General features: G+C 40.8%; 1 protein-coding gene and 1 long non-coding RNA gene across 2 annotated transcripts; one reads left to right on the forward strand and one right to left on the reverse strand.

Annotated features, from left to right (window-relative positions):
• Positions 1 to 17,368: 17,368 nt before the first annotated feature.
• On the reverse strand, positions 17,369 to 97,069 carry LOC137160611 (uncharacterized). The gene is made up of 3 exons (XR_010921943.1): positions 96,936 to 97,069; positions 37,446 to 37,514; positions 17,369 to 17,638 (listed from the first exon to the last, which is right to left on the reverse strand). It is a non-coding gene; the product is annotated as an uncharacterized lncRNA (long non-coding RNA).
• LOC137160609 (sulfotransferase 6B1-like) lies at positions 92,143 to 102,655 on the forward strand. The gene is made up of 6 exons (XM_067559235.1): positions 92,143 to 92,384; positions 93,227 to 93,411; positions 95,716 to 95,842; positions 99,290 to 99,384; positions 100,750 to 100,936; positions 102,311 to 102,655. The coding sequence occupies exons 1-6, from the start codon at positions 92,240 to 92,242 to the stop codon at positions 102,427 to 102,429; spliced, it is 858 nt and encodes a 285-aa protein (XP_067415336.1). The 5' UTR covers positions 92,143 to 92,239; the 3' UTR covers positions 102,430 to 102,655.
• Positions 102,656 to 118,020: the final 15,365 nt, after the last annotated feature.

Raw genomic sequence — 118,020 nt, forward strand, 5'->3', positions numbered from 1 at the left:
TGCAGACAAAGCTCCCACGATTGAGACTCTTTTTAGTTAAACCTGCTAACCAGCAACATGGCAAGTCTAATCAAAATGGCAGTGGTAAACTGTTCTGGCTGTGGGAGCAGTATCAATGTTAGAACTCATAGGAATTTTGGATGTATAGCAGGGCTCGGCAAACCCCAGGTGCCAGGTCGCCATGGTGCCTAGAAATTTAAATCTGGTGCCTAGTTTTTTTCTGGGGGGAGTGGCCGCCATGCTCCAGCCAGGGCACCTTGCCACTGGGCCCACACTGTGAGAGAGGGGTGGGGGAAGGGGCAGGGCTGGTAGGGGAGAGCGGCTGCTGTGCTCTGGCCAGGGCCCTCCGCTGCTGGGTCCACATTGACTGGCTCCTTAATTTTTGGGCTGGCTCCTACCTCCAAAGCAAATTTGTCGAGCCCTGGTGTCTAGGAATTGTGTGTATACTGGTAACAAGTTCCATAGATTAATCATGTACTGTGTAGAAATATTCCCTTTAAGCAAGTTTGTATTTTCGGCCTTTCAATTTTACTGAATATCCCCTTGAGACCAGGATGTATTTCGGGACATGTAATTCTTTGCCATAGTCAGTCACTTATTCAAATACCATGGTTGAATTTCTTTTTTTTTTTTTTTTTTAAAGAGGCGAATCACTTTCAGACATCAGATGAGAATCCCCTCCATTCCTTTGTACAATGTTCCCAATAACCAATGTGCGTTACAGAAATTATCAGCTGCCTCTGAGGCATCCAGTATTGGCCTCTGATGGAGGTAGGATACTGGGCTTGGTGTACCAATGGTCTGGTCCAGTAAGGCAAATCTTATGATTACAGAGTGATTGTTGAAACACTAAATATAGAAGACATGTTACCTGCACCACTGGAGTCGATAGGAATTTTTGCCATTGACTTCAATAGGCTCAGAATCTGGCTCTAAGATATCTGCTTTGCCATAGAAAATGTGGCAGAAAAAAGTACATTCTTGGAACCTATCTTATAGTATGTCTGATAATCGCCTCTACCCCTCCCCCTCCTTTACTTAAAAAAGAAATCTATGCTAATCTATAGTAATGGGACAGAGAGCCTGTCAACAATTTTGAATGTTTGAACTTTCAACAAATGCTACTGAAACGTTTCATCAAAAAGGGTTGTGGTTTCCCAAGCAGCTTAGAGAACGGTTGTAATTTTTCCAAAAGACAAAATTTTTATGAGAAATCATTCAGGAAAAAAAGAGGTACTTGAATTTCAGAAAGTACTGAGCAGCCATTCTGGAAATCAGGCCATTTTAAGGGGGTCTCATGTTCGGAACCCAAACATTTTACCTCCCCTAGCAGTAGGCCCTGTTGAAAACTTAGGCACTACACTCAAGTTGTTGTAAATAGCCAAACACTCACTAGACTATTTAGCTGTTATTTGGTATCTGAATCCTTGTCTCAAAATGTTTACAACATTTCACAGGGGAATACAAATAGTTTGCAATTCTAAACTCTCAGAAACTCTTATATTAGTTACTTTAACTCTATGCAAGGGCAATTTTAGATTATTAAAAGAATTACTCTAATTCTTGTCTGATCTTTTAAAATAACATTCTTACCCTTCCAATACAGAAGAACATATCAGCTTTCTAAACTGATGGTTTAGCTCTGGATTAAAGACTTCTGGGAATTTGTTTAAGTTCATTCTACAACTACTACATAAATCAACATGAACAGTGAAAAACATCAGCAAAGATTTTTTTAACCAATTTGTAACCACTGATATTGATTGATAATTCTGAATAACATAATTAGTAATTTCAGAAAGCTCTTGGTAGGACATTAAGAGATTGAATAATAGGCCTGATTCTCTGCTCTGTTACACCAATTTTATGCCAGTGTAACACTGACTTCATTGGCATCACACTGGCATTAACATAAGGAGAAGCTGAAAATTGTCTAAAATTAGTTATCCCACATTTTGATGCCCCACGATGCATCCTCATTTTAGTTTGATATTTTGTGGTTCACTGTTATGCACATACTGCTCCTGTCAACATTTGTTTTGCTATTTTCTTTTTTGCTTCAGGCTTGGTTTATTTATTTTTTAAATGTGAATTTATTTCTTATGAAACATGTCAGAATATCAGCCCTGGAGTTCTGGTCCTCTATCCAAGGGGCAGATGGAACACAGGCAGCAGTTGCATAAACTTCATACTTCTTTGCCATGGGCCTGTCTTGGCAGGACTATCTGAGGCTGGGAGTATTGCTCAATCTCATGGCCATTCAATCCTTGACCTCCCTCCTGACACTACAAATTAGTAACACTAGTGGTGTGCGGCTTTTGAGGTGCCCATCTGCTGGGAAGAGCATTCAGCAGCACCAGCTTATTTCACATATTAGTAGGTCTCCAGAGAAGCCTTAGATAGGATTATTTTAGGGTTACTACCAACTTCGCTCCTGATTGTGCAATCCAATCTGCATGAGTAAACTCATATGCCTGTGTGGAGCCCCTAGGAAGTCAATGGTCTCTGTATGGACACCAAGGTGCACTGACACGGATCAGACTGCAGAAGCAGAGACTTGGTCTGGATTGAGACTTGCAAACAAGAAATGATAGATCATGTGTTTCATTACAAACTCTCTGACTCAAGCAGTCTCCCTCCACTGACTTTTCAGTTACATGTCATGTATAGTCTGCTGCTTCTTATGTATTTCTGTTACTACACCCATTCAATTACACTGTATTATTGCTGTTTTGCACTCCATTCTTTTAATTTTATCCGTATCTATTTTGCTATCTCTTGTTTTCACAGGAATATTTGATGCTGTTCAATAGGAGTACCCTGTTTTGTTTTATTTTATAGTCCTATTGATTTATCTTTTTTTCTTACATCTTACTCATTCTGATCTATAGAAAGTCTGTTATATTGTTCCCTACAGTTACTTGAAGCTTTCATGATTGCTCAGCTGCAGATAGTACCAGAATACAACTTTACCATCTCCCAGTGGCTAAATTAGCTAACATATCAAAGTAGTGTTTTGTTGCTCCTTCCAACCCCAAAAAAGTTTAGTATGTACAAAGCCAGTAGTAAGCAGTCAGACCTCAATTATCCAAACCTTCATTTTTCTGCCCAAAACCTCAGTCATCTGACAAACAAAGCCATGTTCCCTAATGTGCATCAAATTCCCTTGATTATCCAAATTTGTTTGGACAATTAATGTAATATCCCAAGTTGGTTTGCTTAATTGAAGCTTGTAGATATAAGATAACTGGGCAACCAGGAGCACTGTACCTTCCATTTACCGACTTCCAGTAATATCACACCATAGACTTTCATATATTATAAGGCAGTAGGGACACTGTGATCACCTAGTCTGACCTCCTGCATAACACAGGCCGTAGAACTTTCCTGAAATAATTCTATCTTGAACTAGAGCATATTTGTTAGAAAAACACCTAATCTTGATTTAAAAATTTCCAGTGATGAAGAATCTACCACAACACTTACAAGTTGTTCCAGTGGTTAATTACCCTCACTGTTAACAAGTTGCAACTTATTTCCACTCAATGTCTCTAACTTCAATTTTCAGCCGTCAGACTTGTTACACCTCTGCCTGCTAGATTGAAGAGCCTGTTATCAAATTTCTGTTCCCCATGTAGGTTCTTATAGTTTGTGATCAAATCACCCTTAACCTTCCCCTTGATCAACTAAATAGACTCATCTATAAGGCATGTTTTCCAATCCTTTAATCATTCTCATGGCTCTTCTCTGAACCCTCTCCAACTGATCAACATTCTTCCTGATTAGTGGACACCAGAACTGGACACATTACCCCAGCAGTAGTTACACCTTGCCAAATACAGATATAATATAACCTTCCTACTACTCCGGATTCCCATTTTTACATCCAATGATTGCATTAGCTCTTTAGTCACATATTCAGCTTATTGCCCACCATGACTTCCAAATCTTTTTCAGAATTCACTGCTTCCCAGGATAGCGTCCATCATCCTGCAAGTATGGCTTTCATTCTTTGTCCCCACATGTATGACTTTACATATAGCTGTATTGAAATGCATATTGTTTGATTGCACCTCTCTTGCCAACTAACCCAGCCTGCTCTGCATCAGTGACCTTGTTCTCTCCTGCAATCTTTGTCTCATTAGCAACCTTTATCAGTAATGATTTTATGTTTTCTTCAAGATTTTGACAGACATTTTCTTCTATCCATTGTTCCATCTCCACTTTTAAAGTGTCTAAAATCTTTGGTTTTTCAAAGGAATTTTATCTTTTAATCATTAAAAGCTCTTGTGCAGAGTTCCTTCTCTTCCCTTTTGGGGCTGCCATAATATCTGGCTTTTTCAGTTTTTATTTGATTTATTTTATTATGGTTTTTAAACATCATGTAAACTTTAACAGCTTGTCATCATCCTGAGCACTTCAGCAAAGTCATTATGTAAATATCACTATAAAATAGGGGAAAGCTTACCAATAAAAAAAAGTAAAGGTTTTCTTGTCACATTTAAACAAAGTGATTGTATAAGCATGCATAGTTTTAGTCAAAGTGTGCAGATAACTGTTTATCTAACTAATTCAATTGTCTCTATGTCAGGGCTTTAGCAAATGGTTCTGATTAACCCATCACCTTCTTGCATCAGTGTCTGATCCCATATAAAATGTAGCGTATCTGATGCAAGTACTTAAGTGTGCAAAATTAAATACAGAGCTGGTCAAAAACAGGGAAACACTTTCATGAAATTTTTCACAAACTTTTCTTTTTTTAAATTTGTCCAAAAGTTTCACCAAAAAATTGTCAACTTTTGAAAAATTACAACTTTAATTTCTACTTGCAATTCACTTTCCCACAGCTTTACTGTTCCCAAAAAGCATGAGCACAATGGAAGCCAATTCTTTTTAATGTCAAAAAATAATTTCAAAATTTTAATTATGGAAAATGTTTCCATATAATTGAACCAGCACTGCTTAACTGCACGACTTCAGCCTTGCATTATGCTAGTGTTCTGCATTTAATGTCTTCTAGATCAGCTACAACTCTGATTACATTTTCATCTGTTATTCCCCTTTTGTCATTCCCCCATTGCTACTTTTGATATTGCACATTCTGATAAGCTGTCCATTTAATTAATAAAGGCCAACCAATCAAATAGTGAAAAGTCAACGTTCCATTGTGAACCACCCTAATATTCTTCTGTACTTGGCAGATGACAGCGGGCTTTATGATCCTTATGACAAAGATTAACGTGAGGAGGAAATAGGACATTTTATCTGTTCTTTGTGACAATGATTCTAACTGAAGTGGGTAATATTCTGAAGTGAAACTGTTCTCATTAGTCAGAAAAGTATAATCTTTTTGTGGGCATCTAGTTCTGGTGCATCAACCTTTCACTAATTTACATGTCAGAAGAAAATATATGATATAAGATTGAAGAACAATTGAGTGGTTGAGTCACATGGTTGAAAGAGTTGGAAATTTCATTTTAAATAAAGCTTGAGAGATTTAGCACGTTTCCAGCCAATTGAGCAAACTGATTATCCTCTTTTCTTAGCCCAGGACACAGTCTCTGATCAGTTTATCTTCATTAACAAGATTGCACAAGTGCATGAAAAAAATAACTATTAAAGATTTCATATTAAAGCCTCCAGGAATCTGTTAACCAGAGGGATATTACAGCTGAGACCCAGACCTTTTCCTCTTCAAACAAACATCTGGTACACAGCAGATGAACAGGCTTTTGAAGGATGAGAGTTTACATGTACAACAAATCAACAGGAAATGAGCAGGTCAAGACAGACCAAACTGGAACCATAAATCCAAAACCTTTAACAAGAGAAGTTCAGATCTGATTCACCAGCTATGAATCCATCACTGCAGGATCAGAAAAGGCCAGTTTTCCAGTTCTGGTTTGGATACCGTAATTCTCATGAGAGTTTGACCCAAGAATACCACAGCCCTTCTTTTCTTGCCAAAGAATCTGAATCCAAAACTATAGCCCTGTATGGACATGCCCCTGGAACTGGGGAGTAGCATCTGGGTCTGGCTCCCTCTCTGGGTCCTCCTCAGATGGGGACCACCCCTCCCGGCTACCTCTCACCGGGAGCCGTCTAAGGCCAGGCCCTCAGGCAGGGCGGGCACAGCAAGCAAGCCGCTCTCGGGAACGGCACGGCGGGGAAGGGTTGCTCACAGAGGATAGGGAAGGGGGGAGGGGGACGCAGGCCCGCCCGTCTCCACTGCATCCCAGCCCAGGGCCCTGGTAGTGGCAATGGCGTTTGCCACGGGGTTGGCGGGGCTCCGGCCGCAACATGCTGCCCGGGTTGCCCCTGACTCAGCCGCTAACGTGCGGCTATCCCTGGGCTTCTTCCTCCCCGAAACCCCCGGTACCTGCCTCCTCTGGGTCGCTGAGGTGTGGTAGACCTGCTAGGCCCTCCTCGTCCACAGGCGGCAGCTCGGGCAGCTCCATGGGCTCATCTTCAGAGGGTAGTTCTTCCAGGTCCTGTGGTCCCCAGGCCTCGGGCAGGGCCAGTAGGTTCTCAGGCTCAGTATTGCTCCAGCAGATCCACCTCCGGCTCCCAGGCCCCAGGTGTCTCCAGGGGGTTCTCTTCAGGCTCATAGGCAGCAGGGCACCCTGATGGGCCTTCTTCCGGATCCCAGGCCGTGGGGGCCTCTGGTGGGCCCTCCTCCAACTCCCAGGCTGTAGGATACCTGGGGGAGGCCTCTGTCAATCCCCAGGCTGGGTTTAAGGCCAGTCACTCCCTCTCAGCACAGCTCCGCGGCCCAGCCTTAGTTAGGAGCTTAGGAAGAGACACATCCTTCCCCTTCAGCCATCTCTCTCCAACTGAGCTCACCGGCCTGGCTCTTAAAGGCCTAGCTCCGCCCCCCCTATTTCCGGTCAGGTGGGGCCACTGGGGCCTTTAAAGGCCTAGACCCGCCCTCTTGCTTCCGGTCAGGGTTCCCCCTGGGGCAGGCCTCTGTCAGCCAGGGTGGGTCTGGCTCCCTCTCTGGGTCCTCCTCAGAGGGGGACTACCCCTCCCGGCTACACCCTGACTTAGCCTCAAACCAGAATCCAAACCTTAGGCTAAACCTAGTCATGATCCTAACACTGCATAGTTGGCCCATTTCTATTAATAGCAGTTCTATTATGCCTAAAAAACTAAGGGGTTATAAATGTACTGTCATCCTCCATACGAAAAAAGGACTACTCAATAGAAAAGTATTACTAGATTATTTTAGAGATGTGCTTTATCGACAGGCTTAATGTGGGGTTCCCACGATGGACCAGTTGTACTGGTTTTGTAAATATTTTGTTGCCACCAATACCACCACCACCACTTCTCTACTTTTTTTTCTAGTTATCGAAAGTAGATTGTATGCATCTTGTTAGTATTCCAATGGAGCGAATCATCCTGACATGTTTATTTCCCGCCCCCCCAAAAAGGTCACATTCTCTGTCACTTGGCATTATTTCTAGTTCACCTTGTCTATTTTCCCCACTCCTTGCGACAATTAGAGCATAGTAGTGCTCCTCTTTTTATTCATATTAATCAACAGATGTTGCAAAACCCATTTTCTGTCACCAGCTTGGAAGTGCTTAAAGTGGAAATATAGGAAAGTGTCAGGGGATGTGTTGGGTTTTTTGTTTTTTTCTGGTAAGAAAAACCTCTCCTGCTATTCCTTCCTTTCTGTATCTAGTTTAAAGCCTAACAAGCCTTGTTAGTAGAACAACAACATGGAATCACTGTCTGAGTTTGGCAAGTGTCATATTGTGGTATAACAAGAATGCCTAGAAGTCTCTGCCTCTAGATCGAATTCTATGGTGGTAGATGCTGTACCCATGCATAGTAAGGAGAGTCCCTGCCCAAGAGGCCACATTCTAAATAGACAAGAGAGGCAAAGAACAGGAAGGGAAACAGAGAGGAGGATTGATTTACTTAAGAATACACAGCAGGTTGGTGGCAGAGCCAAGTCCATGGCTCTAGTCACTAGACCACACTGCCCTCAATCAGCTTGTCCCTGAAAGAGTGTGATAGTTACTTGGTGATGAGACAGTGGTGGATACATCATCCTCTTGATCATCATTGATGATCACCGCTCCTCTGTATAAAACAGCTTCTTCCAGAATGGAAGCGGTGCCCTGACTCCTTTCAATGGCAAAACAGGGGTTCTATAGTGACAGAAATTGAACTGGAGGGAGAGTGGGAAGAACAAGGGGCGGAAGACATGTCAAGCTTGCTTTCAAACAGCCTAGATTTAAAAGATCTATTGTAGATGTAAACAGCTTCAGCTATAGGCCTGTTTCAGTGACAGTAAAACCTCAGTTGAATACGACTTTAAAAATATACACCACAAATGAATCATGTCCCCCAAATGATATTAAATTACATAACGCTGTTCTAGTGAAAGGAATGCTTTGTAATAATATTAAATTATTTAGCTTTAACCAAGCAAGTCCTTTTTCCATTAAAAAATATTCTCTTTCCCTGTGCTTTCTTCTTCTCAACTTTCCAGCCTTTGGCTACTATTCCTTGGTCCCGGCTCCTGAAGACTAGCTTTTACTCCACTTGCTTTGCATGTTGCTACTCTCGTTGTGATTGGCAGGGATGCGCACACAGTAAGTGAACTATAAGCTGGCTGCTAGAAGTTGGAACTGTAAAAGGCAGCTGTAATAGGAGCTCTGGAGGGCAGGACTAGGATGGTGATTGCCAAATATTCACAAATACAGGATCAACATTTTTCCTTAAAAATCACAGTGATTTCACAATGTTTTCAGCCCATCTTGTAAAAATCTCCAGAAAAGACAAATTTAACTAATGGGTGGGGCTTAAGTAGTTGTAGCTGTGCAGTTGTTTAGTATCTTTTTAGTCTGTAACAAAGTAATCCATTTTCATGACACAGCCTAATGAAGGTGAGCTAGATAGGAGCGCCAGGTGAGAAATTCAGAGAGACAAATCATCCTGGATGTATTAATGAGGCTGTAAAGGACCTTGACGTATGATAAAGCAGGCTGTTCTGAGAATAAGCTAGATCTTGCCAACTGCTTTACCTGCAAAGTGTTTTAGTTTAATACAGTATAGAAAGAACAGATAATATATGGAGAAACAGGCTCAACAGGGTAAGTAAAGTAATACTCTACAGTGTAAATTAAGGCTGCCTCTAAAAGTGCTGTCAATGAATCAAGTTGATAACAATAGTATGAATAATCTATATAGATGTAGAATTGCTGTGGTGTCTTGTGTTTGTCCACACGTTGGTTGAGTAAATGCTGGTTTGGATGTGGGTGATGGTTATGATCTCGTTCACTTTTTCATGGCTGGCAGCAGAAGCTGCAGGCTGAAGGGTTTCAAAGGTATAAAGCAAGACTGGGTTTTACCCTACATTTTTGGGTAGGCATTTGAAGGAACACAAAGTAGAAAAAATTCAGAAATCTACTTTTTCTGTGACTGAAACTTTCCCTCCTCCAGGTTCCCACCAATATGATTTAATTATCAAGAATTTTCTACCTGAAGAGGAAGAGTTTCCCTTATGCAAGAAGTCTATAGAATGTAATAGGGTTCTACAGAAATGAATCTGAAAGCCTAAAGAATTAAAGAGGAGAGGAACCATGATATAGGTTCTTTTGCACCATTTTGTAGAATCCTCTAGCAGGAATAAAATCTTCTATTATAATTTATAAGATGAGTTAAATACAAAATCCTGTAGAAAAGAAATCAGGTTTTAATATGTTATATAGGACTTTTCCATAGAGGTGTGAGGTATAAAGTATGTCCTCTTTGTTAATAAACAGGAAATACTTATTGTTGTGTACTGAAAGACATTTCAAATTCAGGTAAACGCTATGGTGGTATGAATCTATGGGTTTGGGGTTTTTTTAAATGTATTTAAAAGAGTGTAAGTTTACCTGCAGACGTGGTGCAAATTTATTCTTGCCAAAGTGGTTTTCAGTGTGGCAATATCTAGGCATACCAGTCCTAAATTATCATCATCTCTAAGAGATGTATGTTTATTTTAGACTTAAATAGCTTCATGGTTAGTGATTTCACAGCCTCCATTAGCAGCTTGTTCGAATGGTTATAAAGTTTTTACTTATGCTTAACCTAAATTTTTGCTGCTGCAACTGAAACTCATTATTTTTGATCTATCATCATTGCTAATGAGAAAAACTGATCCAGGTCCTCTTTAAAGCATCTTTTTATGCATTAGTAAAATGCTAATCTCTCTCTTCAGTCTTTCTTCTGCCAACTGAAAATACTCAGTCCTTTCTCTCAAAGGACCTATGTTCAGTGCGTTTTTTCATATTTGTTACTATCCCCTGAGGTGTCTCTAATTTGTCTCTTTTAAAGTGAAGTGCTCAGAACTGATTGCAATAGTCTGGTGGCAAACCAATCAGTACTGAGGAGAGCAACTAATTACCTTGCTTGTATTATATGCATACTCCTATTAATACAACACAAATAGCATTTGTCGTCTTTTGTGACAATGTCACAATATTCACTTATTCAGTTAAACATCCACTATGATCCATAGATGCTTTTCATCTTCTAATCCAAATCATAACACAATTCAATATTTAATATCTGACTATTATTGACCATGGGTAATAAATACTAAAATGACTTACTGTTCTCACATCTTTGAATCCGACAATAAAATTTAGCCCAGAATTTGTAAACATAGGTACATAAATTTACATTTAGGCACTAGTAAGAGTAGCCTGAGCTTAAGAACAGCTGGATACAGGGAGTGAGAGTCTTGTCCGTGGCCCAGCCCCTGTGTGCTGGACAAAGGAGCTGCTGCAGCATAAAGGGGATCTAAAAATCCTGGATCTGGCTGGTGGAGAATTTTCCCAGGTGCAAGAACTAAGGAAGATAGGAATAGGCTGTTTTCAGAGGACCACCCCTGCCCCCTGCAAGTCTCAGCACAGAGAGCATGTCAGGAAGAGGACAGGGGCAGGAGGGATGTGCTGGGACAGGGCTACAGCTTATAATGATCATTGCAATCACCCATAGACAGGTAGGGATGGGATGGCAGAATTTTGGCAGTTCCTGTGGGCTGTCTAAGTTACATTGGGGTCTCTTCTGGACCTTTAGCGCATCCCAGAATTGTGAGGGCATAAAGGTGGCCTATGGTCATCTTAGTTCCTCCTCTGCCTGGGTTGTGATTCTGTGCTCTGTTTCTGAAAGAACATGACCTCTACAGGACCATATGTTGGGCCAGAGCCTCAGCCTCGCTCTGTTATCTTCAATGGAACCCTAATGACTTACACACATTGTACCAAAACCTTAGTTTGTTGTCTGTGTGCGTGCATGCACACACTGGTTATACATGGTTTCCTAACTCTGCTTTTACCCCCACCTTTTCTAATACAACCAATCTAATATAATTCTGTGTCTCCCTGTCAGAATGACTTCTTTCCTACTTGGTAGGATACAAAGCAACATTATGCGGAACTGCTAACCATTTTTGCTGTGCCATTTTTTTATTAATAATCTGGCATTGCACTGGACTCCCAACCTATTTTCTCCCCACGCTTATTTACAATATAAAGGCTTTGCTTTTTGGAGCAGCACAATATGCAAATATATATTAGCAATGCAATTAGCACAGCATCATTACCATAAAAATCTGCTAGTTATTTAGTTTCCATTCATGGTAATAACTGGCTCTTCTCTAATGAGTTTAAAGAAATGTACATTAAGGAAAGAAGTGTTGTCTTATTGGTAGAGTAAGGAACCAGGAGGTAGAAAGCTTTCTGAATTCTTTTCCTGGTAAGGCCAGGGTATCACTGGGTGACTTTAGGCAAGTGATTATTTGTGCCTTAATCTCTAAAATACGTTCCTCACAGTGGGGCTATGATCTTTAGGAGGAAATATTTCAAAAAGGCACAAAGTGCAGCTGGGCACAAACTGAAAGATAATGGGTGCTGGTACCTAACTCATATTTGTGCTTTTGAAAATCTCTCCTTTAATTAGCTGTAAAATGCTTTAGAATCCTAGAATGACAATGCCATAGAAATCCAAAATGCCGTTGTTTAAGGGTACACCTCAACGTTACAAACTCCAATTTTGTCAAACACTGAGGTGGCCTAATGGCTAGCACGCTGGACCAGGATTCAGGTGACCTGTGTTCTATTCCTGGATTTGCCACTGGACTGCTCAGTGATCTTGTAAGTCATGTTTCCTCCCTGTGCCTCAGTTTCCCTATCTGTGAAATGCACTAGTGATACTGACCTTCTTTGCAAAGCACCTTGAGGTTTACTGATAGTAAGAGCTATGTGTTAGAATTGGTTTTCCCCAGAACAATAGCATGCAAGATGTAACTGTACTTTCCAATCATTTTGATGAACCCTGATTTTACTAAAGATTTGCACATCCATTAAGACATTTCTAATAATCAGGGTTTCCATCTATTATTAACTTTGGCACTAGCTAAACAAAACTAGAAATGTTGATTAAGTATTCCGGCTTTAATAAAAATCCACTCTTTAGTTCTGCAACTGAGCCAATATAGTCCTCTTGGAAAATGGCACTATAGGAAACAAAGCTGTGTCTCAATGCTGTCTACAAAGCTATAGCTTTAGAAAAGCAAGAACTTCATGAAGTCCACATGGTCTTCAAAGGTTTCTCCAGTCACCCTTGCACTGTGCCCTGTTTCTTGCACTTGTTCTGTTCTCCTGGAGACCAATCTCTGTTAGATAACTGCTGTGCATTAAGGGACTGATCCGAAGTTCACTGAAGTCAAGCTTTCATTATACTGTTGGAAGTCAAATAATAAAGGCCTTTATGGATCAAAACCAACTGTGACACTCTGTACCCCATGTCCACCCTTATAGTGCAATTTGTGCATCATTCATGTTCACTCTTGTAGCGTAACTGTGTATTGTTTAATGGAAAGTATGAAATGTAAGGTGCTTTTGGAATTCTCCTGACATATTGACCATTATTGTTATGGTAGCATGTTTCCTGCAATGTCATGCATATGAACAGCTATGAAACTCTGCTGTGTCATACCCCAAATGTGTGTCTAACATGGCTTTAATAGATGCAGACAAACACAAAGCTGGGGTTCTATGCCCCGCAGAGGCATGCATACAGGAACAATGGACTGGTCTAAACACTTTTGAGCACTTTGGTTCAGGTGGAAGAAATCATGCCCATTGCCGGACATGGCCAGTCACCTGATCCCAAGGGGTCGAGGAAACTTGTTAAAAGAAAGAGGCATCTTTGTCTCAGGGCTCTCCCCTGGAATCGATCTTCTAAGCAACATCAAGGGCTGGCAACTACCCACGGGATCAGAGGCCTGGTGGCTAGAGGCATTGCAGCCAGCTGTGGGTAAGCTAACATCACAGACTGAAAAGCTACTGAAATATTAATCTTCGTTTAGGATGCAAGTTACCTTTTAGCTGATTGTGACCAACTTATTGATGCATTATTAATCTCTTGATTTATATTGATCTGATTTATATTCACTTAAAATCTTGCTGTAGTCAATAAACTTTTGTTTTAGCTAAAACAGTGCATGTGGACTGAGTGTGTGAAGACTTCGCTTGGCGTGACAGAACTGGTGCATATCAATTTCTTTGATAAATTGACAGATGTAAATGAGCTTGCAGGGTACAGCACTGAACCATGCAGAACAGCAGTTCTCAGGGTTGCATCTGGGGCTGGGGATGTTTGGTGGGAGTCTATCCCATGAGCAGCTGGCCAGAAGCACTCCCTCACTGGGTCAGGGACTGATTACTTGCAGGAGGCTGGGCATGGGCAGACTCGGGAGTGGGTGGTTCACACAGCAAAGCGGAGTGAGTCAGGGCCCAGGAGTGAGGAATTGGGGTGGCACAGCTACACATAGTCCAGATTGCAGGGAGGAGAACGTCACACCAACACCTGGAATTGTACCCAAAAAGCACATTGGAAGCCACCATGATATACTTTCAATTTTGAATGGATGACAGATTAGACAAAACATACCCTAAAAATCACCGGATAAGTGATATTTATTTAGGTGCTCACTGTTTTCTCCTGCACCTAATGCTAAGGCATATTCTTGGGTGATATTGGAAGAGAAGGAGATCGAGAGACAAGATAGGTGAGGGCCAACCTCTGTTGGTGACGAAGACAAGCTTTTGAGCTTCACAGAGCTCTTTGTCAGGACTGGAGAAAAGTAACCAGTGTGTCCCAATTAAGTACAAAGTGGGACTGTGTCTTTGAGTCATTTACAATGCAAGTTTTCTCATCAGCAGTCCCTGTCTCTGCCCAACACTCTGCTCAAGACGGTCATGGAGACTGTGCAGTGATGTTCTCTTAGCAGCTGCCTATGGAGCAGGCTTAGAAGTGATTTTTCAGATGCTTAGAACTATTTCTACATTCTCCCCCATCCCTAGACCAAACAACAGCATTGGCCTTCAAGCACAGCTACACCCATGTCATATTTCAGCCATTTTTGCTGCACCTATATCTAGAAAGCATGGTTAAATTAGTTTTTTTCTTGCAAACAGAAAAATGTGGCCTATTTTCCCCCCCTCTTCCATTATGCAAGAGCAGCTGAAAGGATTAGGAACCTGTGGAAACAGAGACAGCCTTTTTGCTCTGTGTTTGTACAGCACCTAACACAATGGGGGTCCCGGTCCATGACTGGGCCTCTTAAGCACTACCACAATATTAATAATTAATGCATACTAATTTGCAACCTTTATGGTGATGAGTATCTCTATCATTAACTGTAATAAGCTAGACACAACACATGGCGGGGAGAAGCAGGAAAAGTCTGCCCAGGGCATTAAGTGTAAGTGTGAACTGAATGTGTTTCTCCTTAAGGATATTTTTTCTTTGTGACAATGCTGCTTCAAGATTTTTAATTTCTTGCTGGGCTAATTTCCAAGTATTCAGTTGTGGCCTTGCACAGGTAGAGCTCACTAATGCAAAATTAGTGTTGGGCCACAGTCCAGCTCCTAGTGCATAGGTGCCAATCTCAGAAAAACAAAAGACACCTCCATAATTGGCACCACTACAGGAGTCGCAGTAGAGAAGCCAGAGTGTGGCTAGCCCTGGAGTCTCCTCTTGTCCCACCAAGAGCTGGTTCACCAGGTTAGGTTTGAGATACATCAGCAAGGGAAACGGACACGAAACTTGATATGAATTAATTAATTTTTTTTTTTATACACCGTTCTTACTAATAGATTTTTATAAGTGCTGCAGGAACAGGGTTTAAGTCATATTTTTCCTGCAATGGGTTTAGGTGAAAGATATGAAAGAATGGGTATTTGTCCAAAGACTGGAGAGGAAACTGAACTCAAAATCCTAGATCTGAACACCCCCTGGACTTTGGGGGATAGGATTGAAATCTAGAGCTCAGATCCATCTCTACTATTAGAAAGTTATGCACTTGTGTTTTCTGGCCAGGATTGAAACTACGAATATGAAATACCTCAATAAAAATGGTACAGGGTTCTCACGCTATTGGAAAAGAACTTGCTGGAAATCTCACAAGGAAATCTAACTTCCTGACAATTTCCTGTCCAGTTTTATTGAAATTTTTAAAAAATGAAATAAAACCTTGTGCCATCAAGATATAACCCACATTTCTGATTCAGCGCTACCAGCAATATTTACAGTAAATTCTACATTGCCGTTCCATCCAACAACCATTACTTTCTGAAGTCAATGCAAGTAGCAGGACAAAAAGAAGAAAAGTTAACTGGATGCTTGATTATAGTGTAGATGGGGAGGACAAGTTAAAAAGGGGCCAGAAAGAACAGTCACACAAGTGCCTGTTTCTGTGACAATACTAAGTAAGAATCGGATCCTGGTTCCACTGAAGTTAGTGGAAAAACTCCCATTGATTTATATGAGAATAGGATTATGTGACAAGGTGTTGGGAGCCATCAGACTGATTCAGCCCCCTGCCACTGGTGTCCTAATTAGAGGGAATGGGAAGAGGCTGAGTAAACCCTGCACAGGATGGGTTAATGAGGAGCAGCTGTGGGGCTGGTTAGCCCAGGCACTATAAAGGCTCCTAGGAAGGACATGTGGGGCAGGGGGGTGGAGGCAAACAGCCAGCAAAGGTGGCGGGGGCGGGTGAGCTTCCCTTGACTGGAGCAGTGAGGCCGAATTGTCTATTAATAGATGGTGGTGGGATACAAGTTGTAAATAAAGAGCACCACTGGGAGAACGAAGCTGATGTCTGGGTGTGGTTTGTGAGCGCAGAGGACCTAATCAGCAGGGGGGCCTGCGTGATCCTGCTACAGAGTGGGTTTTACTTAACTGGCTTTTTCTGGGAAGCTTTACTAAAAAGCATTTCCGATGTGTCTGGAAATTATTTTTCTATTTCCCAAGAGTAGAGGTTCTTCACAGAAGCCAGCAATAGACACAGCAGTTTGCATTCAAATGCTGTGCTAAGAGATTCTAGCAAAGTAGCACCCACAAAAAGAGTCTGACCCAAGCCCCTTGAAGTCAATGAGAGTCTTTTTTCATAGACTTCAGTGGGTCTTGTCTAAAGCAAAAAGTCTTATCTGGCTCTTACGTAGGTCAGCAGTTTGGGAAGGACCCATCGCTATTGGTCTCAGAGAACTCACATAGAATAAGAATGCTTTGCTATCATTTATACAGTATCGTCATCAAGTAAGAGAATATCATCTTAATCTCTTTCATATTTTGAGGCAGGAAAGATAACCAAGCTGTGCACAAAAGGAAAGTCATCCAGTGTTTAGAACCCGTCACCACTACATTTGGAAAAATACTTTAGAAACTGGGGAAATGTGCTAAGTATCTAGAGAGCTTCCTAGCTCCCATGCACGTTCAGAGGGCATGTTTATTATCAAAAACTACAATAATACTTTATCATAAGCAACTGCTATATTTTTCTTCATACTTGAAAGTATTCAAACAGGCTGATGTCTGGAAATTGGAGAACATTATCTAGGATTGAGGACACCCAATGATGGAAATGAATTTTAAATCCAGAATTAATCAAATATTTGGAAAGTACTTAACTAGTTAGTCGTAACTGTGGGAAGTACATTCAACATGGAACAAGTATTCTGAAGTCTTTCCAGCATTAATACTGTGTGACTAGACCATGCCTTTCTGTGATAAGGAAAAAAAATATTGGGAGCTCACTTATATCTGGAAAAATTCTAAGCCAGATCCTCATCTAGTGTAAATGAATGTTGCTCCATTGCCTTCAGGGGAGCTAAACTGATTTATACCAGCTGAGGATCTGGCCTTCTGAGTTTAAACTTGCAGAGGAAATGTGCAATGAAGGGGTGTCAGCGAGGTTTGCAACATTCAAATTATGTATGTTAACTTGACAGTGATAGCTGAACTTGCAGACCATTAGGAACAGTCTAAATTTGTGTAACAGTAAGCATAACTTTCCAGTTGGATTCCATTAAATTTAAACACATATTCAGCACTGCCCCCCATGTATTTTAATAAGTCGGATTGCTGCATTTTTATTTATTTATACATATTTTTTGCCGTCTTCAAAATAGATGACTCTTCCTGTTCAGATTTTTTGCTGCATGTCAGTTTCTGCTGATGCTCTAACTTAGTCTAGCTGTCAGCTAAGTATCTGTTGTACCAATAAAGCATTTCAGGAAAGCACAGGTCCTCTGGTCCCAGAAGACTTCATGTTTCTAAATCTTGAGGACTAAAGGGAAAGAAAAGATAGCTATAGAACGGCAGGAATAATCTGATAAAACAGATGTGAAAACATCATTATCTGTGTCTCAGTGTGGTGATATTACTTGAAATAAATTAACTTCTTATAAATATGTGTTATCACTCAGATACATGGGTTATTAGAGCTGTCTGAAAGGTTTGTAGCCAGCTCTGAATCCCCTGGAATTGGACCCATGCCTAAGGTTTACTATGTTTGGGATCCTGGGTAGGGATATTCAGACAGCAGGGGAACAGTGAATATCTTTCTTCTCACCAGCTGCCCTCTTTCCTTTCTCAACAAACACTGCCTCTGTCAAGCTGCTTCTTGCTCTTAGCCCCAATGAGGGTCACAATCTAGCCCCAAGTATGACGCTGTTAACAGAAATTGTCTAATCACATAGAAGACACACAACAGTTGAAACTTTTACCTCAATCCTTGTGATTGCTGAATTGTGTTAGAACACCCTCTGCCAGTGTGTTTTTGGGTCTATTTTTGACATTTTAAATTGTTCCCATTGGACCACTGACCAGTACTAGTATGACAGCTACATCTTGTTTTAGCAACATATGATAGTTTTTGGTGAGTGTAAATACGGTTTCCAGATTTGCTGTACAAGATGCATCCTCTTGAAGTGCGGGGGTGGGGTTGGTTTGGGTTTTTTTGGGGGGGGGGGGGGATTACTGAAGGATTGTGTTTCTAAAATACTCAGCATCTAGTTTAATGCTTTTTGTACTAGAGTGTTCTTCTCTTACCATGCTATCAAAATGACTGCATAAAGTCTATATTAAAATCATACTAACAGAAAAGCTATCCTCACTCCTAGTAATTGTACAATATTTACAATTCTTACCTGTAGTTTCCATCTCTCTAATTAAAAAGAGCAAAGCCATTTTAATGAAGGTTCCAGTTCTCATTTGGTTTAACAGTTTGGCATAGCATGGATCACTGAACTGACACATTTTGGGTGAGCTTTTTATATGTTAAAAAAAAGTTGCCTATGGTCTACATTTCTAGTGCTACCTATTGATTTTTGCTAACTGTAGATGTGAGCAGTTTAAACAGAAGTTTTTCCATTCACAGGGGTTTACTGCAGTGTGGCATCAAGCAGGAGAATTGGTTTGTGGATGAATAACGTACTTTCTGATGCTTGCAGCTGAAGGTGTATAAATGCAAACATGAGGTTTGACACCAAGCTCATCTCATCTGCCATTAAAAAACTTTCATTGCTATCATTTACCCACGCACAGCAAATAGAGTATTGTACACATCTCCCAAACTGAACTCACATGGAACAAAAAGTCTGGATGCTGGATATGCAGAATTAGAATGTCAATTTCCTTATCATTTTGTTCTTCACTGCCTCTGGAAAGAAATCTCAAACTACAAGCTTTCTCACTGAGTACAAATCCATGCTGTCCCCTGTTGGGGCTTTGCTGCTGGGAGTTGTATGTTATACTGATTATACATTTGTTCCATGAGACCAACCAATTTTTGAAAAATTATTTTGTCTGAGGTACTGTTGCATCCTCTAAGATCAGCAAGTAGTGCTCTGTCTTTATAGTAATCGATAGGTTTGTGTAGCTAATGCAAATCCTCATCAACCCCATAGATATTTTTCCATACTTGCCAAATTACTTGCTTTGATTGATACTCCCTTTACATGTACGAAACATCTATTAGCCACAACATGGTGTGTGTGTGTGTGTGCGCCCGCGCGTGCCTATACACACACACATGCATACCAAGTACCAGTATTGGTAAATAATGCACTTCAGCCCTGAATACCAATATTAAATCAGTTTTGGGTACCTTTCCACACCGAGGCCCTGATCCTGCAGTGAGTTCTGCATGGATGGACCCCTGAGCCTACACCGTGTACTGCAGAATGTCGGTAATACGCGGCATGCATATAGGGGTCCACCCTTTCAGAGCTCATTTAATCTAATCATAGGTTGGAATGAATCGATGGCCTATGTTAGAAGTTTCTCATATCTGACTTGCAATTCTATTACTGAACCACATGGGGGGAGGGGTACTTGTTTTGATTTTCTTATAACAATATCCACAGACAGTAGTCTGTGAAGACCAATGTGTGTTGTATTTATTTATCCATACAGTATGGTAGTAAGACAAAGAACATTGTTCTCATAGGCTAACATTTTCAAAGCTGGATGTTTAAAAGTCAGGCTTTTAAATCTACATTGAGGCATTATTAGAAGCCGCAAGTCCTCAGCACTTCTGAAAAAGATCAGACTAATTCTACTACAGTACCTAAATATGTTTTCATAAAGGACCCCCCGTTTCTACCATTTGCTTGTAGTTGATGAGCACAATTTTTCTAACTTGCACTTCATAAAACAAAAAACCAAACACCCCTCTCTCCCCCACAACAATAACAATAATCAAAACTCTCTTTGTGGTGGCCATAAGGGAGATGTCTGGCTACTTGGCCTGTCTGTTTGCTGCCTTGTCATCCAATCTCCTTTGATGAATTTTGAGTTTGGGTTTTTGTCATACAAAGGGAGTCTTCCCCTCTCCAACCAGTATCAGCTGAGCCTAGTTTCAGGTAGAGAGCACATGGTGCTCTGCCCAATCTAGAACACCTCTATGGCTGCATTTGGCTTCTAATTGATCAGTGAGTAGAGTCAATCATTCCTCTCTCTGTGCCTATTGCTTATCTTTGATTCTAACGTCTGATATAGGATTGACTCCATGTGACTGGCTGGTTCTTGTCTTCATTTGGATCACAAAACGCAGCCCTGGGAAAGTTAGCAAATTGTCTGCATGAAGCACAATGCAGCATAGGTGGTTCACTCAGTGAGATGGGACCAACTGATTCCCTGAATACACAAACTGGGGTGAGGGGGGAAAACACTCCCCACACTACCCTGAATATCCTCTTCATTCATCTTGTGAGGATTTGGTTGTGGACAAAGACGTTGGGTTCCCCTTCTTTGTGAAGCTGCATTGGAAAGCCTTGAGGAACTTGGTTCCCTCAACCTGCTGCTGTGGTTGGCCTTGCAGTGGGAAGTTGTATGTTAGTATGGTTGGAAACCAGGCGTTGAGGCATTGGGACACTGTCTACAGCTCTGTGAACTCTTTTGCCCAGATGGCAAGCAGTTGTCGGACACTGGAGTGCATGCTTTGAGCCAGGACTTTGTCACCTGGATTGAGACCTAGTTGTTTTTGGAAATGCCAACTACGCTTTAAAGGAGCAGCATATGTGGGAGTAGCTCTTGGCAACAGGAGTACTAGGCCACCCTTTTTGATGGGTTAGATATTGGTTTGGTGGTTGGTTTGCCCAAAAGCATAGAGGCTGGGTGGATTTAGGGAAGCCCCCACTTAGCCTGAGAATGAGGCCCGATCTACACTGCTGCACTGGGTTGACGTAAAATATACGGTAGTTACATAACGTAACTAGCTTATCCCATGTCAATGTACTTACGTCTATGCAGCATGGTGTCTTCACGATGCTATGTCAATAGGAAAGCGTCTCCCGTCAATGCTACCTTCCGCATTTTGGAAGATGGACTAATTCGGTTGACAGGAGAGCGCTTTCCCATCGACTGAGTGGATGAACACCGACCCACTCAGTCAATGCCACTGCGTCAATCCCTGCTGCCGCAGCAGTGTAGACATGCCCTTGGACAACAACACACCTTTTTCAGGAAAATGGGTTGATTTGGTGAGCAAGTTGGCTGCCCTACCAGACCACGGATGGGCAATAGGCTGTTCTTGGTTGCAGGCCATGATAGGCCTTGGAATAATGCAGACTCTGATAGGATCGTAATTTTAAGACGCTCTAAAGCCATGGGACTGGTGTGCTTGACATTTGAGCAACACAAAGGAAGAAAGCAAGCAAGTGACAGAGGGAGCATTGATGGTCTTTTCCCTGTTCATTTGTCCCAGGACAGATTGCTCTGAGAAATTATCCTCTTGTAGAATTAATAAAGTTATAGTCACTTGGCTAAAAATTCCTGACATCTATCAGTTGCCATTGGCCCCCGGCCGTTTTCAAAACAGGACTTTGTGCTACAAGTGTTTCCATCTACTCTCCCACAACACACATCACAGTAACCACTGTTATTTAATGTTTGCAATTACACTGTTTTCTGTGGCTGCCTGGCTGTGCAATTTATTTTTAAAATATTCTGAATTTGAGAAAATACTTAACAAAGGAGTGATTAGAAAACAATCAATTGCTGAATTCCTATTTTATGTCTAAATTGCAGATAATCTTTTTTGTTTAGGGAATGAATTGTTGTAGATAATGGCAAGTAATCTTCTGTAACATGCCCCTTTGCATGATTATCTGCAATGCTTTACTGCCTGTATCCAATATTTTTTCTTCTACATCCTTTGCTCTGACTTTCCTTTTCCTATGTCTGATTCCCCTTATTGGACCCACTTTGTGTTGATTTTCCTTTTTAACTATTCTGATTTGATTTTTTTTAAAGCTCTGCCTAAGCATAAATGTATTCCATTTCCTTCTGTGTTCTCTCCTGTCTTGTTTCTAAGGTGCTGCCCACTGCTTTTCTTGCTCTTATTCTTGTCTTCTAACTTTCCCCGCCCCCCTTTTTAGCTATGGCATTAACTACTTTTGTGGCATTTTCTGGAGGAGTCAAGAACATTGTTAATGTTTGTCTGAATGCAATTATAAGTTTAGCATTAATTAATTATACTCCTTTCTTCATATTGACTAACTTATTCACACATCTGGTCTTTTCTCTGCCCAACCACAACCTTAACTGGTTTCTGGTGATTTTCTTTCCCTGCCCCTTGAGATTGTGCTTGATAATTTCTCAAGAAAGGACTTTACTAAACGTTTACTTTCCATGCAAGGATGACTTGCTCACCGGAAAGATTCTTGGGCCTGTTATTTCTACTAATATTTATTGTCTTTAGGTAATAGTGAGATTTAGGGGCTTTTGAAAATGTAGCCATTCCTCAATCTTTCAAGTCCTGGCTAGCCTATCCAGGAATATTAATTTTGAAGCAATTGTTGGAATTGACAAAATTGAAAACAAGATTATTGCCATTACACAAGGTGCTACACCATCGTGTCTTTGAAAATAATATAACTTTTTTCCCCCTCTACTCCCACTACATTTTACTGAACTCTTCATTTACCAGCATAGCTATATTAGATTTGTAATATAAAATAAATATATACAGAGCTTTGATTGTTTACCCAATTTCCTGTGTTATGAAAGTATAATCCTTTAGAAACTCATTTTCTGAGTTCATGTGGATGAAAATCTACCATGTGACTCTACTGTCTTCCTAACCCAATCTTCAACTCCATCCAAACTTTATGGCCAGTATTCCATAAAACAAATTAGTCACTTTGTTAGCATCGTAAAAATTGCTAGCACTTATAAAGATAAGAGACCATTTAGCACAATTGCTAAATAGAGATCCCAAGAGTTGAACAGAAAGGAAGTTGTGGCAGATCAGTCTTGAACTACAATAACAGAAACACAGGGAGACTTTCAAGACACCTGTGTCTGAAATATAACCCTGGTCAATATCCATTGATATGGGGCATTGGATCAGATCTTGTATCTGATTCACTCCATTGTTTCAGTTCCTCCTTTTAATTCACCATTAAAACTGACTGGGATTGGGGAAAAGTACGCTTCTGAAAGTGTTGATATCACTTGAATATCTAAAATCTCATTTTAGGCCAATGGCCAAATTTACTTTGTTAGAGGGAAATTTGACCCAATGATCAACTCCCCATCCCCAATTTGCAGTTAGTCTTCAGCACCTTCATTATCAAGCAACCTGGGAGAGGGAGAAAATCTTCAGAAACAAGTTAAGGCTGGAATTGGGGTTTCCTTTTAAAATGGGACAGGGCTGAACTAATCAAACCTCAGAGAAATCCACACAAAGCAGTTCACTCTTGCAGCTCCTTGTGCTACACATTTAAACTAGTGTGAATAATAAATGGAAAAAAGTGTCATGCATAGCTCAAGTGAATACAAACAAGGGCTTGAAAACAGATGGCATTAGTTAAATGGAATTAAGTTGCACTATTCTCATAATGCGTGGTTGGGACTGGCAGATTTTTCTATGAAGCTAAACTCATGGAGCCATTTATTATAATATTATAGGAGTGTTTTGAATGCCTAATTCACTGTCATTTATTTAAAAACTCTTATGGGGCCTGACCCAAAATTCAATGAAGTCACTGCAAAGAGTCCTATTAACTTCCCTGGACCTTGGCTAAGGTTTTTATTGAGTGGGATTGGTCTAGACTATTTCATAAACCTCAAATCTTCTGTTATAGTATACAGTGTATATATTGCTGTTTAACGTCCTCTCGTTTTGTGTGGCTCATTCTGTATTTGTTCTTATCCTCTCCTATCTCTGGGAAAAATTTGTTATATGCAGTAATATAAATGTAATAAAATGTAATAAATACAAAACCCAAGAGGAAGCATTGATGGCCTTTTCCCTGTTCACTAGTCCCAGGACAGGTTGCTCTGAGAAATTATCCTCTTGTGGAATTTATAAAGTTGTAGTCACTTGGCTAAAAATTCCTGATGTCTGTCAATTGTCATTGGCCCCTGCCATTTTCAAAACAGGACTTTGTGCTATAAGTGTTTCCATCTACTCTCCCACAACACACATCACAGTAACCGCTGTTATTTCATGTTTTCAATTACACTGTTTTCTGTGGCTGGCTGCCTGTGCAATTTATTAGTAAGATATCCTTAATTTGCAAATAGTCTGAGGTTTAATACAGAGGAGTCCCAACAGTATATAGTGCAAAACATTTAAAGAGATCCTATGGCAGCACAAATCACAGCAGAAGTGACAGTTCTGTTCAGATGCAAAGGAAAGCTTTTATATTGATGGTTTTCTGAAGCTTCAGGTGTCATAACACTGCTACCCCAAAGTTACTACACTGAAGTAAACTCTAGGCCTGTCTGACGGATGCAGTGCATGCTTCAGGCAGGCTGTTAGCATTCTTTAATAAAATGTTATCCAGATATGTTTTATGCCATCACATATTTGATGGTTCATGTTTCATGTTCCTAGTTTGAAATGGTTAGCTGGAATGCCTTCCCGAAAAAGTCAGCAAAGCAAGCAGCAGCAGCAGCAATTATCAGCTACTTATCTCAAGTGCCTATACACAAATGCAAGAAGCCTGGGAAACAAGCAGGAGGAACTGGAAGTCCTGGCACAGTCAAGAAACTATGACATGATTGGAATAACTGAGACTTGGTGGAGTAACTCTCACAACTGGAGCACTGTCATGGATGGGTATAAACTGTTCAGGAAGGACAGGCAGGGGCGAAAGGGTGGAGTAGTTGCACTGTATGTAAGAGAGCGCTATGATTGCTCTGAGCTCCAGTATGAAACTGGAAATAAGCCAGTTGAGTGTCTCTGGGTTAAGCTTAGAAGCAAGAACAATAAGGGTGATGTCATGGTGGATGTCTGTTACAGACCACCAGAACAGGAGGACGAGGTAGATGAGGCTTTCTTCAGTCAACTAGGGAAAGTTTCCAGTTCACAGGACCTGATTCTCATGGGGGACTTCAAATCACCCTGACATCTGCTGGAAGAGCAATACAGCAGAGCACAAACAATCCAGGAAGTTTTTGGATAGTGTTGCAGACAATTTCCTGCTGCAAGTGCTGGAGCAACCAACTAGGGGCCGTGCTTCTCTTGACCTGCTGCTCACAAACAGGGAAGATTTGGTAGGGGAAGTAGAAGTGGGTGGCAACCTAGGCAGCAGTGACCATGAGATGGTCGAATTCAGGATCCTGACAAAAGGAAGAAAGGAGAATAGCAGGATATGGATCATGGACTTCAGAAAAGCAGACTTTGACTCCCCCAGGGAGCTGATGGGCAGGATCCCCAGGGAGGCTAATATGAGGGGGAAAGGAATCCAAGAGAGCTGGCTGTATTTTAAAGAAACCTTACTGAGGGCACAGGAACAAACCATCCCGATGTGCAGAAAGAATAGCAAATATGGTAGGCATCTAGCTTGGCTTAACAAAGAAGTCTTTGGTGAACTTAAACACAAAAAAGAAGCTTACAAGAAGTGGAAGCTTGTTCAGATGACTAGGGAGGAGTATAAAAATGCTGCTCGAACATGCAGGAATGAAATCAGGAAGGCCAAAGCACAACTGGAGTTGCAGCTAGCAAGGGACGTGAAGGGGAACAAGAAGGGTTTCTACAGGTATGTTACCAACAAGAGGAAGATTAGGGAAAGTGTGGTCCCCTCACAGAATGGGGGAGGCAACCTAGTGACAGAGGACGTGGAGAAAGCTGAGGTACTCAATGCCTTTTTTGGCTCTGTCTTCATAGACAAGGTCAGCTCCCAGACTACTGCAGTGGGCGGCACAGAATGGGAAGGAGGTGAACATCCCGCAGTGCTGAAGGAACAGGTCCAAGACTATTTAGAAAGATTGGACATACACAAGTCCAGATGCAATGCACCCAAGGGTGCTGAGGGAGTTGGCTGATATGATTTCAGAACCATTGGCTATTATCTTTGAAAGCTCGTGGCAATTGGGGGAGGTCCCTGATGACTGGAAAAAAGCAAATATAGTGCCCATCTTCAAAAAAGACGGGAAAGAGGATCCAGGGAACTACAAACCGGTCAGCCTCACCTCAATCCCTGGAAAAATCATGGAGCAGTCCTCAAGGAATCCATTGTAAGGCACTTGGAAGAGAGGAAGGTGATCAGGAACAGTCAACATGGATTCACCAAGGGAAAGTCATGCCCGACCAACCGGATTGCTTTCTATGAAGAGATGACTGTGGATGTGGGGAAAGCGGTGGACGTGATATACCTTGACTTTAGCAAAGCTTTTGATACGGTCTCTCACAGTATTCTTATCAGCAAGTTAAAGAAATATGGGTTGCATGAATGGACTATAAAATTGATAGGGAACTGGCTAGAGCATAGGGCTCAATGAGTAGTGATCAATGGCTCCATGTCTAGCTGGCAGCCGGTCACAAGCAGCGTGCCCCAGGGGTCGGTGCTGGGGCCGGTTTTGTTCAACATCTTCATTAATGATCTAGAGGATGGGGTAGATTGCACCCTCAGCAAGTTTGCAGATGACACTAAGCTAGGGGGAGTGGTAGATACCCTGGAAGGTAGGGATAGGATACAGAAGGACCTAAACAAACTGGAGGATTGGGCCAAAAGAACTCTGATGAGGTTCAACAAGGACAAGTGGAGAGTCCTGCACTTTGGACGGAAGAATCCCATACACAGCTACAGACTGGGGACCAACGAGCTAGGCAGCAGTTCTACAGAAAAGGACCTGGGGGTTACAGTGGATAAGAAGCTGGATATGAGTCAGCAGTGTGCCCTGGTTGCCAAGAAGACTAATAGCATATTGGGCTGCATTAGTAGGAGCATTGCCAGCAGATCGAGGGAAGTGATTATTCCCCTTTATTTGGCATTGATGAGGCCGTATTTGGAGTATTGTGTCCAGTTTTGGGTTCCCCACTACAAAAAGGATGTGGAGAAGTTGGAGAGAGTCCAGCGGAGGGCAACAAAAATGATTAGGGGGCTGGAGCACAAGACTTATGAGGAGAAGCTGAGGGAACTAGGCTTGTTTAGCTTGCAGAAGAGAAGAATGAGGGGGGATTTGATAGCAGCCTTTAACTACCTGAAAGGGGGTTCCAGGGAGGATGGAGCTAGGCTGTTCTCAGTGGTGGCAGATGACAGAACAAGGAGCAACGGTCTCAAATTGCAGTGGGGGAGGTCTAGGTTGGATATTAGGAAAAAGTTTTTCACTAGGAGGGTGGTGAAGCACTGGAATGGGTTACCTAGGGAGGTGGTGGAATCTCCATCTTTAGAGGTTTTTAAGCTGACGCTTGACAAAACCCTCGCTGGGATTATTTAGCTGAGGTTAGTCCTGCTCTGAGAAAGGGGATGGACTAGATGACCTCCTGAGGTCCCTTCCAGCTCTATGATTCTAATAAGCCATCTTTAACATGTTTTGTCTCAGACTTATTACAATTAGGTATTATTATCCCTTTATTATCCCTGCTTATCATTTGGTTCTGTATAATCAATAATGCACCATGGACTCCAAATGAATCTGCAGCGCAACCAGTCAAATAAGAGATGACATTGAACATGGGTAAGTATCATTTTTAAGTCCTTTCTTGAAATGTATTGTATGCGACGCTCCAGCTTTACTTTTTAAAACAACATAGCTAGATGGCCTCTACAGGCTAGAGGCCATTAAAGGTTCTATCAGCTCTTTCTCCCTGAATGCATCAAGAACTGTTTTTCTGCCCTTCATTCTAGCACAGGTAAAGAGCCTGCTCCAGTTACTCTGACAGCATGTCTCTTTTTAGTTAGAGAATCTGAGCCATCTGCAATAACTCTGCCATTAGAGGTGCCAGACCTTTAAGACTGGAGGATGAAAATCTCATCCTCCACTCCACCCCTAGCCTCTCCCCTCTCCTCCATGTAGCTGTTCTCATTTGAGACTGTGGGACTGAAAGAAGTCCCTCCCGCTGGGTTTCAGGTCCACGACTCAGATCCAAGCTCAGATCTGTTCTGCAAGACAAATCTCTTAATCTATCATGCAAACTTACTAGACAGTCAAATAGCTATCTGCTCTGGAGAAATGTCTAGGTCTCCAGAGTCCTGGGGAATGTAAAAGGAGAGCCAAATAGTGAGGAGTTTATGGGATGAGTACTTCTCTCCTGCCTATCACAGGTAATTGTTGTTTTAATTTCCCTTGCTCTCCATAGTAGAGTAGATGCAGCCATAGAAGGCCAAATCCTGCCCTCCCTCCAGCACCTGCAAGTAAACTCCCATTTACATCAGCTTGAGCCAGACACATAGTGAGATCAGAAGTTGGCCCTTCATCTCTATTTTATTCCTAAGAGTGTACATACATTTAGCAGCTTGTTGTACAAATGACTGTGCATTTCCTAGTCAGTGTAACATAGCAGAGAGGACACTAAACTTGTGTTTTTAAATGTACTCATGGAAAAGGAGGAGGAATTATTTTTTGCTAGTGCTGTTGATTAAAATTCTGAAGTCTGCTACAAAAGGCAGGTGTGTTTACATTACTTCTAGGGCTTGGTCTTTTATGCCATCACTTTCTTTCTCCTATTTTCCTCTCAGCTATTCACCTTTCCAAGCAGTAATGAGAAAATATCCAGTGGCTTTGTGTCAAATATTTATTTAACTGTGCCCGTGCAAGAGGAACTAGTGCTAGGAATAGAATTGCACCTCCATTAACACCTCTGCTAGTCAGACCTGGTTATTCACTCCTCCCAGTACAAAGAAAAAATACCGCTGGGTACTTTGTCTTAGCAAGGCCTTTTTCCTCTCATGTGAGACACAGCTGGCTATGGTCCACAGAATTCTGACATGAAAGTAAATGCAGGCATTGTGGATATCCAAAATACTTTCCCAGAAGCATTATGGCCTTAGCTGTGATACCAACGTGCCAAGTCTAGGGTAGTTCTTTTGCAAACAGGGCTCCCTCAACTCAATGTCAGAATAGAAGTGAAGGGAAAGGTGGCTTTACACTACTACTGGGCTTCCTCTATTTTGGGTTTGGCTGGGGACAAGGTCAGTCTCCAGAACAAGCAAAATAGTTTCAACGCTGTCTATCTTGGACCCAGGGGCCATTCCAGCAGCTGGGAAAAGATAAAGTCAAGCATTGCCTTTTTTTACTCCACTCACTCCTTCTATACTGGAAGCTACAAGGAGAGGTACAGTGCCCTAACATCAGATCTTTGCTATTCAGGGATTCACAGGATGGGAAAGGGAGAATTCTCCTGTAGCCACATGTGACAATTGTATGGCCCCTTTGCATCAACATAGCAAGGATAGGTTAGTAGATCTACTTCATAAATGAGCTTGTGGCACACAAAGGTTAATTGATTTGGCCAAGATCACACAGAGAGTCAAGATCACACAGAGAGTCAATGGGGATAGAATCCAGGTTACCTGACTTTCAAATAGTCCTAATTACGTAGATACATTTAGCAGCTTTTTGTACATATGATCGAAGATAAAGCTTCTCTGCATTTTTAAGGGTTTATATTTCCTAGTTCTGATTCCTTGGCAGATTGCTACAACACAAAACCGTTCCTGGCATCTCTTTCATTTCTCTAAGGGGTGTACAGATTTTTCCTACCTTGAGTTTTAATAGAAACTTTTTTGTCATCTCTGGTCATTTGAGGAATGATCTTTTTGGCCTGTCATCTTTTGGATTTTGGAGCAGAAAGCATCTGTTCCAAGCACAATTGTATGACCACTGGGGGTTTATAGCTCTTCATCTGAGTTTGTGCTGTGTGTGTGTCCCTTGTCACAACTGGTTTATGGAAACTAATTATATACTTGGAAGGAGACGGTCTAAATTTTGCACATTTCACACTTTCATGCTAGGAGATAAGTTTACCAAAGCATCTGTGGCAGCATGGTTTATTGTTCGCTTATCTGTTCTCTAGTGACCCACATTAAGTTGTGGTTTAGTGCCCCAAGCATCAGTAGTGTAGGTGAGGTTGTTTATTCCACTGATCTAGAGATTAGGGTTTTTGAGAATTTAGATTTGATGTTATACCTAGCTACGCCTTGAATTTTTAATCTCCTAATGCTTTGGTTTGGAGAGTGTGTGCTGCTTTGGTTGAGATTCAGATGACTGATGATGGGGATGGGGGGTTGTATGTTGACTGAAGAGGAGGAATTGTCCTCTTACCTCTACAGCCGATATTAGTGGAGCTACTGTACACAGTGGTTTGTAGAATTGTTATTGGAGGGTTTCTATTTAGGTTTTGTTGTAGTCTGTTAAACTTGCCACTAAAATTGGGCTCTAGACTTCACTCCCATTGCTGAATGGGTTGAATTAGACTGTTGACGAGAGTGTAGTGCTAGCTTTGTTGATTTGTTTTTATCTAGTCGGGTGTTTATGGTGTAAAGGCCTGCAGTGCTGCATTGTTTTGTTTTTTGTAATCATTTTACAGCTAGTTTCAAACCTCCTGATGCATTTATTGTGAAGCCCAGGCATGTTTTATTTAGGTGTGTTATGTTTATGCCTCTGTACTAAGAGAAATAACTCTTTGTATACACCACCTGCTTCTGTGAAATTTACTGGCACTAGAACTGCACAAAAGTAGATGGCTACAGTTCCCAGGAGTGAGTGTGTGTGTGTATATGTATCTATATAATTTTATTTCAACATTCAAGAGTTTCCAACCTTCAGCCAAGCATTTCTTGTTGAATTTTCTCTTGGAACAAAGCTGGCAAGTGGAAAAACGCTGACGGTATAAAGGGCTAATTAACAAATGAATGTAGGTTCCTAAATCCCCAAATCAAGCCCCATGGGGATTCACTACCAAACCTCCTACACTCACTTGGCACCTAAACTTTTCCATAGGAATTCCCTAGACACCTCTGTTACTAACTCTGTGCATACGCTCTGCAAACTCACTCTAGGTATCTGCATGCCTAAGCCCCAGGGAAGACTGTTTTCTACATAACCCACCTGCAGGACCCAATCCAGTAAGTGGGCTCAGAGCTCACACAAAATGGCTTAGGGGAAATAGGGGCAGGGGGAAGGGAGGAAGAAGGAGAACTCTCTTCTAACTTTTAGGTCCCCAGTTAAGGTATATAGCTGGTATGTGGGAGACCACTGATTCAAGTTTCTTCCCCTCTCCCCCAAACCTATGGAGGAAAACATGGATCTACCACTGCTCAGGTGAGAGCCTTAGGATGTGGGATAGTCTGATGCAGGACTCCCTCAAGAAAGCATTTTGGGATCCACAGAGGTTTTTATTGTTTAAATATGATTTCGCTGTAATGCTTTTTCCTTGAGAATAAATGTACTTGCTCAGAAGGAGCTCTGTGGTAGCTTTTAACTATAGGCAACACTCTGGTCATAGCTCTCTCAGTGAAAGCAAAGTGCAGGTGTTGGTTTTTTAGAGTGTCTGGCTTACTTAGGATATCACAGTGTAAGGGAGGGAGCGGTGCAGCCTTATAATCCCCAGTCCGGAGAGAATGAAACATAGGTCTCTCCCTAAGAAAGGTAATGACTAGGAGCCAGAAGCTTAAAGTGGAGGCCCTTGGTGTACCATAAAGGAGGAATAAAGATGCAGTTCCCTTAGAACTATGAAAATCATCAAGGTTAGTATGTGTCAGCCTTAAGGAATAGATCCTTCTGCTGCGCCTGAAATTCAACCTAAACCTAACTGAGGTTCTCTTGGAAGGTTCAGGAGCCACAATAAATCTTAGAGAATGTGACCCTTTACAGAGGGTCTTGAATTGGATCCCTGCATACAACTCACTCCTGGACTTTGTGTGTGGGCATGAGGGAGAGATGTCCCACATCCAGGCCCAGACATTGTGATCAGGACTCCTCCACAACGGGCCAAACCAGAACTCACTTATATACATCTGAGCATTGAGAAGTGGATGAAATAAAAATGAGCCTGAACCTTTATTTAAAATTGAAAGCCACAGCTCTTGAGATTCTACAAACTTTTTGATTCATTTTTATATTTTCTCATTTGAGGCTATTTTATGCATTTTGTGATTTTTTGGCCAGCACTGGATATGCAAATGAAAGTTCACAGTATTGCTGATCTGGCTGGAAGTTGAACTACAGTACTATTTAAAAAAAAAAAAAAAAAAATCTCACCAGAGGTTCTTCAGTCTGAGTTCTGAACCAAAGAAGGTCAGATAAGAGTTTACTTGGATAAAACTTACTTGCACTTATGTGGTTTAACCCTCAACTATCATTAATAAATAGCCCCTTTTTCCTAAAACAAAAATTCACCATGGCATTTAGTCAAATTCCATAGCTGTATCAAAATGATGGACCATGACAGTTTGTACTCTTATACTCCATCAGATAAATATATGCTTATGAAATGCTTAAATGCACATTTACAAAAACCTAGCTATGGCAGAACACAATAGACTGAAGCAACTCTGAAGGAGCTATTACAATCTATTGTCAACTCTCATATGCTTCAGAAACATACTGCACATTTATTTTGAACCACGCCTCTCAAATAAGCACATTCACAGACAGTAAAGGACAATAAAAAGCAACACTGAATGGGAAAGAATCTCAAGTGCTAAAATGTTGACCTTTACTTGCTTGTAGAGACATACAAAGCTCTCATTCTACAACTCAAAGACATACCGGGTTTAGGGCTTCACTACAAAACTTAACCCAGATTAGCTGAAAGTTTAAGTGTACAACCATTTTTAATGGGCTGAATTCCAGTTTTGACCAAATCTGGAGTGAATTATGGCTTCATTCTGAAGCCCACAATTTTCCATGTCTGAACATGAAATCAGATGTAATTAGATGGTTCTGGAGTTTTACTTTGAGGTTATGTCTACATGTAAACCTGAAACTCAGGCATGTATGTTACTACAAACTCCATTTTGGTTTGACAGTAAGACTGTGCTGTGCCGACACTTTTGCCTTTTACCTTCCATCTTGTGCTAAAGCCTCCAGGAAGGTGTCAGGAGAAATTTACTCTTGGGGGAATTCTGCACCACTGTGCAATGCAGAATTTGCACAGAATTAATGTTCTGCATAGAATTGGTGCTGCAGAGTTGCACTAGGGCAGAGAGGCAGGAGGGCTGCAGTTCCCAGGTTTGCTGGCCCAGCTCAGTCACATATGCAGCTGGGCCCCTTGGCAGCTGCCGGAGCCTATGAGCTGCACCCCTCAGGAAGGGGCAGGCGCAACAGTTGGGAGCTGCAGGGAGTGGCTGCTGCTTTCAGTGAGGGGAGACTGAGGGTAAGAGGTGTGTGTGTGACTCAAGATGTTCCAGGGGTGGCTAAACCTTTAAATTGTGCCCCCTTACTATCAGCAGGTACCGGTCGTCTCTGCCCGGCAGGACAATAACGAAGCTGCACAGAGCGGAGCCTGCCTCTGGGCTCTGGTGGGGAAGGGCATGAAGGCATCTGGGACAGGGGGTACCCTGCGACTGGGCTGTGGGGGAAGGGGTGCGGGTTGGAGGGCCCCTACACAGCCCCCCTCCAAATAACCCATCCAGCTCCCCTCCCCTTGGCAGTGTCTTTTATTTGCAAACTAGAAATATGTTAACCCTTCCAGGGGCCAGGCAAAAAACAAACAACAAAAACCCAAGAATTGACGAAAAGATGGGTGGAGCAGAGTTTTCCTCCCAAGACGTGCCCAGCTGGCACCTGTGACACAATCAGACTGAGGCACTCGACAAAAGCATAACAGAGAAACCAGAACTGGGTTGTCGTAGGGGTTTCTTTACCTCTATACTCCTGGCGTCATCTTTTTTGTTGTCTGTAGTGTTACAGACATACTTGCTGATTGGTAATTTATTTCAAAATACCCTAAGTAATTGAAACGAGTGTGATTATATTGCGTTATTCTTAAAAACAAAATGCGCAGAATTTTAAGATACGGTGCACAGTATTTTTAATTTTTTGGTGCAGAATTCCCCCCCCCCAGGAGTAGAACTTCTTGCACCTAGGAGGAGGCTAACAATACAGAACAATGATCAAAGGCTGTTAAGCTGGAGGGTCTCCCCTTCAAATGCAAGTACCTTACGACAAAGAGCTAGCTGCTGCTGCTGAACCAGTTCAGCTAGGTGAGCTTGTAACCACCCCAGAAACATGAAGACATGGAGGAAAATCATCTGTTAGGGGAGACTGGAATCATAACAGAGGCTCTCTCCCCAGTCATTTTAGAGAGAGCAGGACCAGAAGCAGACTGGCTGAGACAGAATCCTGGATTCCCTGAAAAGACGCTAACCAAATCCACAAGGGCATTTGGCATGGTGAGGAAACTGAGGCAGGCAGTTATGTGCAAGCTTTGTTGTTTTTCCATAGATCTGTGTATCATTTGTGCTGTCTAAGGATATGTCTACACTTGGCACTGGGGGTATAATCTCCAGCTCACAGAGACACACTCGCACTAGCTGTCATCGACTTAGCATGCTAAAAAATACATGGTAGCCATGGCAACACAAAGAGCAGGAAGGGCTAGCCTCCCCAGGTACACGCCCATCAGAGATGATAGGCATATCTGGATACGCTGGGTTTCATTGAGCTCTCTACCTTCTTGCCCTAGAGCAGCATTTGCCCCAGGTTTTATTTTCAATTGCCTGTTCTCTTTAGTGTCTTGCCTTTCATGTAACCTACATGCTTTAGGTAACTGACTTTTATTTAAAAAAAAAAAAACCCAACAAGAGTTCTGTGGCACCTTAAATACTAACAAATTTATTTGGGCATAAGCTTTCGTGGGCAGAAATACACTTCGTCAGATGCAAACGCAAGACATTTATAAGTTTTTTACACTATTTTCCATGGGTGGGGAGTTGATACCACTAGGTTTGGTATACACATTAATGACAATGTAGTTACAATGCGTAGGAGAAAATGTCATAGTAGTTACAGCGCTCAGCACACATAGTGACCACACAATTCTCTTGAAGAATACACTCATCATTTGTCTTATGATCACACATAAGAACCCCAACAGGGCCCTTTTGTGCTAGGTGCTGTACACACATTTAACAAAAAAGAGTCTCTGGCCTAGAGAATTTGAAGTTTAAGCATTCGACAGGATAGAACAGGCAGATGAGTCAGATGGTTGGGGAAATGAGGTAACAATAAGACTAAGAGCATTTAACCACAAATAAAAATGCCAGCTTTCCACTTGCTTATTCAGCTACTCAAAAACTTCATCACACTGGCACCCCATGCTTGCTTTAATCAGATCAGCTGAAGTCAGTGGTATTACTTGTGTGAGTAAGAAATTAAATATCTGAAGCCTGGTCCAATAAGACCATGCTAAAACTTCCATGGATTTTAGTGGAAGCAGAATCAGGTCCTTAATTTTCCACCTTTCTGTAAGCCTCTGTTTCTGTTTACATACCTTGATTTGTTTACTTATAGAGTTTACATTTAATACAGGTACTTGATCAAATTTGTTACAAGAGTCTATATTGTGCTATCAGTTAAGAAAACAATCTGTTCTTTGAGTAGTGGAGAATCGGAGCCTAAATAATTTTACTCTTAACCCCCCTTTCCAAGTTAATTACGTAAATATATTAAGCAGCATTAGCCCAAGTGTGTTTTCTCAGGCAACCCCTTATTAACCTTTTTCCACACTGACAATTTATCCCTACCCTTTGTTTTCTCTCTCTCTCAACCAGTTTTGAATCCATTACAATAATTTACCCTTCACCCTGTGACTTTGTAGTTTAACTGACTGTCACAGAATCTTTGAGTCAATATAATTATTATATCTACTGGTCCTCCTATATAGTACTACTTTGTTCATTCCCTCAAAGAATTCAGATTGACTGTGGGAGATGCAGCTTTCCATGCATGGTTTATTCCTATTTTACTGTGAGGTTCATCTAGATTTATTATCATGTAAACTAATGGACCTGATACTGAGCATATTAGCCTCAACATTAGAAGGGGGAAAAAATACACAAATTAACACCAGGGGACATCGAAAGAGAACTCTCTCAAATGTGGATGTTAGAAAAAGGATGCTTCAGTGGCTAGGGGCTAACTTGGAATTTTAATTCTCTGCTACACTGGAAGCTTCCTGTATGACCTTGAGCAAATCACATTGAAACCAATGGAAGTCAGAAACCCGAATACCTTTAGGGAGCTGGGCCTTAGTCCACCTGTGCCACGCTTCCCCATCTGAACACAGAAATGTTGTGAGGATGAATTCACTAAGTAATGAGGGCTATTTATCAGTCTTAGCCTGTGGAGGAATCCACACCTCTTAAAAGGTGTTAAGCAGACAAACCCCTCCTCCTCGCTAGATAAAATGCAAGAAACACCCACACTGGAGATATGTAACTACTTCTTTAGGCCCAGTGCCTGCACCACTGAATTCAGTAGGAATTCAGCCATGGACTTCAATGGAGCAGGACTCCGTACACCGTCAGGTGCACAATGCTCCCCCTGCCTTATATCTTATGTAGTCACCTACAGCTACGTGGGTGTCAAGTGCTCCTATTCTAATGTGCTATCAGCTGTATAGGGCTATACAAGGTTCAGGAAAATAATGTATACACGAAAGTCTACTAACAGACAAACAGTATCCACAAAGCGTTATCCATGGGTCAAATCTTCAGCTCTCTCAACTGCAGGAGTATTCTGATTTATAGCAGCCTAGAATCTTTCCAAATACTAACTGTATGTACATAGGATTTGCCACACAGCATCAGATCTGTGATCTTGTTCTAAAGTGCCTGAATGACTTTTGTCAGTGACTTCACTTAGCATTTTCATCTGTGCTCTGGTATAGGTCAATCCCTTATCTGGAAAGACAGCACATAGACAAACATGCATTCCAACTGCATAACAGAATCAAAATCCATCAGCGATGGAAAAGACCTGCCAAGTCATCTAATCTCCCCCCTACCCTCTGACTGTTCAAGCCTCTTCTCTAAAGAATATTTTCTTGTCTTTTGTCCTCTATCTATTTAATTAAATATTGACAGATCAAGCCTCAAATTTATCCTTCATTTTTGTAATGGCTGTAAATATAAGCAATAAAATAGAACCAAATCTATTCTAAAAATCTATTTTCCACCAGTAGCTGATAGTTTTTAAAGACACTACTTAACCAACCCACCCAACCTTTTTGGTAAACTTTTTTTCATCACACAACATTTTATGCTACCACCAACCAGTGAGAAGATTAAATTTAAAAAAAAGAATGACTATTAAAAGAAAATGTTTTCCTTTTTATTGTAGTTCTAGCAAAAATAAATAAATGCAATCCTCCCTGATGGAACTCTGCTTCTCCAGGAAGCGAGCAAACACACCTGGTCCCGGTCCCGGTCCTAGATCCTGGTCCCATCTGTGCAGTGGCCATATAGAAAGACATTTTAATTCTGTGTGAAGAGGAATGAAATTACATTATTCATGAAGTAATCTGCAGCAGTTGACTGGCATTTCCTAATCTCACTTCATGGACTCTCAGGTCACTTGCTGTCAATAAACAGAAGCATCTATTAGCCCTTGGAAGCTTTATAGCCTCCCAAAGTATTCTGTCCTCTTGCTGTAAAATTCAAGAAACTCCTATAGTGTTTTTTAAGGGAGTAGTATGTAGGAAGCATAGCAATAGTTCAGTTTGGTTTTAACTCTCAAGTTAATGGAACTTTATCCACTGAAGCAGAGACTGGGATAGCTCGACAGCAGCACTGGCTAGAACCTAGAATTCCCATTCCAGAGGAAATTCCATAAAGAACCATTCAGCATCAGAATGAAAACTGGCCATTTCTACATTTCCTGTGGAAGGGTGGGGGGAGGGGAGGGAGTCTGGAATATTTTTTTTGAAAAAAGTCTAAACAGTGTGTTGGACTGACTAGGCTTCCAGAGAGCTGGCTCCTGCCTGATGGGCCATTATGCTGTCAGTTCATGCTGGGGCTCCTAGGGTTTGCCTGAGCTGCCAGGCTCCCTGCCATTGAGCGGGAAGCTGAGAAGCGCTGAGGGTAGGTTTTCACAGCCAATGGAAGCGAGCCTCCTAGGCCAGAGGGACAGACTCCAGCTAGCAGGGTTCGCTCTAGCGCTCTAAAAATAGCTGTGCAGATAGTGCTTTCAAATCTGCAACAGGCTGCAGCCCACCCTACCCCTCCCACAGGCTTCAGAGCACGAGCTCCAGCCTGAGCCGCAGGTTTAACGCGCTATATACACAGCTAATTTTTAGACACAGGTGGTCACAACAGATAAGTCCCCTGGTGGCAGGGCTTTAGACTAGATGACTTATCTGGAATATACTGTGTGCAGTTCTGGTCTCCCATGTCTAAGAAAGATGAATTCAAACTGGAACAGGTGCAGAGAAGAGCTACTAGGATGATCTGCGGAATGAAAAACTTGTCTTATGAGAGGAAACTCAAAGAGCTTGACCTGTTTAGCCTAACCAAAAGAAGGTTGAGAGGAGATATGATTGCTCTCTATAAATACATCAGAGTGATAAATACCAGGGAAGGAGAGGAATTATTTAAGTTCAGCATCAATGTGGGCACAAGAATTAATGAATATAAACTGGCCATCAGGAAATTTAGACCTGAAATTAGATGAAGGTTTCTAACTATCAGAGGAATAAAGTTCTGGAACAGCCTTCCAAGAGGAGTAGTGGGGGCAAAAAACCTAGCTGGCTTTGAAAGTTTACGGAGGGGATGATATGAAGGGACAGCCTAATTTGGCAATTAACTGATCTTTGACTACTAGTGGTAAATATGCCCAGTGGCCTGTGATGGGATTGGTTCTGAGTTACTACAGAGAATTCTTTCCTGGTGTCAGGCTAGTGAGTCTTGCCCACATGCTCAGGGTTTAGCTGATCGTCATATTTGGGTTCGGGAAGGAATTTTCTCCCAGGGAGATTGGCAGAGGCTCTGGGGTTTTTTCACCTTCCTCTGCAGCATGGGGCACAGGCCACTTGCTGGTGGATTCTCTGTACTTTGAAGTCCTCAAATCGTGGTTTAAAAACTTCAATAACTCAGTCATAGGTTAGGGGTCTATTACAGGTGTGAATGGGTGAGGTTCTGTAGCCCGCGCCGTTAAGGAGGTCAGACTAGATGATCATAATGTTATAATCATAGATTACTCATTAGCCAATGGAATTGAGCTGTTGTAGTGAGCATAGTGTTGTAGTTGCTGGTATAGTAACACAGTTTGTACCTCAGAGAAAGGAGGAACTGTGTTTCTGTCAATGTGTCCTGAGGGCAAGCCTGATATTATATAGCATATATACAAACCTTTTCCTAAATCAGGGGATTCCATGATCTGCTTATGGATATTCCATGAGTGGAAAGAGGCTAAATTAATCAGACAAATTATTAATTGCAAATTATTCACTCAGCTCTCCACTCCCTTCCTACCAGGGTTAGTTAATATTTGAAAAATGCTAATATAGCACCACAGATATCACACTGATTTATATAAAAACCAAAAAAGATTATGCTCCCCAGGGAACAAAAAGTATTACAATCTGTAATTATCCACAGTCCTGCATATCTTCCCTATTAGGCAAGATTAAGAATTACTTCTAACATGGTTATCAAAACAGAAAACATGCTACTCTATCACTGTAGGATGCGACCTAAGAGAGTTGGGGAATAGGGTTCATGCTTGCTCCCCAAAAAACCTGTCATCCAAGATTACCCAGGCAACACACAATGCACAGCTACATTCTGAACAATGGATGCCTGTGGAGAAAGTGAATAAACCCACACCGTGTTGTACCTGTGGCTCAAGGCTGAAGTACAGCAATGGAATGGTGTGACAGATTAACTTTCACTCCCAGACATTTATCCCACAGTCGACAAAGAGTTTGCCGTTCTCTGACCTTGAAGAATCATGAAGTCATAAAAGATGAGAAAGACAGAAAACTGGCTCGCCTAGAAATAAAAGCATTTATTGTACAGAACCCACCATAGGCCGTTGATGACTTCTGTAAAAACAGAATAAGAAAAAAAAAAATCACATCTAGGGTCTGGGGGTTTTAAAGAGCTTACAGATGGTGGATATGAACGAATAATTTATCTTTTCTATTAAAATCCAGCCACACACTTGTGAATGAATAGATTGCCCTCTTCTCAGTGCCAGGAATCTAAGCTGTTAAAGAGAAATGCTATTTAAGAAATAACTAAATGTAGGTGCCACTAATGATTAGCTTTCCAGCCTGCTAAATAAATAAAAAAAATTCTTTCTTCACAGTCTCATTTTAGGATGTCCTCAAGAATGAATGCTGCTGACACTGACTGGCGAGGACACTCTTACATTGACAAAGCAAGATTTCATCATAATGAAATGTAGTTCACTGAATAGAAATGGGGAGCAAATCAAGTCAAACATGCATGATTAAACTGAAAAAGAGGAAGAGGGGCAAAAATAATTGTGCAGATAACAGGGCTTCTAATGAAAACATGGCAAGAAAAATTGCACCATTAATAAGTACATGAATATCACTACTTAAATTATGAATCGGAGGCAGAAATATTGATAGAGACTTGAGTATAAATATTATTGTATAAACATTTGTGACACTGTAATTAAAGGGGGAATCATTATCCACTCCTCATTTTCTGTAACAGTCAGGCTCCAGGGAAAGGGTGTTGATGGATGCACTGAGATTGCTTCAGTATCCGAATGCATGAGAGGGTAGTGGGGAGGAAGGTTCTTTTGTAAATGAACCATGTCAATTATGCAGGTAAAAATGTAATGGGGTGATAGCTGATGTCTCACTTATTGAGTTTGAGAAGATAGGGAACTATTGGACCAAAGATTGCCCTCTTCCAGGCCTGAGATTCAGCCCAAACTGTATGTGACTGCCTTATACTGTGCAAGAGGGAAACCTTCACCAGTGATAGGAGGAACATGAGGCAAACATTCCCACAACTGCTAACTTTGATTCAATTCATTTCAAGGCAAATAAGTAATTACAGCATATGGTCCTAAATATGTAATGCTAGTTCCTGACGATCGTATCGTTACAAAACAATTTTGTGGATAAACAGTCTCCATACTAATTATTCAGAAGTTGCAGTTGAATCAGCACTGTTATCTCTATATATAATTTAAAATTTAGACTGCTTTGCGGACACTTAAATAATTCTCTCTCTCTCTTTCCCATGTCTATCTATTTACCCCTGGCATTTCCAATAATTTCTTCTTTAATCCTCTAATCTATTGGGCCAGATTCTGTTGTCCAGCACCTTGTGTGGTCATTTAAACCAGTGCTAATGATTTATGCCCCCTTTGTACTTCATATATACAGTACTGGTGAGACTATTATTAGAATAATATGTCCAGTTCTGGTGTCCACACCTCAAAAAGACTGTTGAAAAATTGAAGCAGGTTCAGAGAAGAGTAATAAAAGGGATTCAATAGCTAGACAGCCTGCCTAAAATGAAAGATTTAGGAAGATCAATCTACTTAGTTTATCAAAGAGAGAGTTAAGAGATTCACTGATCACTATAAGTATCTACATAGAGAAGTGATTTCTGTGAATACAGGGCTCTGTAATCTACCAGGCAAAGTCATAACAAGATCCAATAGTTGGAAACTGAAGCTAGATAAATCCAGGCTAGACATAAAGCACACATTTTTGCACAGTGAGAGTAAACCATTGGAACAGCTCACCAAGAGATATGGTGGCTTTTTAGGCATGGAAGGAGTATATTTGTGTCAAATCTTGATTGCACTGTACACGAACTGACAAAAAATATTTCTGTTGATAACTGAAATTTATAGATCAGCAAAAGAAGAAAACTGCTGCTTGAGAATTTACTGGAGGTTGTTTTAAGGATATTTACTTTGTATATTTTTGATAGTTTGTGTATTAACGGTTACAAAGTTTTAACCTTTAGAATCTCAACATCCACTGTCATTAAATAATTGTCTGACCCTCTCCTCCTCATGAGTTCCTGCAACTGTGAAAATTTAAAATTGAATTGAAAAAAAGCTTAAAAATAAACATGGATCTTAGCAGTCAAAAATAATTTTTAAAATGAATTCTGCCAAGCCACTTAAAAACCAAGAGACAAGACACCTACTATCTTTGGAGGCCACTCTTTAAGGACTCACAATGACGTATGTCCGAACAGCAGCTCCTAAGGAATTATTTTCATCTAAAAAGCCATAGCTTTGATCCTGAAGACCCCAAAGCCAGCGTCTAATTAAAAAAGGAGGTAGAGATTTCAGGGTCAATCATTAGGTGTGGGATTTGGGAGTAAATATCAAAATCTTTTTTGGTCCTTTTACTATGTTTTTTAATTTGGGGTATACATTTAAATTGAGCCTCCATCATGGAGTCTTTAAAAAGTTTCCATGCAGCTTGCAGATATTTCATTTTTGGCATAGTACCAATTTCTGTTTAACTAACTTCCTCATTTTTGTGTAGTTTCCCTCTCTGAAATTAAATGCTACCGTGGTTGGCTGCTTTGGTGTCTTATGTTAAATTGTATTATGGTCTGGTCACTATTACCAAAGCTATATTCACCTGTTGGACCAGATCCTGTGTTCCACTTAGGATTAAATCCTCTTGTGGGTTCCAGGACTAGCTGCTCCAAGAAGCACTCATTCAAGGTGTCAAGAAACTTTATCTCTGTATCCCGTCCGGAGGTAACATGTACATAGAATGACCAGATGTCCCAATTTTATAGGGACAGTCCTGATATTCAGTGCTTTGTCTTATATAGGTGCCTATTACCCTCCACCCCCATCCCGATTTTTCACACTTGCTATCTGGTCACCCCACATGTACCCAGTCAATACGTTATAGTTGAAATCCCCCATTATTATTGAGTTTTTTATTTTGTATAGTCTCACTAATCTCCCTGAGCATTTCACAGTCACTATCACCATCCTGGTCAGGTGGTCGGTAGTATATCCCTACTGCTACATTCTTATTATTCACGCAAGGAAATACTAGCCATAGAAATTCTATGGCACACTTTGGTTCATTTAAGATTTTTACTTCATTGGACTCTACGCTTTCTTTCACATATAGTGTCATCAGTACAATCTATTCTGTCCTTCAGATATACTTTCTACCCTGGTATTGCTGTGTCCCACTGATTATCCTTATTCCACCAAGTTTATGTGATGCCTATTAAATTAATATGCTCATTTACTATGAGGCTACTTGAGTTCACACATTTTTTGTATTTAAACTTCTAGCATTTGTATATAAGCACTTAAAAATTGTCACTTTTTAGCTGTCTGCCATTACGTGATGTAATTGACTAACACTCTTTTTCATTTGACTGTTTCTCATGAGATCCTACCTGTATTTTATCCTCTTTCATCCTCTCTTCCTTACTAGGATAGAGAGAATCTCCATTCATAGGTCCTCCACCAATGGATTTCTCTGTCCGAGCTATGTGCTCCTCTGTATCTGTCTGCTTTCCCCCAGCCCTTAGTTTAAAAATTGCTCTAAAACCTTTTTAATTTTACATGTCAGCAATCCATGGAGCCCATCCTTCCTGTATAGGAGCTGGTCCATAATTTTTAAAAGTGTAGAAACTAGTATTTAAAAAGTAACAAGAATGAAAAGATTACCGCATACACCTGTTTAATATTCATACATGTAAAAAGGGAAAAGTCAAAATGAACCAAATTTGCTTTTCCTACAGAATAGATGGTGCTTCTGATTAAGGCTAAATCACCTAAACAATGACACACACCTGGGCATGTTCACAGTAGTAGATAATTTCCACAAAGGAGTATATATTATACAGTCCTCAATCTATACTTGGAAATTGCTCCATATGCACATGTTTCCCGTTGATGTATGTTAGTTCACACCACCTGAGGATCTGACTCAGAGTATCTGGAGACTTTTGCAACTACACTACCTTTTAAGTAAAAAAGGGTTCTTTCCAGCCTAATTTGAAATCAAGTATTAAATTATAAACCCTGCTCAGAGGTTGGTATCCTGCCACATATTTTCAGATTTCTTACTCATGTAATAAATAAGTAAAACCCCCACACAGCTAATCCACTCTTCAGGCCAAAAAGATAAATGTGAAAAATAATGATATGCTTACATAAATCCAAATATTGAATGCAGTAATCTTATTTCAAATCATTTTGAGATCTTTGTTAGGAAGTGTGTGTTAACCTACAAATTGGTATTGAACAATATAAAATTCATGATCTGTTTTATTTACGCAGTATATGAGAGTATTACTAATCATTTATATAGAGCCATAAATTTACATGGCTAACCGCCAGAGAATGGAATACATTACTTGAACAGCTTCCAATCAATAAGATGTACATATGTATTTTACAAACACAATAATTTAATTCTATTTAACTCTATTGCTGATGAAGTACTCTAAAATTCCCCTACGTATGAAGTAGGATCTCAGATACAACTTCAATGTCATGATAATTTCAGCATTCTTGATATCCCATTCCTGAAAAGATACCTCCAAGGGAATACAAACTTCTCCTCTTTTGCTTGCTCAACTAATACTTAATACCAAAACAACACTGCTTCACAGTATATATCAGCATGCCAATTTAGTATTATAAAAAAAAAATCTTAGGAATAAAACAAGGATGTATAAAACCTATTTAATCTTCAACAGAGTGCATGTGAGTACACACACCTTTCATTGATACTGGTTTGTTATAGCCACAATACTCAGGAGTGGTGACAATATAACTAAGCAATGCAACTAATCCTGATGAGTGCTGACAAACCCTTGTATTCCACCAGCACATATGATATACATCACATATTTTACAGGAAAACTAGTCTAGAGGGCTTAAAAAAAAAATATTGGGACCTCTCCACCTGAAACTCCAGGTGTATTAGTTACTATAGGACCAGATCCTTAGCTGGTATAAATGAATATATTCCACTAAATTTACACCTGAGAAGCTGGACTAAGTCCATTGACACATTTTCAAACCTCTAAAAATCATCTAAAATACAATATTGTTTCTATACGTAAAAATGTCACAAATTCAAAGTCAGATCTCAGGGATCTTCCAGGTTTAGAAGAAAATGCGGTAATGCAGCATTTACATACTATAGTGCTCACTGGTACCATAAATTGAAAAATATCCATGGTATACTGCATCCCGTTGAGAAGATGAGAATCTATCTTTTCTAGCAGTAGCATATGGCTTTCATTCGGCATATGGCTTTTCATTTCCATTCCTGCTAGGATATGAGATATCAGACTTTTAATGTGTCACTGTAGAAGACCTGAGTATTGTTTGTCCTTTTGTGATACTTCTTTTTTTGAAGGGGACGAGTGGATAATTTGAGGCGGAATTCCATATTTTGAGGGGAAGGAGGTTGATTCTTTTAAAAGGTGGCAATTTGGAGCTACTCTCAGACTTAAAGCATTCAAAGGTGTCCCAGTGGAGATGGGTTTAGTGAGAAGAATGCAGGTAAGGCAGTAAAAGATGACAATAAATTAACTTTTTCATGTGTCTCTGCAATTTATCACATGGATACCACCACCACTGCAGCCTATGGGAAATGCCTGGATTTTTGGGTCCACCACCATAACTAATACTGACTGACATCTGTTCTGACAGTGCCAGCAGAGGGGCCAGATGTTTGACTGACTCCCTCAGCAGCGTGAGGCTAGCCAGTACACCTGCTGAATTTGTTCAGTGGATAAACAGTGGACTTCAGTTGCCAAGACTGTCATTCCAGCACTTTTCACCTGCATTCAATTATTTTTTTAATTAGTTCATGTTTTTGCTCAACATAAACTTCTCCCTAAAGGCAACATGATGTTTCCTATATTACAGTCACTTGAGAAGGCACCAATGTTGGTGCATTATACCACACCTTTTGCTAGCTTTCCTGTGGGAATAGTGCTTTATAACTTATGGATGTGATTTCTGGAATAATAGCTCAAAATTACTTTTCATTTTATTTCATCCTTTTAATTGGCATTTCAGATGCTTTGCAGAAATCAGAATGCACTTTTCCACTCACTCACGGATTTTTTTATTTTTTTAAATTTTAAACACTTCATACAGAGATGAGCAGTCTCCTTGACAGCAGTCTCTGCGTAAAGATCCTTACTTAAATTGTACCCCACATGTTGTAAAAATTGCAAGGTTTGGAGACACAAGGTGTGCAATTCATTTAGCGTTTTGCATTATTGTTGGACTCGTTAAAAAGTTCTTCAGCTAAAAGGTGAAGGAGGGCTGAGGGAAATGGGAAATCACTAAAGATCTGTACGTTCTTTATCTATGTTACTATGTTTTAAATGCATATTATTTCATTAATTGATTGAATGGGCACGTCACCATTGATACAAGGGCATGTACAAAATGTATTCATTTATACAAAATAGATCAATGAACAGTTAGCTTCCGCCCTATAGCCCACAACCCAGAGCCTCCAATTGTTTTTATCCATAAACATTTCAAGAAAGAAAAAAGAAAAAAGGATTGATTAAATTTTCACAAAAATCGTTTCCTCACTTTTGAGACAACTACAGAGCTGGCTTACATTAAGATTTTATTTTAAGAAATTGAGAATCTTTTCGCCCCTCTTTTTTGACCAGATCATCTCATTTGCTCTTGATTATAAAACATCTCCATCCCTAGAAAATACATTATCTTTGAGTTTTTAATGCACCCATCCACCTTAGTATCTAGGCATTTGTTACCTTGAACCTGAAACAACTCTGCCGTTCAACTAGCATCTGTTTCCCTGCGACAAGTCACTTTGTTTTTAAAAAAAGACCATGTACATTTTAGAAAGCACTTGGCTTCCCACAATATCATTATATACACCCCCCTTCTCAATGTATACCTTTTTGGAATATCATGTGCCCTCACTGAAACCCTTCCTTTCCATTGTACTGATCACAGTACCACTTCTTGGCACTCCTGTCAGTGGCCCTCTACCAGCAGGGGTGCTGAAACAATTTTTACAGTGGGGGTGCTGAAAGCCATTAAGCCAAACTTTAAATCCTGTGTATAATGGAAATCACTTCAAGCCATGGGGTGTGGTAACACCCCCAGCACCCATAGTTCCAGCACCTATGACTACCAGTGTTACCTGGAGTAGGTGCTCCTTACCCTGCTTCTCTTAGGTGGAGATCACTGGGAGAAATGTGAGCCCCCTCTCCACCGAAAGACAGAACTTGGTTTGGCACTAGCACTGTAGAAAGGATGGCTACTATCATAGTCCAGGGCAACCGCATCTGTATTTCTCCTCAGTGGTCCAGCAGAGGCACCCATGTAGGCTTCTAACCCCCTACCCTTTGCCTCTCTTGGTAGGAGACATGTCTCTCTACCTCCTGACTGGGGTATTTCCAAACTGAACAGTTTCTTGCCTACTCTGTGTTATTCTCAACAAAAGACAGTCTGCCTAAGCTGTTCTACTTGCTCCTCCGCATAGAGATGGTACAACATAATTGCCGACAGTTATGTTACCAAACACTTCCTGTGCAAGCGTATTTATTCTTGGGCTAAAAGCTTTACGGAGAAAACATATTAAAAGCAGTAAAAACCTACGCAAATGTTGCTAAGCTTACCAGACATCCTTCCCTCACCCCCACCTCCCCAACTGTCTCCAACATGGGCTCTGCAGATGAGTCCTTCTAACCCCGACACGGGTCTTTTTTGTGATCAGATGTTCATAACAGCTTTAGCTCAGAACCAGTACACCCATGACTCAGTCACTCTTTTATTCAGTTTGTTGGGGTTTGTTTTAAATAGACTATGAATAGGTAATCTGCCAGACAAGGGGTCTCTGCTCAAAGTACAGCTTCAAAATGATAGATCTGAGATGGGTCATATGCATTTCCCTCATCCCCCAAGTATTTCCCAGGAAATCCACTTCACACATATTGTTTCCAACAGTCCTTTGAAGTTCCTAATATCTTCCAGAGACTGCATTAGTCATATTCTTCATCCTAAAGAAGTTCCACACAATCCCACAATAGCACACAAACATTTGCATTGCCAATACAATGGATGCCCAATATATTTAAATTTAATTCATTAAGTGTTAATTTAATACTGTAAGGTTTGTCTGGGATATTGCAGGACGTTGTTATATCTGCACATCCAGTCTCCTGACTGTCATGAGACTTTGGCAGTGGACTTAGTTTCCTCCTTGTTAAAAGTTTTGCATTCTCCACTTTAAAAACTGCATACCTCTGAAGATTCTGATGTTTCATTCCTTCTCCCGAGGATGAGAAAATCCTTTTAAAAAATCAACAACAGTGCTAGATGGCACCAGTACCACTTGTTACGTACAGTGTAGCCTGTTATGTAACAGCTAGTGTTAGCAGAAGCAATGGATAGGGAAGGAGAAGATAGAGGACAATGGTAGATATTGTGCTAGAAATAGAGTGACTTATCCTGAGCTCACTTCACACTGGTTTGAGACCAGCATTATCAACTTCATTGGCATTACTCCCAATTTACTCATGTAAGTGCAGAGTGTAGCCCACAGGTTCCCTCTCACACTCCCCTGAGGAAATGCATCCTTTTCTACAACTGTTATTTCCTTGCACTAGTTGCTGCCCTCTTGAACTCAGTGAAGTGACATGTCACACTAATAAAAACAAGGGGAAACAGAGGATTTCCAGTTCTGCTTCTGCAGCTTATCTGAGTCAATTCATGTGTTGGTTAGGCAATGCAATTGTTTGGAAAATGTTTAATTTAAAGTTAAAATTGACAAACCAGCCAATCCAAACTACATGTAAGCATACATGTTAACTCCACATCACTAGGAATTTTCTGTTACTCTGGTTTTGTTCCATTGTAAGGTCATTGTGTGCTCCATGAACAAAGCGGGTAGATCAAGACCGATCGGTGGTGGAAGAGCAGCCTGGAAGGAAGAAGCGTCACCTCTCTTATACTGTCCTTTCTTTATCTGGGAAAGCCCTTCAGTGGGGTTTATGAGTCATGTTTGAAGGGAGTAGGCCCAGACCCAGTCACTCTCTACAGCATAAATCCCCCACAATCCAGTGGGGCTGTAGTAGAGGAGTTAACAATGACGCACAAAAAGGCTTCTGGGATTAGTAGTACTGCTGATGTGGTTGCTGATGTAGCTGGTGCCTCTTTCTGTAGGCCGGTGTCAGGCTGTCTACAAAGCCCCATAAAATTAACAGGTCAGCTTACTGGTCTTGCAACCTTAGAGGTGCTGCCAGTGGGGAAAACAGTTCCTACTAACTGCTCCGCTGTGCCGTAAAACTGCTGCAATGGCAGCCAAATGAGAATTTCTTGCACTGCCTTGTAACAAGAAGAAATTGGGCATGTGGGTTCAGATAGATCGCATGGGGAAAATATTTTTTTTAAAATACAAAGAGCAACAATGTGCTGCTCCCAATAGAGCGCAACCAGTAATTACATCTTACTGTTTAAAGTCTCTAATGAACTTACCCCGTGTGAGAAGTGCCAGACTGACCACTTGGCAGACTCAGCGCTCTGCTTATCCACAGGACAGTACAGTGTGGGAAGCAGTTGTGTATGCAAACTTCTCCCACTATGCCAATTGGCCAGATTCTGCTAAGAGAACACCAAAGTATACCTGTGTCCACCAGCCTCAATAAAGAATCTATATTATATGTTAATTAAAACAAAGTCCTGCATTTTATCTGCCACTAAGGACACTACCCTACACACAGGTCAATATGCCAACTGCCCTAGAACACCAAAGCCTCAATGGCCTCTGATGTCTAGGTCCCTTAAACAGTGCTAGAGAGTGGGACTAGACTAGAGGATCACCTCCATTTACTAATAATGACTCAAATTACTTAGCAATAGATCCTCTCTCATTCAGACCCATATGTTCCTATGTCACTATTTGCCTGTCTTGGTTGCTCATTATGCAATGTAATTATACTGTAACACATGCACTATTTCGTGAACATAAATGAATATATGATACTTACGTGTCTGTAGGATTATAGCAAAATCCATATAAAAACCCACTAAGCCATACAATATACAGGGACCTATAACTAAGAAATGCAAATAACCCCAAAATGGGAAAAAAAATCAATGCTTTTTTACTGACTGCACTGGCAGGCAGCATTTACAAGGAGACTCCTCTAGCTGTCCCAAGATGTTCCTCCCATTAGACACTTAATGGAGTGAACGACTGTAGTTTTAAAATATTAATTCATAAATTAGACAGAGAAAATAGTCAATGCTTCAGGAAAAGCTGATTAAGCATTACCCAGGAAAGAACACAGGTTACTAATATCAACTCTGACCCTGCATGGGACTTGCTGATGGAGGACCCATACACGTCTGTGTGGAATTCCAGTGGGTGTCAAGGCTGGGACTACATTTCAGACATGCGCCACTGTCAGTAGAGTAATATTTAAACAGCAAACCAAATCACTAATATTTGCAGCCATATTCTGCTGCTAATGTAAAGTTGGGCTCAGATTCATGGCTGGATAGTGAAGGCAGAGAAGGGAAAGGAATGTTTCTCCTTCTCCACCCAACAAATAATGGATTGTATGGTTTTTTTAAAAAAAATCCTAAGGCACCAGGGGTAAAGTCCTGGGCCCACTGAAGTTAGTGGCAAAAGTCCTATTGACTTCAATGGGCCCAGCATTTCACCCTTTAAGTATCAATGACTTAAGGTGGATTTGAGTCACTGACATAAAAGTGAAGAGGACCTCATCCCATTACCAATCAGCTGAACTCTCCAGTGTCCCTCCCTCATCTGTCATGAAAATTCAAGAGTCAGTAAGTCATTAATGCTACTGCTATTTCCAAAAATGGGATACCTGTGTAAAACAGATGTTTTAGAGTCACTTGTGCTATTTCCTAGAGTTCTGAGTTTCTGTGACCAGAGGTCGGTGAATGGGTGGCTCATTCTTTATGGATAAATATGTTTAAACCTTAATTTAGCAAATTGCAATGTGACATGAGGCCCTCAGTACCTCACAAGATCAAGTTCTCCCCACTTCCCACATGCCCCCCTCTCCCTGTTGCTTAATTTGTAAGGAAATAGGTGCCGGGGCTCAAGCAATTTTTTTACATTCATAATTGCTGCAACAAGCCCAGAGAATCCTAGAGGGCTAGGAACTGCCAAGCCTAAAGGTGCCGTGGCTAAGCTCTGGCACAAATTAAGCACTAAGCCCTCCACTCCTTCAGTCTGTAATAGAGAAATATGAAATAAGGTCCATGGCCTTTAAGACAATCAGTCAGCTACCATTTGCAACTGCCTCAGGTATAAATTAGAAAACTAGGTTCCCCCGCCTCCCCCAAAAAAGGTAACAGCTTTACCATTCCGGTACTCAGATGAATCATTGAATAGCCTGGAGTAAAGATTTTATATGGAAGCATAAAACTGACATTTAAACGGAAGATTTCCAAAAGGCACCAATAGGAATCAGGCCCTCAATTCTGATTTGTGTATTTAGGAATACACCTCTGCCTCAGTCTATTTAAACAAACTCACTTTAAAAACAAACATTTTAAATCAATTATTTCAAAATGAAAACAACTCTAACAACACACACAAAAGTCCAGAAAGGTCCTGTCAGCGATAAGCTTCCCTTCAGTGAGGGGTTTGGAAAAGCAATTAACAGGTCTTTCCGCAACAAATTTGTTATGCTGCGTACATGTGTGTATGGGGTTGACCTTAATGGGGAAAAAGAAAACCCTGGTAATTCTGGAAAGTCAGTAAAGAACCGCAATAAAAGCTTTCAGCACAAGATTTATTGGAAGGATAGAAATCCAACCTTTGTGGCTAAAAAGGGGATCAAAATAGCAGCAGCATTCCTTAGCTTCTTGAATGAAATATCTGCTTACTTTACCTTTCCAGATTTACTCAAGGACAAAATTATACCAATAAATTTAACCATTTTGGACAGAGTCCAATCACAGTACTCCTAAAACTTACAGTGTATTGGGCCAAAATTCTCCTTTCTAGTCTATCCAGTGGATTTCTGTATTCCAGATGCTGCATTTATTCGGCTTGTTGTACTTTCTGGAGTATTTAGGCCACAGTCTGACCCTTAGTTACATCAGTGTAACTCTGGAGCAACTCTACTGATTTTGAGTGAGAGTTACTCTAGTATCTGTGCACAGGAAGGGTGATTTACACCAGATAAGGCTCTGACATATATAGTACTCAACAGGCACAAGAGAACTGCACAGAGAAAAAAAGAACCTTTTGCCCTAAAGAAAGGAAGGGGAAGGGGAGATTTTCATTAAAGTATCATCTTAAAACAACTTCAATCTCTCATGAGGTTTAACATCTCATTACGTGTTCAGTTCTTGGTGTGCTTCAGTTTGATCTTCAGATTAATTTTGGAGCCACTGTTTATTAATATATTGGATTAATTATTCTTGAAGTTAGTTATTTGCATGCCCTCAGTAGAATGGTTCTCCTCCTCTGCTAAATCTAATTGTATTCACCTGCCTGAAGTACACCAGAAAGAATAAGACCTTTTCCTTCCCAGTAATGAAATACATAAAGTTCACCTGCAGTGATGACAATGTATTTAACATCATCAATGAAGCTCCTATTCCCTAACAAAAATGCCAGAGAAGTATGGTCTTTAGTATCAACCTGGAAACATGTGGATAATGAAGTAACTGCTCTCCATAGCTCTCATGTCTTATCTTTAACCCTTGTATTTACACTGGGATACTGACTCTCAGTGTCAAAATAGTGCTTTTGGAAGAGCTACTCATCAGAAATGCAATACTCCTAAAGAGAACAAGGTGGGATGGTTTGGTGCAACACTTTTGAAGTATCTCTACAGAAGAAACCTGTACAAAAAGTGTTAGTGTTAATGCCTCTGCAATGCCCAGATGCTGCACATACAACACTCTTACGTGTTTTATCACAGCACAATGACATGGCATAATGGCTTCCTGACATTTCCATTGCAGTGATGTGCTGACACAGTGCAAGGCTTCCCAAAAACTGTACCACAGCTCTTTCAGGGCATTTGGGCCCCATCAAAAACAGGATGATCCTGGAAAAATAATGACCAGTAGCAATCCATAGGCAAATGACCCCGCACTGACTGGTGGACAGTGCGCATTCACTACTGGACAAGCAGGTCAATGCTTGGTATGGACTGCAAGGCTATTGCAGAGTGGCTGCACTGATCTGCTCTCTGTTCAGTGGTCCTCTTTTCACACTGGACCAGGCCAAGTGAATGGAGGCATTTCTCCTCATTTCCGAGAGCACCCTTATTTTTTTTCACTGGAAATTGAAAGAGTTAAAATTTCAATCTTTGGGGAAAAAAATGTTACCAGTTTAGCCAGGGAACTTGCACCACCTCCTGCGAAGAGCTAAGTCAATGGAAGTTACGGATGGTCAGTCACTTTCAGGATTGGACCTTGGTCTCTATGTCTGAACCCAAATGACTGGGACAGGCTTGCACTAATCTGATTTTTGGCCTAGCCGGGGGAAAAACAACACAAAGAAAACCCAGAAAATACTAGAAATAGCACGACAGCCTGATTTTGCAAGGCTTCCAGTCTAAAGATGTTTGAGTAAGTATATGGGGAGGAGGGAGAGAATTCAGGTTTTCTGATGCTCATCCCTCTGGAAACAACGTAGTTAGCTGCTGGGAGCCACTCTTCGTTGGAAAACAACAATTAAGATATGTGAAGTAATGACAGGCCATCCATCGACAAAGACAAAAGGTTCACGGGGACAATGTATTTTGAGGATTCCAGCCTTCATGATAAAAAGCTCTTGAAGCTGACTTAAAGGTTTTTCCCTTTTAAAATTCTTTTCATTCTTGGAGATCAATGATTAAGCTACACTTCAGGAGCTTTAAACTTCAAACTGTCAGACCCAGGAATGAAGAACCATGCTTTTCCAAGGTCGTTCACTGAAACTGTTGTGTCTAGTCATGTGGTGTCAAATTTTGCTGCGTGGAAGGAAGGCCATCAGAGAGGAGTTTGTCACACCAAAGCCTAAACGAGCTTCTAGGCTAGAATGACATGACAAATAAACCCAAGAAGCTGAAAGTGCTGTCACTTTAACCTTTACATCTTCTGGTTTCCAATTACCGCGCTGTCCAAGCCGATCAACTGAAACAAACACAAAATCTAGTGCGAAGAGACAAGAAAGCTGCTCTGTTACTTTTACAGACAATTTTTAGGTACTTATCTAGCCACCCATCCTGTAGACTGAGCACCTCACAATCTGCAATGCATTTATCCCCAGGAGGCAGGGAAGTGCTACGATCCTCATTTTAGAGATGGGAAACTGGCACAGACTCACAAAGTGACTTTAACCACTGAATTATACAGTTATCCACACTCTCTCTGGACCAATACATATTAAATTATTTATATTACTTGTTGAAGCTTTGTATAAAGACAGCCCCACAACAGAATATCCCATAGTCCAGTGGCTAGGGAATTCACTCAAGAGGTAGAGAACCCCATGTCAAATCCCTTCTTCATCTCATCAGGCAGAGGGGGGAAATAAACCAGGGTCTCCCACCTACCACGTGAGTTCCCTAACCATTGGGCTAGAGGTAAGGGAAGCTCTTTCTCCTCTGTCCCCACCCCCAACCCCAGCCTTAGGGTGGGTGGTCTTAGGCTTGCTCTGAGCACTCCAGCCGGATCAGGCTGTGCAGGCGAGATAAGCAAAGGAATGTCTATCTTGTCTTTGGTTAAGGGTTGGGCTGGGCTGTAAGTGTGAGAGCTGCCCAGAGGCCTGCTTGAAGCAGCAGTGCATGTGCCCACAGGCAGAACTCAGACGCCTAGGGAACTATTACAGTATAAATGTATGCACAAAGTGAGTTTAGGCACCTACAGGGTTAGACAGCAGCAAAAAAAACACACCAACCTATAATCTACAGAGGGGTAAATCTGTACTGATAAAAATTTGGGAACTTCATTCTACTTCAATGTTATTTGCTGCACACCACTCCCTTCTCCATGCTAGTCACGTAACAGTCCCCCACCAGCCCCTGCCCATCTGGGACAGAAAGGGATCCACCAAGACGATCAGGTGGGCTAGCACTTAGGGTGGCATCAGGACCCCATGAGGAGCGGATGGCAGCACAGCGTGGAGCAGGGCGCCTCACCCTCCCATCCCCCTGCCCAGAGACTGTCACACTCCAGAGGATTTAAAAGACATGGTGCTTCCCCCAGTCGGGTGTCTGGCCAGGACAGGGCAGCAGTGAGGATAGCATGCAAGGAGTCCCCAGCAATCAGGAAAGGGAAGACAAGGAGGAGGAGAGCAGCGGGCCGCTGCTGGGGCAGGGCTGCACTCTCCTTCCCTCTTCCCGCACCCCACCGATCGCTAGGGACTCCCTGTGCGCTCTCCCTGTTGCTGCCTGGCCCCAGGCACCTGGTTGGCTGCAGCCCTGTGCCCCAGCTTGCATCCCCTCAGGTACGCCTCACAGTTTGAAAACCAATAAAAGAGGATGTCACGTCCCACCCTGAACCGTCTCTGGAGAGTCAAGAAAAGGCTGCTGACTGACTTTGTTTTTTTGGTTGCATTTTTCATTTTCACTGGCAACAGAATCTCCTGCGGTTGACTAGTACCAGAAGCAGACATGCCAAGATACAGCGAGAGAGGCTATTCTCATGGTGAGTAAAATTTTGGTATAAAAAAAAAAATCAACAAATCTCCATTGAGTTTCATGGAGCTGCTGCAACTTACGCATGCTGGAAATCTGGCCCAATGCCTGCACTGCATGCCTCAGTACCCCATGCAATTCTGCAGGCAGTAGTTTTAAGACACTCAGGGTCATTTATGGCCTTTGATACTCCCTTGGGAGGGGTAGCTGTGTGGGAGACAATAGAATGGCAATTTCCTTGTGCAAGTTGGCAAGAAGGGTAGCTGAATAAGAGGAAGTGAGGAGAACAATATCAGGACTTTGCCATTGTCTTGGGAAAGATAATCACAGAACAACAAAAACTCTGAAGTAAAAATAGGGCCAATCTGGAAATAAAAAAAAGTGACCTCCACTTCTCCAACCCCAACACCAATTTTGTGTGTGCTGGGGAAGAGGTGGAATGGATTTGATTCAATCCCTACACTCTTGGTTAAGGGTACTCTTCGCTACAGGTATTGCAAGGCCTGAAAGAACCACTGTGATCATCTAGTCTGACTTGCTGTATAAGACATGCAAGAAAAATCCCACACAGTAATACCTGAATTGAGCCAAAATCTTGTGGTTGAGCTAGGGCATATTTTTTTTAGGAATACATCCAATTTTGATTTTAACATTTCAAGTGATGGAGACTCCACCACATCCCTAGGTAATTTGTCCCACTGGATAAGAGTCTATTTTCCTGTTCTAGTTTAAAGGCAGCCCAAGATGGCAGAAGCCAAGAAGCCATCATCTGATCTCTCAGCATGTTTGCCTTTCATGGCTGAAATTTCATCTGAGCAGGTGGGACCCTTGAACTCAAATCCTAGTCCTATTTTGGCTTCAATCTAAATATTATCCAGGCCTGAACATCACCATCTCAGATGGATAGAGGTAGGAGAAACTAAGCATTGAGCTGGAGGCTTTTAAAGACAACAAAAATCAAGTGTGTGGAGAAATTCAAGGTGCATTACACAGCAGCAACTCTAAATCAAAATTGTGTGTCAAGAATTGTAATGCCCCTTTCCTGCCCAGGACTTTATTAATGAAGGGTCATTTTCAAAATGCTCCTCAGTCCCCTGCTGTGTCTGCAGATAAAAATGCAGGTTCTCTTCTAAAGTCTTTCCCCTGCAGCCGTTTGGACTCTCCTAATGAAATTTGTTGTACAAACCCTAGGGGGCAGCAAACCAGTCGCTGCCGCTTATCTCCTTCATTTGGCTATAAGCTGTGTACAATCATCCTTTACTGCATAGTTTCTCAACATGTGGGTACGCGAGACACAGGCAAGGGGTACCCGAGAAAAAGAGAGTGAAGGGGAGGTGGGTGGCAGCTGCTGACTTCTGGGAAAGTCAGGTGGCAGCCGCCCACTTCCCACCCAGTCTCAGCTGGGAGCTTGTGGCAATCCCCGGCTTCCTGCCCAGTCACAGCTCCCAACTGGGAGGCAGGCAACAGCCCCCAGCTTCTGGGGAAGGCAGGCGGCAGCTCCCACTGGGAGGTGGGCGGCAGCCGCTACAGTTCTGGGATACGCAGCAGCAGCCACTCGCTTCCCGCCTGGTCCCAGCTGGGAGGCAGGCGGCAGCCCCCAGCTTCCGGGGGAGGTGGGCGGCAGCTCCCCGCTTCCCACCAAGTCCCAGCTCCCAGGTGGGAGCCCAGTGGCAGCCTCCTGCATTTTGCGAGCTGGGCTCACAGCTGGGTGGCAGCCACCTGCACCCCAGCTCCGAGCCAAGGGACAGCCTCCAGCGCCCTGGCTTGAAGACAGGCAGCAGCCGCCTGCTCACATCCCTGGGTCCCAGCAGGCGGAGAAGCCTCCTCTGCCCCAGCTTGAGTTAAGTGGCAGTCGCCCACCTCCCAGGCTGGCAGCCAGGTGGCAGCTGCCTGCAACTTGCCTAGGTGACAGCCCCCCTCCCTGGCTCAAAGCCCAGTGCCCAGAAAACTTGTCAATTTCACGGCTCTAACTGAGCCCTGAAATTGACAACTATGTCAGCCCCTCTTTTCCTGTCTCTCTCTATCCTCCTCCTCCTTCCCTCTCTCTCTCACCCCTTCCTCCTCTCAAATCTATGGCAAAAAATTTGGCACGGTGCTTTATATTCCCCAGCATTGGCACGTCGCTCAAAGCCTCCTAGCTTTGGCCAACATCACCTCTAGGCCAGGTACATACTTGAGTTGTGCACCCCTGGTGTAAAGGCGGTAACCCTACCCACACTAGATCTGACCATCAGTCATATCACGGCCTTATATACTCAGCCCTTCTTCCAACAGATGGCTCACATTAGTCTGTAAATATAAAATCCCATGGAAAATTGAATGTTGGGGTACTTATTAAAATGTTCAGAAGTTAGGGGGTACTTGCTTCTTAAAAGGTTGAGAAACACTGCTTTACTGTAATAGATTTCTCCTCATTTTTCTGCAGAAGAATTGCTCCTGGCATTACAAGCCAAGAGAGAAGTCATAATCTACATTGCCTTGAGCATCTCATTTACATGGCAGGAAACAGACCTGATGACTACATTTAAATTAGGTTTGAAGGCTTTGCTAAATACAGTGGGCCTGATTTTCATTTTCTCTAAGGCCCCTTTACACTGCTCAGAAAATATAAATTGGCCTTAATGTGACAGTTAATGTAGTTTATGCCAACTTCAAGGCCCCCTTACAGTGTCAGTATGGTGTGAAGGGCCTCAGTGTGAATGAGAATCAGGCATGCATGCTAAGACATGAAGAAGAGAAAAAAGGTTTCTACCAATGCCTGAGGATGAAGTTTTCACACGGTTTTTGAGACTGCATTTTAGAGAACACTGCCTGACATTTTAAACCCAAATGTAGGGGTAGTCCCAATTCTCCAGAAAATCACCTGTTACAGAATATTATGACAAGTTATAGCCATATCCCCACATATGTCATGTAACCCAAACTGCTCTGCTGGCTTCCGAGTTGTTTCAGAATCTAGTTTAAAACTGCCCTCCTTTTCAGAGCCCTGGGCAGCCTTGCTCCATCCATCCCCCCTCTTTCCTCTTCATCTCTTTATCGCAGTCTTACCACTGTTTGCCACCTGCAGCTCTCTCTAGCTCTTCTACTTCATCAATTTCCAAATCTCAGAGTAAACCACAGCTCTTCTCCCCCTCAATGTTGTTTTAATTTTCTAATAGTGTTACACATGTATGCAGCTTGTGTGATAAATGGTATATAAAATTATATAGTGGAGCAATATGGAAAAGGTTTTTAAAAACCTGATATTAAAAGAGCTCTCCCACCCAGGCTTCAGTGAAAACAGGTCTTTAAAAAAACCCAAACAACTATATGTTTCTATGCGGCATTTGATACTCAAACAAGGCAGCATGTTAGTGCCCAAGATGTAAAAAGTGCAACTGATCAGTCTAGTTCCATGGCGTAATGCCAAAAGCAAGCAAACAGCTCACATAGGGGAATGAAGATTATAGCAGCTTTAATACGGCATAGATTAATGGCATGATTTTTAGGACCCACAAGTTCTGTACCTCAGTTTCCCCATCTATAAAATGGGGATAATGGTACTGATCTCCTTTATAAAGTGTGTTGAGCTCTACGGATGACAAGCGTTACATAAGAGCTAGGTATTATTATTATTAATTATTATTGGGAGCTGCAGGTGTTCAGGAACTGAAAATCAGGCCATAAGGTGTTAGAAATTCCTTGGTTGTGTTACTAATAGGATAGGATGATAGGATCATATGCATGCACATGCACACAGTATTCTATCACCGATCTTTCAGATATGGTCTGTGAGGAAACAGTCTGCAGATTGTAGGACATTATGGACAGTTGCAACACCTGGAATTTGTTCTTGATTAATTGAGTTCAAACATCTTAAAACAGAATCATTTGGAAATGAACGAACAATAATAAAGCCGATTGCTTGAACAAAAAGCCAAATTTGGCTCCCCATTATTCAGAGTCATATCACTGGTTACTCACGAGTATTTGGATAACCTGAGGATATTCGTGAAAATGTTTGCAAAAGTCCAAAGTTTTACAAATTTCAGCCCCTAAGATCACATATCTGAAAATTCATAGCACAGGTGTGTTCATTATTTTCTAGTTTTAGCCATGTGGCTGAGGTGATCAGTCAGACCCCATAAATAATGATCAATGAATAGCTTAACTGAAGAGTTCAATTATTCAAAAAACAAAAAAACAAAACAAAAACCAATAGGCTGAATATATGACAGACAATAATGAAAACATTCGTACTAATCAAGTTTGGCTGAGGAAAATCCTACTCTTAAGAAAGAGGCTAGATCTGCCACCAAGGATTCAGCCAGCTCTAGTATTGATTATGGGCAATGTATAAAACAATGAGCAACAGCAAGCTTTGGTAGCTTGAAAGTCTTTATTTAGTACTAACTGTGCAGGGATATGGAGTACGTTTTGCTGATTAGCTGCATTTTCCTACCTCATGTAGGAAAGTAAGCATAGAGGAGACAGACCTCAATGGCTAGAGCTTGGAACTGGAGCCTACCCTCCACCTCTGCCACTAACTCCCTGTGTGATCCTAAGCAAGCCACTTAACCTGTCTCCCCATCTGTAAAACTGGGATGCTACTACTGATGGACTAAATCACGGCTTTGCCAGTAGCAAGAAACAGAAGATTGAGGTTGTGCTGCCCTAGGAGCTGACCAGAAAGCAGACTGTAACTTAGCCTCAATCTGTATTCTGTTTTGCTCTACACTAGGTCTACACCTGACAGTGTATATTCTGTGCAACTATACTAAACAGCTGGTTGGAGGCAAAGCCAAGGTTTCACCCATTCCATAACCTTTCCCATGCACATGCATGCAGTGAGCAAACCAAGTAGCCATACAATGGTTACACTACTCCCTATGCAACTACCAGTTGCATGGATAATGTGCATATGGGATCAAGGGGCACCTTATGCACCTTTATTGTCATGCACTGACAGGATTTGGCCATATTTTTGCATGAATAAAGGCTGCAGGGTTGGATGTCAAGTTTGAGAAACCACATTTTCCCCACATAGTAGTTACCTTCAAGATCTCAGTGTCAAATCTTACACATAGCTAGCTGCTTACAATGTTGCTTAGTCATCTTCTTTCAAGCTAAATGAACGGTCTTTGCCAACACCATTTTAATTAACTAATGTACATTGGCTAGTGACCAGCTTATAGCAGTGTAGAAGAGAAACCTTTGCAAAATAAGTTCATACCACCGTATATTAGTCTTATAAAAGTCTCAGCTAGTTTCATATAAATAATTCATGTTTCATAATCAACAAAATGTAAGTGATTGTATTAATAGAGAGCTCATGCATGAAATGAATAAGTGCCAGATAAGTAGCAACAAGACCTACTGAAAGTTCATGGGGATTTTTAGTATATATTCTCCATCAAAATCCATTCTCACACTAAAATAATAAAATAAAATGAAACGCACAAGATACTTAATCTTTCCTTTTCTCTTTCCAAAGAGTTAGCCCAACTGATTGGGTTAGTAGATTTTAATACACTATTACACTGTAGAGAAGATGTGCCAAACTAGTTGTAAGCATTATCCTTCCAGGTCAAAATATTGGCTTTCCTTACATTTATATTTTTCCAGTGCTGCTGTCCTTTTTATTCAGAGTATAGAAATGCTCAAGAAAGAGCATGCAGTGCTACGCTACAGGGGGAGGAGATAACTATTCAATGATTCATCGATATCAGAGCTAGCCAACACTGCTGTTAGAACCTCATTATTGTGATGGCATTGGGCAGTGGCTGTGATAATACAAATTGCCAGTGATTTCATGTCTCCTTGAGTGTGCCCTCATGAGATTTCTCACAAAACCTCATTTTGGGCTACTTCCATTTGAGCAACAGGCAATGGTAGCTGACCGCACAGTTAATTTAAGCTGACTTGCAATAGCAGCTTTGGTTAAACACACATCAATAGTGTAGTTATTCTTCCAGTGGTAGGACTTAGTTAAAGTTTGCTTGGTAATATCCATCAAAGACATTAGAAGAGATTAAAACTTTCTATGTAGCGACACATTTACTCTTATTTTAATTTATCGTTAAGATTTTCTGGTTAGCCTCTTTTTCTGATGGCTTCTTCTTAAGACTTAAGTCTGCCCTCACTGATTGCACTGAAATTTACTAAGGTTATTTCAGTCAGACTGCTGCTAGAGTATGGAAATATTCAGTGTGGGTATTAGATACTTAGAAGAAAGCAATAGCTAATTACAATGGTTTCACTCAAAGCTTTTTCTGTTTTGAAGGAAGGACTATGGGCTTTAGAGATATTCTTGATACCTAAAGCAGGGAACAACAAAAGAACTGCAGATCTCTCAAAATGGAGAAAAGGTTTTTAAGTGCAAACACTGCCCTTAGGAAATGGTTTGGATGAAAGTTTTGATCTACTTGTGCACAAAGGGTTCCAAATCCATGAAATTCCTTCTCAACCAGCCAACAGATCATATACAAGACCTCACCACTTCTTCACAAAGTAGACAACTGTGTCACCTCCAAGTATCTGCTAAATTAAAAATGTCCAAGATAAAAGATGTATATACAAATACATGAATAGACATGCATATATGTAAATACATATTTAAACCGTTCAAATATTGTACCTTTAAACCCTTTTCAGACTTTTGCAAACAAACAACATGGTGTGCATTTTTAAAAATTACTTTAAGTCTCCCATTCTTCTCCTCCTCAGTCACTTCTTGCTGTCCTGTTCCTTTCTCCCCTCTCCCCCCGTCACCAATCTTTTCTTGTTTTCCCCACTCAGACTATCTTTGAGGGAGGAGCCTTACAAGGTTCTGATTCCACAGTTACAATGTACCCTGGAGCTGTATCAACACACACAACCCTTGGAGGCTTTGCAGCCACAGTCATGTCATTCCTCCTCCCTCTGGCTAAATGCTTCAATTCTAGGATCAAAAACAGCAGCCCTTTTTACAAGTGTAACTACACTTATAATAACTATACACAACAGGTTAGGTCAGCAAATAAAGACTGAAAGTAGCTGAAACTGCAGGGGAACTCTAAGGGGGCAGAAAGCAATTTGCTATTAAATTAAAACTATTGAGAAACAGAAGCAATTTCAAAAGTGACTCGCTTGTCATTTCAAAGCACACTTTGGCACTCCTGAAACCATGCAGTCCAACAGAAGACACGGTGATACATTTTGGTTTAAAGAAGGCAAACCTTTAACAATAGGCGCCTACATTTTCTATAGATACTTACTCTGTGCTTTTGTAGGGAAAATGACTCCTCCAGCAGTGCATAAAGCAGCTAAAATGATTCATAACATGCAAGTGGTGACTGTTAAGGCATTATTCCATTGTTGGCCTCGAGCACTTCTATATAGCTAATGGCATAACAATTAAATTCATGCTAACAACTTCTTGAGAGAGAAAGATGCCTGCGGAACTTAGTTCCAGTTCAAGTCTTTTCTTTCTCCTTGAGTACAGTAAGCTGGCAGAAGATTGCTTTAAGGGCAGCCCAGAATTATCTTGGCATCTGAGATAAGTATCTGCAAACAAACAAGTGGTTACTTGGGGATAGCAAACAGCGCCAGCAATTTGCAGCCTGATCTACCGCCACCATCTTTTCCAGTAGCAGGACCAATGGAAAGATTTGTAAGGTTTGAACGTCGGTTCTAGAACTGTTCAGGTCTATAACACTATCATATCTGAACATGGTTGTCAACAAACTTATTAGCAGATAGAGGATTGATAATTTAGCCATGGACACAGACCAGGGAAAACCACGCTCAGCACCAGTCAGCTAACCTCATCAGTGAGCATTTAATCAGAGAGTGGATAGAATGATGTACATTGGTTTCCCGATCTACATGGATTGCTAAATTCTGCTCAGTCTTGGGTAGACTAACACAATTATCAAGAGTTGGGTTCAGAGAGGACATTTCACAGTGTAAATCAGTGGTTCCCCACCTTTTTGGCTCAAGGGCCACAGATATAATTTTTACTACCCTGAAGGGCCACCAGTCTCTGCCAGCAATCCCCCACCACCCCCTGCAGCTAGACTGAAGGAGTTCAGAGAGGAGGCTCTCCTGTCCCCCTAGCTGCAGCAGGGAAACTGCACATGCTCTGTAGCCCCGTGTGCTCCACCCAGGTCCCTAGGCAGCGGCTCCTTTCTGCAGCCAGGGGGACGAGAGACCAGTGCTCCCCTCCCTCTGGCTCCAGCAGGGACCCCAACACCTAGGGACCCAGGCAGAGCGCTTTGCCATGCTCCCCGCTACAACCAGGGGCAGGGAAGCGCTGATCTCCCATCCCATTGGCTGCAGCAAGGAGCCTGTGGCAATTTACCCCCGTGGCAATGCACTCCACCTGGGTTCTTAGGCAGTGGCTCCCTTCTGCAGGCAGAGGGAGGGGAAGCAGCAGGCCACGTTGAAAGCCCTCGCAGGCCACAGGTTGGGAACAACTGGTGTAGACCATGGCAGAATTAAAGGAGGAAACAATTCATTCCCTGTTCCGTCCACACTCTAATTTCCTCCAAGTCTGTTTTTTATTGAAAAATCTTGAGGACGGAGCTGTGCTCAGCTTGGTGTGTTTGATTTGCAGCTGCAAAGGATTCTATAAAGTCAATTTGGATGGAATCTTTTGTAAAAGGACCATTCAGTGCAACACAAATAAATCTACGCAGATCTACAGGCTGGGAACTTGATGCTTTTTTTTTTTTTTTTTAAACTGCATCACAAGAAGAGTGGGTCGGTAGGAAACTCCCATGGACTAAATAGGAAGTAAGGGTGGGGGTGGAGCCTGGCTCCATTTTATAGTACTCTTGGTAACCCAGTGAATTCTATCACGACCACTTTACTACAACACCCCTCAAGTTTTTCTTTGAATTTTAAATTCATCAGAAGCCAACACTCCAAGCAAAATTCAGCCTAAATCACCAGCTGTCACATCACAACTATCTCAGGTTTGCAAGTCTTAGTGAGGCTCCCAACGAACTGGAGTTCATTTTAGAGCCAGGACAGCTTTGGCATGGATTCAATTGTACCCACAGAAATTGTGAAACCAAGGGAGCCAAACCTGAATGGCGCAGTGACCCCCGGTGCCATATAGCAATGCCTAGACTGGGGACCCAGGCCCAGCCTGATGAGACAGGAGCTGCCTCAGGGGATCTGAGTGCAGGGTGGGTTTGTTCTCTCCTCCCCCCTACCTCCTGGGGCCTCCTCTCCTCACTGTGGTCCTGAAGTGGAGGCAGGGCCCCCACATGGGGGTGGGGGGGAAGGGTACACTTTTCTGGGGCCCAGAAACCCTGGGGGCCCGGCCCAGGTTGCAACCCCCATGGGTTTGTGTGGAGGAGGGGGCCTGTGTTACAAGTTTGCACTGGACCCAAACAAATGATGCGTGGGCCCTGAGTGGAGGGAGCTGCGACAGGTGGTTGGTGCCCCCCTTGACCACAGTATAGTGCACCCACTGAATTGGGAGGCACTATCTGTCCCTGATTTAGCGTTCACAGTGAAACTTGCCTGGCCTGGTGTTTCGTTACGAACAGCTAGAGCTCTGGTTCTACAGCTGGGCGAAGACCAGTCAGCCAGCTCACTACATTTGTGATATCCCCATGTGAGCATTAGACCATACCTCATACTGTCTACGAGGCCCAAAGACGCAGCTTTCATCGTGTGTCTAGTATTAATTACAGTTTAATTAATTTCAAATTTCTAACACTTGAGATTTCAAGTTTTGACCAACAGAAAAAAAAAATCCACGAAATTTTTTATAATTTTCCCCCTCATTTTTCAACCAGTTCCCATATCTAGTTTGCACTTATACCTCATATAAAAATCGATTGAATATGTGCAGTATCTTTGGAAGTGAGAGGAGCTAATGAAATGGGCAATGTGCTCATTCAATGTTTTTGTAAAAAGGACAACAGAATGAAACATTAAGACAACAGAAAAAAAATGGGTGCTCGTATACTCCCCCACTCTTTTGAAGTGTGTAGAGTCTTGTTCTTCTGTAGGTCAGTTCTCAATTTGCAACAGATTGCTGAAAACACGATCAGAAATATTTTATTTATAGAACCACAGGGCCAAATTCAACTCCAATAAAGTCAAATGGGAGCTACTGAAGGCTCATCACTTTTGAAAAATCAAGCTACTTATCTAGGTGCTACAGAGGGGATTTAGGAACCTAAATTTAGATATCCATTTTTGAAAACCTCTCTCAATGGTGATTAGGCCTCAGAGCTAACCTGCTAATGAAAGAGACAGACAGATCAAGCTTTTTATAACAGCTCTGAGGACAATGTGAGATGCTGGGCTGCAGGGACCAGGAGAATGCAGGCCTGCCAGAAGCAGAGCACCTCCTGAAATATTGTGAGTGCCCTCATATTTGAATGAGGCCAATGTCAGTACAAGTAGCTCAGCCGAGAAGGTGCAGTCTTCGTGGTTACAGAATTTGGCCCATCCATTTAATTTTCTGTTCTCCTAGTCCTTACAGATTAGGAAAACTGTTACAGACGCTGTAGTAAATTGATGAGATGTTTCTTCCATGGTACTTAACAGGAACATTCAGGTTGTCCACCAAAGTAACTTGCAGCTGCATTCTTGTGTACTAATTACATGCAGATTTTAATTGCGCTCAGTTTTCTGAATATCACCACAGGGTGGATGAAAATATGAAAGATTCCATTTACCCTACACTGTCTGCAGTTTGTTAGAATGACTGACCCATATTCTTCATTTGACTATTAAATATTTTGAAATCCACAAGAGAACATAGAAATGGCATCACTTCTTTATATCCAGCATGCTCACTAACTTACAAATAAGAGAAAGTAGATTTAACTTTTGATTAGTAAGGAAAATAATCAGTTCAGAAATCCATCAACTTTGCTCATTGTAGGTGTTGCACTTCGAATGGAAGGAATATACAGAATCTCTCACTTGAGGATAAAGCTGTTCTCAAAGGTTGTTTTTTCCCCCAAAATTTTCCTGAAAGTATTTTGTTACTGAAATTTTAAAATTTCAGAACATTTCGACAAGCTATACCTCAAAAGATGAATAGAACGTTATTACAATCAGACTGCAAGACACAAGTCACTCACAATAACTTCTGCTGGGACCTTAATTTCCTAAAGCATAGGTTTCCTTTCCGTACAGAGTTCTTTCTCACCATTTTTGAATTAGCCCTGGTGCACACTCACCTGGCGATTCAGCGGCAGCCGATGGGAGTTATGCAAACTACGCAGAGTAGCTTGCGTAACTCACGTCGACTGCTGTGCTTCCCTTCTGCGCGCTGTCTACACTGCGCTGCGCCGACAGGAACAGCATTCCCGTTGACGCAGCACTACGCTACTCGAGGGTGTGGTTTTACTCAGTCGACTTCCTGATTGATTGAGCGGGTCTACACTGACTGCTCCATTGATCTGGAAAGATTGATCTGGCGGGTCAGTATAGATATGGCCTTAGTCTTCTCCGACCGCCCAGTTGATCACACAATGAAGGGAAAAAGCTGCTCAGTCAAAAGCTCATTAGTATGGAAAAACATTCAAGTGAAATAAATACATGACCTAGGTTTCTTTGACTGAAGAAAGCAGAAAGGAAACTATTAAATAATAACCTCATGATTAAAGAGAACTTTGTATCTTGAAAGACTACAAAGCAGAGCAATCATATCACCCATCAATGGGATGCAATTGAACTTGTGTAACAACTTTAACAGTAGTGTTACATGAGAGTTGAAGGCAGGAAATGAAGTGTACCATATGATTTGAAACCATAGAGGAAATATACACAGAATGTATGTTATTATACAAGTTGAAACAAGGCCTGGACTCCAAGGCCTGGACTGCCTTGGATCTTTATGACCTAAAAGGTTGTTCGTGTACTATTCATCTGAAAAACAGAACTTCCTAACCCCTTGGTTGGGGTATTGCTTCTGTTCTTCAGAGGGAAGGCTGCCATCTTCTGAATCAACTATACACGTCCTGCAGCACCATGCTATTTCTCAATGTCCTTCCCTCCAACTACCACCATACCCAACCCTGTTTTGCCTAGGACATCTAATGAGAACAGAAGCCATGGCTGTAGCTGGTACAGTAGAAAGAGACATATAACGTGCATTTAAATTGTTGTAATCTCTTGAGTGTGTTGCTGGAGTGACCCCTACTGGTGGATGCTCAAAGTGACTGACAGTTCTTCTCAGTCTGAAGGAGGATCAGAAGAGGGAGAAATAGGGGGAATCCCAGAGGGCTGTCTCAGAATTAAAAGGCTTCCTTTACTTTTGTCATTGATCTGAAAAGTTATGCTGAGGTTGTTTTTTCTCAGAATTTAAAAATAAATTTCAACTTGAAAATAAACCTAATTACAGTACAGGAGAGACACAAGGTGTGTTTTTCTGATTAAAGTAGATGCATCAGACTGCAACACAGAGAAATAAAGTTTATTTTTATCTTGGTTTCAGACTGTAGAGCTCAGCATTTATATTGCTCTTGTGCCAATTTTCCCCCTCTTTCCCCCCCACAAACCAACATAGCTTGTGCTCCCTATTATAATCATTCATTGACCAGTCACCGCCCCATTAAACTGCATGCCTGCAGTAACTGTTGTCAGAATAAAGCTTTTAAATCTCTAACTACTTGTATATCACATTCAACAAAATTATGAAAGGAAGGAGTTGCTGAAAAAGAATCAATTATAGGAATTGCCACAATCATTTTCATTTGAGCAGTGATATGGCTAATATGTGTAGAACATTCAAGGTATTTTCTGTTAATAGTTGTTAATGTATTCTGTTTCTTCTGTCAATTTCCATTCATTGATTTTTTTAGGCCAGAAGGGATCATCAACCCCTGACGTCCAGCATGACACAGGCCATAGATTTTCACCAGTAATTCCTGCAAAAGTATTCTTCCCTATTGAATTCAATAACTTGTGGTCAAAGTAGAGGATGTCTTTTACAAAGAGATCCAATCTCACTTTAAAAGCTGACAGTCTCCATGGCAAGGAGACCCTGTGCCCCGCTACTGACAACACCTATACAACCTGAGTCATACTGGATCTCTCAAGCTACACGTGCACCTATTTCCTTTATCACACACCGGGGGGGGGGAGAGGAAGGGGGGAAGGCAGGGACAGTGACATACATCCCCAGAGGGGCACAGCTCTCCACATCTGCTCATATTGCAATCACAGTTCTTCCAAGCTGCTCCAACTAATTCCTCCACCTTTCAATACAGTTACGCCTAACACAGTGAATGCAGCTGGAGTGCATGCAGACAATTCCCAGTGGCTATTGTCTGCTCCAGGGAGGCAGAAGGGCCATGTAGCTTAATTCTATTTTCTCATTTTCAGAAGATGGAGTTTTGCCGAATTTGATATTCTGTAAGGACACCTTATACCATGGGGCAGCATTAGCACGGTGTCAAAAAAAGGTTTTTTTGGTCAATGAATCCAAGCTGCTGGATTAGCCAATTTTGGGTAAATCCACTTTTACATGTGGCCACTAGGTGGCAGACAGCATCCTCATTTTTTGTACTGTACTACCGGGAGGGAAACCCAATTAGTTTGCGAAATAAATGCAGCAGGAGAGGGGCAAATCAAAGCTCACCAAAAGTTAACATCCTCACACTGGGTACCACAACAGCCACAGCCACCACAACTGTCACATAGCTGGAGGAAAACTGTCAGGGGATTCTAAAATATTTAACACACACTTAAACGTCAAAACCAGACAGAACTTAGTATTATTTCAATGTCCCACAGAAAACACTTAATTCTTATCCTGCTCCAGTCAACCAACCTAACAGTATTTGACTGCAGTCGGTTGTCAGCCAATTCACAATACCGGATTCATTTCAGACCAAGTCACACTGAGCACCCTAAGAAGTTTTAAAGATGAACTGTGATTTGTTTTTATCATTTATACACAATTTCAAACCTTTTTTTTAAAAAAAAAGGTGTTGCCAACTCTTGTGGATTTTATTGCATGTGTCATGATATTGGATGTTTTTCTTATACCACCAGTTCCAGGAGTAATATGAAAGCTGAGATTCTGATGTATTCATCTTAAAACAAGTTTCTAACCTGCTGGTTGCAGAGAAAAGCTTGAAAACATGAATCGAAAAGGCTAAAACACCAGATGACAAATTAAAAAAAAAAATCAGTTATTTTTAAAATCTCAAGATTTTTGAATGCTTGGGCATTGGCAATACTGCACTGGAAACATCAACTCCTCGTTTCCCTATTTTTGCCTGAGGATCTTGACAAAGTCCAATTGTGATGTTAGCTGAGCTATAATTCTTTGTTTCCCCATCTGGTTGAATCAACATTAGCAAACTTCATTTCCATAAACTTACCACAGCACAGCTCCACTGGTATTAGTAGTCATGGAATTCGTAATACAGTCAGGATTCAGGCATTCTGACCAGAATTACATCTGTGAAGTTTGCTAACACAGAGAAGGTCTGAAGGACTCAAAACTAATCATCCCCTTCCCACTCCTCCCCTGAGATTTGGGGAGAAGTTGCAGCTCCAGTTACAGCTTACTTTGACATTAAGGTCCAAAGGACTTGCTCAAACAGCAAAGAGGGGAGCTAGGAACTGACCATTCCAATATAAAACACAACCTGGCATTGAAAAAACAAAACCAATCATTGAGACAGTCCTTGTACATCAGGGGGGGAAAAAAAGAATAAAAGGACAAGGAAAATTTGTTTTCCTATATTGTTGATTAACTTTAAAGTCTTATGCCAGGGATAATAGTATTCCATCCATCACCATTCATATAACATGGTGTACATCATTATTTATAGTGTGGTAGAATCTAGCAGCCTCAATCATGGACCAGGACCCATTGTGCCAGTCACTGTACAATACAGAAGAAAAAGACAGTCAGCCCCTGCCCCCAATATAATAATACAATTTTTCAAGGTTCCCAGCTAGGTGAAAGCCAGTAATGAAATAAAGTTTTCTGAAACATCTAAGTCACTCAGGAGCCTAGAGTCCCATTTTCAAAAGTTAACACTAAACTTTATCCAGCCTGGCTCTGTGGGATTACTCCGGTTGCAGAGTGAGATGCCGTTTGCACTAGCTCTTGGAAAGCAGTGATGCCAGCAACCACTGGCCAACAAAGAAGTGGGAACAACATGTGTTGCAGCAGGAGCTAGAACAATTTATTAGCAATCTGGGTTGTTACAGCAGTCTAGCAGCAGCTCAGTGAATTGCTGTGTGGGGATCAGAATTTGGGTTTCACACCTATACTCCAGCTGCATCAGCAGGTACAGAGAACATTGGAGAGGCTGCAAATTCAGTCTCTGCAAGAGGATGGGGGAATAAAAACTGTTCACATGGATTGGCAGCAAGTCCAATGGCCAACAAAGATTAATTCCACAGGGAACTAGCCTTCCTGAGCCATCTCAGCTGGAAAAACACCTGTCTCTGGGGATATGGAGAGGAAAAGAGGGAATTTTCCCATGGTTCCATTTTCCCATGGTTCCATTTGCTTTATTTACAATGAATCCTGTTGTTCAAAATGGTAGAACGTAAACTAACCATCACAAACCCCCTGGAGGTACGAGGATGGTCTCTGTTATTCATCTCAGCCGCTAGTCATGCACGGAACGAAGTCTGCTTAACTTTTCATACTATTGCATTGGAATGGGGCATCACCAACAAGGACATGAAAATGGCTGAACTCCATCCTGCAGTTAGCGAGAGACTTGTATGTTGGTGTAACCTTTCTGCTAGGAGTTAACGGCAGCATAAAAGGCCAGATTCAGTATATCTAGCTCCACTCGCCCCCACCAAATAACTACACTGGCTTGAGCTGCCCACCCAGAAACCTGAGGGGTGCCCATAACAGGCAGAACTTCCACACTATCAAGCACTCAGATTGTGCAAAAACAAGGAAATCTGTATTAGGGGACAAGGACACCATGACAAATTTGGGAAAACACAGCAAAAGCATATACATGCAAATAAAGACCAAAATATCATCCACCCCACAATCTGCTTTCTAGTAACAGTGGCAGTCGTCTAATTCCCCTCTCACTACCAGTGAGAATGTCCAACAGGTTACAGTTCCTTGATTGCACTACCTTGCCCATCCACCAAACCCCACTCATGGTTGGGATCAGCAAGTAGCCGTCATCCAAGTTCCTCTTCTCTTTCGGTCTCCAGGGAGCTGCCTGCCTAGTCTCTCCTGGAGGTGCCACTGCCTAACCCAGCTGGTCCTCTGCAAGAGTTGCCGTGCTGTCTCTTGGTGGGAAGGATAGGCTCCCATCTTCTGGGGCGGGGAGTTCCAAGTCATAAGGGCTCTGCCCCAGATGCTATATGACACTGATCCGTGAAGACTTGGCACAGAGGGGGTGCAAAGGCAGCTTTCTCAAACAAGAAGTGGCACAAAGGCAGGATACAACATGGAGATGGCTTTTGCTGAAGCTGCAGAGGGAACCAGCAAAGTGAGTTGGTATTCATCTGGATGTTATTGATCAATTTTGCTATCTTGGCTGTACTGTTACCAGCAATGTAGATCTTGATGCTGAGCTAACTAGTCGAATTGACAAAGCATCCAGGAACTTTGATCTTTTGCAAGACAGAACTTGGAACAACAACAAATTGTCAACTAAAGTGAAAATCCATATTTATGGGATGTGTTTTAGCTGCTCTTCTCTATGGCTCAGAAACATGGATGATTTATGCCAAACATACCAAAAGACTAAACAGCTTTCATATCAGATGCTTGCATAAAATTCTTCGAATAAGATGGCACGACAGAGTGACAAACGTGGAAGTGTTAAATCGTGCTGGTATGTCATTCATGGGAATGTTGATTAGTAAGAAAAGACTCAGGTGGCTTGGACATGTCAAGCGAATGCCAGATTACAAGTTCTTGAAGAGTGTGCTGTATTCTGAAGTGCGTGAAGGGTCTAGAAAGAGTCAGACCGCTGTGCAGATTCTGGGATGCTTGTAAAGATGACTTAGTACCCTTTGACATCTCTGTGGATGATTGGGAATCAAGTGCAGAATGCCTCTCTGGTTGATGGAGACAGCTTGTAGATGGAGGAAGGTGTCATGAGGCAGACCGAATCAAGCTTTGCAATGACTGGCATCAGAGAAGGAGATAATCTGCTGCTCAGATTAAGAGCATTGTTAGTGCGTGGGTGTGCCCTACCTGTGGACGGGACTGTCACTCACACACTGGTCTCTGCAACCATCAAAGAACTCATCGGCACATACATCATGCTCTCTAAAGAGCAACGGTGCCATTGCCATTGATGAATGGAGATAGAGGCTCAATATTTTAGATATATGCTTCAAAGCCAGACTAGAATGGTAACGAAGAAAAGTTGTTATGTTAGACTGAGTTGGTGGTCTCAGTCAAGGTCCTACTGGACAGGTAGCCATATTGCAATTGGCAATCTCAGCAGTGAGGCCAACAGTTGAAAGGGATTGAGACTGAATGACCTTTTACATTAGAGATTACCTTTCCAAAATAAGGAGAATGCATATTAGATTGACAGGGCAATGGGGAGAAGCTTCAATTGCCCATGTCCTCTAGATGAAAAGAAGATTTCAGAGTTGTCATTCCTGCACTTTCCATGAACACTAGATTCAACATAAAAAATTAACTAGAAAAATAAATACAGAAAAATAAAAATCCAAGGGATATACAGAAAATACTATTTAATATTCTGGGAATACCACAACTGAAGGTCCCAAATAAGATCAGGTACCACTCCACTATAGAGACATAGTAAGACAATCCCTGCCCCAAAACGCTTATAATCTAATAATGGCAATTTACCAAATAGAAGACCTTAAATTCATGTCATCAAAATGGGGATAGTGTTATTGACCTTCTTATAAAGTACTTTGAAATCTACCGATGAAAAATGCTACATAAAAGAGCTAGGTGTACAGAAAATAAATTTTTGAGGTTTAAAATGTGATTGGTAGCTTTTTTCTAGCTCGATTTAAAGTCTGTACAATTGGACTCATGACAACAAGGGTACCTGGCTTCCAAGTGGATGGCTACAAAAAATTACCAATGAAAACGTTTAAGTTCTCTAAAATATTTATAAAGTAGTTTTGTCTGTCAATTGTGGTATATACTGTATATATATGCTGTGGTGTGCTATTGTATAAAGGATTTATTGACACAGTCTTGGGATCCCCATCTTAATGCCCTCATGGTTTGCCATTTCTGAGCAAACTTGAGCTCATAAAACAACCTTTATGACTGCCCCATCATACCTTCTTGAAAGAGAAAGTCCTGCAGAGATTGAGGCCCTAGCTTTAAGCAGAAGTGAAGTCCCAACATGTACCTGCCTTTGCCAGTCTGGATCCTCAGACACTCCCATTCACCTACAACAGCATACGTGCCTGAGCTACAAAATCTAGCTTCATATCTACATTTCACCGAAGCTCATAAAGGAGAAAAATCAAGGGATTTGGGTTTAGCTGTAGCATTAAATCAGAGAGGCTCATTTGGCATACAAGTCTTCCAGATGAGTTGGACTGCAGCAAGATATAGCTGCTGCTGGCATTTAATTTAATAACTAGAGATTGTGAAATAATATTCATTGAATAAGTTACTTAATGAACTTCATATTTTTAAATAAATGACCTGCAAATCATGTTTTTCATTTTTCACACAGCTCTGTATTATAAATGCTGGAGGTGCCACTCTCTCCAGCTAAAGGGAAAGAGAACAAGGGATGTTGTTGAAATGAAAGCCTTAATACTTCACATTTCAAATGCTTTAATTGTTTTTCCTTCTTTTATCTTTAATAAAAAGTTAAAAGGATTTGAATGGTGTGTTTGCCTTAGTACTAAGCAGACTGAAGTCTATATACACCAACCCCACTCCTCCTTGTTTCACAATGTTGGACAGTGGAGTGGTTGTGTTAACATATTTGGGCCCCTATATAATTAATACATCATTTTCATCCTCTTCTCAAGTAACCCTGGGGGCCAACTCTTGGATCTGCAGGGAGTAAGTTCTCTCCAGTCTCTGAAAGACGCTCCCTGCTGACAGACAACTCAGAGTAGCTCCTGCTACCAATACAGCCTGGCTATGTCTATGTTAATGGATGCAGCACATTGGTGGGGGGTAGGAGATGCTCAGTACCCTCAGAATGTAGGGAGATGCTTTGCAGAGGCAAATAGGAAGTTTACTCCCTGCAGGTCCCAAAAGCGGTCTCGTAATTGAGCAGCCATTTGGGAAAAATTGGGAAGAGCAGGAACTGGCCAAATTAAAGCAAGCCGTCACCCCAGAACAGTTTTGTGGCAACAGAGCTGAAAACCTGCAGTCTGCAAATCGCTCTTCTCTGTCCCATACCCACTTGAGTGGAACTGCTAAAGAGAAAGTGTCTCAAGTCCCTCCGTTAAGACTGTAGTGTCTGACTGTCGAGGAGATGGGACCTGCCCCCACTCTTCAGAGAGTCAGCTCACTTAGCCTTTTGTGATGAAGTTCTCACGTTTGAGGTGCTCTCTAGGACTGTAGAGAAGAGCTGAAAATCCTGCTGTCCTCATGGCATCTGAGATACTTTTCTTCTTCATTTACGGTGCCTAAGGTGGGTCTGCTCCTTCACATGACTCACCCCTCTAGCCAGGTCACTTTAAAGTCTCATGCCTTCTGGGGTATCAGTGTTCTATACAAGTGTCCCACACAATTCTAATAATCAACACAGCATCATCTGCCCATCCTAGGGTGCTCTGTAGTCTCATTCTTCTCTCATAGCAGCAGGCTCCCAGGCTTCCCCAGCAGAACACAGAAACCCACCCCCCACAAATCAAGCCCAATTAACCCAACCTCTGCCCATCCAGGCTTGAGCTTTTAAATCCTACCTGGTTCTCCCAAGCTCCTTGTTCCTGATGCGTAACACCAGCCTCCAAGGCTGCTTCTCTGGAGCCTGGTCCCTTTCCCAGGGCCTACTACCAGGGATTAGCTCCCCTCCTACTGCTTCCCTGCAGACCCTCTCCCAGAGTGTGGCAATTCTAACTCTCTCCCTCCCGGGTCCCCCTCCTGGGCTTTCTCCTGTTGCTTTCATTTCTTTCTTTTATAAAGATGACCCAGCTCCTCCTCAGTTGGGTCTTACAACAAATCAAGCCTGACACACCCTCCAGGAGCATCAAGGTGGGCTCAGCTTTCAGACTCCTGTTAACTCTTTGTTCACCTGTGTGGACTAACCCCCTCACACTATCATCCTACACAAGATAAAAAATTCCTATAATGAGTAACTGAAGGTTGAAGGGTTATATGTGAGAAATTAGTTAACTTCCTTGGTTTACTCCTTGGGAATCAATAACTGTTTTCACTTAAGTTTCCCAGACCTGAAGAAAAGCTCTGTGTATGTTGAAGGAGCTTGTCTCTCTTACTGACAGAAGTTAGTCCAATTAAATATATTACCTAACCCACCTTGTCTCTCAAACATCCTGGGACCAACGTGGCTACAACACTAATACATATTTTCACTTAGCTCATATATCAAGAAATCTGATTGCATATGTGAATCTGCGCTTCTTTTCTGGATCAAATGTCAAGAATGGTTGCCTCCCTGGACCTCCCACTTTATATCTTATTTAGAAAGTTACTTCAGAGAAAGTTACATTAATAAAATTAATCTCCACAATAGTGAAATTTCCAGGTATTTCTGATGAATATATTCTAAATATATGCAACACTATATTGAACTTAATGTTTTGATGAACATCAAGATTTTTTGAACTTTTGTTTTATTATTAAAAGAGGTTTTCCTCTAGGTTAGTAAATATTGATGTTCACTTAGGCCATGATCCAGCAAAAGACGTAAGCGTGCATGTAACATCAAAGAGACTATGTGCGTGCTTAAGTTTTTGTAAGATCAGAAACTTAAATACAAGTTCATATCAATTATTATAGGAAGAATTGTATGTGTTCAATTGTATCAGTGCACGGTACAAATCAGATTCCCTTTTCTCAAAGAATTTGCATAGGCTGTTGGGGATTTCTTTTTCTTTTCAAATCAACCTCACAGTATATAGTAGCAAGTGTATAAATGCCTGTTTCTAAAATATTGCATGAAAGAGGACTCAAGAAAACACAAATTCAGGTATGAAATTAAACCAGCATATAGGTGAAAACATACTTCTTCCCTTCATACAAGTTATTGATGGGGCAACATTTTACTCAGGAACACTAAAAAGAGTTACTATAAACTAATTGGTATTGGTTAATGATAGCTAGGGTACAGTCATAATAATTGCATTTGGTAATGTGTTACTAAATATATCTTACGTGTACTGATTAATGTCGATGATAGTATACAACACGATGACCCAGCATAATAGTAGTTCATAGGCGCCAGCATAAAACAGATTGCCAGCCATTCTGGATATTTCATATGCTTTCCTCTTGACTTCCCTCCCCCATTTTTTAAGTGGTTTTTGTTTAGAGGTAAACTTCATCACAGTCATGGGATAATCAACCAGCTTTTAGCTCAAAATTATGGAGTTACTAATACATTATACCACTTTCTGGAAAAAGTGAAAAAAGGCACCTAACTAGCCAAACACACACCTAAAATGAGTAAAAAACAGATGTTCAAATCTTCAGCTGATATAAATCAGCACAATTCCATTGACTTGAATTAATCAGCTGTGCAGCTGATGCAGGAACTAAGAATCAGATTCCTTGTTTATTCATATAAACAGAAAAAACCCCAGTGTAGTTTGGGTACAAAATGCTTTGTATTAAGAGTGGATAAAGTTATGACTACAGTTAAAACACAAATATCCCCTTTTCTTCTTCATTCTTTGTTGCTATTTCAGTAGTGCAATCAGTTATCCTATTTTACATTATACACAATAGCTGTATAAATAAGACTTGTACTGCTTTGGGGCCAATTCATCTGTGTTGCAATTTCACTGCCTGCAATGGAATTATACCTGGGATGATTCTGGCTCACAGAATTTACATTCAAGTGTTATGCCCTCTGGTGCAACGCATACCTATGGGAGAGTTAGCAATTAGCTATTTCTAGTAGGTCAAGCAAATAAAAAAAATACACAAAGATAGTGTAAGTTACCTAAATTGCTGGGGACTTAGCTGTATGAATTTCAATACAATTAATAGAAATCACAGAACAGACTCCACAAATGTACCCCCTTGTGGCTAGAGTTGAGCAAATTTCTGTATTTTTGTTTCCATGACATTTTGCAAGGCGTATCTGTGCCCATGGGAACATTCTATTCCTACCTGAGTCCGCTGACTCATTCCACCTGCCCAGCTGTGTGTGTATTCTTCTCTCCTGGTAAAACTTCTAAACTCTTTTTCAGTCCTTATTTATGTTACAGCAGTACATAGAGGGCTCAGGTAAGACTGGAACCCCATCGTATTAGGTGCTGTACAAACAAATAGTAAGTGACAGTCCCTGTTCTAAAGAGGAGGCAGATAAATGGTGAGAATGGAAACACACACAGAGAGGTGAAGAGACTTATCCAATGTCACACAGTAGGTTAGCATCAGTCAGGAATAGAACACAGGTTTTCAGTCTCCTAGTCCAGTACCCTGTCTGCTTAACCACACTGACTCATGTTGCACATTGTAGTAACTACAAGGTCCCTTTTAAAAAAATACACTTCTCTTCCACATTTGCTCTCATGTTCCCCTTTTCTCTGGGCACTTAGTCTCTGCAAGCATCTCCTTCAACCATATATTTGTTCTTGTCTCTTCCGTCTTTTACTTTCCATACTTCCTCACCCTCCCTCCCTCCCAATCCAGCCTCTTTTTTCAGTTCTTTCATGCAAGATTTTTTTCTCTCTCTTCCATTAGGAAAAAAATTGATTTGGTTTCATAATTTGTATTAGTCCTTCTATATAGGATAACCCATGCAGAAATGCATTTACAGTAGGGAATTAACTAGAATAATAGCCAGGAAAAAATGAAGTGTGGTTGCTATTTTCATTGACTCCTTACAGCACAACAATAGCAAGAAGAAAACATATAGGCACAACTGAGGCCACAACAACTGTGTTTACCCTATTCTTATAAACTACAGTAACCCATATGTCACGGGGTACACTCACCGCTAGGGTCCCTCCTCCTGGCTGCTTGGGGGATTAGCTCCTTCTAGGTCTGATGTCCCCTTCTCCCTCTCCCTCCTCAAGATGCTCTTCCTATGTAAGGTGCAGCTTATCAGGTAAAGTAACTTAATTTAACCTGTTCAGCCTTGTGTGGGGTGGACTCCCCATCACACCATACAATAGAAAAACTCATTTAAAAGTTTTCTAGTCACTAGTTAAAGTTTTTAGAGCCCCTCAACATCTTAGAGTTAAAAATGATGACGAAGATTTGTCAAAAACCACTTTAAGGAATTTAGACACCCAATTCCAATTAACATGAACAAGAATTTACCATCAAGATCACACAGGTACCTTTGCAAATCTGGATTTAGCAAAACTTGAAGAAATCACCTTTCCTCTTCAGAACTGACGACAGTTTTCATTCATGGGGATGGGAATGGATGATTTCTAGCCACTGAAAGAGTCATCAGTTCTTTCAAGAAATTCTTCCTTTCTCTATGTAACTGCAGAGGCTGCCATGGCAGTGGTTTGATCACTGCAGCTTAATGGACCTGTTATACTTCTGGGGCAATTCCTGAGGTCCTTAGTCAAATGCCTACTGAAGCTAGTAGGAGATCATCAGAGTAAGGTATGAGTAAACACAGAGCAAGAGCCACAGAAACTGGCCCACACACATTAAACTAACCTCTTATGAAATGGGTAGACCTAAGCATAAAATTCATTTGTCAAATATCTGTATCCAACCATTATTATTGATATAGAATGATCATTGCAGTGATCAGACTGTTAGTCACATCAGCCTCCATTGGATATGCTAGTGAAGGAAGTAGGGAGGTGAAGGGGGACAGATGATAGTAGCTGCTATACTGAAATGGTCCTCTTGTTACACTAATTACCTTTGTCTTTCCTCACTTTTGTTCATGCCACGTGTTGAACTAAGGCAAAAGGTATCATGTGAAAAAGGACACATCAGTGCCTTTCAGCAGTTCAGACCTTTGAATGCTGGCAAGTCCTTGATTCACATGCACATTTCCCCCTTAAAATCAGTAAGAGCTAAGTGCCTGAAATACAGAACATGCAGTACATGGACTGTAGCATTTTATAATAGCCCATGGAAATGGCTGGTTTTACTAGAAGATCCTTCTGTATATAGATTGGATTCCCCCCTCCCCAGCTTTCCTCACTGGAGATTCTTTTGCCATCCTAATGCAGCAGGCTTCTGAAAGCTGAGAGAGATTTAATTTATTAGAGACAGCATAAAAGTCAGAGTAAAGATGAGGAATTAATGAGCAATAAAGTTGATTGTGAAAAGGTCACCCCAGAGACTGAATAGTTTAGGGATTAGTAATAGAATACAAGGTTTTTCATATCTAAATCAATGGTTGAAATCTAGCCAAAGTTAATAATGATGGAAACTTCTAACATTGCCTCTGATGACCATTTAGTGCCCTACGGGAAACAAGTTGGCGAGTACAAGAAAAAATAAGCACACACAGTATGTTAACTAGAGGAGCAGCTGTTTTCATCATCCTAGAAAAATGATTCCAGGCTAACACAAGGATATTGAAAACAGCTGCTAGTCTAATTAGTACATTGAGTGCTTATAATTACCTGTTCAAAGTGTCAAACTGTTTCATTAAAACACAAACAGCACACTTTGAATAAGAAAATATTATAAGATGTTTCAATCTATATGAAGTAGCAGCTGCCCTTAATTATTTTAAAAATAAAAGTCAAAATATTATGTTATTTTATACTAATACTGCTAATAGATCATGAATTAATGTGAATGTAATATACAAGTGAAACAGAACAAAATTTTTAAAAATTATTTTCAAATGAAATTAAAGACAATTGAAAATATTTTTCCTGGAAATGTATTCCAAATCAATATGATTTCACAAAAAAAATTCAGTTTAATCAAAACAGCATTTTCTGACATAAAACGGTTTTGATGAAAATTTTCCTGGCAGCTCTCCTTACCAATAGAAATAATAACAATAATTAACGAAATCTAACAATGCTTGATTATCTACCTCCCAAGAGTGTTATGAAGATTGATAAGATAATGGACCAAATCCTGAGCACCTGCATTTCTCAGTGACTTTAATGTTTGCAAAATATTTTGAACACAGTAAGTACTAAATATTACTACTGCGTAGCTGTCACTCTGTGATTTTGTAAGTATTGTTTTAGCACTGAAATACTGGAGTTTTTACCCTTTCTTACATTGCTGGGTTCTTCCATAAGAAGATAAGAGCTGCCATACTGGGTTAGACCAAGGGTCCATCTGGCTTAATAGCCTGTCTTCGACAATGGCCAGTATCAGAGCTTCAGGGAAAGTGTACAGAACAAGGTAATTTTGGAGTGATCTACCCGTCTTCCACTCCCAGCTTCTGGCAGTCAGAGGTTTAGGCAGGGCTGTTTTAAGACCTTCGTAGGCCCTAAGCACACTTGCCTTCGTAGGCCCCCTGACCGAAATAACTAATTTGATTTTAAGCTATTAATAAATAGTTTTTTAAATAAAAATAAAAAATTATATATAAAAAAAATTTCATAGGCCCTGAAAGTTTCGTAGGCCCTAGGCACTGTGCTTATTGTGCCTAATGGATAATATGGCCCTGGGTTTAGGGCCACCCCAAGCATGGGGTTGTGTCCTGACCATCTTGGCTAATTGCCATTGATGGACCTATGATCTACGAACTTATCTAGTTCTTTTTTAACTCAGTTATTACTTTGGCCATCGCAACATCCCATGGAGTTCCACAGGTTAATTATGAATTGTATTTAAAAAGTACTTCCTCTTGTTAACTATTATTTTTATCAGATGATCCCTGGTTTTTGTATTGTGAGAAATAATACTTCTCTATTCATTTTCTACATCATTCATGACTTATATGATATTTCCCCTCTCTCCCCCCGTCTTCTCTTTTCTAAAATGAACAGTCCTAATCTTTTTAGTCTCTCCTTATTCCATATCCTTGTTCATCTTTCCTGCCCTTCTCTGAACCATTTCCAGTTCTACCATACCCATTCTGAGATGGGGCAACCAGAACGGCATACAGTATTCAAGGCCTGGGTGCAACAAGGATTTACACAGGCATTCTGATATGTTCTGGTTTATTTTCTATCCCTTTCCTAATAATTCCTAACATTCTGTTAGCCTTTTTGACCACTGTTGTGCACTGACCTGAAGTTTTCAGAGAACTATCCACAATGACACCACTCAAGAAAGCGATCTTGGTAACAGCTAGTTTAGAACCCCTCATTATATATGTATAGTTGGGATTATTTTTTCCAATGTGCATAACTTTATACTCATCAATGTTGAATTTCATCTGCCATTGTGTTGCCCAGTCATCCAGTTTTGAGAGATCACCCTGTAACTCTTTACAGTCAGCCTTGAATTTAACTACAAAATTATTCAAGGTATCATCTGCAAACTGCCACTTCACTAATTGTTCCAGATCATTAATGAATATGTTGAATAGCACAGGTTGCAGTACAGATCCTTGGGAGATTCTGCTGTTTGGCTCTCTCCCTTGTGAGAGCTGACCATTTATTCTTACCCTATTTTCCTGTCTTTTAATCAGTTACTGATCCATGAGAGAACCTTTCCCGTTATCCCATGACTATCTAGTTTCCTTAAGAGCCTTTAGTGAAGGATCTTGGATCTTCAGAAAGCCTTTGACATGTAAACAATATCAACTGTATCACCCTTATCCACATCTTGCTGACACCTGCAAAGAATTCTAATTTTGGCGAGGCATGACTTCCCTTTAAAAAAGCTGTGTTGGCTCGTCTGCAACAAATCATGTTATCGAGGTGTGTCTGATAATTCTGTTCTTTACTATAGTGAAAAGTTCCAGAGGGGTAGCCATGTTAGTCTGTATATAGCAAAAACAATGAGAGTCCTGTAGCACCTTAAAGACTAACAAATTTCTGTGGGCATAAGCTTTCGTGGGCTGTGCAGAAATTTGTTAATCTTTAAGGTGCTACAGGACTCCCATTGTTTACTATCGTTTCTAACAATTTGCCTGGTTCTGAAATTAGGCTCCCAGACCTGTAATTTCATAAAAGAAATGTATTCCAAAATTTAGGAGGCCTTAAATTTGGAATAAGATCCTCACTATTATGTTTTATAGGCCAAATCATGCAATCCTTATTCCGTCAAAATTCAGTGAGAATTTTACTGGGGAAGGACTGCAGGATATGACATGTAACGAAAATTACTTAAAGTTGTCTCAAATGTGTGGCTTGGGAAGTTTGGATTTTGTACTATTTTAATGGTCAGGTGAAACTCATTGTACTGTAACACTCAATGGAGTGACAAGTCAGTTGCTTGAAGTGAATGATCTTCTAATAAAACTGCAGCAGAATTTGAGTCAGGTACGGTTTGATCCAAAGCCCACTGAAAGCTATGGGAGTCTTTCATTGGACTTCAGCTGGCTTTGGATCAGGCACTTATTTGGGTGGTTTGCCTAGTAAAGCTGCTCTCCTGAACAGGTTTCACTGAAATTTAAGAAGTAAATCAGTAATAAAGTAATAAATTGTGTAGCTAATGTAACTATGAGCTATCCATTTCATTGTAACCGCTACTGAAGCTTTTCCAAAATAAAAAGGAAATTAGTTTAAATATAACACAATTTTACTGGGGCACTGAAACAGTGTTTCTCTGATTCATTATTACCAATAGCAGTTTGATTTAGCATAGGATTGGCAACCAAGAATCCTTTTCCAATGGCCAGGTTTAGTGAACAGGATTTTACATTCCATTGAAACTTCAGGGTCCCGTCCTGCGTAGCAAGGCATATTGTGCTAAAGGGGAAATACAGAAACAGATCCAGGAAGAGGTAGATAGCGTGCTGGAGATGGGAGTAGTTATTAAATCAAAAAAGTCCCCGGGCCTCTCCTATTGTGATGGTACCTAAAAAGGCTTTAGGAGGTTAAATGTCATCACCCAACCGAACCCATAGCCCACACTCCAATAGAGGGCCTACTGGATCTATTTCTAATTCCTAAACAATAACAGAAAATGTGGAAATGGCAGACGTGCTAAATTACTTTTTTGTTTCAGTTTTCACCAAAAAGGTTAGTAGTGATTGGACATCAAACACAGTGAATGCCAGTGAAAAGGAGGTAGGATCAGAAGCTAAAATGGGGAAAGAACAACTAAAAATTACTTAGACAAGTTACAGGTCTTCAAGTCACCTGGGCCTGATGAAATACATCCTAGAATAAATACTCAAAGAGCTGACCAAGGAGATATCTAAGCCAATAGCAATTATCTGTGAAAAATCATGGAAGACAGGAGAGATTCCAGAGGACTGGAAAAGGGCAAATATAGTGCCAATCTATAAAAGGGGTATAAGGACAACCCAGGGAAATTACAGACCAGTCAGCTTAACTTCAGTAACCAGAAAGACAATGGAACAAATAATTAAGCAATCAATATGCAAAAACCTAGAAAATAATAAGGTGATCAGTAACAGTCAGCATGGATTTGTCAAGAACAAATAATGTCAAACCAACCTAATAACTTTCTTTGACAGCATAACAAGCCTTGTGGATGGGAGGAAGCAGTAGATGTGGTATATCTTGACTTTAGTAAGGCTTTTGATTCTATCTTGCATGACCTTCTTCTAAACAAGCTAGGGAAATACAACCTAGATGGAGCTACTATAAAGGTGGGTGTATAACTTGTTGGAAAACTGTTTCCGGAGAGTAGTTATCAGAGTTCACAGTCAACCTGGAAGGGCATATTGAGTGTGGTCCCTCAGGGATCAGTTCTCGGTCTGGTTTTGTTCAGTATCTTCATCAATGATTTAGATAATGGCATAGAGAGTAAATTCATAAAGTTTGCAGATGATACCAAGCTGGGAGGGGTTGCAAGTGCTTTGGAGGATAGGATTAACATTCAAAATGATCTGGACAAACTGGAGAAATGGTCTGAAGTTAATAGGATGAAATTCAATAAGGACAAATGCAAAATTCCTTCCACTTAGGAAGGAACAATCAGTTGCACACATACAAAATGGGAAATGACTCTCTAGAAGAGACTACTGCAGAAAGATCTGGGGGTCATAGTGGCTCACAAGCTAAGTATGAGTCAACAGCGTAACACTGCTGCAAAGTGTTACAAAGGCAGTTAGAGAAGCCAACCTCACTCTTAAGATCTCCACATGCAAAATGGGGACTGTAGAGGTATCTAACCTAGGACACAGGGTAGGCAGTGGGTTTGTTTGTCCTAACCCTTTAAAAGTAGAAGCTATTAGGAGTTGACCTGCCCTACAAACCAAGAAGCCGGTTCAATCCTTTACTAGTCTGGCCAACTATTACCGGTGGTTTGTAAAGTGGTTTAGAGACATTGTGGTCCTCATAATAGACCTTACAAAAAAGGGAAAACCAGACCAGGTGGTGTGTACAGAGGCTTGTGAAAAAGGCTTTCAGAACTTAAAGGAGGCTTTGTTTAAAGAGACTGTTTTGGTCAGCCCTGGTTTTCAGCAGATCTTTTGTGCTGTGTACTGATCCCTCTAACATTAGGTTAGGTGCAGTGCTAATGAAGGGGTGAGAAACAAGAGGCATCCTATTGCCTTTATGAATACAAAACTATCTTCCACAGAACTGAACTATGCTGTCATCGAGTGGGAATGAGATGCCATCGTTTGGGCTATTAAGCAACTTAAGCCTTATTTGTGCAATCAAATATTTTGGGTTTTGACAGATCATTCCCCTCACCGAGTTAAGGGGACCAATTCTAGATCATTGGAGTCTGGACAGAATTTGACTTGGAAGCAGTCCATATCAAGGGGAAAGAACATAGTGGCTGATGTCTTATCAAGAATAAGGGGCCCTTGAGGCATATTCAAGAGTGTTGGCGACACCCCTTCCTACACCAGTACTGTGCTGGGGGTGTGACACTGGTAAACCAAGTGCCAGCTCTGGCCAAGGCTGTAGGTATAAGCTAAGAACTGACAAACTCATAACTGTTCAAAATAGGTATTAGTCTTATAAGAATGTATTTAGTTTTTAGACCTTATGAAATACTTGTAAATTGCTGCATGCATTAATCTCACTTGTAACGTCGGTATTGTATGCTATAAGGAAATATGTACATTTTACTTTATAACTTTGAAAACGTTTGCTCTGAACTTGTGAACCCAGCCACAGGAATTGTCCCCACCCTGCCCATTAAGAGGCTTATCAAGTTAAATGGGCCATTAAGAAACATCATAATACAAAGGATTGGTGAATGGCCCTATCACACTTTGGAAATGTTATGTGCAAGGGAGCTTCTCTCATGGACTAGAAGGCCAAATGTACAAGAAAAAACGGGGTCACAAGAAATTTTTTTCTTCTCTTTGCTATTTGCACTCTCACAGAGCCAGAGACTCTAAACTGAAGCAAGAGATCCCCCAGGGTTATCCCTGGATTTGCCCTGAAATAGACAGATTAGTACAATTCTGTCACTTTTAGGATTTAGATTGCAACTCATTTGTGTGTATATGTTGTTTTCTTTAATCTGTAAATAAGTTATTTCTTTTTCCTAGTTATTAAACCTTTAGATAGTTTATTACAAAATTAGCTACAGGTATCGTCTTTGGTGTAAGAACTAGAGCAAGTTACTGGTCTCGTGGGACAAGAAGCAACCTGAATTATTGTTCCATTTAAAAAAAAAAAGTGCTGAAATCAAAATGTTTCAAAATTATTGAAATGACTTAAATTTTTAGATTTTCAGTTTGTGAGCATTTGAGATACTGACTTTTTGTCACAATACAGAATGGGAAATTTTGCAATATTTTTAATTTTTGCAGGATAAAAAAAAAAACATTTTCCATTAAGCACTATTTCTTATATTCCATTTTAATGTAAAATTTTTGCATTTACAATGAAACCCAAGGGATAAATGTCTTTCTAGACAGAGTATCCCACGGACACTTAAGTTAACTTATTTGTCCCCTAACTTTTCTTCAGGGCAATTTTATATCTACATGCTACTCTTGTTTTTTGCAAAGCACTATACTCCTCAAGATACATTACATGAAATGAAATGACAGCTGTATAGTTGATGTCATCATATACATAATCAGGAATTTTATCTAAATGGTAAGCTCCTTGGGGCAGGCACTTTGTTTGTTTTGTGTTTTTACAGCTCCTCACACAATGGGGTCCTGGTCCATGACCTCTAGGTATTACCACAATACAAATAATGTCATAATAAACAGAAGTTATTTCCTGCCAGTTTAAAAAAAAAAAAAAAAAAAAGTCTGCTTCTTCATCTCAGAAACCATAGGCCTTTTCATTTGTGTGTGTGTTTATACTGTAAAACAATCTATAGAATCAAACCTTGAGACATCTTAAAGGGGTCTAGTTTCCAAGGATGGATGCTCAGCACTCACTGTGAAAAATCAGGCCTCATAAGGTATCATGTTGGGTACGCAAATGTTGGGATATGCAAAAATCAAGTGACTTAAAAAGAAATCTGGCCTTTGTAACAAAAGCATCACTGCAGTATTTCCCAGAAATTCGCTATACTAGATATAGTGAGTATGGGAGCAATATTACCTACTTATTAAAAAAAAAAAAAAAAAAAAAGTTTTCTCTGACCTTTGTGAATTCACATACTACCCTAGGTGTGGCACAGAGGTTGCACTAGTTGAGCTACTTCCTGAACATGCATGAGGGTCAGTTTTAATTATATCAGTATGGACAATTATCAGCTGCCTTGGGTACCACAGATACCCGGTGGACTCAGCTGACAACCTCAGGACAAGTGGAAGGGGTTACCCGCAAATGGGTTTGCTCTTTTTTCTAGGAGAGATCCTACAGAGCAGTATAGGATAATTGTTGTTCTTTCCCAGGATGTGGGGCTCCACCAGGGTTCCCCCTTTTACTTCTCGCTCCCAACCCCAGTCTTCATGATATGTAGATGACACCCAACTTTATGTCTTCTGACTCACTGCTACATGCTTTACATTCGGTCTTCTGCCTTCCAAACCACAATACAACTCAAGCTCTTCTATCCCCCAGTTGCGCCATTATGACACTGGATTTCAAAACAGCCCAATGTCCTTTGTGAATTAGAGCATACCCAGTTGAAGTGGGTAGTGAATGGAAGAAGCAGGAGCTGGCTGGCACAGCTAAAGTCTTAGCTGGTAATCTGGCAGAGTTGCCCCAAAAAGCTGGGAACCATTGATGTTGCTATTTATACGCTATTTAAATATTGTAAATAGATACAGCTTTACCCTGATGTTTTAAGTTTTTGTGTTTGGAAAGAAACTGACCATTTTCTACAATAATCATTCCTATGTAGTCAAATTGCTTACCACATTTTGATAAGATAGGTAAAGCAATATTTCATTTCTCATTCCTCACAATTTACCTTTGATGCATGGATATAGAAAATTAGAGGTTTGGGAGAGAGATGCTTTCGTGTTTCCTGCCCTCCAAATAAAATTAGGTATTGCACTGATAAAAAGAAAACACCAAGTTTGGAATAAAAACTCTTTTCTCACATTACACTAAATTTACATTTGAATAATTTTCGTAAGATATGGGTTCTTCAATCTAGCACACAAAGATGTAACATGATCCAGTGGGTGGAAATTAAAACTAGACAAATTCAGATGGGAAAAAAAGTGCAAATTTTTAACAATGAGGATAAATGACCATTGCAACAATTTACCATGGGTCATGATGGATTCTTCATTACTGGCAATTTTTAAATCAAGATTGGAAATTTTTCTAAAAAGATTTGCTCTAGGAATTATTTCAAGGAAGTTCTATGGCCTGTTATAGAGGAGATCAGACTAGATGATCACAGCAGTCTCTTCTGGCCTTGAATCTATGAATATCCTGCTGCTGAAATGTCTGAGTCTTGTAGGGTTTGAACAGACTATCTGCCGTGTTTAAGACTTTTTGAGCTCGTTCAATACCAAAGAGGAAGTTAAATTTTCCCATTTATGCTGTTATGCTACCAATTCAATTGCTCATTTTAGGGTCTTCCATTGCATGCTTTGCAGCTTCCCAAGTTGTACATGGTGCAAGGTAGTTCTCAGAAACTAAAACCAATGTTTCTGCACAGAGTCAGACTTGCTGGACAGGAGACACGTTCAAGTACTTAGCACTTGATCTTTTATATCCAGAAATATAGTTTCTCATCCAGGTGAATTTTTTAATTCTGTGATTTCCTGAACAACTTCAAGAGTGTCTCTTAGGACAGCGCTGTCAGCACTATTTTTAATAGTGTCCTGGCACTCCAAATTCAAAGCAGGGCCATCGCAATGAGTATAGTAGTTCATGGTTCCTCCTATTGTAACCTGGTTGCTGCACCTGATACTAAGCCTGCCATACTAGTGGCAACGTCATAGCATTGTCTGCAACAGCTGTTGATCTTCACATTTGCATGCAACAACATCTTTAATTACATGTTTACCTCAGGTCATGGACAGGCTACATTGTACAATCCTCCTAAAATCATCACCCACATCCTGGAAACACTTGTTCTTTGTTGGGGAAACCTGTTGATTCATCTACCAGAATTACCACTTTCCCAAAATTTTCTCAGAAATATCCCTCACCAGTTTAAGATCCATGATCTCCATTATGTCGTTTTGAATACCTGAGCTTGTGAATTTTTCTTGACCCTATTTCAGCCACTTTGAAATATCAGGATTGTATTCTGCCGGCCAGCAAAGTAGCAGCTCACCTCTCCCCTTCTGGGCACATTTTCAGCTTGCTCAGCATAATGGCTTTGCGGTGTAAGTCCCTGTCTGGCAAGGTAACATACACTACTTAGTATTTCCTTTAAGATCTTCCTACTTTCGCCTTTTTTCTGAAAGTACTGTGAACTTAGCATGTCACCAACACTCCTTGTGGTCTTTTGAAGAACATCATTTGCTTCCTGGGGACACAAAGCAGCTTAGGGCCTTTCAAATTTGTTTCAAGCCTCTTTTCAAATTAAGAGAATCCAGATGATGAAAAAACAACGAGAGTCCTGTATCACCTTAAAGACTAACACATTTCTGCGGGCATAAGCTTTCGTGGGCTGCAACTCACTTCGTCAGATGCATGAAGTGCAGAGTCTCTTGCATAAAGTGCATCTGACAAAGTGGTTCGCAGCCCACGAAAGCTTATGCCCACAGAAATGTGTTAGTCTTTAAGGTGATACAGGACTCTCATTGTTTTTGCTGTATACAGACTAACCCGGCTACCCCTCCGGAACAGACTATGAAAGCGTCAGTAGAAGTAGTTTGTGCCTAAAAGCTTCACAGTGGTAGAAATAGAACACATCCTCACGAACTTCAAAATAATGGAGCCATTGAAAACCATCAAACCAATGACCCAACAGAACAGCCTTGCTTTCCAAAATTACACACATAGCAAACTTAAATCATGGTTGATGATGCAGGCAATGACAGAGACAGCTCAGTACTACAGCCAGAAGTTTAGTCTCCTCCTGTTTAATTAGCCGTGGTTTAAGTGATTTCATTTTAGCACCTTGAAAACAAATACTTTGGTTTTTCCACTTCACTCAGTTGCTACTCACGTAGTAAGAATGGCACAGAATTGCAGAATTAAAAGAGAAAAAAATTAATCACACAAAATTTTGGCAAACTGAAACATTTACATGGCCTTTGATTTTATATAGTCACTGTGTCCTTAGACTGTAGGACAGTCTAGAATGTGGCAGAATTGAGAAAGGCACAGCCAACACATGATTCGATGGTTACACTGGAAAATGATTGTTTTTATGTTTTGCATAAATAGCTCCATGGGTTCCTCTCACACTCAGAGACACTGACAAGGAAAAAATGGCAGTTTGAGGCCCTTTGACCCTCAGGCATGATGCAACTGGCATCAGGGGCTGCCAAAAAGGACATCCAAAGAATCATGTCATCTGTCAGAAGAAGTGACAGCTAACTAGTCTTATCCCAGATCTCCCTAGAGAAAAGATCAGAAGTCCTCATGCAGAGAAGGACAAAACTTCTTCCTGATTAATTTACATTTCCTTAAGCCTCACAATGAACGCAAAGAATTATAAACTGTCAAATTTAATTCAAACAATTTTCCTAAACTGTTTTATTTATTTTTATACACTTTTTAAAAAATAATTTGGCAGATGAAATCCACCAGGGAGCAAATCTATTTGTTTAAACACTATGGGATTAACTCCATAACCACTACACCATTCTATCAAATATCTAAGTACAGAAAACACGTATCAGGCTGTTTGGAATGTATATTATGAATAGCCTGCTTTGTTGCCAGAAAATGGGATTCCATTCTACAGACATGCAAAAATTAAACCATTTTCAATACATTACTGTAGCTCTCCATCGAAGGTAAATTCACCTTTCTTAAGCAGATGGCAGATATCCACAGCTGACTATTTTAAACCTTCTAAATTGTTTATGTAAGTTGATAGCACATACTTAAAGATCAATGTCTGCATCACAAATTCTTGCAGTTTCCATAGCTATTGTATATATGTTTTTGACAGGATAAACAACTGTCTAAGTATCACAGGAAAGAAATAAAACTCATTAAAAATAAGATCAAGAAAAATTATATGGCCAAGTCACACTAGGAGTCTGATGCTGCATTCATTGAGAATCCAAAACTGCCATTCAGATTAATGGGAGTTTGGGGTACAGAAGGAACACAGAACCAAAACCTAATTAAATGTAATGGATTAAATCATAGAGTCACTGAAGTCAATGGCAAAACATCTATTCACGTCAATTGGGTCAGAATTTGATCCAACAGAATTTTGAAACATGATGTGTTATGGAATGTGATATTCAAGGGAATATTTAACAGGTGTCTTAAGTTCCCCAGTTTTGGTGATGTGCATCTTAGAAATGCCTACAAGGAGATAAATGTATTAGTTATTTTGAAAATTGCTCTACAAGTCCCTATGCTTTTAAGGTGTCTCAAGTGGGAAACTTAAGAGAAGAGATTTTCTGTGAGTGGGTGCTAAGCCCTTTCTGAAAATGGAGACGCTTTAGTCACTTATACATAATGGACTGAATTTTAATGTTAGAAAACAATAATTCTGTGTGTTCATGTAAGTTAAAGGAACGTTGAATTTTAAGATGATTTGTAAGAAGTATTTTGAAAGATACACACTTTATCTGGAAGCATTCTTAGATATTGATGCAACAAGCCACTTACCCCAAGGCCTAATTTGCTAATGAGCATATTAGGCAAATTTTGTAAGCATATTCACTTGCCATTCTAGTTACTTTCCACTATCAAAATACTTTGTCTCTCATTTGTTTATCTGGAAACCTTTGTAATATACTATCACAGTGAAACAGAGGTGATTAATCAAGATAAGGTCCGTATTTACAGTTGCTGTAATTAATTTTCTGATGAGGCAAAAGGTCTGACGTGGTGACTCTGCAGAATTTTACAAAGTATATAAATGTGCAGTTTTCAACTCTAAACTTTCATTAGTCATTACAAATCATCTGACTTACAAGTAACTTCTAAATCCTCTGGACACTGAGCTGTTATCTGACATACAGAGATCCAGGACATTAGCAAATATGTCAACCCAGAGTCAGACAGCTCTCATTCATAGATTCAATGGGATTCCCTTTACAACTAGGTCATCACCAGACCTTTTAAAATCCTTGGATACCTTTGATGCTAGAGAAGATGACATCCTTTTGGTTTCCTATCCAAAGTCTGGTAAAGTTCTACTTTAAACATTTATTGCAAGGAATTTTAATTGTTTACTGAACGTTCTGGGTTTAAGCTCGCTGAAAAACCTGGTGTGTACATGACAGCGAGAAAGAAAGAGGATGATGTTTAAGTTTGTATTTGAAATATGGAGCTATATTGAGATGTAAAGTGTGGAATTGTAAAAATAAATTATATTTGTGTAGTTTATTTTGATTCTGAAATTTTTAAATAGTCTGAGGCTATCTATGGGTTTTCTGTACTACTAGAAATCAAAATAGGTAATTTGTTTGTAAGTAAAATCCATATTGTAAAGATTTGGCTAAGGACTTACTACACTTATCACCAACTAGTGAGAACTGTATAAAGTAATTTCTGTGGTGCTTGTATAGATATTCATTCCCTCCCCCTCCCCCGCAAAAAAGTCAGTGTTACTTTTCAAAATGTTACCAAAGTATTAATTTGCCAGGTAAGTGGTGGGTATATAAGTTTTATGCTCAAGCTTATTTGGAAAATTGAGCCAGGCTACTATATTTTAATTTCTATAAAACTATCTGAAAATATGCACATTTTCTAAAAAGGTTTGTTTTCATATCAGTGTTACACAGCATTTTTCCTAGTGGAATTATTTCATGTCAGCTACAGCTCTAATTCTGTAAGCATTTACACATGTCGACTCAGCAGAACTGCTCATATGTGTAAAATTTCTCACTTGCCTAAATGCTGCAGGATCAGAGCTTTAGTTTGCAAACAAGGGAACTACTTCCAAACAAACTTTTCCTGTGTCTGTATATTTTTCAAATAATAAATCTTCCCCTCCCCCTTTTTTCCTTACAAAAAATTGTCTGAAGGCACTCACTGGCTTGCAGAAATTATCATGCATATTTACACTCACAAAGTCACCCTAACATCACCTATTGAGTTTGGAGACATCTCCAGAGTGGAAGAACTGAACAAGCTTCCTTCAAAGAGAATCATCCCAACACACTTGGACTACAACATGTTACCATCAAATTTTAAGGTCAAACAATGCAAGGTAAAATATGTTGTATTAAAATATATTCTTAATATGAGAGAGTGGTACCTTGTCTGGATTTAGCCATTTTTAAACGCACTGTGCTTACAATATCAAGTGACAAATTCTGCTCTCAGCCACACCAATGTAATTCTGGAATAACTCTCTGGCTTCAGTGGCTTACTCTGAATTTAACCAGAGTATCATTCCAGTATTGGCCCTAGGTTACTTAAAATTTCATAGTGTAAAGTATTTATTTAATATCTTATTTGTTTACAATAGTCATTATTATCTAGTCTGACCTCCTGCATAACAGAGGTGTTAAAATTTCATGCAGTAATTCCTAAATCAAAGTATTTATTGGTTGAGCTAGAACATATTTACACACACACACACACAAAGTTTTACTGATGCAGTGAAACTAATATATATGACAGATAGACTCATAACTGCAAGACACTGGATTTTTCAGACATTAGTGATGGAAGTGACTTCCCAGCAATTAATCAAAAGCCAATAACTCATCTCCACCAGAATTAGATTTATTCCCAAATAGCATGGCAGTAAACAGGTACTACTTTAGCAATATCATCCTGTAATCAGACTTGCATGACCAATCTCGTTCAAGGTGTAAATTAAATGATGAAAGGTCTGAAGCATGCCTCCCCCACTTGCTTTACGTCTTGCCTGATGCCAATTGTCCTGCAAAACATAGTGTTCAGGCTCCAAGTTTCCAATATTTAAGAGACTGGATTTAAAATGGCCACAGTTATCAAAGTGCCTAATTTCCTTATATAGTAACATGGGAATGAACTTGCACTTAGATGCCTTTGAAAATCAGACACAAATAACTTGATTTAAAAGACTAAAACATACAGGAGTCTGAGCATCCTCAAATAATGCTATTAGCAAACAGTTTAACTACATGTAATTAAAAGTCTTTTAATCTATAAGTAAACTTAGATTTATATTCTACCTTTAAACCATGTGCTCAACTCCCAGTGACATCAATGGTGAGAGAGAGAAGCTTTCAAGCTTGTCAAACAGAAGTTGGTCCAATAAAAGGTATTACTTCACCTACCTTGCGTCTCTAATATCCTGGGACCGACATGGCAACAGCTACATTGCAGATGTCTTATTGGTGGCTCAGGTTTAGTCATGGAAAGACACAAATATATACCAAGAGTGAAAGACCTTTACAACATATACAGTTTCTGTTTAGTTCAATGATCAATGGAGTTAAAATTACATAATTAAGCGTGAGGGATACATACATGCATACGTGAAAGAAAGAGCCATGAAAGGACTACCCCACTATCAATATCACACTTCTTTTAATGAGTTGCTTTAAAATTAATCTGACAGTGTTTCATCAGTCATTGCTCATGCTTATCTACTGATATGGTTTCATTGACCTATGCCTCCAATTATCATCCTGAAGTTAGTCTATTAGAAAACATTGAAGCTTGATTTTTTACTTAAGATTCATATACTTTTTCCCTTCTTTCAGAAATAGGAAGTTTACTGTAGTGTACAGGATTCCTCAGGAATGTTCTTTAAGATTAACTGCTTGGTAGGACTGTGGAATTTCAGACGTGTAGATTGTTTGCAAAAGAATATCATAGGCAATAATACCAATTATGTAAACGAAAGGCACATACTTAAGTAAGGGTTAAAACTAAGGTTTCAGCCACAAATCCAAGTCTTAACATAGATTTTGCTTCTCCCAATAGCAATATTGGAGGCTACTGAAAAAAAAATCAGCTCTCGATCCAAATTTGTATTTCAAACACTCAAACTTCATGGTTATTCAGATGCAGGCATTTGCTTCAGGTCCAGCTCTAGTTACAATAGTTCTCATGGAACAAATCATATGCAATTTATATGAGAATGACAAGTAGTAAATGTTTGACACATGGGATTTATTGAGATCATATATTAAATTCATGAACTAATATGAAAGGTGTCTCTTGCATATATTCCAGTCCACACATGTATAGGAAACCTATATGCAGTTGTGTACAACCACAAATAATATATGAGTGGAGGCACATTTACTTCTAGTTTTTGCCTCTGGGTCATTACTGCCTGTTAATCCACCAACTAGTGGTTTTTCCCACAAATACCCTCCTCTACTTGAATACTGTTTTAACTATAAAGGACATTTGCCTATTGGCTGGAAGATGATTAGTAAAACAACCCTGACCCACAGCCCCATGGGGGCTGACCTCAGGTAAAAGGCATATAAAAAACCTCACACCTATGCAAGTGGATGCTCTAAAAGAAGAAAGCTCTCCTTAGTAACCACATTGTCTTCATTTACAGACTTTCTACATCATCAGAAATCCAAAAGATACTGCAGTTTCCATGTATCACTACTACAGAGATAACCCAAATCTTCCCACCATAGATTCATGGTCTCTTTTCCTTGAGCTGTTCTTAAGGGGAGATGGTAAGGATGAGCGTTATCTTTTCTTTCTGTAGCCTACTAACTTATAATATATGGTAAGAAGGGAGAAATGTAAATAAGTGTGAAAATTCCTTATTTACAGGGTATTCCCCCCCCCCCTTTTTTTTTTTTTTTTTTTTACAAATCCATGTAACTTTACATCAACGGTACATGTTGCACAAATAGGATCAAAGAAAATAATTATGTTTACTTAACACAGTAGCTACTATCCCTTCAGTGTGGTGTTTACAGTATTTCCTATAGTTGGAATGGGAAATGCCACATGTGCCACTGTAAATGTAATTACTGCCAGAGGTATGTGTTCCGCTTTAATAGCGCTAGTCTTTAATGGCATTATTGCAGCATCAGAGGCATCACACACTACTGAATAGCAGTGCATTTTACAAACATTTAGATGATTTAGACAGTGGAATTTTGCTTCGGCCCCAGTCCCACATAGTGGGCTGACTGCAGAGCTCTGAGGATTCTGACTTCAGCAGGTCCGCTCACAGCCTCAGCAAGCTGCCACTACGCGGAAGCGGGCCTCACATTATTTTCAGGATTAATTCTGCCATCAAAGTTGAACAAGTACAAACAGCACAATCCTCCACTTCAGCCTTTCCATCCAGACAAGTTAACAGGCCATAGGCAGTAAACTCTATCAGAACCAGCCTTAGCATTCCTCCCCAGCCAAGCCTGAAAAACATTTTGCTACCAACCCTTTCCCAAACAAGTTACTGACCCTTGCTCCAGCCACAAAAAACAAGCAAGCAAAAGAAAACTGAACTGCTGATCCTTACCCTCACTCTACATTAAAGCAAATTAACACTATTCCAGTTTTTACAAAAACATAGGACAGCCATGTGCCCCCACCCCCTTTAAAGAGGGATGGCCCTGTTGATTTTACAGAAAAATGTTTTGTCCCAGTTTTTGCAATCCCCAGAAGACCAATTACTTTAACTAGCCACAGCTGAGTTTGGATATCCAACTGTCCCTTCATATTTAGAATTTTCTTTTTAAAACAAGCCTGGAGACAGTTAATCTAGTGTTTTTACACCAAAATGAGAAAGAAAAGGTTTATCACACAACATCTTACCTGAAGATATTGATGTCTCCCTGACTTGCAATTAGCTTACAAGGTAATTTGCAACAGGAACTTCCATTTTACACATGAGAAAGGAGAAAAAGTATCTATAACCTCCCTTTTTAAAGTGGAGGGTAGTCTAGTCTTCTGAGCATGCTCAGCACAGCAGTTTGCCCTAGGTTCTGAGAGCACACCAGAAAGCAATAGTGTTTAAACAGACTGATTGGAGAGCATATAAAGCAGTTTCCTTTATTAAGTTGGATGAAGTAAAGGGAATATTAGGTAGAACCCCATAACTGTAGAGCCTGGAGGCTTTAAACCCATTGTTAATTTTGTGGGTTTTAATCTTTGTTTTTCATGATCAGTGTATTTTTATTTTACATTTATGATCTGTATTTTTCCCTGTGGTACTTTATAAATATAAATGCTTCTTTTGGGATGTTTGTGCTAGAGATGGGTTTAAGCAGTAAAATTCAATTCCTGATTTCAACCCACATAGGTAGATCACTTTGCATAGCTGGATCCAAACAAAGGTTTTATTTGTAAGCCTTGACCTATTTGAAAGTCTCCATCACCTCACAGACTCTATCCAGCCCTGTGACAAGGCTGGTTATCTTGATCTGCCAGTTCCAAACCCCAAGGACAGGGATGAGTCTTTTATGAGTAGCAGTTTTGAGTCTGATGTGGAAGTTAAGATTGTGCTGGTATTTTCCCCATGATCCCTTTGCATTTTCAGTGTTTTATTGCTCATTTGTACAAGTTTGTTTCTGCTGGACACATGCTACACAAGAATCAGTACAGCAACAAATAGTTGTAGGAAATTCAAAAGAAAAACAAAATGCAACTCGTTCTGGGCCTGATCCAAAGCTTAGTGAAGTCAATAGGAGTTTTCCATTGATCTCAGCAGGCTTTGGGTCAGGCCCTGTGTTCCCCACCTGGCAAAAGCCATTGAGCACATGCTTAAGTGATTTGCAGGATCTGGGCCTTTATCTGTACCAGTTTTGAGCTGAAGGAAGGAAAAAGATTTAAAAAAAAAAATCTATGTAGCCCATCACTTGTCTATAGTGTAGACTATTGTCTTATAGTACTTCGTGTGTGTTCATGGAGTGGGGATAAAAACAACATTATTTCAACCACAAATCAGTTTTTATACAGATACATACTAAGGGATCTTCTGGCACCTGCGTGGACCCACTGACTTCAAGACAAGTGTGAGGGCAGATGGAGTCCTTTCCCAGTCCTTATGCACAGGAATCAGCCATAGTTTTGTTGTTTGCCCCTTTTGGGCTGGATCCTGCACTACTGAAGCAAATTTTGCCACTTATTAATGAAATCAAAATTGTACCCATTGATCACAAGAACCAAGGGAGTAACAGTTCATAGATTTTTAAGGTCAGAAAGGACCAATATGTTCATTAGTCTAACCTCCTGCTTTACACAGGCCACAGTACTTCATTCAGCACTAGCATTAGACACACCAAAGTGAGTGGAGATTACAGTATTGTATTGCCAACCCCAAGTGCTCAAAAATCGTGGGTCTGGTCCCTTAAAAATCAAGAGATTGGTTTAAAAATCATACAATTTTAAAAAAAAATATTTGAGTTTTCTTGTTTCTCATCTGGTTTTGGAACCCTTTATATTTTCAATCTTTTCTTTACAGCCAAAAAGACCAGAAACTTACTTTTGGTTTCGTTTGGTTTTTTTTTAAAATAATGAAAGCCGAGATTCTCCTGCAATCTCTTACTTTCAACAGGTGCTGGTGCGATTTAAGACACACAGCAAATATCATGAGACTTATTAAAAAGTCACAGTAGTTGGCAACACTAAGTACTAGTCTGGGGGCTAGCATCCTGTCTACCTCAATGTCCCCTGATAGTTTAAATCGATGTGGTATTCTTCACTTCCTCTCCTCACATTTTTGAAACATCGCTGTGCACTGATTAGCAGCTACGGTGTTTCACTCCAGTAGTGGCTGCATTTTGTGGTGAGGTGATTATTATCTTTTCAAACGATGGCAGTAATACTCCCAATGCTTATTCACATGCTTAACTTTTGTAAGTGTATAATGCCATAGATTTCAGTAGGACTACTCACATTTCTTTGTGTTTGGATTCAACGTTTGGCTTCAAATCCATTTATCAAAATAACACCAGAATTCCATAAACAGAAGCACAGTCAGAAAAAAAAAGTTGAAAAACTTTGTGCATTCAGTTTGGTCCAGTAAACTGAAGGAATTGAATTAATCAGGGGAATACAGTGCATTCTCACTGCACAGTAGGAGGAGAACATTTCTTTTTGGGTATGCTATATAGTTAAAATTATTTTTGAATGAAGTTTATATGAATCCCATTTTGTTTTTCTCACAGTTGTGTGTGGTTCCTGGTTTGATCATATCTTAAGCTGGGAAGAGCATAAAAATGACAGAAACATCTTATTTTTATTCTATGAAGACATGAAGAAGGTAAATGTTTTTCCCATCTCATGCTCCAGAATACAAAACAAAGCTGTTGTAGAATTGCATCACTGAAATTTAAAGATCAAATTAAAACAAAAAGGTACAAAGCAGAACAAGTTCATAACAGTACAGCCATACCTAGTACTTGTGTTGCACTTTTCATCTTGAAAGGGTTACACCGATATTAGCTACTTAATTTTCATAACATGTGAAGTAGGTAATAAATCCTAATTTCACATATGGAGAAACTGAGGCATGGAGAAGTTAAATGACTTGCACAAAGCCACAGAAAGAATCAGTGTCAGAACCAGGACTGACATTTAGAAGTCCCTGCCTCTCTCAGACCTGTGCACAGACAGCTAGATCATGCTGCCAGGTTGGGAAAAACTTCTCTTGTATCAGAATCTTCTGTTGTTGGCAGTGGGACTGGAGTGGAAGACTGTGCTACTTAGGGTCCCACAAGTAAGTTGGTATTTTTACTAATATAAAGTGAAATTTTCAAAAGAGCTTAAGTGATTTAGGAGCACATGTCCCATTCAGAGTCTATGGAACTTGAACTCTTAACAAGGGTGGTCAAAATGTTGCTATTGTAACCTTTTTTCCACCAGAAAACTGGGTTTTAGACAAAATTAATTTTTTAATGAGAAATGTCTGCTCTCAAGAATTTCCAGTTTTGTATGAAAAATACAATATGAAAAATACAAAACTCCCAAGACGACAAACTTCGGTTGTTAGGTTTTGGCTATATTGATGAAAAGTCCAAATTTTCCACTGAAAATTTCTACAAATTTCTACAAAAATGTATTTTTTAATCTTTGGCATTTTATTTGGGAGGAGGAGGAGAAATAAAAATCCAACCAATTCCAGCTCCTAAGTCATTTAAGGTCTTCCAAAAATGTCACCCGCAGGTTCCAATTCAGCAAGATACTCAAGTATATGCCTAACTTTAAAGCACATTAATATTCCTATTGAAGGCAGTGAGAACTACTCCCGCTGAAAGTTACAGGAATGCTCAACTGCCTTGCTGAACAGACTCCAAAATTGGCCATGTAACTTTTTAAAATACATTTAAGTAAGAATGTACACAAATTGAGCCTGACTCTCTTCTCACTTATATCCTTTGCACACATGTGCAACTCCATTGCCTTCAATAGAATTACTCCTGATTTACATGGGAGTAAGTGAGACATGAATGAGGCCTACTATCGAGACCAGTATGACAGTTTTGCTTGAACAGTGTCTTGTGGAAGGAAAAATCATTGTTGTTTATTTGCTTTAGAAATAAAATCTGACATTCTGCTTAGAAAACACTTTACTCTGCAAATATCTGATATTCTGCTTAGAAAATACTTTACTCTGTAAATATCTCAGGATCTTCCTAAAATTGTGAAGAAAATGAGTGTATTTCTGGGAATAAACATCAGTGACAGTGAAATCAAAGAGATTTGCAAGAAGTCGTCGTTCACTGAGATGAAAAGCAACGTAGAAAAAGAAAACAGTGACCCAAATCACACTGTTTGTGCACTCACATCCAATAGGAAGCTGATATTCCGAAAAGGTAAGTTGGTTGGAATTTCCCCAACAAAATCTCATATAGGGCCTGATCCATTTCTTACTGAGGTCACTAGGGGTATTTCCACTGACTTTTTGAGCTTTGGATCATGCCCAAAGAGTGAGAAGCAATTCTCACTTCTTGAATCCATCTGTAGTCTGCTTTATTTCCAGCTTTTTTGGTTGGAAATGAATGGCCACACTAGACCCAGGGAAGCATCTAAATTACAAGTCTAATTAATATTGTTTCACGAGCAGTTAGAACTGAAAGGAAAGATTCATGCAGCTTAACTCTCTCTTTCTTTATCTGTATTTCTCTACATCTGGCCTTCACAAATACTAATGTGTATCTCATTACTGCATGACAAGGTCACTCAGTTTATCAGGAACCACACAAACACATTCCTTTTGAGAGTGGTTGGAGTTAGTGTTTATCTTATATATTACTTCTTGTCTTCTTGAAGTGTACATGCTAAAGAACATGCTGACACAATAAAAATGGATGAGTGAGAATCTCTTGATAGTGTAAAGAGATGAATCACCTTAAAACTCTCGTAAAACTCTAAATCTAGAGTCAAATTTTCAAAAGCACTTAAGTGACTTAGGCTCCAAAGTCATTTAGGCACTCCTAAAGATTTGATCCCTACTTGTTTGAAACAAAAGTACAGCTGGGTGAGAAATTTTTTCTGTCCTATGAAAAATTTTGAGATTTTGGCATTTTTGGAATTTGGACAAAATTCTAACTTTTTCACAAACTGAAAATCTGGGCGAGGCCCACAAAACAATTCTGACCATTTTGTTTTTTATTTTTTGTTCTATAATTAGCTTACCTTGCAAAACAAAGTCATTTTGAACTGGAAATGAATGAAATGAAAAAACATTTTATTACATTTCCTGACCAGCTCAACTGAAAAGTTCCAAATACTACACCTCCCATGGCATAAGCTTTCGTGGGCTGCAACCCACTTCGTCAGACGCAGTTAATCCACTCCCCTGAAAAGAGTAACGCTGCGTTGACCGGAAAGCATAGATGTGCATGGAAATGTGGAAGATGGCCCCTAGAAAAAAGTTTTGTAGGCAGTGACTTTAAAGTGGAAATTAGGTAGCTAAAGCAAAAGAAATTTAATCTGAGGATATAATGGTTATTATGATGTGACATCTGATAAGCCAGCCTGCTTCCACCAGGAACCTCACATGAACCGTATGCATTACTTTTTCGTGACCTTTATTGCTAGGACAAGGGAATAAAATAATGATAATAAAACGTGTGCAGAATTTCACAATAATAAAGCCAGACTGTTTAAAAGAGCACAGAGTAAATCATTCTCCAACCAATAGCAAAGCAGCATCAGCTGTTCATTTCCCATTCTCACTCTTCCAGGTGCTGTTGGCGATTGGAAAAATGACTTCACCCCAAAACAAAACAAAATGTTTGAGGAAATGTTTAATAAGAAAATGGAATTGAGTGAGCTGGCAAAATGTATCATATATGAATGCTGACATCAAATGAAGAGTGATCTCCAGTTGACAACTGAGCAGAGAAACTTACCTGGAGATGTGCTAATACAGTATTAAAATAACGTTTGTACTTTTGAAGTTACTTGACTGAAAAACAGATTCTGTGTAGTAATTTTTCATAAAATATTAGGAAATAATCTAATTATATTATGGGTGACCATAAGAATGGTACATAAGTAAGGTGTACCAAGTTTGGGAAATATACTGATTGGTCATAAAAAGATACTCAAGAATGTTTTTGTAATAATTTACTTTGGACATCAATTTAATTGACATAATTCTAATTTTTTTTTTTTTTTTTTTTTTTTTTTTTTTTGGACTGTGTGTGAAAAAAGAAGGGGAATCCTAAATTGTAGTTTTAGGAGTAAAAATAAAGTGTTTGTTAATTGTTAGACCTGGTCCCAAACCCCTTGATATTTTCAAGATTGGGTCTGGAGATAGAAACATCCTAATCAATGTAAACAAAACAAAAATCTGCAGATGAGTCAATGAAGTGTAAGGAGGTGTGTTGTTTAAAAGTACTAGGTTTCATATTCAAATTTCCATGTCCAAACATGCCCTTACAGTTCTGGTTCTTGCTCATATTCAGAACTGGCAGTGGCTGATTTTCTAGTTCTAGTTTAAATGCAGTTAAGCTTTCAACCCAAGATGGCAGAAACTCACAAGAAGTGATTTTGTGAGATTTCCATTATTTATGAATGAGATCACTGAAGAACAGCTTGCAGAATCGTGATGTATTCAGACTGAACCCTAGCACTAAGTTGGCATAAAAGTGAAAACCTTAATGGATTCTTGATCTGAATAGTGCCTCCTTAGCCCATCCTATTTGTAAATTGCACCCCTTTCAATTTGTATATTGTAGAAAGTTTCAAAAATATAGTTCCTAAGAATAATTTATTCTGAATTGAGTACTGAACAATGTCAAAGATTGTGTTGTAAATACAAGTCAAATTTATGCCAATTTGTACATTTACATGATATGTTCTGGAAACTTTAAAATGTTTTCTGTTACCTTAGGTATGAAAAATGCTTTGTTCTATTGTTTCAATTTGTAAATTTTATGCATTAGAATTCAGCAGTTCTATCTGTGTCAATAAACCATTGCCCGGTGATAAAGTAAATGCAGAACATTCTTTTCCCTCATGAGACTCTTTTTCCATGAAGCAACTGTCAACTTCCAAGTACACTGGACCACCTTAGGAAACAGGAGCAGCTTTTTCTTCGGATCCATTCTATTATCACTTTTCTGACCTTAGTTTTATGACTGTTTGCTTTATAAGCTATTTTCCTAAGTCTTAGTCCAAAGTCTTGAACAGTGTCTGAATAATACAGCCACTTACTGCTGTAACAATATTTTAACCTCCTAAATTGCTTCAGTTTCAGTTACATACTTTAATAGGCATAGTTAATAGGCAAATACTGGCATATTTCACACAGCCTCATTTCTCCCCTCCACTTATAGCCCCTGTAGTTCCAATATCATGTTTCCCTTAGTGCAAAAGGGGAAGAGAAGGTTAGTTATTTTCTTGAGTCTTCATTGTTTTTCCATCCTCTCTGCTTCATTAAAATAGCAGTTTAATAGTTGCTGGTGCACACAGGAGATATCAGTGTGATGGATATGAGGCTGCTATGTAATTTACAGATACTGATCTGTATTAATGCATGAATACCGTATGTGATCAGATCACAGGAAATGTTTACTGTATGACTATATTAAAATACTTACTGTATGAATATGAGAGGTAGTTTATTAGCAGGAAGGTAACACAATGGACCTACATAAAACCCCTCCAGGTAAACAGGGCAGAGGTTTAGAAATAAAGACAGCTATTAAGCTGTGAAGATGCTGCTTACAGGTACCAGCCAAAAAGTTACATAGCTGTTTCGCTTAGGCTAGGAACAGACAGATCAAAAGGAAAGAAACAGTTAAAAAGTGACTCTCTGGAGAGAGCAAGCAGAGATCTATAGAGCCTGTTTGCAGGGAAACAGATTGACACAGAGACAGACAGTATGGGATGGGTCTAAAGGAAATGGGCCTTCCTAAAATGCCAAGGAGAAACGCTTTAGAAGCCAAAGAAGCACACAGGCCTTCTATTGTTTTTAAATCCTTTTTCACTTATATGGCGCTGTGCTCCTATTGTTAAGATTAAACAACATTCTGTTTTAAGAAATCTGTCTGGTCACTACATTAACCACTGATCACAGCTACTGAAGGGACGTTGTGCAGAGGCCAAGCACAGTCAGACTTTCTGAGTAATCATGGTTGGTATAAAAATTGCAGGATTTCACCAGCTGAAGGCCAGAGGCCTAATGCTTGAGGGAAGAGCACTCCAGAGGGGGAATCAAACCTGTAACCAGGAGAGTCAACTGAACAAATCTGGACACTGACATCCTCTATGTACAGCACCAATAGCGACAATGCAACCAACATGCCTCCAGCCTGCAGCCTATTCTATCGGAAAAGTTGTAGAGAAGAGTTAATAGTTCAGTCTCCATGCTCATTCAAGCAGATGCTTTTCACAAAAAATGTTCAATTCCTCTTTGAACAAACAGAAGCACGATACAAGCTTTCTAAAAAAAGGAACTCGTGAAGACAAGCACCGTAGCTCTGCTTTGAATCTTGTGCTGCGGGGGATGCACGTCTGTAGCCTACATATATGCTTTGTATAAACTAATTCTGAAAGAACCTTTCTGTCCTTATTTCAGTGAAAAGGAACGTCTCTGCCTGATGTCAGCCATTTCACTTCACGGCATGCTTATACAAACAGATGCTGATACCAATTTATTTTGCTTCTGCTAAAATGATTGTTTTAAAATTACAAGTGGCATGGCTGGCATGCCAGGCAATTGTTCAGAAGAAGCAATTGCTTACTTTGTACCTGTACAACCAATACATTTAACCAACACAGCCCTGAGTATTGTTCATATGCAAATAATGCATTTAGAAAATTGTCTGCTATTCTTTGGTTTGCTGAAATCTCTTCGGAGGTATGGGGTTGGGGAAAGAGCCCTGTGCCACACTTGTGACATTGGATGCCTTGTGTTTCTTCTGCTATCTCCACAGGCTTGCTACGTAATAGGTAGAGAAAGATCAGAGAATGAGATTGGAGTATTTTGCTTAGAGATTTTTAATTTTTCCAGACTCTACACCTTTTAAGGGGGAAAAGTATTGTTGGGCAAACAAAAGAGTGCAAAAATGTCAATTAAACACAGCTAGTCAATGCTATTTAATACTCAAATGCAGGAACTAGCTAGATATAATATGTGTTTGGATCACCGATTGGCAAAATCAGGCATGCCGAGAAATGGTTTCCCTTTCCACCGCCCCATGCTCATTTAAAAACCAGAGCCTGTCTTTCTATCTGTCGTCAGAAAGAAAAACTAATTAACTGCTGAGGGAATGGACCAAAATATCAACCACAAAAGCATAGTTCTATAAATTGTGATATAAATTAGCAAAAAGCACACTATTTTGATGTTATTTTTGATGGCTTCATATATGGTTATGTAGTTATTCCAGGAAAGTGGTGACTTTTAAAAACAGGGTAGTATTTAAAACTATGGGACTAAATTCAGATCTGGTGTAAGTGGTTGTAATTCCATTGGTATAAATGGAATTCTATCACATTGTCTAGTTCTCAGTTTGGACCATGGGCTACTGGGGAACACTAGGAACAAACCAGTTAATGGTTTGCTAGCCTCTCAAGCTCCACTGCTGCTGAGCTAACTTATTCTTGGAAGTAAAAATCTCTGTTCCTCTGAGGCTCTTTAATATCTTGCATTTATACTCCACCTTCCATCTCCACTTACTTTAAGAACTATAGAAAACATATAATTTTACTCACCAGGGAAATGCAGCCACCTCTGGGATTGAATGCAGCAGCTGGTAGCGTACAAGAGTTTAAGATGAGTGATTGATTCACCTCCTAAATTGAAATTACTGGAGCAATTTAGGTGGGCACTACAGCAGGATGAAAATTTTCAAGATTTCAATTACAGGGTTTTTTTTTTTTAATTTATGCACATTCTTCACTCAGTTCATAGACGAATCAAACCTTTTAGAAAATTTGAAATTTCAATGAAAAATTCTCAGCATTTTTTGATTAGCTCTTGCAGGTGCCGAATAATTATCCACAGTGGGGTTGGGCTAGGCTGTCAAAGACAAAGATTCTCTGAGCCATTGCCTCACTGGGCTGCTCAGTCCAGACCAGGGGTGAGATTGGCATACCTGTCTTATCAAAAGTTCTCTGGGATCTCTAATAACCACAAGGGATTGTAACCCTGATTTTACATCTCCTCCAATAGACAATGCCCTTTTTCCAGAGTACAGCCCTCAAACACATTCAACTTGGTTGAGTTTAGGAGAATGGCATTGGGGCAACTACAAAGAATATACGCTCAGGTAGTCACATGTCTATTTCAGTATGGTAGAAGGCAAGCATTTAAATTTCACTATCTGACAGCACATCAGTCAGCTTGAGTAAGAATGTCAAAGGAGCCACTGCACAAAGCGGCCATGATGTTCCCTGACTAACATACCTTTCCTCATGTTAGCCAGACAGAGCTAACATTTATTGGTACGTATTTTCCCGAGTCCTGAGTGAAAGGGAGAGACTTTAAAAGATGCTTCATGGATAATCAGGCATACAGACAATTTGAATCCTTCCCGTGCTATCAAATGTTCCATAGGGCACAAATAAGGCTCCACCATCCCTGTCTATCCTGGGCTGATCTTAACGGAAGCCATGCAGAAGTCTGTAAGTTTTCCCTCTCTAAGTACTGTTTCATGGAAGGATTGTTTTGGTTGGCCCCTTTTACGTGTTCCTTCAGCTGCCAGTGGCAAGCCTCCGATGGCAAACACTCTGACTTCGTTCTTAAATGTGTCCCAGATATTTCTACTTTCTTTTTGGGATAACTCTGAAAATAAGAAGCTGTGGAACGCTCTGATGAATCCCAGCATTTGTTATACAATCATTCAATTTAATTACTAGTATTTTCCTGAGGCATATGCTTTCAAAGGCAGTCAGGCGTGTGTCTATAGCTTTGGTGAATTTCCAGCTTTCCCATCCATACGGTAAGTTGGAAATAACATTTGAATTGAAGATTCATAGTTTAGTCTTTAAGTAGACTTTCAGTGATCAAATCTTTTTTAATTTGGTGAATGTAGCTGCCGCTTTACCAGTTTATGACATTTTTCTTCTGGATATCCCCATGGGCTTGCATGTTACAACCACAGTATATGAACTGGTTCCATTTTTTTGCCTTCTGACATAATGCTTGAGTTGGAAGACACTGGGGTTCTCATTAGCTTTGTTTAATTTTTGACCTTGTCTTTTTTGCAATGCTGAAAGAGTTTATCTGTGCTTGCATGTTAAACTGTCACTCAGAGCTAAATCTTCTAGTGTATTCTTGTTAAATAATGTTTTGCCAGTGTTATATCTATCTACACTTTTTTCTCATAATCAAGTCAATGTGAAACAGGAAAGGTGAGAGAAAGCATCCTTGTTTGACACAAGTATCTCTTAAACTCATTTGCTCAAGATACTAAGACAAATTTCACATCACTGAATGAGCCATCAGTGAATAAGATAAATCCTACCTGTGGAAGACTAGCGTTTTCACAATATAAGACTTCAAGTTTCATCCCATACACCAACCTAGTACTACTTAATTGTAATTAACACAGGATAACTAAGATGCACCTAAACACAAATACAGCAATGCAGCATATGAGAAATACAGTAGTAATGGGTGCAGTTTTATCCATGACCTGACAGACATCAACACCCTGCTTTTCCTATGTGGAAAAGGATATAAACTAGTATGCCATAACATTGGTTACCTACAAAATGGCTCAGCCTAAATGTCTTGTAAGATCTCTTTAGGAGGGACTGTTTTGCTTTACAAATGTACAACATCTGCCATGCTACCAAGAATAAATGACGGCTGTTAAAAAGTAGCTGTGTGCCATGACTATCGCTTCACTCACATACACAAGATCAATCCTACAGTTTGAGAGTAATGTGTGCTGAGATACTTATTTATTTTAAAAAAGAGGATTAACAGCTTTGTTCCTCAATCTATATTTAGATGCCTAAATTAGTGGCCTGATTTTCAAGAGTGCTGAGCACCTGGTTGTTTTACTAGACTTCAATGAGATATGCTGAATATCCTGCAATTTTGAAAAAAATGGAGTTTATTTAGGTACCCTATGTATGGATATAAAAGCTTAACTTTAGGGACCTATTTTTAAGTCTTGGTCATGATTTCTACCATACAATGTAAATTATTTAATTGTATATATTCTCAGTTTGATAAACTATGAGCCACATGCATAATCCTAATGCATCAAAATGAGACCATACTTATGGTAACAAAGCCATTCTTTTCTCAACATATAGAATTAAAATATTGTTTTTAGCATACACAGAACAGCAAGCTGGGTATGAATCAGGAGGATAGATCTTGAAAAGTCTGCTGTGACAGTTCAATTAATTTTAGCAGTAGAGAGTGTTCCTTCTTGGTGAATTGAAATTCATTCTTTGTGTGACTAATGCCACATAGGGCAAGTTGTATCATCTGGGAGCAGTGAAAAATATTACATGATATATCACATGCCTGATCAGCCAATTTCTGTCAGGTCATCTACTGCATTACAGGGTCTACTCTGCTCTCCATATGAAGGTTCTTAACTATGCTGTGTGGATAAGTGGTGGCACCTAGTGATCAAACTAGAGAAAATCTGAAAGCATGTGTAACACTGGTTAAGCAACCAATCCCACAGTTTTGTAAGCTGACATTTTATCTTAGGCCTGGTCTACACTGGCAACAGAAGTCAACGTAATATCACTTATATTGATCTCTGAAAGCCTGCGTCTACGCTGTCATGGCAGTGCCGTTGGCTTAACACACATCAAAAGTCGATGTAATAAAACCACCTCCACAAGCGGTGTAGTGCCTAATTCAATTGTATTGGTTCTATTTTGCATCAGTGTAGACAGAACATAACATAATTCAAGTTCTTGGCCTCCGAGAGGTATCCCAAAAGTGACCGCTCTGGACATTCGCGCTCTGTTGTTACGTGGTCACACTCACCGGAAATGCCCCCTCCCCTCCCCCCAATGCCCCGGGAACATTTGAATTTTCATTTCCTGTGCTGCCAGCGTGGAGAGAGCTTTGTCGCTGAACTCCTCATGGCTACTGCAAGGCCCAAACGCGCTCCAGCATGGAGTCGACCGGAGGTCTTAGATCTTATTGGTCTTTGGGACGAGGAGTCCGTTATGGCTCAGCTCAGAGCCAGCAAAAGGAATTTGGACATTTATGGCAAAATATCCCAGGGCATGTTGAAGAGGCACAACAGGGATGCGCAGCAGTGCCACGTGAAGATCAAGGAGCTGCGGCAGGCATATCGAAAGGCCAGGGAAGCTAACAGCCGTTCTGACTCCTCGCCCAAAAAATGCCACTTCTACGAGGAGCTGCATGCAATTCTTGGCGGGGACCCCACCACAGTGCCGCCACGCAGCATCAATAGCTCCACTCCATCCCACTCCAGGGACAACGTGGATGATGAGGAGAGCAGGGTGAAGGAGAGTGGGGTATCCCTTCTCCCAGTCAGGACCTATTCCTGACTCCAGAGCAGTCCAGCAGCATGCAGGACAGCAATAATGATCGTGGGGAAGGCACATCTGGTGAGTTTTTTCTTCTTCTTAGCAGTTATGCTCTTTTTTAAGCAGGGGGCGGGGGAGAAAAAGGGGATTTCAGGGGTTTAGCATATTGTCTTGGGCAGCTACTCCCAGAACAGATTGTTTATGTGCAGAGATATGCTCCGAGAATCATGAGTTGATATCTCAAGGATACTTTCATTTAGGTAATCAGTTATCCTTTTCAAAAGGTTTCAGGGCAGGGCAGCCTTGTTCCTTCCTCCCCGGTAGGATACTTTGCCGCACCATGCTGCAATCAAGTGACCCAGAATCATGGCGGAACACAGCATAGTGGCATAATGGGCAGGCCGGTACCCCACTGCATGCAGCAAATCTTCCCTTTCCTCGTGCCTTACCCTCAGGAGACTGATATCGCTCATGGTCACCTAGGGAAGACGGCGCGTGTTCATTCCTCATTGTTTTTTTCCCCACTAACGTCACTTTAATTATTTGGCTATGGTTTCAAACGACACTATTAAACCCCCCCCCCCCCGCCCATCCCCCACACTGCCCCCAGATCCCATGTCCACTTTATGACAAAATGGTCATCTTAATTAAACCGTGACGCCCAGGCATCCCTCTCATACAGGGCATTTGAAATGAGCTTTTTTCATCCTCTCTAAAGCATAGTACATTGCCCCTAGCTTACCATCTCTGCAACGGCAGAGCGAGCTGACCCTTCTTGGATGTGCAGAATGGAATGAGGGTCTGTCTTACCCTTGTGCACAGCAAGGGGAGTTTTTTATATATTGTTGCATTTCGTTTATTTCCCTGCCTATGCTAACAATGGCAGCATTGTGCATTTCTTTTAGTTCTGTAGTCACTTCGGCCTTGGCCCAGCCCACTCGAACTGCTACAGAAAGACTTTCGCAGATTTTAGGAAGAGGGAAAAAAAAAAAACCAAGACACAACACATTTGGCGAACTCATGAATGCCTCCGCGGCCGCAGAGACAGAGCTCCGAGCGTGGTGGATGACCTTGTCCCAGAACATGGATATGGGGAGTTGAAGAGCGATACTACAGCATGATCGCACTTCCATGCATGAGATGTTGTGAATCATGCGCAACCAATCAGACATGCTCCGGTGGCTTGTGGAACTTTAGGAGGAGAGGCAGCCAGACACAGTCCCACTGCAGCCCCTCCATAATGCTCCTCAGCCTATGGCTTTGCTGCCCTCCCCCACCCACAAGTGGTTTCAGAGGAAAATGGCCAGGCTGAAGTATGTGGTGCACTCCACCCCGGTGGAGGTGAGCAGAAAGCAGCAGCAGACACGCTAACAGCTGACCTGCAAGCAACCACACTACCATTGAAGACTGTGAATGAACACTAGCCTTTTATTTAATGTTCATAAATAAAAGTTTGCATAATTTCAACATGTTTCATTATTAATTCATATCTTGCTTGGGAGGGATTTGGAGGGTACTGACATCCATGGTACAGGGGATTTAAAGCATAGGCACAACATACAGGAACAGAAATCATTACTGCATCTCATTGCAGAACCTGGTTTTCAATGCTTCCCTAATGCAAAGCGCTACGCGGTTAACTCTCAGTGCATTGCTGGTATCTGGCTGCTCATAATTGGCGGCCAGTCGTTCTGCCTCCACAGCTCAACCCTGGGGGGATCTTTCCCCTTTCGCTTCACATTCATTATGAAGAACACAGCACACAGATATCACTGAGGGGATGTTCTTTTCACTCATGTCCAGACTAGTGAGGAGACATCTCCATCTGGCCTTTAAACACCCAAACGCACATTCAACAACCATTCTGCAAGTGCTTAGCCTGTTACTAAAATGTTCCTTGTCGCTGTCAAGGTGCCCAGTTTACAGCTTCATTAGCCAAGGGAGCAAGGGGTAAGCAGGATCCCCGAGGATCACTATTGGCATTTCCACACTCCTGATATGAATTTTTTGGTCTGGGAAGAAAGTGCCCACCTGCATGCTAGAGAACAGCCCCGAATTCTGAAATATGCACACGTCATGTACCTTTCCAGACCACCCCACATAGATGTCTGTAAAACGACCCCTGTGATCCACAAGGGCCTGCAACACCATGGAAAAGTACCCCTTGCGGTTTATGTACTCAGTCAAGAGGTGGGCAGGCGCTAAGATAGGGATGTGCATGCCATCAATGGCCCTCCCATAGTTTGGGAACCCCATTGCAGCAGACCCATGCACTATGTCCTGCACGTTTCCCAATGTCACTACCCTTCGTAGCAGAAGTCTATTAATGGCCTTGCACCCTTGAATCATGGCAGCACCCACTGTAGATTTACCGACTCTGAAGTGATTCCCAACCAATCGGTAACAGTTAGCAGTTGCCAACTTCCACAGAGCGATGGCCACTCTTTTCTCCACCATCAGAGCTTGTCTCAAACGAGTATTCACACGCTTCAGGGACAGGGCCAGCTCTGAGCAAAGTTCAAGGAAAGTGGCCTTTCACATACAAAAGTTTTGCAGCCACTGGTCATCATCCCACAGCTGCATAACAATGCGGTCCCAAAAGTCTGTGCTTGTTTCCCGGGACCAGAACCAGCGCTCCACGGCCAGCAGATGATGCGTCATGGCCTGCAGCAATCGGGAATTGTTACGCTCAATGGCTTGTAGGAGGGCAGCCTCGGTGGCATAGTGGTTGCCTGTGCTTCGGCTTCTCGCTCTTCTTTGAAAATACTCAATGATAAGTTGAGATGTATTTGTGATGCTCACAATAATAATGCAGAGTTGAGCTGGCTCCATGTCTCCGCAATAATGGCGAGCGCGCAGCGTAAACAAATCGGTTTCCTGTTTGTTTGGGGAAAGAAGGAAGGGAGAAGGAGTGTTGCATCACAGGATGATGAATCTCATCCCAACAGCCATCGCTGATATTTGCACTGTGGAATGGCTACCCACAGTGCACTGCTTTGACTGCCGACACAATCGTGGCAAGTGTGGATGCACGAGCCTGGTGCAAGCAGTGTGGTGTGGACACGATCCAATGACTTCTAAAAATCGGCGGGTGAAAGTCCACTTTAAGTTAAGTCAATTTCACCCTGCAGTATAGACATAGCCTTAGGCTCAGCAAAAATCATGCAGAGGTATCAAAGTAATTGTTTTCCTCTAGTCAGCCCTGGTGAGGCCTCAGGTGGAATACTGTGTCCAGCTCAGGCACTCCACTTTAAGAAAGGAGTTCAACAAACTGGAAAGTCCAGAGCAGAGCAACAAATGGTAAAGAGGTTTAGAAAATATGACCTATAAGGAAAGGTTGAAAGAACTGGGCATGTTTAGTCTGCAAAAGAGAATTCTGAGTGGGAGAGGAGAGGGGAACCTGATGACAGTTTTCAAATATGTAAAAAGTTATTATAAAGAAGACAGTGAGCAATCATTCTTCATGTCCACTGAGGATAAGACAAGAATCAATTGCAGCAAAGGACATTCAAGCTACATATGATTTAAAAAGATTTTCCGATAAGGGTAATTAAATTCTGAAACAGGTTAGCTGGGGAAGTTGTGGAATTGCCATTCTTGGAGGTTTCTAAGAACAGGTGATACAAACACAAGCCAGGGAGAGTCTACCTGTACTTAACAACATTGGGGGGCTGGACTAGATGACATGAGTTCCGTTCCAGCCCTACATTTCTATGATTCTTGCTCTCATGTGCCATTTTGAGTACTTTAGAAGTTATTCCTGTATGATGCTAATGCAGGAAGTAGCTATTGGAAAAGGTGTAGTCTTGTGGCTAAGCACAGGACTCAGAGTCAGGAACTTTTGAATTCTAATTCTGGCTGTGATACAACTCCCTCTGTAGCTGTGGGAAAGTTGTAACTTCCCTGCTTCGGTTTCCTCATGGGTAAACTGGGGATTAACATTACCTACCTCACAGGGGTACACAACAATTAGTTATTAATAGTTATACAGTGTAGTGCTTTATCTTAAAAGCTTTGAAAGAACTTACTAGCCACTATTGGCACCTAGGATTTATGGGAATTAAATTTGAGATGGAAACGTTAGCCTTGTGGAGAAAACACAGCACAAACACAGGAGACATGGGTTCAATTCTATGCTCTGCTACAGACTTCCTGTGGCAGTTTAGGCAAATCACTTAACGCACCGGTGTCTCATTTCCCCATCCCTAAGTTAGGGGAACACTACCTCACAGTGTTGCTATCAGGATAGACTAATTAACATTTGCAGGGAGATCAGGAGCAATAGGGAGACAGGTAGCTATAAGTTTGGTTGCAGTCAACTAGATTTCCACCAACAGTTTTGGTACTGGCAAGTTCTATTAAGCCAGTAGCGTGCGTGTGTCTTCAGCAACAGCATTAAGAAAGGCAAAACCATTCCCAGAGCAAGGAAAAAACAAAACAGAGCATATGGGAGGCTGGACTCTTACTGGATTCAGATTGGGCCCAACACAGCTAGAAAAGCTTAGCAGACTATAGCACAGCTTGCATGCATAACAAGGTATTTTGTTCCACGGGACATAGCTCATTACTATTTGTTATAATACTGACATCTCGGATAAACAGTCCTGCTAGGGATAGGCTACCAAGAGCTTTCGCTATGCTCTCACTTAGTGATCCTTATACACGCTGACAGGTCCAAGATTGCTTTGGAATGGGCTGTTCTTTTCCCTCCACTAAAAAAAAGGAGTTAGTTCTTTTCCCTTGCCCCTCCACACCACAAAATACAGTAATGTTTCTATAGGAGTATTTATTGGAAATTGAATTATTTTTTTAAAAATATCTCCCTCAGGCTGAGGGGAAAGTTAGCTAAGTAATGTTTGTCCATTGCACTCAAATAGCTAAGTATTATAAACATTTTTTTATTTAAAAGACCTCCCAATTTTATTTTCAATTCATATTAATTGATTTCAGATCAAGGGCTGGTGGAAAATAGGGAAGAATGTTGACATTGCAGAGAAAAGAATCAAGAGGAATGATCATGGGCTGTTTCTAGAGAGAACACACTCTGGGAGTAAAAGTCACCCCAGTGCAGAGGATTGGCCCTAATTAATCTTCCAAATAAGGTTTTAGTAGAATTTAAGTGGGACTTAAGTTGTGCATACCCCTGTGCAGAAGGCCGCCAAAAAGGCTAAGTTTCAACCTGTGAGTGGAGTTTGAAGAAAAATCAGCAGAATCTGCTGGGTAAAACCAACCTGTTATTAAGATCTATAAGACATTTTCTTAGAGAAGCTGCGGCCATAAGAAACTACTCAGAGGAACCCCTAGTTGTAGTGATTATAATTCTTTCTCCGTTTGTTAGGAGAACATTGCTGTTAAGCAACCCATTTTTATCAATCACTTGAATGCTCACCTAAAAGAGGTTTCAGTGTATGTGTCTTCTTTGTATGCCTGATGTAAATGTAGATAAACTACTATAATTTTACATTCAGATGGGTAAGACAGATAATTGCATCTGGAGTAGCAGAGTGTATTGCTGTGATGCCTCCTTTGTATTTGTGAATTGGGCATTGAGTTGTTATATATTCCATGGTCTGTTCTAGGTGACTAGAGTCTTTAATTTTCCATTTGTGCAACAAGTATCCGTATCTGCCATGGTTTGTGTAGATGTGGTTTAGGGTTGCCCATAAATTGTGCGGGAGATCAAAGCCAGGGAATCTTCTGTGTTGGGTCTTTTACGAGGTGTTTATTTGTAACGTCTCGTAAACTCAATTCGGCTTTCCAAGCTTCATCAGGGTTGAAGTTACATTGCTGAAGGTTAAACACGAGGGTCCAAAAAAGCTTATACGCCTTGAAGTGGTGGTGAGGGATATTGTTTGGGTCTTGGTGGATGGGAAGATGTTCGTTCTCCATGATCCTCTGGAATTCAAATGGATGGGGGAGCAATGTTCGACAGCACCGGTAGCAAAGGTGTTGGGATTCACTTGAGGGTTCCAGTGATGCACCACACTGCAGTGTTCAGTTGGACATAAGTCAAGTATTGCTACTTCTGGTCCATACTGGTGCACAGTACTCCGCTACAGAGTACACAAGGCCCATTGCTGATGTCCGTAACACTGATGCCCCCCATCTTGTGCCTGCCAGTTTTGGGACCCGATTAACCCTTGTCTTCATCTTGGCAGCTACCTTCCTCAGATGATTATGGAAGGTTAGTGTACAATCCAGCTCCACTCCAAAATAGATCAGAGTGGGGTCATGTCACACAGTGTTGCCACAGAAGGTCACTTTCAGAGTGCACTTACCGTTCCTGATATCAAGATGGAATGCAGTGACTGTTTTGTGAGGATTTGGCTGGAGCCTCCCATTCTGGAAATTTTCCTCCAGGTGTTTAGGTCCCCATTCAAGATAGACGATGTCACTGACGGTGGCTGTGTCTGTTGCCAGGGCAAGATCATACAAGTATGCACTACTTCATTGCAGCATGTCACTTGTGTAAACATTGAAAAGCATTGGTGCAAGTACTGAGCCTTGAGGCAGTCCATTGTTGAGGAACCGAAGCAAACAGACTTTGTTGCCCCAAGTAGACACATACCCGCCTATTGGTCAGCATTGTCCATAGCAGATGTAGCGTTTTGCGGCAGGGGATGATCCTTACAAGCTTCAGCATCAAGCCTTTAATCCAGACCATGTCATACGCTGATGAGACATCTATAAAGGCTGTGCCTGTCTTAGTTTTCCAGCCTCAATGTGTGTTACAAGGGCCAGAACTTAGTCACAACTGCGTTTAGGCAAGAATGCCACTTGTTCTTTGAGGATCACTGACTCGACATGGGGACTGATTCTCTGAAGAATGATACGTTCCAGGAGTTTGTAAATAGTACACAGGAGTGACATCAACCTATAACTTCTGGGATTGTCGGTTGGCTTTCCCAGCATGAGTATGGCAATGACTATCACCTCCTGCCAGGCTTTTGGGATGCATTCAGATTCCACAATTTTGGTGTACAGTTTCACCAGCCATTGGAGCGCCCTGGGACCTAGTTGATGAAAAAATTCCAGGGGATACCAGCTCCACTGGCCACCTTCCCTCTAAACCTGCTTTCACTTGATCTGTACTGATGGCGATGGGGTCTTGTGGAGGATTGAGGTCATTGTCCAATGTAGTTGACGATGGATCTCTCGCTTGGTGTTTTTGTCGAGTGGTCCTTTTGTGCTCTCCATCAGTTTGGAGGCTATGGAGTTTGGCCAGATTTTTGAGGTCCGATATTCCGTCGGATTAGGGGCTCTGACATGTTGTATTAAGGCCCAAGCATGGCGACTAGAGTGTGTGAAGTTCAGACCTTCAATACACTAAATCCACTACAGGTATCTGGCTGAGTCAAGAGACTCCAACAGGGTCTTCGGCAACCAGTGGGCTCCCCAACTGGGTCTCTTTTGTCCAGCAGGGAGCGTATTTTTCCCTGAAGCCCCAGGGGTACTCTTCTTGGGTGGTGGCAGTAAGGAGGACAACAAACGGGTGATAACATTCTGGTGTCACGGGGATTCAGATCACCACTTTTTCAACAGCTTCCTTATAGCAGTCCCAGTTGGCTTTGGCCAGGTTCCACCATGGGAGTCATTACAGGGGAATCACGGGGATTTTGATGCCAACATGGATGATGATGGGCTTGTGCTGGTTGTTGAGAAAGTTGGGAAGTATTTTGCTGGATGCATGAAGCATACTCCCACTTTGAGCTTTAGAACAATGATGAGGTCCAGGTTGTAATTGTGTTGCCAGAGAGCAAGTGGAAAGTGTACATGTAACCAGCCAGGACAAAAATCTTAGGCTTGCACTACAGGAAATGGGACTGAACTAGCAGGATATTGGCCTGGATGAATCAGAAGTCAGATTCAGTATAAATAAATGGTGGTGGAAGGCTAACATGTACTGCTTTTAGAGTGGCTAGATTGTAGGTTACAGTATATTGCACTTTACATATCTCACACACAC

This window comes from Emydura macquarii, unplaced genomic scaffold (genome assembly GCF_026122565.2).
Source record: "Emydura macquarii macquarii isolate MOO-44397 ecotype Brisbane River unplaced genomic scaffold, CSIRO-AGI_Emac_v2 contig_2205, whole genome shotgun sequence".
NCBI lineage: Eukaryota > Metazoa > Chordata > Testudines > Chelidae > Emydura > Emydura macquarii.

Coding starts and splice junctions, on each gene's coding strand:
- LOC137160609 (XM_067559235.1), top strand. CDS start 92,240: ATGTCAACCCAGAGTCAGACAGCTCTCATTCATAGATTCAATGGGATT. Junction 92,385..93,226: donor GGTTTCCTATCCAAAGTCTG/GTAAAGTTCTAC, acceptor AATTGTCTGAAG/GCACTCACTGGCTTGCAGAA. Junction 99,385..100,749: donor TCTATGAAGACATGAAGAAG/GTAAATGTTTTT, acceptor TAAATATCTCAG/GATCTTCCTAAAATTGTGAA.